The following is a 144,179-nucleotide window of genomic DNA, read 5'->3' as shown; positions in this document are numbered from 1 at the left end:
CCCGCTGGCTAACCCAAGGGTGGCCACTTCAGTAAGAGGCTCCACAGGATTTGCAGAGACTGCCCCACCACGAGGTCTGAAGGTCGCCAATGAAACCATTTGATTTATATGTCCGGCCGGGTCTTCAGTCAAATCCGGATCATTTTTTGATGTAGGTGGAACGCTCCCCTGACCTGATGCTAGCGAAGGTACTGGGGATACTCGACGTACAGATACCGTTTGTATGCCGTGTCTGTGCCGCTCAGGAGAATATGAGGACTCCAATTCCGGCATTGATGGATTAGATGGTAAAGAATTGTTTTGGTGGAGGGGACTCTGAATTACACTCTTCAGCGGGGGACTCTTGGAGGGCGAGTCAAAATTTATCAGGAGTTGAGATGAAGGGCCAACTTGTGAGGCAAAACCTGGGTCTGCCAAGCGTCGATGGGCTTTGGCCACAGGTGAGGGAGGCATGGGTTTAGGAGCTGGACTGAGGTGTGGAAGTCTTCCTGCTTCCTTAGAACACGACTCCGAAAAGCTGGCATGGTTAACCTGAGAAGTGGGCAGGACTTTTCCGTTCTTCTGGACATATATGAGCTGATGATTAAGTACTTCTAATCTATCAATTATTTCTTGTTGTTCCCTCGGTGGAAGGTTGCCAAAGGTGGCTAAAAGCTCTCTTTCCTCCGGCGGGGTCAGAGAATTGCATGCGCCAGTGGATTCCTTTAGAGCTCGTGGGGACGTAGGGTAAGTCCAGTTTCGGTACGGATGGGTATCCTCCGGAAGAGGAGGCTCAATATCCCGAGATGCTCCCGACCTCTCCGACAGGGTCCGCTCCGTGCCGTAGTCGGCAAGTAGAAGGGGATGGCTCATGCTATCCATAAAAACTCTTGTTGGGGTGATATCGTACCTAGCCAAGAGTGATTTCTGCCTGATGATAGCTGAAGGGATCCTTGGAGAGTAAAACGCAAGCATCACTCTCTGTTGCCTGAGGTGCTGGTTCAAAGGTAATACTGCGATAAGATCGCATTGTGTGATTTCTATGTTTAGGAGGTTGCTTAGTTGCTTTTTAACCCCTCCCAAGGTGAGCCACCTTGCTGACCCTACCCCGATATTTAGGCAGATTTTCTTAGGTTGCAGGGACAATGCTTGATGTTTCAGTGCAGTATTTAGTTTATATTTAGGGATCTCACTTCCTTTTTTGGTTGAGTGTAAGGTCCTCTGGCACTTCATTTCCCCCGTATCTACAGTTGGTTTAGACATTGACCCGAGGTTGTCAATTTTCTGTTCAAGGCTAGATAGCTGGGAGGATAGCACATCAATCTTCTTGAATATGCAATTAAGGGTTCTGACCACAAGATGGAGATGTTCATGTTGTTCTAGTCTAGCACAGTCCTCGGCTCCGGCGTCCTGCACCACCCCCAGTGGGGGGCTCCCTCTTCCTCCGAGCTTGCCGTCCGCAGTTTTAGTCTGGGGTAAAAATAATTCCTCTGGAGTTGACGTTGTTTCTGGAGACGTTAGAGGATAGAAACGGTTCTGAGTTTTCACCCTATAGCAGTGATCAGTGGGGATACTCCATTTGCCAGACACGGGGGGGTCGGTTTTTGATTGTTTAGTTCTTGGGGAGGGCGAAACCTCGTCACAATCCCTTCGGCGTTTGCCTTGGCCCATCGTTGTGAGTCTTTTAAAATAGCAGTGCTTAGAAGGTAATAAAAGTGGTAAAAATAGAAATACAGCCGGATGTGGGCCGGCGCAAAGCCAGTGAGACAAAGGTTGCTTCCAAGACTGCCGGAGAACACAGTTATCTGCTCGTTAAAGCTAATTTACGATGCAGGCTTTACAGTTATCAGTTATCAGTAATGTGAGCTCCTGGCATGGGCTCCAACACCCTGGTACAATCTTCAGCAAGGGCTTGAAGGGCTGGGAGCCGCAACACAAAGTTTAGGGCGGATTCGAAATGAACTCCGGCAAATGCGTCTTACCTCGTCGCCTCCTTGCTTCTGCCTCACCACTTTCTTTCAGTCTTGAGTGGTCGTGAGACTGTGGAGAGACCCGGCGAGCGAGTGACGGAGGGGCAGAGCAGCGTCAAGGTTGCTGCTGCTCTAGGCAAGTAATTAAAACCAATTGCTGAGCTCCTTTGCCGTGGGAGTCACAGGCTTTCAAGATTAATGGTGTCGTCTATTGTTCCTTATCTACAAGGCGCTGACTCATCCGGCACTTTCTCTGCTCACAGCTCTACAATCTTCTGCTCTCAAGCTCCGGCCAAAGGAAACAGTTGTAATTAAGAAAAATAAAATACTGGTCTAAAACGAGTCAAAACGAGATAAAATCAATTAAAACTCAGTTAAAATTTGTGGAGCTCTGGGGCTGACAACCTAGCCTGCCGCCATCTTGAAAGCTCTCCCAAGCACATACTGGAAACGTAGGTTTGTTCTTGTAAAGTGGATTAAAGTGTTCTGGTGTTTTGCCACAACAAATTTGCTTTTAAAAAAGGATTTTTGTTGCAGTTAGGAAAGTAATGGGAAAATGCACTGAAAAGTGTCGGATGAACAAATTATTAACCAGAAGGCATAAGCAAATCAGGATGAATTCAGGACGAATACTCACTGCCATACAAACAAAACAGAACAAATGTTCACTAAAGGCCTGATATAGTGTCATGAACTGGCAGGACAACGGGGAGGAGGAAGAGGATCCCAGCAAAGGCTGTAGCTGGGAGAGGGACACACTGGGGCAAGCAGAGGATGGGGAAGAAAGTACTCACAGGATGATGAAGGATGGTGAGGGGATGGGGGGTCAATGCACAGGAACCAGAGCAGAATCCATCACCAGAGCCAGAGAAGCTTCTATCTCCACAAACACCACTGCTTCTGGGGTGTAGGGAACAGCGGGAGAGGCTCTCCAGGAGACTGAGGCAGGCAAGGGCCCACAGTCCAGCCCAGCCCAGATGATCAGATGGGCCTCATTAGATCTAGGAGGTGGTGTGTGATTCCTCAGCTAGAGTAGACTTTGAACAGGTGAGGTTCACATGTCTCATCAAGCTCTGCAATCAGCATGCAGAGCTGAGATGATGTGTCTTCTGAACTGCCCATGTTGATGAACCTTGGCTTGGATGCTCCTGAACCTCCATGAGACTGTGCTTCAGGTTTGACTCTGGACTATCTCCTGACTTCTGGACTTGGCTTACTTGGACTGACTCTGGACTGTGTTTCCTGACCCTTCAACTATGGACTCTGCTTGTGTGGACTGACCCTTGGACTTTGAACTTTGGATTTGGTGTACTGACTTGCTGCCAAGTAGGCCAGGGTTCAGGATATATAGTCTAATATGCACATACACATTGTGCAAGCAAATCAGAATGAATGATTGAACTATATATTTTGTCTTGCCTCTCTTTCTCATATACCTTTTGAGATATTATCACCAAACCTTGCTTGAGGGTTCCTGAGGGGGTGGTGGTCAGTGCTCTTTGGACACTGATCAACATTTTGAATCAAGATGGCAGACTGAAACATGACCTTTTCATGACTTTGCTCTTTTTTTGTATCGGTTTAGTCACCTCTTGATATATCATTGCCAAACTTGCTCAAGAGTTCTCAAGGTGGTGGCAGCAGTCTTCCTTGAGGTTTGAATGCCAGGCACCATTTTGAATCAAGATGGCAAACCAAATCATGACTTTGGATTGTCTCCACCTGATTTTTGGCATGATGGGTTCAAACTCACAAATTGTATTATCCATTTAAAAGTAATAATATTTTTCAGTTTCTAAAAATACCCAGGCAGCACTGGACACTCTCCACCACTGCTTAATAAAGAGGTCACCTGGAGGAGCCCTTTGTTTACACGGCTTACATTTTGTCATAGGAGTGAGAGGAAGCCATTGAAAAAGTGCATTCAGAGACACAATTGAAGCTGAGTCCCAACCTGCTTTATGACCTGGTTAGTTACCATTAATCAACCCTACTTCTGTTTGCACAACATCAACTTTCTATCCTAGCTCCATACCAATGTCTGCTTCTCAGTCATTCTAGGACCAGTTTAGCCTCCAGATGTTGTTGGACTACAACTTCCCATCTTCCCTGGTGAGTAGTCATGCTGGTGGGGCTGAGGAAAGATGGAGTCCATCAACACTTGATGGGCCAGAGGTTGCCCATCTCTGCTCTGGCTGCATGCTCGATTTTAGAGATCCTACTTTTTTCAGCACATAGGTTACAGTTCTGAGAACTGAATCTGTTCAGTCTCTGAGTGTTTCACTGTATTTATGAAAACAACTAGCATTAGGTGCCATGAAGTTGTGATTCTGTGAGCAACTACTGCTGGGTGGGATCCCTCAGGCAGGTGGTAGCCAGGGGCAGGAGGAGAACATGCTGTGTTTTAGACTTGCTGTTTGATGTTCTGTAGCTGGTGCCAGAGAAGAAGGCAATAAAGCCTAGTAACCCATTCGGTGATTGATTAGCAGTCTGGAGGGAGGGATTGGGGAGGCAACTCCCTCCATGACATTAGGGACTGAAACAGGAATGCTTCCATAACCTGGCAGCAGTAAGAGGAAAAGCCAGCAGCTGCAACAACAACACTCAAGCTTGCTGACAAAATTATGGTAATAAGAAAAAGTACATAGACTCCATGGATATGTTGCTAAACGAAGCCGTTATTGCCCTTCAGTCACATTTCTAGACCTTATTGAAGAACAAGTGATACATGGTTAACATTTAGATCAATAAACAATTATTGTTCTCCGTGAGCTGCTATAAGGGGATTGTGAGAGTTTGCAGGTAAGTTACTGGCGGCTGTCAAGCTAACAACTGCTATACATTCTCTGTATATTATTTGATTTTTATTTTGCGGAGCCTTCAGTGGGAAGCCCCGTTCCTTGCCTCATAGTGTGAGACTCACATAATGGAGCCAGCAGGCTCCCCTCCTTGCCTTCAATAGAGTGTGAGGCACCAACTGAGTTTCTGAATGCTTCCCATCCCAGAGTCCCCATTAGCTATTATTCATCTGGGGGGAAATCGCTTGAGCAACTTGCAAAGATTTTCTTTTGAAAATCATTTAAGAATATCAACAGGATCTGGTCTCTTGAAGCTATGTAAGCCACAAGGTTACAGAGGAAGTAGGTTTATAACAACGGAGATCTATGTTTGTAGAAACAAAATACCTAATTACCATCCCGTGCAAAACCATTCAGTTTTCCCCACCCAATTTAAGTCTCCATGCAGTGCTCCCGTTCCTCTTATACACACAGGGAGTGGCATCTTTTGTACTGTAGCCCCTTATAACAGCATCTTTATTCACAAGTTTGGGACTTTTCTAACGAATTTTGTATTGATCAGCAGGGCATGTCAACTCATGTGTAAGACCTTTGTGGTTATTTCTTCCCAGTTTCCTAAGGAAGCTATTCTGAGAAGTTTGTTCAGCTCATCTGGCTTGTTACTGTGCTTACAGTGCTTCATTTCATCAATTGTATCACAAACGAAGCTAAGAGGCACAAGCAAAGCTGGATCTATAAAATAGATCATATTTTGTGTGTGGGCGGGGGGGGGGGGGAATGACCTCGGGTTGCAAACTCACATCTGTTCCTGCTGCCTATGGGTACAGTACTTCTATTTGAATCACCGCCATAGAATTCGCCAGGAAATGAACACAAAATCAGGTGCTCATGTTGCAAACACAATTACCTGTCAGTTCCAAGTAACTGTTTTGTCTGGGGCAGATGTTCTTTTCACTAAAACTGTGCTAAAGCTCAAGTGTTAATTATCAGATGCATTGCTTCAAAGAGTAACAACAGTATGTTGCAATTTGATAGCAACTTAAATCTTAAGAAACATAACCCAGTTCACACATATGGATAAAATGCAACATTATCTCAAATATTCAGGTTAACATGTCTATTTCAAATGGAGACAGTCTATTTATGGGGAAATTTTAAATTAAAATATGTATTTCTGAGTTCATATTTATTTTTTTCTGTACACATTTTTAAACTAAGGACTCAGAAGTATCCCTTAGTCTGGGAGAGAGATCAGTAACTAGCAAACAGACCACATTCATCTGAAGGAGTGCAGGGTCCATTGGCAGGATATATGTTTTACTCTTCCAGCTTTACGAAACACATCCTATGGACATTTCTCAGAGAAGTGGCCCATTTTCATAACCATGAGAGTGATTATATTTATGGATCTTCTTGCTTAATTACGGTAGCAGTGAAATAAATTTGGGTGACTACGTATATATTAATGTGTCAAAATCGGCAACAGGACTGGTCCAGATACATTTTGCTACATGAGGTGAAGGACAAAAATCCATCTTTTTCGCTGGAGACTGCTAGTCTCAATGGCTGGAAATGCTTTTTACCCATAGCTGTCAATGTTTCCCTTTTTTAAAGGGAAATTCCCTTATTCCGAATAGGATTCCTCGCAGGAAAAGTGAAAAGTTGACAGCTATGCTTTTACCAGCTGTGGCTGGTATTCCTACTATGGGTCTTCTTGGGCAGAGATAGCTTGATCACAATCACAAATGTCCCTAGGCAAATCACTGTGGGTTGCACTGCTCATATCCACCAAGCGCTTGAATTTCAGGGGGTTGGACTAGATGATCCTCGGTATCATATCCAACTCCACAATTCTTTGTACAGTATTGTGGGCCCAACTCTGTGGAATTTCCTTCCAGATGAGACCAGGCAGCCTTTCTGTCTGTTAAACTTCCATTGTCTGGTCAAGAACGTTTTACAGTGGTACCTCGGGTTACAAATGCCTCAGGTTACAAACTCTGCTAACCTGGAAGAGTTAACCTGCTAACCTGGAAGAGTTACCTCGAGTTGAGAACTTTGCCCCAGGATGAGAACAGAAATCGTGTGCCGGCGGCGCAGAGGCAGCAAGAGGCCCCATTAGCAAAAGCATGCCTCTAGTTAAGAACAGTTTCAGGTTAAGAATGGACCTCCGGAATGAATTAAGTTTGTAACTAGAGGTACTACTGTATTCCATCAGACATTTTAAGCTTTTTTGATGTTATGCTGATTTTTAACTGATTTATCTCTTTATTTTCACTTTTGTACCCTTATTGGATGCTGCTTAGAGATTATGAGGTGGCTTCAACTAAATCAGGCTTCCTCAGCCTCGGCCCTCCAGATGTTTTGAGACTACAATTCCCATAATTCCTGATCACTGGTCCTGCTAGCTAGGGATCATGGGAGTTGTAGGCCAAAAACATCTGGAGGGCCAAGGTTGAGGAAGCCTGAACTAAATAGTTGCACTAGCAGGAGCCAGTGCAAGGAGCCTTGCTAGCACAACAGGTTACTCCCCCTTCCCTGTGTGTGTGTGTGTCCCAAAATCAGGTCGGCATAGGGGGTGGGCGGGTGGTTGGGTGAACGCCAGAGCAGCACACAAGGGTAGGAGACGGGCGAATGCTCCATCTCACAAGCAGAAATACTTGCACTGATAGACTGATCACCGTAGCGCATTGTTGAATGTAAATAAGTTGTAGAAACAAAGAAATAAATACCATAGCTTTATTCCCCCTCACATTCCAATGGGAAAATTTCCCAGACAGGAAGCTGACTCTTGTGTTGGGGTGGCATTTTTACATCTGAGGGCAGTAGGATGGTTTAGGTCAGGCATGGCCAAACTTGGCCCTCCAGCTGTTTTGGGACTACAATTCCCATCATCCCTGACCACTGGTCCTGTTAGCTAGCTATGATGGGAGTTGTAGTTCTTCTCTGCTTGCTGCATTTATGCTCCAACTTCCAGGATAACTTTGTGGACCCTGAGCTGGCAAATAGTCCTCTAGGTGGGGATTTAAGTGCAGGCATTCAGTCTGGCCTGACTGATGTGGGGCCTGTCAACCCAGAAAGGTATCACATCATATTTTCTTGCTCCAATACTTCCAGATCACTCCTACACAGATTAATTCCTCCTCCACTTGCTTGTATTATAAGCAGGAGTAGCAGTCAACACATATGCTTGCCGATCTGACACTTTTTTTGCAAGGGATAATTCTGAGCATCTTAAGCATTTTAGGCGTGTCAAATAAAAACTGACATACCATACTACAGCTTGTTGTTGTTTTCCAACTGGAATCAGAAACTTGAAGACACTTGAATTAAATTGTAAAAAAGGAAATGGTAACATTTCAAGAAGGTAAACCCCATTTTCCCAGTGAATGGCTTTTTGAGGCGTGCTTTAATCTTTTCCCCTCTTTCAACAAGCTTGAGGAGGCATGTCTTGAATACAATCCTCCCTTCGTTGGCAAGCATGGATGCAGATAACATTTCCTTATGTCTAAATAGCATTTCTTTAGTGCGGAGTCCCCCTGATTTCCATTTTCTAAAATGAAGTCTGGAGTATGGGCTTGTTTAGTCCTGTCCACTTTGGTTAGTGTTAAAGTGCAGAGCTGAAAAATATCTACACTTAAAGTATCTATATACACGTATAAGTTTGTGCGACGAAAGTGATGTGACCTTCAAAATTATGGCTTCTTTCTCGTCTATAATTTAATTTTGTCCAGCCTCCATTGTATTAGAAATTAATGCTTCAGTTGTGTGTGCGTCTGTTAATTCCTCCTCAGGAAAAGGATAGTGATTTAAAATTACCTTACAAATGCTATATTTTTGTAGAATAGGTTCTGTGACCTTTAGTTAACATGAATTTATTTGTTGTTTTGGTAATTCTGCTGTACCCAAAAAGTTCAGGGCAGGGAATAATATGTTAAAATGTATTTATTTTAATGAAATATAATTTATAGCCCACTTTCAGGGCAGCTTAGTGCTTAAAACAACAGGAAAAGTATCAGTATACTCCTAACCATGTCTTCTCAGAAGTAAGTCCTATTAAATTCAGTGGGGCTTACTCGCAGGTAAGCTAGGTTCACAATCTAAATCATTAAATGTCATTACTATAATTAATTAATTAATGACTCGCTTTCTGTGAGGTATCCTGAAATGATTAATAATATAATAAAAACCAATCTAAAACACTTACCTATATTAAAACAGCATCTGTATACATACATAATACAAGAGGAAAGAGGAGCATTTTTAGCAGGTGCTGAAAAGTTATTTAAAAAGGTGCCTGTGATATATAATGGTAGAAAGTTTCAAAGGTTAGGTGCCACTACACTAAAGGCCCTGTTCTGGCCTTGAGCAGAATGGACATTGTGAAAGGATGGTATATGTAGGTCACAATTGGGTATGTAGGGAGTTAAGCAGTATTTTAGGTAAATAAATACACAAAACAACAGGGTAAACCAGCGAGTCAGAGAGAAAATCAATAGTAAAATGACCAGATAGTGCCTCACAAGCACAAGGCCTTTTCTAATAAAACAATCATTTTTGGCAATGCATCTAAAACTAGAAGTGTTTTCTGCTTTTTCTTTGTTTCTGTTCTATATTTCTGTGGTTCTCTATTCAGGGTTAAAGAGGGGTTAACATGCAAATGAAAGTGATGGATAGTTGACAAAGGACCCTGTGTGAGAGGCAGGGATGGGAGAATGGGAGAAGAAAGGGAAGCTCCCAGGTGAAAGCTGACAGGATTCACCTTTCATTGTATGGGACAAGTTAAGTTTTATCTGCGAAGTAGGACTTTTGTATTATTTTCTCTTTCTTTTTCTATGCTTTTGTTTAGATTAGTTGATTTTTTTAATGGCAATATGCAGCTAGATTTTCCTGTTGATTCAGCCAGTGAAAGTACATTGGCATTATTTTGTTGTCACACTTATGGGAAACACTGTAAGTGTTTCCATACATTGGGGCTGCTGATGGCCATGTGACCTAGAGGAAGAGCCTTGAGTACGACACCTCCAGAGTTCTGGAACAGGAGGTTTACTAGGATTGCCACAGGTTGGGTTGGATGGCCCAGAGTGATCCTTGGCTGTCAGGGGTGGGGCATCAAGAAGAGGCAGGTGTGAAAACCCTACCGCAAAATGGCAAGACCTACCCTGACTGCTGGCTACCTTAATTGTCTGCTGTTGGCTGGGAGGAGGGAGGAAGGAGATGCAATTAGTCCCATACCTCCAAACTAATTTGGGACTAGCTTCAAGATAGGATGGTCCCTGAGTTGGTCCAGGGCACGTCAGCCTGATTGGAGACCAAGGAAGAGGGCCATAGGCTTGTGCAAAGCCCTAGAATTTACTGACAGGCCCCTTTTGGACTAGCCTGAGGACTGTAAACTCTCAGAAAGACCAAGGATTGAAAGCTTCATGCAGAGATCTTTTGGGGGATAGTCTGTAGAATGCACAGCTTCACCTTGAAAGGCTGGTCAGCTTTTAGCATTCATATTTCTTTAGGGCTCACTGGGAACTGAAATGACTTTAAGCCCATAATTTAAGCCAATACTTTGAAGACATACCTGAAACGTCATATGTCCAAAGGCTGGTAAACTTCTCTCCTTGGCACTGCTTCAAAAATGTTGGTTTTTGTTGTGGCTAGATTACCGTATGTTTTTTTGACAAGCATTTGTACCTGGTTGAAACAGCAATTTTAAGTGCCAAAAAAAACCAAACAAAACCAAAAACAATGAAGGGCAAAATCCAGCTAAGTAATACTCAGGGTTAGTTAATACATTGAAATGAAAGGTCTTTAAGTTATTCAATTCTATTGATTTCAATGATGGATAATTCTGACTGTCACTCAGCATAGATAAAATACTACTCAGTCACAGTTTGAACTACTAGTTTTAGATACATTCCCTGCTGGTATGCTCCTTTCTGGACTAAAGACATAAAGTTATTTTGGGTTAATGATCTGCAGATACCCCAAAATACTTTTCAAGATATTTATTGCTTTATTGGTGACTTTCCACATGTGACTTCGCACAGATTAGTTTCTATTTTAGGGAACGGTAGCACATTTTGCTGTGAGGATGAAGTGGGGACTGGACTAATCACATTATTTTAATTCTGATGTCCATTCTGCCTCCTGGTTTGTCATATGGGCTCATTTCAATTTACAGAAATGCAAATGAGATCCCCAATGATAATCATTTAATTGTTTGTCAGATGATGGAGCCATCATTTTGGGAAAGACAAAATATCCTTCTGACAAAAATGTCAACAATGAGATGGAGCATGAAGAAATGTCCTAGACAATGTCCATGATGAAATGTCAGTCGCAACATGCTGCATGACGAGATGCTGCCGCAATGAAATGGTGCATGGCGAAATGTCAACTCAACGAAATGTCAGCTCCAAAACATTGCCATGACGAAACTTGTAGGACAAAATGACATGGTTCCATGGGATTATGACACAGCAGGACATGTCCTGCCATGCTTAATTATTTGTAATCAAATGTAAGGTTTTCTCAATCCTTTCACGATAACACATCTGTCTGTTTGGTGCCGTGGAAATTAAAATACAAATACATTTCTGTTTAGAGAGCAACACATGAAGTTTTCTTGCTTAATATTTCCCATTAAACAGGGTTCACTGAAGCAGCTGATCCTGGCAGCTCTGAGACAATAGCCTAGTTAGATTACTATCTATCCTTTTATTCAGTTGAAATACCATGTCCTTTACAAAATCTGTCATGAGTTACTGGGAGAATGATAGTTACCTGGAAATGTAGCCGTCTCTGCAGTTTTCAATTACACTGCAACAAATAAAAGTATTAGCTTAAAATACTTAAAGATACTTGTGACGATACCAGGAAAAAGGGGCTTTAACATTTTAAAAATATGTCTATCAAGAAAAGCAGTTTTCAAAAAGTTCTGTGTACCTGTCACATCTCTCCATTTTTGTAATAAGCATGGCATCCCTCTGGACATGTCATTCAGGTTCAGAGGGCAATAATATATGGTGAAAGCATGAACAGGATTCTGCGTCCCTTCCTGCAATAACAAGTCCTGCAGGTTTTTCAGATGTTCCATTATATCACATCTTGGAAGTGGTCTCCCCCACCCCCAAAGGGCCAATGACAAGTGGATGTGAGAGTTTCTCTCTCCTGTGATCTGGCCTTACATCTGCTGCCTCCATCCCTGAGCAGGCTAACTCTTTATCCTTTGCTAAGCAAGATTAGCCCCTGATAAGATGTAATAAGCAGACAATCAAGAGTCTGATTGAAATTCTTTTGCCCTTTTGTATTGTTTAATCTCTGATTGATTGAACGATTCACAAGCAAGGTCCACGTCTGTCTTTGCTTTTGGTTTATCTTCCTGACAACAGAGGCTCAACTGTAACTGGATCTCCTGACCAGTTTCACAATTTGAAATTTGTGTGTCCTTGATTCCCATAATAATGAGGTGGCAGCCTACAAACAATGTTTACTTTCTGTAAAGACAGATACACACTTTCCTCATTATAAGACTATTTTCAAAGCCAAGGATATTGAATGTTCTAACAGTAATGTCAGCTCTCATGATTTAATCATGAGGCACATGAGGATTTTTTTTGTTTAAATTTGATGTTCTCATGATCTCAATATTTTTCATGCAAATCTTGTTATTTCTGCATCCTTTCACACTCAAGCTTAAATTGCTTGTCAATTGCATTGCTCTTCTGGAGAGCAGCCGCTTCTGAGATTTGGCAATATGATTTTATACATCTATTTATAGCCATTACTTCTGCATTCTATCTCTTGACAGTGACGACATTGTATTTTATCCAAAATCTCCTTGCTGAATGAGTTGACTTAAAAACATTTAATATATGAGTGGTGATGGCAAGGGGCTCTAAAACCATTTAATTTTCAGTATTCAAATTATGCTGATAGATCATCTGCTTGCATTGGGACCGAGGAAAGCAAAAGGACAACACATTAACAAAAGGCAGATGCAATGAATGGGAAGTCAACTGTGATGACTCAAAATATGGCTTTTGAAAATGTAGAACAACCTCATTAATCATTAATACATCTCAAAGCATCAGTACAATATTGCTGAAGTTTAAATTATCAGCCATTGCACTGGGTGCTTCTCTCCAAATTTGGAAAGTTTTTTCCCCCCATCCTCGGAGTGCTAATTTGTAAGTTTATAAAATTCTGTTGTTAGATTAATTTGTATAATGCAAGCATCACTGAGAAGAAGGTCTTAGGCTTGTATTTACATTGGCTATAACTGAAAGCTTTCCATGTATAACTTCATGGACCATTTGGCTTGTGGTCGTTAGCCTCAGTATGATGCCCCTTTCCACATATATTTCTGAATTATGTTTTATATTCATATCCTGGCATGAGTTTTTTTCAGTTGATAAGGAATGGCAACGAGCACAAAAACTGTAAAATAAAAATGATGTATAGCTGGACCATTGAAGGGACTTTGTTCTCTCTCTCTCTCTCTCTCTCTCTCTCTCTCTCTCTCTCTCTCTCTCTCTCTGTTACCAGTTGATTGAGTAGCTATGGGTGGTGGCTGTGAGTTGAAAACCCTTTCAGAACCTGTGTCCATTAAAAAAAAGAGAGAGAGTTCTTCCTCAGCATCTGCTCTTGACAGCCACTTTCCTCTCAGGCTCTCCTGAGCAGCAGCCCCAAAGTCATTCTAAATTAAAGTCAAGTGGGTTACCAAGGCTTTTTTTTTTAAGGCCAGTGCTGGTGGGGCCAATCAATGGGAGAGATTTTCAAAGCCTAGGAGCCACCACTGAGAGGACCCTGTCTCTCATGCCTGTTAGCCTAACTGATCTTGATGGTGGGCAGACAAGCAGGGCCCCCGAAGCTGATTTTAAGGCATGGGCAGAGTGATGTGGTTCTTCAAATCTATGGGAAAAGTCCTCTTTTGGCAATTTACCATTTCATGTCACACAGTAACCACCAATACATTATATCAGGGAAGCCTGAGCTCACTATGAGAGTGCATCAATTGTTTATAATACAAAGAAGTCATGGAATATTGTCATCACACAGGGCCATATAATAGCAGGAATGCACTGGTGAAATAATAATGATGGTAGGCCCTGTAACAGGCAGTTATCTTTACAGGAATACATTGAACTTGGGCTGAACTAAGATTCAAATTTCTCTTGGTCCCTTTAATGTAGTGCTGAAAGCTTTCTGGCAAGTAGCTTGAAGGTGGCTCTGAAGTGATGGTAAATGGTCTAGCAGCTAGAGACTATTAAGCACAAGCTGCTTGAAAAGGGAAAAGTTGTGGACACTCATGAGAAAAGTTGTGGACACTCATGAGACAAAAACTAGGGAGAGAAAAGGGGACAAGAATGTGGAGCTATGCATTTCAAAGAACATCTCAGCTTCTTAGCAAGCGAAGCAGCTAAGCTCCCAACATACACAATCACCCTCCCCCATAGGTTTAAGTGCATAGTTTCTAAGACTAGCCATTTTGTTTTGGCAGCTAAAGAAGAAAATCCCACAAGTTCCTCCTCCCCAGCAGTAAAAATACAACAGTCATAAATTAAAAGAATTAACAATGCGCTGCCCTTCCATGATACTGCAAATCTGCTGCCTGAGGTAGCTACCTCATTCTGTCCCATGGGGTAGCTGGTCGTGCTTCTCAGATCTATTTTATATTTTGCTTCTTCAGATCCTGAGATTTTCTCTGTGTTAGGAAAATTTACGTGCTACATTCTTGTAAGATTTCAGTCAACTAACAGCCGATTCCCATTTCTATCTGCTTAAATGGGAAAAACAAGAATGTATAATTTTTGCCACAGACTATTTTGCAATACTCATGATCAATTCATATTGGGGGAGGCAAATAATACGGCTAAAGCTTTTTTTAAAAAAGGAAATTAATACTTTCAGTACCAGTCCATATATTTAGTCTCACCCCTACCAAAAACACAGAAAAAGGATACAATAATGCCATTTCTCATATATTTTTTTTCTAAAGTGATGTTAGCTTCAAATCATCTAGAGATTATGGATCTCATCTGTGGGGGGTGGGGGCGGAGAAGGAATTTGATTCAATCAAGCCTAGTTACTTTTCATTTTCCAAAGCAACATGTGAACTAAAACACAGCAATCCTTTGCAATTCACACTTCTCCAGATTTTGTAGTGCAGTCCTCCAGCCAAGGAATGTGTAGAAAAATGCAAAGTGTGCATAAAAGGGCATATACTTAAAAAAAATGGGAAATAGAAAAACCAAAATTGTCAGATTTCCACTCACTTGTTAGAGGTGGAAAAAAACCATAAAGTGTAATTCACTTTGCTTCTACTTTTCCCTGCCTTCTTTGTAATGTATGAACTGCCCTTTAGTTTTCTACACATCTACAGAATGTTCTCTCGCTCCAGGGTGATTGCTCAAATTGGACCCATCTTTGCCTCCAGTGTAATGTTGGGATGGCAGGCAAGTATCCTAGGATAAATGCCAAAAAATGTATTTAGATACCATTCGGACCCATCAGTGCAGAAAGAATGAAGATGCTGCTGCAGAGGGGAGCCATTTAATAAAAAATAAATTTCAGAGAAAAGTTCCATCGGTTATTATGAAAGGCCTGGGTTCAATCCCTCCTGTAGAAATAGCCAAGAAATTCAAGAAATATCAAGATGACATTTAAAATTCTATGGCACTAACTATCTGATCCCCCAAGTGTTCTGCCAGCACAAGTTCCAAGCATTTTAATGGGACTTGTGCTAGCAAAGAGCTTTCATAATTGAACTGTCTACTAGATTTATATTACTACATTATGCCAGTGTTTCTTTGCATCCCACTTCCAAGAGGACTATAGCCACCCACATATGTCTAAAAGTAAATTAGTAGAGCATAATCTTGCTATCACATTACGATGTGCCTGAGCATGATTCACTTAGCTCCTCATAAGCAAAAGTGTTTTAGTTTTGTGCCATGAATTGTCCTACGAAGCCTAGATTAGTGTTAGAGCTCAAACAACTACTTCATTTTTTAAGCCAAACAATAAATGATATCCAATGGAGATCTGTGTCAGATATCAGTGGTTTTCAAAACTGAGGAATTTTAAATAATTGTAACCACCTCCGGTTTGTTTTGCACAGCCCTAGTGTGTAAATTTTACACTGATGTTCTTCACTGCAATTAGAAGCTCCAGTGTATACCAACCCTATAAACGTAAATTTATATGTGTAGATCAAAGGCTGTCAATGTGACTCCTGTGGGTGCAATGGCACCCTTGATATTTCCCATGAAACCTCTGCACCCTCCTCTACCCTACTCAGTGATCCCATGGTCATGAGGTGGTAAGAGCAGTTACCTTATTTTCCCTTGAAAAGTACATAGAGCTGAAGGAGGAAGTTGGAAGAGTGGTGCAATTTCCCACTTCCTCTTTCATCTCTATGTGCTTTTCAAAGGTCAGGTCAATTCTGCTGGGTCCAACTTTTAACCAGATCCCTTGAGAAAAGTGAAATGTGTGCCTTTTCTTTTTATGTCTTCGGTTGGGGGCAAGGGGCTTATACTGTGCACAAAACAAGTTGCCTGACATGCAACCGTTCTGATCAGCATTGTGCAATGCACCTCATCAGGCAACTTGCTTTGTACACATGATAAAGTAAAGCAGGTTAGGCTTTTCCATTTGTAATTTACTGCACAGTCATTTACTGCAAACACACTTAGTTAAGCACTATAAAACTGCATGGAGAAAATTACTGGGACAATCAAATGTGAATATTTGACAAATTCCTTATGTTAACCATCAAAGAGGCTGTTTATGTACTATAAAGTTTTAGTGCTCACATGTTTCCTTAGTGCATTTTTATTCCTACTAAGATTCTCCTGTGGCATTTTAAATCAATGCTTGTGTTTGGTGGAATCCATTATCTGCTGATAGATTCTCTTTCCAAGTTGAAGATTATATTTTAAAACATATGTGGTTCCAGAATTCCGACTATGCTTGAGATGGAATGTGTTTGGGTGAATATTTGTTTATGAATCTCTTGACATTTTCAAGTAGTTGCCAAACCCATTTAGATCTTTGCTGAAGCAAACTACCCTCGATACACTTTGCAGTCCTTCAGATCTTTTAGAGGACGGTTTGATGTGTTATCAAAGAAAGAAACAATGTGTCAAAGCTCAGAATACCAAAGTGTATTGATGTTTCTGTGTTTTTAAAATGCACATTTGGGGGCCGTGTCATTTGATTTATTATTTCAACATCCCATCAGACTTGAAAGCAAATTATGCTTATTAAACTGAGCTGGAATCCAATTGCTTCATTGAATAAAGGAAAATTTGTGTCAAAAATGATCTCCACGTTTCTTTCTCTCTGTAGCACAGCACTGCCGCGTAATGTGAATGTAGTGTGTGTGCTTATATGGGATTCAAGAATACACAATTAAGAATAACTGGCTCTTAAGATTACCTGAATTATGTGACCCTGAATCCCTGAAGCTCCATTTCATGTCTATCTGAAAAAAACAACAACTAAGAATGTAGAGGGATCACCAAGAAAGGGGGGTCCTTCTCTGTGTGCCCCTTCTGTGAGATGTTGAGGACAGGGGCATCAAAGAGAGAACAGGCCTTTTCTGTGATAGTCCCCCATTTATGGAATGTTCTCCTAAAGGAAACTTGCCTACCTCCAACTTTGCCATCTTTTCAGCATTGGGCAAATACGTTTTGGTTTTCTCAAGTATTGGAACAACTGTAAGGCTCTGACTTTTAGTGGTATTTGTGGTGATCATTTTTGTGCTGGGTGAGAGAGGCTATCTTTATTAATGGATTCTGTGGATGATGAAGCTATTGTTTCTGAAGAGCAAGCAGGATTTAAACAAGGCAGATCCACCACAGACCTTTGCTTTGTACTAGCCCATTTTATAGAAAAATGGGGAAAGCGTCTCAAAGCACCAAAATTCTGACACGCTTTTTCCATACAAAAGGTGGCAATCACATACCATCAGCACTCAAAGTGTTTCAAGCTAAACCCCTAGCACAGTTATTATATGAGGCTCTGATTTGGTCAGGCGCTTACCTTGGATCTACAGAAGCTGTTCAATCTAAGTTCCTAAGGCATTTTTTTCTGTTCCATCCTGTGTTCTAAATGCTTCATTGTTCTTGGAGGCTAATCTCCCTTCTGTCGAATTACAGACTTGGTGTAGGACATTTAATTATTGGTTTCAGCTAAATTTAAACCCCACGGGTCTACTACCTTTAGTATCACAAAATTGTCATGAGAGCGCTTGGACTAAAATTGTCAACCGAAAGCTTTACTTTTCTGGTTTATCACCACAACAGTTATTGGCACTGGGCTTCAGTAAAGCAAATATTTTAATTAGACAGTGCCTATATGATATCGAAAGACAGAATAATTTGTTCATGATAAGGAAATTTTGTCCATGGTATGATTATTTTCCACCTAGTCATTTTTTATATATTGGCACCCTATTTACAAAATTTAACAATTCCAAAATATAGGTGTGCTTTCACTTATGCAAGATTGAATATACTGCCTTCAGCTGTACTTGAGAGTTGATTTCAAAAAATTCGGCTGGAAAAAGAGTTATGTCCATGTGGAGATGGCAGTATTGAATCACTTGCTCATGTGCTTCTAGCTTCCACTCTTTATAAAGATTTAAGGAGTGAGGTTATTACCCCTCTAGTACTATCCATACCAGGTCACTCAACCATTGGTACTGTGTCCTAACTTCTAGCTGATCAAGATAATCAGGTGACAGCAAAAACTGCAAAAAAATTAGCAGAGACAATTAGAATAAGATCCATTATTTGATTATTGATGTAAACGTCCAGAATGTATTTTGTATAGTTAAGTTTTTACCTCTATCTTCAGTTCACTTTATTTTATTTTATTGCAATGGCTAGTGGCTGATGCAAATAAAGATTCTTCTGATTCCGATTCTTCCTCTGGTGCCTATGACAATTTCCTAAAGGGTTGTGCGTTCTGTTTGATGTAGATTGGACTAGGATGTTTCAGCTGCAGTTATCACTCATTTAGGTTCCTGGGATTATTTAAATCTCTCTAGACTACCCCCCTCTCATAATTTTATGGAAACTGGTTACAGCTGTACCCAATCAGACATGACTCAATAGTTAACTCTTTTACATCATTTGCAATCTGAAAGGAACACATAACTTTCCACACTACCTGCAGATGATTTCGTGTGATTTTCATTTTTATAGTTGCAAAGTAGAAGTGGTGTATTGTAACCTAAAACAGGAGAAGGTCATATCAGACCCTCTAGAGAGATGTGTGAAGCCTTTGGCTCTCCAGATGTCGCTGAGCTGCAAGTTCCATCAACCATAGAAAGCGTGGCCAGTGCCCCAGGATAATGGGAGTTGTAGTTCAGCAACATCTGGAGGACCTCACCTGCTTTCTGGCCCAGATAGGCAAAATGTGGTTCCACCCCATTATATGTACCCCCAGCAGCTTTTGAACTTAACAGCATAAGAAGAACCTGCCTGTGGGAAACCAGCAAACAGAATTTGAGCACAAGATCACTCTCCCTTCCTTTGGTTTCCAGCAATGGGTATTTGGAAGCATTGGTGCATCCAATGGTGGAAGCAGAGCCTAGGCATCATGGCTAGTAGCAATCAATAGCTTTCTTCATGAATTTGTCTGATCCTCTTTTAAAGGTATCCAAGTTGGTGGCCACCCATGCCTCACTGGGACTATATTGCATGAAGAAGTACTCTCTTTTATCCATCCTGGGTCTTCCAACACTCAGCTTCATTGGAGGTCCAGGAGTTCCAGTGTTATGAGAGAGGGAGAAAAACTTTTCTCTAGCCACTTTCTGCATGCCATGCATAATTTTATGAACTTCTACCATGTTGCCTTTTACTTGCCTTTTCTGTAGGCTAAAAATTCCCAACGGTGCAACCTTTCTTCAAAGTGGAGTCTCCCCATTCCCTTGATCATGTTGGTGGCCCATTTCTGCCATTCTGTCAGAATGCCTTCTTTTCTATTCATTTTCCCTGGCTTATCAAGGCTCTCCTCTTTCTCACACACTTTAGATGTAGCTTCAAAATAATTGGAAGGAGTGGCATTTCATTTGAAACAAACAAACAAACAAACAAACAAACAAAACACTTGGTTTTATTCTCCTTGTTGAATTGTGGGGTTTTTTTGGGGGGGTGAGGAGTCTGAGATGATGATGATGATGGTGATGATGATTTTCTGTTTTGTTGTTTTCTACCCTAGGTTCCTTTGGGAGGAAGGGTGGAATATAAATTTAATCAATAACAATAAAAGCAAATTGGCCATAGCCCTGTTGGATCTTGGCATGCTTTACTGACTTAAACATTTACTTTTCAACTTCTTAAAAAATCCAATCCTACTCCCATCGGCTCTAAACACTGCTTGGAAAAGGAGAAGTGTCTCTTGTGATTGCCATAAGGGACAGCCAATCATACTTCACAGTAGTTGATTGAGGTGGGATTGTCATGATTATCACAAGGGTTCTTCTTAACCACCAGTTTTCTACAGGAAACAGGGAATTCCTATTACCTAGTTCTCTAAGAAAGGTTGCACAACCAATATTTTTGCTGGAGCCAGACTTTTGGTCCTAAGTCTCAGACATCAAATGAGCAACAGAGATAACAGCAGGCGATGGAAGGGAGCGTGGCATAATGGGGGAGAGGTCTGCATCAGTAGTAATCATAAATATACTGGGACTAATCACATTTCACTTACTTCTTCCCCCTCCACCTCTCTCTCTCTCTCTCTCTCTCTCTCTCTGTCTCTGTTGTTGTCTAAAAAACAACAACTGAAATAGGATGGAAGTTTCAAAGCAACCAACTAGGATGGTGGGGGAGCTGTTTTCTCCTTTTCTAATTATCTTTAAAGCTGGGTTTGAAATGATGGGCTGTCAGTGAACCACTGGCAGGAGATCCAAGTGCTGTTGCCATGCTGGGGAAATAAAGATGGCAGGCACATATAGAACCTCTGGCAGTGCTTTGCTGAGCAGCACAACTTGATGCTCAAACAGAGCATGGCTTAGGGAGACAAATCAAGCAGGATAGTAGTGCATATCCACAAGGGAAGAATTGCATGGGGAAGCAGCCAGGGTGGTATTACGGTTTTCCAGAGGGCACCTTGCTTTGGGTACCCAAACCTGGTAGCACTACTGTGTGCTTCAGGCTAAAAGTCTAAATGCCACTATGGATGTCTAGTCACACTTTGAGTGTAGACATGAACACATCCAGTTTTTTTTGTTTTGTTTTACTCATTTGTTGCTATCCTTCCCATTGTTAGCTATTACACAGCTGCATAGAACAGTTTGGATAGGAAATGATCCCAAGGATGTTTATTTGGATATATTCCACTGTAATATTTTTCACCAAAAATAATATTAGTCTTTTAAAAAGACTAAATAAATATGTTTCAGACTGTGGTACTAGATATGCAGAATCCCAGAGGTAATTCATCTGCTGAGAACACCATCATCTAATGTCCCTATAGGATTCCAGCTTAGTCTCAACAATTGTCAAAACACCACCAGGAGATTCTTCATAGTAAAACTGCTTGCCAATTACCTGAATTTCAGCAAATCTCAAGATGAGATAGAAATATCTGAGTCTGCATGGACCATGTTGTTGTTGTGTTTGTTGATTATTATTCCTCCGTCTTCTTCATCAATATTACTGGAGTTCTTCAATATATGGCATAATGAGAATACAAAGTTTGCTGTTGCAAGAGATCTTACTGTGCTAAAAACAGCATCTGTTCCCGAAAAAATGAAATCATAGTTTTGAAAGGGGGGAGGAGTTAATAGAAAGAAATAAGTACGCTATTTTCAACATTAAGCAAAATGCCCTCATTTATAAAACACACATTTCCACCCTGGAAAACAACATGCATCTGTGCTGAGATTTGAGACCTCAAAGGTGTTTCATTTTTGCAACCCCAAACAAAGCTCCTTCCCAGAAACAATTAGCTTGAGTTGGCCATGTGATTGGAAAGGATCAGCAAGACAGGCAGATTTGAAATGGGAGAGCCTTCTGTACTGAACCATTTCCAAGCTCAAAAGCACGATATCGGCAAAGCAGGAACAAATAAATGGAAACTTCCCGAGTTACTTTTCTATTAATGTCTGTGCAGCTCCACGGAGCTGTTCAGTGTTCATAAATTATTGTTTCTGAAAGAACACATACTAGTTCTGGCTTTTATTTGTTTGTTTGGTTGTTTCTTTGTTTTGTCTTCCATGCTATTATGAAGTAATATTTATCCTTCACAACCCCCAGCTTACTGCTCTCTTTTCTGACACTTTCCCCCCACTGATTATCTCCTTTCCAATGTGTGTGGAGATCACTACCCAGTGCTCAGAATTAGCAACTCATCTCTCCTGAATGAATTCTGAAGAGGCAGTTGGGTGGGGGTGAAAGGAGGGAGGAAATGCTGCTGCTCATTGCTTTCCTTGCAATTCTCATTTGGACTACAGCTTGTAGAAAATTGAACTGAACTACCTTCAGCTTTACAGCAGCTGTGAGGTAATTGTTCTGATTGCTCAAGCCGAAAAGTATTTCTTTCTTTCTTCTAGTTTTGCAAATATGCTGAAATAATCTGATAAATGCTTATTGCCTACATTCTAAATCCTTCCTATACTTCTCTGTGTAACGTTTGTGGGATCATTATGATAGGGGGAGGGGGGAGCTCCCTGTACACTTTTATTGCGCAAGATGCATACCACACAGTAAGAAACACATGTAACTGTCATAGCTTTCCTCCCATTAATCCTAGGAATTGTCGTTTACCCTCACAAAGCTCTAACTCCCAACACCCTTGGCAAATCATAGTTCCTTTGGGGGGAAATAGGACATAAATATTCACCCAATCCTTTTGTGGGAAAGGGAAATAAGATAAAATGAGGTAACAAGTGAATGCTTAGCTTTCTTCTTGTGCAAAGCAAAGCTGAATGAGAATAAACCCAGTTAGCTCTAGACTGGGGATCCATACTGGGGACCTGGGAATCTGTAGGGATCAGCTGCACTACATGGTGGCTCACTCACATGGCAAATACAGCAGAATTGAAGTCACCACCTACCAACAGACTTCAAGCCTGCATATTACAGGGATTGGTTGCACGATCAGCTTTCATCTTGCAGCCAATCCACGGGTAGTGACTTCAAGCCAGCTTACTGGGATCAGCTGCAGGAATAAGTTCCCATCTGAGGATACAACCATGTCTTTACCTGCTTCACCTCAGACATACAAGGAGGCCAGGTGGGCTTGAGGATAACAGCTCCATGGGCCATGCTTGACCCACAGCCCAATAGTTTCCCACCCCTGCTGTAAGTTATTCCAAGCCAAACACTTAAATACAAACAAAATCTCTAGAAGCACATCCAGCTAACAGATTACGTCAAGTTTTCCTTTAGTTAGAAAGTTCTTTTTAACTTTGAACAGCACAGTTCTAGTAAGATACCTGGTAAATGGGCGTTTAATTGCAACACATACAAAAGAAGACTAGTAAGGGAAAATAGCAAAACAACAACAAAAACCCACTATTTTAAATCATACTATTACAATTAAAACCAGAGAAATAAGTCAAATGAGACCCTGAAGGATAGTGATAAATAGTTAAATACAATAATGCAACCAAATGTGAAAAATGGTAGCTTCTAAAAACAGGACTTCTTTGCACCCATTTTTTTAATCCAAATCAGCTTCAAACATTGAAAATTCCACAAAAAGCTGTGTAGTATTAAACTTATGACTGGGAAACCTCCCATTAACATTGAGGGCACCAAAATTGATAAAGGATGGAACATCTTTAGAATGAGAAGAGGTTAATAATATTAATTCTCTTCAATTTAGGAAGAGATAGCACAGTGTCATAATAAAGAAGTATAAGATTCTATAATTGAATTGACTTACTGTTCCATTGGATACTAGAATAGGCAAGTACTCCAGAAAATTAATACCAGAATAGTTTTAGTTTAGATAAAACCAATAGGGTGGTATGTGACTAAGTTATACTCAGACAAGACCTGTTGAAGTCAAAAAAGGTAGCCAACTGGTTCCAGTGGGTCCATTCTGTGTATGACCTAGACACAATCCATAGTACCTGAATTATATTTGAAGCTCTTTGCTACAGAATATAGTGATCATCAGAGATACTGAGTTTTTGACAAAGAGACCTGCCAAATCAATGAAAAACAGGAGATTCACTATTTGTTAATATTATGTAAATGGATTCTCACTAGAGCATCTGAATTTTATAGGCCTGTTGGAATCCTGATAGTCTTCCACACCTTTCATCTATTCACAAGGGAATATATTTGGGTTATAGATTTCCTACACACCCCTAGTGGTATAGTGAAAAGCATCATTATTAGCAGTATTGGTACTTTGCAAGTACTAAGTGGCAGGTGTGTTTGCAGGAGCCAGGCCCTGTGACCAATAGGATTTTGCAGGACTGGGGCTTTCCTAAGTTTGTTCTGAAGAGGCAAGGCGCGGCCTCACAGGTGAGACCGATTGGTAACTCACAACACCTGGTGGCAAGAGCTGGGAAGGGTTATAAGGTCAGCTTTTCCCTTTGGCTCTTTGCCACAGCAACACGCTTCCTGCCTTGCTGCATTTGGTTTCTTGCTTACTGATCCTTGAACCTCGGCTTCTTGACTCCCTGCTTCTTGATCCTCGGACCCCTGACTTTGTGCCTCCTTGCTTCCTGCCCCTTGGCTTCTTGACTCCCGGCTTTCTGACCCTCGGACTCTTGGCTTCCTGACTCCTGGCTTCTGGACCCCCGTTCCTGCTTCCACCCCGCCATCTTGCCCCCAGTTCCAACGTCCTCAGCCAGGACTTCTACCACTTGGGAACCAGACGGTGACACTAAGTATTAGTATTCATAGCCTAACCTGCCCTTTACCTAAGAGGTTTCCAGAGTGGCATATGAATATTACAATAAAATACAACAAATCAAAACTTTAGTAGCAGTGCGTAGTGCAATACCCAGTTTATTAGGATTACTATGGCTGTAAGCCTACATATGGTTTTCTGGGAATTACCACCATATAAATCAGTAGTGCTTACTTTTGACCACACAGGTTTTATTTGTAAATAGGAAGGGGACATGCCCTACCTTTCCAGGAAGTCTGCAATGTTCAGTGCCTTGTAGGGTTGCCATATTCTGAAGAGCAAAAAGAGGACACATTTGCCATCTTCAACTTTTAACTACAGATTGTTATGACAACTCTACCCATGAAAAAGAGGACGAGTCCTGAAAAAAGAGGACATATGGCAGCAGTGGTGGCAGGAACAAGAGCAACCACTAGACATAGTCCCTATGGTTTTGTAATATTATTCCAGATTAGAGTGCTTCCTTGGATAATATGGGTTTGGATGACACACACACAAACATGCCTGTGTGTGTGTGAATATAAAATACACTTTCTATATGTGTGATCTCTTCACAGCAGAATTCTGCGTCAGTCTGATGTCTGTACCACACAAATATGAGGAATGTATCAAGGATTCATTTGAGTTCCTGCTGGTAGCTCCTGCCCTCTTGGACTCAAGTAGTGTGTGAAGTGATCCCAAGGCCATGACATTCTCAGAAAAGTCTGCAGAGCAAGAGTCTTTGGCTGCAACTGTCAGGGTCATTTGGGATTTGGAGAGAAGGATAAATGTAAGGCTAGAGTTGCTGGCAATGAAAAGAGATGTTTTTGCTCTACAAATGCTGTAGACAGAGAAATCTCTTTAAATTCAGAATTGGGAACTGAGTGCAAATGGATATGAAATCTGACTCTGGATGTTGGAGCAATCCATTTAGCTTTTTATCACCCCATTATCTAAAAGTCTACTAATGACATCTGAACAATTTTGATCATCTAAATTTAGCCTCTTATGCAATATTGTTGATATGGTGCTTTCAGTCTGGGTTCTATTTTGCAGCTTTATTCTAAAAATAACAATTGATTTACATACAAACTCCATAGCATCTACATTGTTCCACTCAAGTTCTTTAAAACTTCAAATATGTGCGTGTTGGATTTCATTAAGCTCCATAAACTTGCTTTTTTCTCTTTACCCACAGTCTAGTTCTTCCTCTTGTTGAGCTAACAGATAGGCATGCTCCAAACTTTCACTTCGGGTGAAAGTGAAAGTTTTATTTTTGGGATATGGGAGTGCTTCTGCCATTTTGGAGATGAATACAGTGTGCTGGAGCCAAAAGGGTGGGGGAAGAGAAATGATGGGGGAATTTATCTCGGGAACGGGATGAGATAGAAATATGTAATGTGCGGTGGCCAGAGAAAAAGAAAATGCAAAGGAGAAAGGGTGTTGGAAACTGAAAGCCACAACAGAATAGCAAGTGATCTTATATTGTTAGCAGGCTAAGAGCCTGAAAAGTTCAAATTCCATAATTCAGTGGAGCTCAAGAGAATTTCCTTCTTCACTTATCATTTCTCCAAGCTGGGTCCTTCTGGGAGACTTAGGAGATGCAACTTATTTCTCAAAGCAATGAACTATTCAACCCTGTTATCAGTACTGGAATGATGTTTCTTTTAAGTAGTCTTCCATCCTCAGAGAACATCTATTATTGCACCTCAAGGAAATTTGCATGGGCTTTAAAAGATGCTGTCATTCAGATTCCCTTAGCGGAATGTTTAGGCAATTTGTAATTTAATAGAGAATTCACACTCCTTTCTTTACTCTAACAGGTCGCCTCTCCTTTTTCTCATTTTTTTAAAAATATTCTTTTTATGTAACATTGTAACCCACACTGAGCATACAAAGTGCTGTGATTAAGCTGCAACCCAGTGACCTTAATTATGTGTTTTCTAAAGGCTTTCCAATTAGGCTGCCAGGATTTAAAGCATCTGAGCTCCCATGTGACTGTGTCTCTTTTTTTAATGAAAAAAGGAGAGTGATAGCAATGATAACAAAACATACTGGTTTAAGTGTATGCCGCCGTATTCTACTGGCTTACGTTTGTGGTGCATCTGTTTCTAAAATGGTGTATTTTCTTCAGAGCAATTCCCCTTGCCTCTGGCTGATCTAGTCCCCTTTTCAATTGATGTACATCACAGGATCCTATATAGATTTGCGCTCTAAGGCTTTTCACTGTTCTGTAAAACTTTTTTAGCCTTAGACCGCTACCTTCAAGAGATTGATTTGTTGGGAATTCAGATAGAGCCTCTCCATATGAATTCAGTTCCCCTGTTAACGAAGGAAGAATGTTTTTGATGCTTTAATTCCCCCCCTCTAAAGATTTCATCCCCTTCACTGCATCTTCCTAGTATTTGTTCTTTTCCAATGGCACCCAGAAGATGTGTAAAGCATTCACATTGCAACAGAGGAAGCGGGGGGAGGTGGGTGGAAAAACCCTGGACACCTGCCTTGAAAAGTACTATTAGATGATATCACAGAATGAGGGGATAAAACAAGATAGAGTCAGAATGAACTTCCTCTTCATTTTCTCAGTCTGTCCCTTGGGCTCGCCAGTTTTATCTTGAAGTCTGAACATACAAACGGTAACTGATTTTATCTGCATGACACAGATGCGTTGCCTAGGACACTGGTAATTGGACATGGGGTTGTTCATTTTCAAGTCATTGGTTCAGATCAAGACCAGACTGACAGCAATGAAAAGTTGCTGCTATCTGATGGTTGTTTGATGCTCTTTGGCCTACTAGAAATGAGTTGGTGGCCTACATCAAAGCCCCAAAGGGGAAAGCGTTTGTGTCACTAAAGCCACAACTAACACTAGTGATTGGAGAGAAAAAAGAGCAATTATCTGGGGACTGAATTACAGCTGTGCTTGCACCATCACTAAAGCATTTGGCATGGCCAAATGAAGAAATCTCGACTGCTCCTTTTCTAGCAGTGAGGGTGAAACTAGACATTATAGAAGCTGCAGAAAAGAACAGCCCTAAATCGTATTGTCTCCCCTCGTTCTCCTTTGCAACATCCAGTCAAAGAAAATAGGTTACATGATGCCAAGTGTTGTTATCCCCCCCAACCTTATCTACTGAACTGAGAACCCCCTTGATCCCCAGAAATTGCAGATTGCAAGAGTATTGAAATGTGCAGTGCAGTGATATCAAAAGACACATTAGGTATTGTAGGGTTGCAACTAGACATGATGTGGGAGATGCATGATTTGAATATTCAGAATGTTTCATAAAATTATGGAAGGCCGTGCAAAATGAACCCATAGAATGGAGAAGCATGAATCATTTTACTCTTTGCCATTTTCTCAGCTTATTTATTTATTATATTTAGCTACTGTCTTATCCTACAATGAACTCAAGGCAGTGGACATAGTTACCCTGTGAGGTAAGTGAAAGACAACCACAGGTCCAGAGATCACGTAGTGAGCTTCATGGCTGAGTGGTACCATCAACAAAGGTGGCCCCCTCTCTACTAATCCCTAACTGAAGATCATTTATAGGCACAGGAGAAAAGCTGGTACTGAGGTTCACCACCTCACTATCCTTATGAATATGTCCTATAGGAAGACTGGGGGAGACATTTGATTTGGTTTGCATTTTAATGTCAACCTCCCTCAGTCATACTTCCAAAATTAGGAAACCCACACCCTATTTGCACACAGAACTCCAGTAGTAATTCAAAAAGGTCCACTGCTGGAGGCTTCTCTACTCTCTCTACTCACATGGAACCTGCCTTTTGCTTTTCATTTGTTTTCCTGTGATGGGAACCCTAAAGTACCCTCAAGCAGCCTTTTCATTTTGTTCAAGGCAATCCCTCTCCTTGGGTAAAATAATCTTTAAGAGTTCTCCTCAGAGGAATCACATTGTTCAGTATTAGCAATGCTTCACAGGACCTTGGCTGGATTCCTCTAGCCTTGGTCAACCTTCCCTTCCTTACTTCCACTTCCCCAGTGTCCTTCTCTCTCTCTGCTTGTAATTTTATTCAGTCTATCCAGAACACAAAAGCCTCATAGCTTAAAAGAACAGATATCTTTCTATTTTCTACAAAATTGGGAGAGTTCAGGAAGAACCCATATTGCTTTTCTTGAGAATGGTGCTGTGCAGGGAAAATAATGAAGACTAGCCTACCATAGACTTTCCATCATAGCCTTTATCCTTATGAGAATGTAAAGTCTGTAGGCTGCTTTTCCAAGGTAAAGACAGCCCAATCCCAATTAGGAAATTGGCACAGAGGGAAATGAGATCTGTGTCATGGACCCAAACCAATTCTGGATCACTATTAATGTTGTAAAAGGCAGGAGATCCTAAGTATCCTAACCTGAGACCTCCTGCATCATATCCGCTTTGATCCTTAGATGTTATAGAAATGAGGTGAACAAGATGCATTTTTGTTGCTGTTGGCACCCACCTGTCTCGCGAGAGAATGGAGTGTGCCTCCAGAGGTCACTGAAGTGACCTTCCATAGTGTGCAAGTCTGGGCATTGTGTATGGGGGTCCTGGACTGCCCAGATAACAAGACCCCCCCTCTCGGCCTTGTTGATGTGGTCCAAAGGAAAGTAGAGCAATACCTTTGGCACCAGCTTGGCTGTAGGGGTTGCCAGAAGTAGCCATACAAGGCAACATCCAACCTTCTTTGGGACTCCACTCTGTATTGTGCAGGGCTTACTCCTTAGCCTTTTCTTCTCCCAAAGATGTCCCGCAAGGCAGCAAAAGTTTAGGATCTGAGTTTTAATCCTGCTTGATGGGCTACCTTCCCAGGTTGATGAGCCCCACCCACCCCTCACTTCCCCCTACAGCACATGCAGAAACAACATTCTTGACAGTTGGACTCACTATTGGTCTCATCCACTCAATCCACTGTTTCCTGTCTTTGCATGCAGCTCCCTAATTCACAGGAAGAATAGTTTTGTGCCGTTCATAGAATTAGATGAACTATTTACTATTAATGGTACACAACAATTCTTCAGGTATTCTGATTCATTGCCTATCATGAGAATGACAGATGAAATAAAATGATGTTAAAGCACAACATAAAATATGGGTTGGATTGTGAGTTCTGTAAGGAGGGCACCCTTGAGTCTTGACTCATCCTTCATCCTGTAGTCATCCAAGCACCTAGAGGATGGAGTACCCTCTAGTACAGCTAGGAAAGGACACAGGAGGAAGGGGAAATCTGCAAATCTTCCCTAACCTTTTTTGTTCAGAGGGGTGCTCTCCTGGAGCCAATGTAAGCCAGAGTGGGAAGGAGGGTGGGTTGTCATATGTTCAAAAAAATTAAAAAATGAACAAAACTCTGAAAGACTGGCAGGCATGAGAAACCATATTGTAATTTTTTCCTACATCTCTTTCTGTTCCTCATAAGGTGCTGCTCAACTCATTTTTGCTTTTGGTGCACATACAGTTTGCTTCTGCACTCAAATGTGAGAAGCAAGAAATTGTCATAAAACGTCCAGCATGTCCAGTAAAAGAAGGGAAGGGAGGTGAAAACCCCAGTCAGAAAGCAAGGAAATGCTGCAATTTTAATGCGTTTCACTCAAGGGACCTCCGGAAACTGCTGGTTTTACGATGCAGTCATTCAGAAAAAAGCAGGCAATGGGGTCTATTACAGGCTGATGTTTCAGGAGTCCCAAATGGGGATGGTGGCGGAAATCCTAAGCCTTAGCAACCACAAGGAAAGCAAATGCACTTTCGGGAAGGTATTTGTAGGAAACAGAGAATGGAAGCGGGGGAAAATCAATTCCTGCAATGGTTCACTGCTAACATCTCCGACACACAAAGGCTTGGTGTACATTTACATATTCTGCTGCTGCCAGCGGACACATTTGTGCTATTGATAAGGACCCCTGCTATTTATGCTTGGAGGTGCTGGATGAATTAGTGTAAGGGAGCTTGCTGGTTTCAAATCACTTATTCTGGAGTAAAATCAAAGTGTGGCTTCCCCTGTTCTCCTCTTAGATAAATAATGTGCATATTTGTTACAGTAGGCATTACACAACTTCTTCTGAGTTGTCCTGCATGTTTGTAAAACCCGGTCGACATTCATAGTTCTTAATGGAGAAGGGAAAAGGGTAAATGAGATACAGAGATCCCACTTATGAAGCAGTACATTCCTACCCACAGACTGGCGCTTCTTCCAAAGGAAGTATTTTATTTATGTATCTATTTAAAAGTATTTCTAAACCATGTAATATTTAAAAAATATCCAAATATGCAACATTAAGCATTTTCTGAATGCCTTTCTCTTGTCTCATCTCTACTATCGTACTGACTGGAATACCACTCAAGGACTTGATGAACACATGAGAATCGTCCACCGTGTGTGGAAGTAAACAAACACATGCAATCTGTACACTGATTGCACACCTGTTCAGTGTAGCATTTGAATGAGACTCATGTGATGTGGCACACACTAGTCCTTTTCAGACTTTTTAAAGCATGGAATTCAAGGGCCACGGTGTAAAATGCCCATTTTCATTTCTTCTGTTGCTAAGAGTGCAGCCTGTGTGATGCATCTTCGTTGGTGAGTAGGGAAGCTGTATTGAGACTGTGTCCCTCTCAGTTAGACAAACAGCACATTTGGGTTGCCCACCTGCTGTTCTCTTCTGCCAGCTGACAAGCCACACATTTATTCCCTCAATCAGGGAGCTCTTTGCATTGAGAGAAGCTGGAGCTGACACACACTGGAGTGCTTTAATGTTATTCACCCCATCCATTGGCTGTAATTCAGCAGCCACCATTATAACAAGCAAAGCTCGATGTGATAATAGGCTGCAACAAGGTAAATCTTTGTAAGTTTGACTCTCAGCACTTGTAGCTGGAAGCTTATCACGAGCTCTCTCTCCTTTTAGGATGCAGCTGTTTTTATAGCTACAGATTTGGGGATAATAGTTTATTACTGGTCTGGAATAATAGTGCTATGTACAGAGTTGGCACTGTGTTTATGGCAGCTTTCACCAACCTGGTGCCTTCCAGATGTTTAGGACTACAGGACTACAGCTTCTATCAGATTGGGATTACAGTACAGAACATCTGGTGGGCATGAGTTGGTAAAGCCTGATTAAAGGAAAGACATATATATATATATATATATATATATATATATATATATATATAAAATATGTATGATTATATCATGGATGTAAGCATTGTATTTGGTATCTGATGACACACTGAATGAAGTACTGATCAATTAAGGCACCTTGGTGAAACATGGAAATTATCAGAAGGAAACCAAAGCATTATTAACAGGAGCAGAACATGGAGTTATGCCTTTTTACATGGAAACACAGAGAACCTCTTAATTCACATAGTTATTTCTGAAATTGTGTCATCTGCATGCAGTGTTTTTATTACCCCCATTTCATATATCCAGAGCAGTGTGCAAATAGTCTCTTGAAATTCTCCACCTTACTTACCGGCAGTGAAATTGGGTTTCACTAAACTTCCCCAGTAGAAGAAAAAATTATCCAGGACTTTCTCAGTCTGGAAGCAGCACAAAGTTTGTTTGTTTTTTAAATCTTTCTTCCCTAAATTGTTCTTTCTTTGTTTGTTTTGCTGTCGCTGCAAGTGACAGCAGGACCAAATGTACTGACTGTCTAGCGGCCATTTTGTACAATGCCCTGGACCTAGTGTCATTTTAGTGCCATTGTTGGGGGCAGGTGAAGAATGGTGGCCACCCCCCCAAAATAGTGGAGAATATTCAGAAAAAAATTCTACAAAGTAGCTTCTTCTTTCCCCCTGAGGTGTAGAAAAACAAAAACTCCTGAAATTATCTTGGGGTGAAAATTGCTGAATAACTTTGGCTTAGTGTTATAAACAAAAAACCCCAAAAATTATCAGAAGGATTCTGGTGTCACAGCTATACCAGATGGCTGGTTAAACTGCCATGGCTGCTTCTCACATACTGGAGTACAGATACATGCATTTTTGGTACTTTTGTACTACAAAAATAAGTGTGGATAGGTTTATTTACACCATCTTAAGCAGCTATCTAGACATTGACTTGGAAAGGGAGGCACAGAGGTCTCAATGAGGAATGTCCTTTCGTTTTGTAGGTCAGGTTGCTGAGGTCAGGGATGGTCCCCTAAATGGACCATGTCCTTCCTAACAGTGACGGATGCCTTCTGCTGTGTTATCATGTTTCCATCCTTCCTCCAAATAATTCAAGGCAGAGTGTAAGGATTCCCTCGATTTTATATCCACAGCAATCCTATGAGATAAGGTTAGGCTGAGTGAAACATACCCTCCAACATTTCTCTGTTGAAAATAGGGACATCCCATTCCATAATGATAATTTTACTATTTATACCCCACACATCTTACTGGATTGCCCCAGCCACTCTGGGTGGCTTCCAATGCATTAAAAACACAATAAAACATTAAACATTTTTTTAAAAAAACCCTTCCCTCTGCAGGATTGCCTTCAGACAGCTCAGGGGTTGGATAACGCTGTACCCTCCAACATTTCCACAGTGAAAATAGGGACATCCTGAGGAAAAGTTGGACATTCCGGGATCAAATCAGAAACCGGGACAGTTTCTCTAAATCAGAGACATCCCTGGAAAATAGGGACATTGAAGGTTGTGGTGAACTTGTGCACTGTCATACAGAAAGCATCATGCTGATAAGGGAATGGAACAGAATCAGAAAGTGCTGTAAATCCATAGGCTTACTTTTCAATGTCTATATATCTAGTGTCCAGGCATGCATGAAAAGCTGGTATGCTATAGACACTTTGCCTGTTTCATCTATACCACTTCATAAGAACATAAGAAGAGTTCTGCTGGATCAGGCTGAAGGCCCATCTAGTCCAGGTGCCTATGTGAAGGCCACAAGCTACACAAGCTGTCCACTTGCCTTCCCCAGCCCTTTCTCATGTCACCACTATCCACTTTAGGGATTTTGGTAAAGTGACAAGGCTTGCCAACTTATTTAAGCTTGGCCTACTGCCTTTGTTGAATTTCCCCACTGCTTTGCTTCTTCTCAATATGTGACTTGTATGGAAATCCATGTGTATTTCATGCCCATAATGGGAAAATAGCTCTTTCCAAATTAAATCTGCAGAATAGACTCCTCACTTCTAATTGGCTCTATTGTGCATGAAGCATGAGGAGTGATTAGATGTTCCTGTTCTGTAAGGGCTGTCTGTAGGCTGTGCCATGCTGAAGTACTCCACTTGAAAGGAAAGCAGAGCCCGGCCACACACTCACTCCTTGTCTGGCTTTGTTAGCATCAGGAGAGCCTAAGGAGGACCGACAGAGTCAGAGAATTAGAATCAAGGGGATCCATCTATGATCTGCCTTCGGATTGCACTCTGAAGTGCATTGACCCTCTTAAATTTGTTTACCATTTTGACCTTTTGAAAATTAAACTCTTACCCTTTTATCTGTGGACAGTGAAACATGGAGGCAAAATTGTGAGCTAAGTATAAGCTGATCAAAGATTCATTAAGAGCGAGTGGCAAATAGCGTATCAAGTTAAATGTACTACACCATTAGATGGCTAAGAGAGTGGCTTCAATAAATTGAATTGTCTCCACAGCTTATGCTACAAAAGGAAAGATAAATAGATAAAGCAGGTGCTCTCAGAAGCTGTAGTGACTAGAAAGCATCGTGTATGCCATAGATAATGCTTCAGATGTAGTGCACGCATGCTCAACAATATGTATTAAGTTGAAAATTTTATTATTAATTACACACTTGCATGGTATTCATTTATTTGTGGTTAACTCAATTTAAAGTGTCATGCATTTTGTTAGAATATGCTTTATGCCATCAGCATTTTCTTTACTGGAAAATATGATTTGGTTTCATATTTTATATTTCAGGCTCACCAGAGACCAGAAAGACTATAGGTGATCATTTTCTATTCTCTTCCCTTTTTTAAATTAATGTCTACTTCAGCTAGTTTTTAGGGGTTCTCATCATTTTGGCTGCAATCATCTACCCACTTACCTGGGAGTAAGCCCCATTGAACTTAGTATGGCTTACTACTGAGTAGACATGCATAGCATTGTACCGCTAACCAACACACAACTTTTGCTGCTGGGAAAAGGCTAACATAACTCAATTATTATTGAGTATTTAGGATTATTCTGCAGCTTACCCCAGTAACAGGTCTGGTTCGCCTGTGAATATTCAGAACCAATCAGATGGATGGAAAAACACTTTATTAAATAATAACATGAACAGCTTATAATTATCACGTAGGTGAGAGCTGATATCCTCTGAAGAATGTGCTAATGACTTTTTTATACATATGCTAAGACTTCTCCAAGGTTACTTTATAATGAGACTCAAAGAAAGCTAAAATAATTCTTAGCAATCTAGAATTCAGATGCCTTCGCAGATTATGAGTTCATACATTATTGTATAATATTCCTAGTATAGTGTGATCCAAGGACTCGCTTTTGCATGTGAAAATGGGGGTTGACATACAGACACTTCAAACAAGTTTCCTGAACAAGGAAGACCAAGCTGTGCCTAGATCTTTTTGTTCTGCATACAGATGCCTATTTCTTGCAGCAGATGAGGTTTTGCAAAATCTAATGGGCAGAATTGTGCAAATGGTATATCTTACATTTTGTTGGATGCTCTCTGGATCATAGCTATATTGTTTTCATTACCTTCCTTCGAAGTGCACATCTTTACAGGGTGAAAGAAGATATTAATTTCATCATGCCTACCATGGCAACTTGGGAGAGGGCGAGAAATGTAAGCATAGAGTTTTCATCTTCTCATTCATCCTAAGGGTTTTGCATATGAGCTGCATTTGTAGAATGGAATATGGCTTATCAGTTAGGCAAATGTGAATGGAAGCAAGTACCCTGCATTATTATGCTCAATTGCACAAGCAGTTAAGCTCACATGGTAACAATCAGCCCCACTCAGCAAGGCCAGTGGTCAAAGATGATGGAAGTCATAAACAATAACTTCTAAAGGCACCATGTTGGCTACCCCTGGCATATAGAATCACTGTGCTATGTTAGGGCTTAACTAGATGTAATATTAGCAACATGATTAGCATACATGATTAGTCCTACTAGATCAGGCCAGAGGTCTATCTGTTAAGCATCCTCTTTCCCACAGTGGTCAGCTAGGTTCCTATGAGAATCCTACAAACAGGACATGAGTAATCATGGTATGTGTATGTTTGAAAATGAAATACCCAGTATGGAGGGATAGGGAAATGATTAAGATCACATAATGTGCGGAGGAAGGTTTGCAGCTTTTCAGCTTAGTCTCTGTCTCACTCGCTGGATCATCACCTTGTCATGGTGAGTGGGCTTGCATGTTCCTATGACCCTTGTGAGCGAAGCTGCTGGGAGTCTCGTACTCCCAGCAGGGTCATCCAAGGCGGTAAGGTCACAGGGGAGAAGCTAGACAAAGAATGACCCAAGAAGTCCTCAACTGCAGAACAGGTGGAAAATAACAATTGGTATGCTATGACGACTCACTGTTAAAACCGTGTTCATGGAAGACAATCTGACTTGGCTACAAGTGATCGCCAAAGAAAAAGAAGACAGTTTCTGTGAAATCCACTCTTCCCCAGTGCAGCTATTAGCATGGTTAAAAGCGCTTCAGACAAATTCTTGGAGGATAAGGCTATCAATGGTTACTGGCCATGATGGCTCTGCTCTGCCTCCATGGTTTGAGGCAATAATGCTTCTGAATACCAGTTGCTAAAAACCACAGGAGAGTAGAGTGCTGTTAGACTCAGGTTGTACTTGCAAGCTTTCCAGAGGCCTCTGGTTGACCACTGTGAGAACAGGGTGCTGAACTAGATGGGGGCATTGGCCTGATCTGGCAACTTCTTCTTATGGTCTTATATTCTTACACACACACACACACACACACACTTAAAATGCACAACAAAAATAGAGCAAGGTAGTATACATAAGAACACAACATCACAACAGAATCAATGAAAACATTGATAAAAGAAAATAAAGGAAAATTAAACTCTTATTTTTATCACATGTAGATTAGTTCCTGAGGTATCAAAATTCTCTTTAACAGTGCAGTGTCAATCTCATGCTTGAGTTAAATTCCACTGAATTCAGTGAGGCTTCCTCCCAGTAAGCTATGCCTAGAATGGCAGTCTACATCAGTTTTCTGCCTCAACAACATTTAATGACACATCTAAGTTCTCAAAGACAGATAGGTTACATCAGCTTTCTCCAGCCCTGGTGGCCTCAAAATGATTTGAACCCCCATTCCCATCAATCTCAAACTGCATAGCCAATAGTGGTCGATGAAGGGAGTTGTAGCTCAAAACATCTGGAAAACTCCAAATTGGGGCAGGCTGGTCTACACCAAGAACAGATTACATGGGGAAAGTGTTTCTGGAATGTGCTACTTTAGATTACTTGAAATGGAATGGTATAATTAAACCCAACAACTCCCTGCATATAGAAAACTAAATGTCAAGGAAAAAATATCTAGTCTAGTTATTTATCTATGCTAGTCTAGCAAATATCTATGCTAGTTTTCAGTGCACATAGTACTGCTGTTTCCCCATGTGGGGAACATTGAAACATGAAACTTGTTCACCTTAGAGTTATGACATAATGTTTTCCCCCAGGCAGCCACTGCTTGGTATAGAAAATATTGGTATGAAAATACTGCATATCAAGAGGAAGTATAACATGAGGACCAGTGCTACACTTTATGACGACAACTGTGTGAGGCACTGCATGTAAGCTGTTTCAAGCGCCTTCTGTGTAATTCTTTTTTTAAAGAAAGGCAGGCCAAGCCTAGCTCATTCCTTTTAAAATAAATAAATACAATACAATGTGGATTAAAGTTCGTGCTAAAAAAGCAACAGCACGCACACTTTTGTCCAGTGTGGTTATTGACACTAGGTCCCCCCCCCCCGACCGAAGCAACCAACCGCAGGAACCCTGCAGGCGCCTCTAGAAGTTAGACTTCATATTCTGTGGTCTGGATGGGTGCCTGTTGTGCTCAGATTTGGCTGGCAAATTGAGGGCCTGGCTCTGATTTTATACTGCTGCTCCGTCTGATATCAGGCTGGTTCTGCTCTGCAGCTGTTTGGCCCAAGTGCCAAAATGAGCAGTGAATAGACTCTGACCACCTGGCTTGGGTCACCCTGCCAGCTGCCATCTCTTGCCTCAGGCTAATACGCAGGCATGCTGCTGCTCCAGCCTGCTTGCAAGATCCTTCCAGATGCATTCTCAGTTGCTTTCACACCTCATAGTCCTATCTGCATATGGCAAGCCCAAACTCAGGGCTTGTTCAAACCAACTGAAAATGGCTTGCCAATTAGTCCCTGTTGCAGTACACACACACACACACACACACAAACACACACACACACACCCCAGTGTGATGCAATGCATTCCGATGATGTCAGCAGAGACATTTCAGTTTCTTGCCATTCCATCAAGTACTCTGTTGAACTGGCACAACCATCCCTACGAGTGTGCACGAATTCCAATCAAGTTTTGAGCGTCAGGCAGTACCAACCTATTTATTCATATCCTTAATTTGCCTATTTTAAAATGTGAGTTTTTAATTGGATTTTCATCATTGCCATCACTGTTGTGAGGCTCTTTGGCACTCATCCCATCACTGTAGGCAATGTAGGCACAAATCTTTATGTGCAGCGCATCAATATGACTTTAGAAGATGGAGATAAATTGGGCAATTTCAACGATGCAAGTCAAGGCAGCAAAAAGGTCACAATGCTTTTCCAGGGATGCCACAGCCCAATTCTATTCAAATGGAATGAAGCAAAGTGGGACATGCTGGCTCATCAACTCCTCCATGAGTTGGAGGGTCAGCTTCCATAGTGGGAAGCCACTTTTTGTGGACTTTCCCCATGCAATTTAGAACTCTGCATTATCAGGATTGGTGAAAACCAGGTTCCTGACTTGCACAAGTAGAAGCTCCTCCTTGATACCACACAATATTTTTTTGCTAGCAGAAAAGTATTTATAACTTCTTCTAATTTTATTCCTTACTGTGCCACAAAAATAGTAATTACAAAACCCCAACCACTTGGCTGGGCTTGACTGACTAACCAGCTAAAATTCACTCAGATGTTAGACCCTCCCAAGTGAGTTCAGTGGACCATACTCCCAGGTAAGTGGGTATAGAATTGAAGTTTAAAGGTTGTAGTCCTGATCTCTGCAAATTTTACACAGCCACTGTAGAGTATTATTGTTTTGTGGTTAATTGTGTCTTCATGAAAAAGAACACATGAACTTTGTTCTCAGGCTTATCTTTAAATTAGCTTGGGTTAAGTCAGCAGAGATATAATTAATTTGCTTAAAATCATTAGATATATCAGTTTTATCAACTAGAGTTGCAGTGAACTAGAAAGTTTGAAAATAAACAAGACAGGAGAAAGAGGAATGAAAGAAGATTTCAGATAAGACAGAAGGAGTATGCACATTGGTCCTAAGTAATCTTCTGATTTTTTTTTGTTCCTATGTTTTCTTATGCTCTTGCATTCTAGGGCAAGATTAATTGAGATTAATTAGTGGGATAGAAGCTATTGTGAACTTATTGCATGCTTCTAAAGTTTACATTTGTTTATCGAGCACAATTTTGTTAGCATCAGGTGCTGAAGTTCCAGACATCAGCACCAGCATAGAAATTACTTTATTTAGTTCCCACTTGTAAGTTTCTATAGCAACTGCATCGTATAGCAGGAAGCTAATATTCTAGCATATGACTTGATCCTCAATTTGAGATTTTATTGCTATAATTTGGACACACACACAGCATCGTACTGTCCCTGGACCTATTTGCAGTCTACCTGCTTAATCTCATTATTAAATGTATCATTTGAAGTGATACAACCTTTGGCTTCAACAGCAAATAATTTGTCTGGGTTTAATGGCATCCCCAGCTCCCTCAGTCCCTTTGAAAGCAGTTCCTCAAGACAAGAGTCAGATCACTGGCCATGGTGCTGATGGGTTCCTCTTGACTTTTCAGATCCTGGTTCACTGCATCAGGGCACCTCAATATGTCTTTAGGAGATAGGAATAATTTGGTAACTTTTACAAGCCAAGTAAATGCAGAAGTAAAGCTGCAAGGCACTGGTCAATGATACTAGTCAAGACTAGCTTCTGTCTTCGGCATTTGACTCATGAAATGAAATGATGAAATGACCTTGCTAATTATGCCTTGCCATTGGTCTTGAAATGAAAACACACACCCTAATCATTGTGCATTAGTGGGACATCTGATTTAGATACTTCACCTAAATGATTAAAATCAGAGCTCAGGGAGCAAATTTCAGCACCATGTGACTGAACTGCATAGGTGCCTGAAAGAAATACAGTGGTTCCTCCGCTTGTGGACGGGATCCGTTCCAGAGCTCCAGTTGGATCCTGAGGTTTCCGCAACCGGAGGGACCGCTTCTGCGCATGCACATGTGGTGAAACCTGGAAAAATACTTCCGGGTTTGTCACGTTTACATCCTGAAGGATACACAACTGGAGGTTTGTGTATCCAGAGGTACCACTGTATTTGGATAGCATCGGATTCAGAATTGAAAGAATGCCTAGAGTAGGGATGCCCCTGAGCCAGAGGCTTCATAAAAGTCCACCTCAAAGGGAGCTGTGAGCTGTGAAAGATAACAATTATTTTCCTGCTCAGATTATAATCCAAGAGGGGTTTGCCCAGCTGGCAAATCTTGTGCATGGTCTGAGCTAAACCTTTGCCAGGGATCTTTGGGGCTTTGGTAGTCTAAATTGCCTTGGTTTCAAATGCCAAAGTCCCCAAGGCCTACTAGGTAATCAGACTTAGTCCATCTTGAAGGACTCACTCTTGGATCCTATGGCCAGAATAGTTTTCCCTGGATCAGAAAAATTATAGAAGTTCTCCCAGTTTGGGGTGTTTGTCAATCTCTGCATCAGATACAGTGCACAACAATAGATGGGGACTCTCAATCTCGGAGACAGCAAAAGATGGTCCTCTAGGATTCTCTGTATGGCCTTCAGGACTCACACAACCTCTCTAGGCTACAACTTTCCTCCCAGGCTGCATCTCCCATCAGCTCCGCTGTGTGCCTTCCTGGTATGCTTTTGGAATGCATTCTTTACTGTAATAAAGCTTTTTGCTGTGTGTGCATGTGTGTAGAAGCTTCTTGATTTTGTGTGACTGCAAAGTAGCCTACTTCATAAAGGTAAGCAGCTACCTCTGGCCATGTCCATTCTTGTCTCTGGTCATGCCCACCACTGGCATGCATCATCTTTCAGACTGTGGCCCTCAGACTGAAAGAGGTTTCCCACACCTGTTGGAGAAGAAGGAATATAGCACAGATATTATCTTGTAGATGTAGGCATGGGTGCCTGAGCTCCTACAATTGATAAATATTCTATGCACTGTGGATAAGAAAGATATTAATTGCAGTTACTATCAAATGTAACATTTACAGATTCATATCTTGTCTAGCTACTTATCTAGCTTCGTCATCAAACTGTATACCTCTATGCATTATTCCTCCTATCATGGCTTTATATCTGCATTATAACTGAGGTATATGTGTATGCTACCTGTCAACACACATAGGAGTTGCCTGTCATCCACAGCTACAAAGTCACAGCTTATCTAGCTGTGCTGTAATATAGTCCCTTCTACTTTATAGCACTGTCAGACTTCTAACACATTTCCTTTCCCTTATGAGTTGAAAAGGTAATGATCAATAATACCTTACCACTGTGTTTGTGAGGTATGTTAAGGCTCTTGGCTGAGATATTTTAGAGATGTGCAAGGCTGAGCTTCTGGAAAAGGGTAATGCAATTTTCATGAGATTCTTTTTTTTCCCAGTGAAAAACTCTCATCCTTCATGCATCACATTTTGCACTTTTCAGCAGTAGAACATTGTGTCTTTATTTTTGCTATTGCTCACTGAAACACACAGGAGCCTGAGCAAATTATATGGCATTTCTGAATCAGTGGTCATTTAAAAGTTGTCAGGGTATGGACTGAAATATATACCACAAAGAGAGACACAGTCAGGTTCTCCCTCTCCAACTACTCTGACTGCTCAGTTCCAACTCCAACCATCTTGCTTGTCTGCTGTCCAGCCACCTAGCCTGTTGTTTTCTTTAAACACATTTCTGGTTTCAGCAGTAGTCACCCAGTCTGTGGAGAGCTATGTGACAAACAAGAATCTCCATTATTTCAACTGCCCACCCCTTTTCTCTTGTTGATGTTTCCTCAGTTGGGGGCATGGGGAGGGCCATAAATCAGTGGTAGAGCATCTGTTTTGCATGTAAAAGATCCCAGGTCCCATCCATGTTATCTCCAGGTAGGGCTGTGAGGTACTGCTGACTGAAATTCTGGAGAATCACTTCCAGTCAGTTTAGACAATACTGAAATAGAGGAACCAATGGTCTCACTCAATATAGAGCAGCTTCTTACGTTCCTATAATAGAGGTGGCGGTTGTTTGCAGGATTATACTGGACACAGTTTTCTGGGATTGGGCTGAGCCACCTACCCCCATCTCCCTGTCTTTTTATTTACAACTAGCCCAGAGGGTGGCAAGCCTGTCACCTTCCTCCTACTTAAACCCTTGTACAGGTAATTGAGTTCTACAAGACATCTGGTTGGCTACAAATAGTTAGCTCTGCCTGTAATCACCCCTGCCTCTGTTTCTTATTGGCTCTGACTACATCTACTGTTGGGCCCTCTGTCTTCCATCCTACCAGTCCCAATGGGCACTGGGTCTAGCAGCAGCTGGGCTCTCTAATTTATTTGTTTTACTTAAAGTACAAGGACACCCAACAGTCATTTCTTTTCATAAGTCAAACTTGACAGATATACATATTACAGCAATCAGTCAGCAGCTTCACTTCCTGGCTCTGTGCTTGAACTGGACATGAAACTAAGGTCTCCCCAGTTCACTTTTCTTTTGCAACAATAATGTCACATTGGAAGTACAGCATTCACTTATTTTTCCAATGAGAGGGAAATGAAGACAGGATGTTGTTGTATAAGAATAGCAGCAAGTGTGGGCAACCGCTGCCTGTTGAGCCCAACTTTGAAAAAACACATGCATTGTTAAATCAATGCTATATGTAATTTTAGACCCATCGTAAGTACTTATAGGGAAATTGTTGCTTTTTTGTGGTATGGATGATTTCCTTTGGAATATATTCAAATTGCTAAATAATTTTTGTCATGGTGGAAACTGAAATCTAATTTTATCAGTCAAAGTGGTTGTGGTATAGAAGAGCTAGACCTGCAATGTTCCAAGGAGAATAATAGCCTGCCTAGGGACAAATTGGAAGCTGAGACCCAGCCTTAAATAATGAAGTGAGAGATATACCAGACTTCCTTTTCAAGAAGTTAGGGAATAAGTGGGAAGGGCTTAAACCATTTAAAGCTGATAAGTTTTTTCAGAGGGGAAGCAGAGTGATGAGAATAAGAAGCAAATAGTTCACTGAAATAATAAAGAAGACATTGGGCTATTGGACTGGTGGTCTGCGTCACTTTTCTGCTTGAAGTCCACAGGCTTTAACACAAATTAAAAACCTGTGAGGTTTAGACAGTAACACTGATCATTCTTCCTGGGAAACCTGTTAAATGGAGAACTAGCAGTAGTAGTTCTTGTATTTCCCATTTTCAAAAGTCACAAAAGGTATGTTCCTAAACATGCTTCCACAGGGCTCTGTTCCACTGAGATCAGTGGGATTTATTTTCATGTATCAAGGTTGGAGTCAGAAGATTAGTAGAGATTATGTGGAATAAAAGCATAATATACCCAGTCTTTAGCAGTATATCACATTCTCGTAAAGTTTGTATCTCATCATTCTGAATCTTTACATCCCTTTACGTAATCTTGAAGAGCTGTCCTGCATGTGTGATTCCCATCACATAGACTTCTGTGTGGTGTTTTCTCTGTGTCACCAGTACCATAATGGGTAGCATTACTCTTTAGGTGGTTCTGATGAGTCATGTGAATATTTTACATGCCAGTTGTAAACACCTCTAGGAACAATCTGAAACTTCTTCCACACAGTGTTTTGAAACTGGAAAGCAGGAAAGTTCTGCTGCATGGTGATGTTGGATTGTGTGATGTTGAATTCCCCCAAAACCCCATTGGAACATACAGTCATACAACTCCTAAACAGGAGACTGAAGTGGCAGAGTCCAAAAACAATTTTTCAGCATGATAAGCTGCTTATCTAGCAAACACAATAGTTATTTCCCCATGTACCCTTGTTCTTCCTTTCTTGAGAAATCAGATAAACCAAGGCTAATACAGTGGTACCTCGAGTTAAGTACTTAATTCGTTCCGGAGGTCCGTACTTAACCTGAAACTGTTCTTAACCTCTTAACCTGAAGCACCACTTTAGCTAATGGGGCCTCCTGCTGCTGCTGCGCTGCCGGAGCCCGATTTCTGTTCTTATCCTGAAGCAAAGTTCTTAACCTGAAGCACTATTTCTGGATTAGTGGAGTGTGTAACCTGAAGCGTATGTAACCTGAAGCGTATGTAACCCGAGGTACCACTGTAATTAGAAACAATCTCCTGTGTGGTTGCTTGCTCTTTCAATATTCCAGTGTCTACTGAAATTATACTGGCTACTCATACCCAGTCAAACTGGGTGATGTGAGATGAAGAATGACAAAGTTGAATGACATAATTGGTAAGAACTATGGGGTGGCTAGAGAATTTCATTCTATGTGGGGACATTTAAAAAATAAGTTTGTGGCATAGTGGTTAGAGTGTCAGACTAGGACCTGGGAAGCCACGGTTCAAATCCCCACATGGCCATGAAACTTAGTGGGTGGCCTTGGACCAGTTACTGCCTTGCAGCCTAACCTACCTCACAGGGTTGTTTGGGGGATTAAACGGGGATGAGGAGAAAATCCTGCATGTCCTCTTGAGCTTCTTGGAAAAAAGGTGGAATATAAATGCAAGAAATATATACATTACTATATTAAAAATGATTAGGAGCCTGACCAAGATTTCAGGTACATTAGTTTAAAAAACCACTCTTTCTAGATGTTGAAGAGTGGTTGGAATTTCAGGAGGTATTTCAAGGCCACATTAGGCTTATCAATATTTGTTTCTATCCTATGAACATCTCTCTTTGATCAGTCTGGGGAGCAGAGCTTCTTTTAGGAAGAAGCTTCTTGTTCATTTTGATAGCGCCTGGAAATGTCTGAGCATATGTTCTGAGACAATGAAGTTTCAGCGGGATGGCTTTTCCTTTGAAAACTCAATCCTTGGAAGACCCACTTGAAACATGTGGCAGCAGGAAAAGTGAGTCAAGAAAAGAAGAGAAGGAAAGACATTTAGCTGAGAGATGTTGCAAAGGATTGGAGCTAAATCTTGTAAACACTGCACCATTAGAAACTGATGAGGACAATAAAGAACAAGGATTACCATACATCCACTGGAGAGGTTTCAATCAACATCTAAACAGTTTCAGGGGATTTCATTTGAAACAGGGAGCTTTCTCAAATAAGCAATCAAAATAATCCATTAGGGCTGTAATCACAGTCATGTTTTTCCAGTGCGGTGATTTTGGCGTAAGCTGAGAGGGTAAATATTTTTAAAATCACTCCTTTTTTGACTTCAACCACACAATTGTGCATTCTCTTTCCTGAGTCTTTAGGAAAAGGGAATAGTTCCTAAATAATTAAATGGTCTCTTACGGAAAAGCCACTAATGTGTATAAAACTGTCTAAGCCCTATGGATATCATCTAGTAAACATTAGTAACAACTAAATGTTGTGGAAACCAATGAAGTAGAATGCTTGGTCACAGCAACTTAAACTTTGCTGTATTGTGTCCTGTCTGTTTAAAATAAGCAGCACTGAAACTAGGTTACCAGTATTGTAGAATGCATATTTTGATATGAAGACAATGGAAAAATGTGGATATTTTAGAGGAATAGGTTTCATAGAATCATAGAATTGTGGAGTTGGAAGGGAGCCCAAGTGTCCTCTAGTCCAACGCCCTGTAATGCAGGAACCTTTTGCCCAACATGGGGTTTGCACTGACAATCCTGAGATTAAGAGTCTCATGCTCTGCTTTCAACTTTTTGATACTCAGGATTCACTCTCAGCCCCAAAAATGCATTTGGGGACACACTTCTCTCTCTCTCTCTCTCTCTCTCTCTCTCTCTCTCTCTCTCTCTCTCTCTGTTTTTTGGTCATACATTTCTATGGTGGAAGTGGGTAGCAGCAGCCCACATTAGATCACCTGGCAGTGAGTCCCCTGTTGACACAAAATGTTCTAGAACACTAATACAGCACTTGTCTTCAGTTTCCTCAGTGTGAACAACCTGTTTTCACTTTTGAATTAGTTTCATTTACTTATTTTTACAAATAAATCTAAACGTTTTCCAGATCATTTAAAAAACATAAAGCAGCTAATCTATGATGGGACCACAGTTAGACTACTGTGAACTAGTTTGATTTTAAGGAAGCTATCATGGAACTGGATAAGGTTAAAAAAAGAACCAGCTAAAGGAAGTTAGTGGTTAGATGTTGAAGAACAACTTAAGATGGGTGAGCATTTTTTTAATATAGTTTTTATATATACTTTTTAAATGAAAGTGGTTAAAGCATTATGGATGATGCAAAGTTATGGCCATTAGTTTAGGGCAAGGTTTCCCAAACTTGGGTCTCCAGCTGTTGTTGGACTACTACTCCCACCATCCCTAGCTAGCAGGACCAGTGGTCAGGGATGATGAGAACTGTAATCCAAAAATAGCTGGATACCCAAGTTTGGGAAAGGCTGGGTTAGGGTGACCTTGAATACATGGAAGAGTCAACAGAGTGAGTTTTGAATTTTGAACTATCCCTGCAGTGTTCGAGCAGTGACTTGTACTTTTCCATGGTAGTGAGACTGATGACTTTCTGTTGAAGGACAACCTTTCAAATCTCAATCTCACTATAGCTTTAGTTGCATAAGTTTTTTGTCTGAACTTTAGGAGAGAAAGGAGTGGAAAAAGAACTTGGGTTAACTCTTTATCACACACACACTGGAACTCACCAAGAGTGTGCAAAAGCACTTGTGCTTCTGTTGTTGTGCTCTTTTGAGGAACAAAACTGCTCTCAGATTAGTCTAATCTATGGAAGATAACTGCTAATGAATATTAGCCAAAATTACTACAATAGAGACTCCATGTTCAATGTAAAGTTTCTAATAATTGCTGTGTTTATTAGAAATGGAAGGGGGAGTGCAGATGATGAGAGGATCATGCATTGTATCATACCCTGGGTACTTGGTCTGATGCAGAAAGGCAAGTTTTCAAAAAGCTGTGTCTTAAATATTTTAAAACAAAGAAAAAGATATTGTGGATATCTTTTTAACAAAGCAAAGAGATTGCCAGAAAATCCCTTTCCTCCCGAAGTGTCATGTGATTTAAGAATCCTGGATTAATCAAAATACCTGCAGTCAGTCAGAATTCATTGGATAAACTACCCATATATATTTTTGACATACATTTCTGTATGGTACTGTCATAAACAATTTCATGGTTCGGTAGTGAGGAGGCATCCAGCTTTGGTTACACAAGTTTTTTTGTGACCTTTAGAAGAGAAAGGAGTATAAAATACATGAAATCGAGTGAGGTCTGCACCATGCACATGTATTTGTGCACCCTCTCTCCTCCACGCGCATGCAGATATACTCCCTGAGGAACAGATTCCATTTGCTGTTTAGGGTGACAGAGCAGGGTGCATTTGAAGAAGGGCAAACATATCAGGAAAAGGGAATTGAAAAACGCCTCTCTGCTATACTGCTACTTCTGCTCCAGAGGGAATGAATACAACATATCTGAAATCTGGTCTTCAGTAGTAAGATATACCACTTTTCAAGAAAGCTTGTTATACATATTGTTACAAAAGCTGGGTGCCACTCCCAACTGTGCAGTAGCAAGTTTCCAGGGGGTTCCGGATGCCCCCCCAGGATTTGTGCTCCTTTAGAGAATTGAAGACATGGAGGAGTCTGTCGTAGCTTTAGAAATATTATTTATTCACATATTTACACCTGAGTTTAGATAGAGGGAGTCCAGATCTTATGGCATGGTTATCTTAATCAGGGCTTCCTTCCCACAGCACTGCAACACTGGAGTCAAAGGCAACTCATGCAGCCAGACTTCAGCCATCCTGCCCAATATGGATCTCAGTCTTTGTTCTCTCCCTTCCTCTTCCCAGCACACCTTGCTAATGACACTCTTTTCTTGTCACTTCAAACACACCCACCCACCACCATGGCAACTTCTGTTTGCCCAGCCTCAAGGATTCTTCTTAGATGGGCCATCAACACCTTTTGTCATGTTAACTCCTCTGCCCCAGGTGAGGCACTGACTTGGAAGGAAGCTTAGCCTGTATTTTTCCACTTGCCTGCAATCTTTCCTTCAAATACTAGATTCTGACTGACATTCATTCATTTCTCCCTCCCCCCAAAAACAAACACATAATGTCATAGATGAGGAAGAGTCTCATCTCAGTGGCCAAGCATCTGCTTTGCATGCAGAAGATCCTAGTTTCAATCCCTGATATCTCCAGGTAGGGCTGGGAGAGACTCTTGCTTGAAACTCTGGAGAATCACTGTGAATCAGGCAATACTGAGCAGGGTGGACCAATGGTCTTAATCAGTGAAAGGAAGCTTCCTATGTTTCCAATTACAAGTGACAACAAAAGTATAGCAAGTATGCTTAGGAGAAACAGGTTACAATTATTGCTCAAATATGGACCTCTCCAGGTAGCCTTGGTGAAATCAGATGCATCCAGAAAACACCATTTCCTGGGAAGTAACAGTGGGAGAGAGCTATTGCAGTCCTAGCCAATTTGTGGCCTTCCCAAAGGCATCTGGTTGGTCAATCTGATTGGTGGATTATAAGGATGAGAAGCAGAACCCAAATCCCAAGACCTACCATGATTTTGCTTAGTGTGGCATGTGTGTATGCTAAAATTACCCCACATTATTTTAATCACACCACTTAAAAGATAGCCCATGTTTTACTACATTGGTATGATATATCCAGGATGCGGGTGGCGCTGTGGGTTAAACCACAGAGCCTAGGACTTGCTGATCAGAAGGTCGGCGGTTCGAATCCCCGTGACGGGGTGAGCTCCCGTTGCTTGGTCCCTGCTCCTGCTAACCTAGCAGTTTGAAAGGACATCAAAGTGCAAGTAGATAAATAGGTACTGCTCCAGCGGGAAGGTAAACGGCGTTTCCGTGTGCTGCTCTGGTTGCCAGAAGCGGCTTAGTCATGCTGGCCACATGACCCAGAAACTGTACACCGGCTCCCTTGGCCAATAAAGTGAGATGAGCATGCAACCCGAGAGTCGGTCACGACTGGACCTAATGGTCAGGGGTCCCTTTACCTTTATGATATATTCAGGTCAGAATTGTGTAGACTAACCAGGAACAAGAAATTCCCCACATAGGGAATAATTACTGAGTCTGTCTTATTGAAGGCACAGAGTTTCCTGTTGCATCACTACAATTTTCTTTAAACAGCCTGCTTTGCAGGAAGTGATGAATGCGATCAGACGGTGGAGCTGATTAACAGGAAAACACATCTTTCTACCTGTCGTGTTATGTCTAATCTGTAGTCATTTGGAGATAATTAGCAATGAGTACAAATTTCTGCATTCTGTCTGAGCGCCACACAATCTTTGTGCTACTATCTGATAAAAATAAAACTTATTTTTATGATTCATAATTAATATGAGTTGTTGTGCTGGGAAAAGCCCAGTTTCAAATAAATGGAGTAACAGAGATGGCTACCATCTCAACATTCAAGGAGATCATTGACACAGTTTCAAAACAGCAGGGTATATCACAGCGATATAATTCTTTCATTGAGAAATCATTCACATATGTAGGAAATGACAGTTGCTTTCTAGAAAAGCCAGACAAAGACTTTTGACTTTCTATCATTCTAGTATTTGTTTCCTTGTTTTCTCTGAACTTAACTGCTTAAATCTTCAGATTGCTTTGGAAATATATGCAAGCTTGTGTACATGCCAGAACTGTATATTGAATACATGTTATGATTTCTGGCCTTTGCTGGGCAAATTCTCTATTAGCCGTGGGAGATGCGGCCTATGCTGTGCCAATCCCCGCAGTGTATTTCTATGCTGGCTTTCCATTTCTCTATCTGAAGGGAAAGAAAAACTCGTAGGTTAGCTATGGCAACGTTTCCCACTACTGATAGGCTGAGCTTGGCAGAAAAACAGAAAACATTCCTCAGTGGTGTATATTACATCAAGGGACATAGCCAAGTGGTCACCAGTGCTATCAATGGGAGGTTCCCTAGTAAATGTCCTGGCACTGCTCTGATAACATATGTGAGCAAGTAAATGGTAATTAACCATGGCAGTTAAGAAATCACAGGGAATTGATAGCCTTTCAGAACTGTTTGGCAAACTAATTTATTTTTTTTAATCATTTCACAAACACAAAAGATATTTTAAAAGGCCCTTTGGCTTCTGTTCTCATAAAGCAAGGAGAGACTATAATTCTCATGGAAATAAATATGTGTGGCAAATTTGCAAAGAAATTGGTGCTCTTAGGGTAGCTTCACATATTGAGAGCCAGTGTTCCCAGAAAGTTGCCTAAGAAGGAATGTGGTCCCCAGGCTGTGCCCCTGGAACTTTAATGACTATATTGTGGTGTCTTAATCTAATTTTTACGTATGCTGTTCTTCATTTAATTTAAATCACATAGGAAAAGGTATGGAGTTAGAAAAGCCTTTCCAAAAGCTCACAAGAGAAGAAGAGTAGATAGATGGGAAAAGGAAAGGACCAGCTGGTGATTCCTGTTCTAGAACTGTCTTTCATTCTCTCCCTGAGGAACTTGCAACAGTTCCTGTTGTGGTGTTTATTCACACTCTTTTGGAAAATGCTAAAAACTAGTGTAATTCAAGACACTGCATGATTAAAAGCGGTCAGACTCCATAATATTTTCCATGAAGTGAGACAAGCTGTCTATTTGAAGAATTTCAATAAATCACAAGACAAGGCATTCTTCAGACTAGCCTAGATCAAAGAAGTTCAGATGATCCTCAAAACTTTTTTTAAAAATTTTAATCTATGAATTTTATGGTTCACCCATCACTCCTTGTGACACCTGTCAACCCTTGAATTATCATGAGCTAAGATGATCTTATTGCTGGGATAATGTGGAAGTTATTGCTTCTGAATACAATTGTTTCCATCAGAGAGCTGACCTGGAACTCTGTAGGAAATTACCTGCCATATTGCACCACTTGGAATCAATACTGTAATTAAAGGTTTTTTTGGTTCTGAAGGGAATTGATAAAACTGATACAAACACATTTTTCACTATTGTACAGAAAGAGAAAGAAACAGAAGAGGAGCATGATCTGAACGCTGAGAAACAGATTGCACCAAGAAACTGGCTCCCATGGGGGCTTTGTGTATGGTGTAAGGAAAATAAAATGGGAGGTTTAAGATTGGTTATTAGGAGAAGATATCAGAGCTGCAGGAAAAAATAAAGAAAAGAAGGAGAAATAGGAACAGTATATTATAAAACTAATCTTTGGAGGAGGATCTCCACCCGCCCAAACTTCTAAATTGCACCTATTTGTTGTGAGCTGCGTAACCTGCAGCAAAAGTTGCATTTTTCTTAATCTGAAATACAGTACACACCAAATTCATTGCTACTGATACTGTCATTGTTGAACCTTCAAGCGGCCATTAAAACTACGGCTATGCAGCCATGGCTTGGCACCCAAAATGAATATTGCACAGTTGCCACATATATCAGGCAAGATTTCATGAGATTGGCGATGCACAGGAAGCGGCTATAGGTCAGTGGTTCAGCACATGCTTTGCGTTCAAAAGGTCCTCACTCTTCAGAGTTAAAGGGGCCAGGGATGATCTTTGACTGAAATCTTTGCAAGAGAACAACCTGCCTTAAATAGACAGCTGGCCTACAAAGAGGGGGACACACAACCCTCTCCAATAGACAGAGAGGGCCACAGAAGCTAGCCCTGCTATCACCACACACTGCTTCCAGGTTTGCGCAAGGAATGTCTATTTGATGTTCATTGAAAAAAGCTTCCCATGTGTGCAGATGTACCTATGGAGAGATTGTGCTTGGGGGAGCATGCTGCCAGTGTACCGTGATAGTGGTATTCAAGCAATGGTGATACCAGGTACATCTAACCCACAGAGCCTGCGTCGTTGTGCATTCATTCAACATTTGGAAGTGTACATATGGGTGTACCCATCATGATAGCTTAATTCTAGAGCTAACAATTACTTCAGGAGACTGGTTTTACTGATTTAACAAACTCTTGGGCCTATTTTAGAATGCTGGTAAGTAGGGGACTACTTACCAAAATGTATTTAAAAGAATAAAGTTTCTAAACTGATTATTACTACAATGCTGGTGCAATAATGTCTGTAAGGGCCAACAAAATTTAAAGCCGTGCTGTACCATTTAGAAAAAATGTCTGCCTTCTACAATCCCCGCTCTCCCCGATGATACCTGGGGGAACCCACCAGACCCTACTGCATGGCATTGGTATGATTTTTATTATTATACATACACGAGCTGTTGACCCCCCCCCCTTTAACAACAACAACAACAAAATCAGATAGTTTGCAAATACAAAAAGAAAAAGTGCCATACTACATAATGCATGTGTCATAGGGCATTGAAGAATTTCACATTTCTAATTTACACTCTACGTACTATTGCATTTCAACATATTAAATTAAAGCATTATTGCTTTCTTTGAAATAAAACACTCCAAATGGAAAACTGCCCAGTTTAATATACTATTTTGTACATTTTGAACAATGGTTCTACATTTCGAAGTGGACTATTTTGCATATGTACAGGCACTATCCTTCAGGTCCCATAATGTACCAATTTTTAAAGGGGGGGGGCAGTCAAAGTGGCTTTGCATTTTAAGATGATTTACAGGATGAAATGTGAGGTTCAGAAAGAAGGTTCCTACTGTAAAAGGAATGGCCACTTCTTAAATATTCATTTCATTTATTATATATTTATAAGGGAAGCAGCAGAAGCTAGCTCTAAATATCCAAATCTCAATAATTAGCTTTGCAATCTTTGTCTTCCCATGTGATGAAGAGTTTTGATAAAACTCCTAGCTGAAAAGGAAATAAAATGCTTTTACATAATTCCCACTTGTCTGCTGCAGTGTTCCAGCACCGCCATCCAAAACAGCTTGCATTTACCAGCAGGAGAGGAGGACAGCTGATAGTCTCCTTGACATCCAACATAGGAGTAAAAAACAGAATAGGACAGAACATAGAATGAAAACTATTTGGAGTATTTTACATTGAAATCGAATGTAGATGGCTACCCAGGTTCATTTGCAGAACTAGAAAGCAGTCCAGACTGAAACAGATTGTATTTTGTTATTATTTAAAAATGTTATTATTTTTTATTGCACATAATATTTCAGCAACTGGAAGCTAATAGTTGTAATAATAACAACAGAACTTTCCCAAAAGCCACAATAGAGTGATTAGTTTAATTTTGTCCAATTGGTATTTAAAAGGTCTCAACACTATGCTACTGCTTTTGCCAGTTCTGGCAACCTAAAGTAGTCTGGAACAACAGACTGACAGCATGTGTATGTGCCCGTGCTGAATATATATTCAAAAAGAGAAGCCTGCCATGCACATAAATTGTCTGTACAATTGCCACGGATTTATGGGTCATGCTTAGAAACCAGCCTCTTGGACACTTAGTTTACAGTCAGTTGACTGGACCACACTATTTGGCTTTGAAGTGATTTAAATGATGGCAACTAAGCCCACATTCCCAAAATGTTCACACTCCTGTCTCAGCGATGTCTATGCCAGCTTCGTCATGTCTACAGAATGGAAGATGGCAGCATCCCCAAGGACGTGCTCTGCGGGAAGCTGGCTTCAGGCACCAGGCCCATTGGCAGACCAACTCTGCATTACAAAGAAGTCTGCAAACGTCACATGGAGGCTGGAAACATTAACCCCGCCGTGTGGGAATCCATTGAAGATGACCTCAGTGTCTGGAGACAATTAGTCAGGTCACAGCAGTGACCAGAGGACGAATGATTGCTGGGAAGAGCACAGAAAGAAGAAACGCCATGGTGCACCTGCATTGGCACAACCAGACATCTTCATCTGCCCCAGCTGCAAAAAACATATCTCTCCTGTATCAGTCTCTACAGTCACAGTAGGCACTGAAACTCTCCAATGGTTTGGCTCAGTGGTCAGCAAACCTTTTCAGCAAGGGGCCGGTCCACTGTCCCTGAGACCTTGTGGGGGGCCAAACTATATTTTGAAGGGGGAAAATGAACGAATTCCTGTGCCCCACAAATAATCCAGAGATGCATTTTAAATAAAAGGACACATTCTACTCATGTAATAACATGCTGATTCCTGGACCATCCGCGGGCAGGATTTAGAAGGCGATCGGGCTGGATCCAGCTCCTGGGTCTTAGTTTGCCTACCCATGGAACTTTGGCTTCAGCCCCAAAGGCATACTCTTCTATTGTCTCCCGAGCCAGACGGATGCCAACTGAAACCAAACCAAACACAGCCCTTGCCTTTTGATTGCCCCCCCAGGGAAATGTGAAAGGATATGAGAGCCAGTCAGGAATTAGGCAGCTAATATGATGGCTTCCATACCGGAGGCAGGGATATCCAGATCTAAAGGCTCTTCAGAGTCATTGGCAGTGTGGAGATCTGCTCCACCAGCTCCTGCCCTGAAGAGATCTTAAAACAGGGCTTAACCCTTACAATCATACAGCCAGTCCACCCTGTGTGATAAGCTCTGGGAATTTAGGAGGTGGGTTGCTGGCGGGTTCTCTTTTTCTGATCTAGGGCAGAGAAACATGGTTTGAGTGACGCTTTAAATTCAGTAGGTAGATCTGAATGACTGGACAAGGAACTATTCCCTTGTGACAATGTATTCACTTCCAAGTGATAACATTCTGGGTACAGTTTCAGCAATATATGCAATCTCAAATCACAGCAGCTTTTTGTTGGTGCAACATTTATAACCATGTTGCCAGAAATCCCAGGGAACCTCCCCAAGACACGTGCCTGTAAGCAGAATAGAAGCCATAAATAATTTTTAGACCTTTTCCACATTGGGAGCTACTTCCTTACAATGAGTTAAGCACACAATACTTCTTTCCCTCTCTTTTTTAAAGTTAGCAATGAGAAATTGTAGGTAGTTAATTATAGCCAGCTAGTCAGTGGTATTTATGGCCTATCAGACAGGTCTGTTCATCCCAATAAGTCAATACTTCTCAGTCTCTATGGTCAGTGCTGCTATATGATGTAGCTTAGTTCCAACCTTTTGAAGGAAAACAAAATGTTAATGTCGGAAGCAAACTTATGCCCGGTGGGAACAACACCTGTATTGACAGATCAGTTCAAATCAAAGAAAGTGCAAACATAGTCTTTATGTTTATAGTCTCTATGAAATGTGCTTCAAGGAAAAGTGAAATTAATAATGAACAGGGCATTGCTCTTAGAAAAGTCAGGTTCTAAACATTTATAATCGCTGAAGATACAAAGCTGAGTGTGCTATAAGAAGATAGCAACAGATACTTCCTCCTGCCATCCATCCCGTTGGAAATGTTATCAATTACTTAACAAATAAACTTTTCTGTGGGCTAAGGGGAAGCTTGCCCTCTAAGAGGAATTTTTTATACCTGATTTTATTGTTTTGGTTATTTCTATTTTTATTGTGTAAGTCACTTTGAGACACCTGAGTGCAAGAATGTGTCTCATAAATAACCATAATCATCATAATTAATTGTTTGATGGATATGTGATAGGCAGACATACCGTATAACTATGCTTTTAGATGATCTGAATGCTTTGAAATACTTTCAGCTGGTTTAAAAATTATTTTTAAAGTTGATTTTTAAACTTTTGAAAAAAAGTGTAAATATGCTTTTATTTCAAATGGCGTTGTTTTAATTGGTAGCCATTGATAATTTTACCCTCCATTAATTTGTCTAATTGTCATTTCTAGCCATCAAAGTTGGTGGTCTCTTGTGGGAACAAGTTCCATAGTTTAACTATGTATTGTGAGAATAAGTGCTTCTTCAAGACTTCAGGAGGGCAAATGTATTCCTTAGATGTGCTGCTGAAAATTTGCTTGATTACTGTGGCTTGTGACCACATTACCTATCCTCCTTATTTTGAGTGCTGTTGCTGGTAACATAAATTTCCAGGAATCAATGACAAGCATCAAGGAAGACATGTGCACAGGGCTAGAGCTTTTCATTCTAAACTACTTAATCCACATTTACTGTTGTTCCATTGCAACATACAGTGATGAATGAAAATGAATAATGTGTATTCCTAAAACCCCTTTAACATAACAGTACTTGAATGAATACTCCACACTGATCTGTCTCTTAGCCACTTCTGCCAAAGCATCATATGTTCTGCGCTCTCTCCCCTCCCCTCACCTGCTCATCTCATTTTTATATATCGTGGCATTTCGGTTTTGTTGTGAAATAATCAGCCAATCAAAATCATTGTAGCAGGAAGCCATTGCTTGGTAGCTTTGACCTTTAACCCACAAACTATTCCTTTCTCCCCAGAACCTATCCAAAGAGAGACAGAGATATTGGATGTGATGGATTAGATTTCCACTTCACTATGATCGCTCATGGAGTAATTTCTAGGAATTGAGAAGATTTTGGTAAAATGAGACTTTTAGGAAGGGTTGGTTGAGTCAGATATACCTCTGGCACCTTTATGAGGGGTGAGGGAAGGTGCCTGAACTTGCTTCTGAGAAGCAGTCCCTCCTTACGAAAAGTGTAAGAGTAATGGGCTCCTTTCCTTGACCTCCCTGGAAAAGAAAACGGAATAGTTGTTGAACTTTACATATTCAGGCATCCCTGTGCCTGAATAATAGAAATCATTCTATATTTTATTTTTTACATTGATTATTCAGAGCGCAACCTTACCGAGCTGCCAAATTGTAGCTGACAAAGATGTTCTCTGGGAAATATATGCTAAAGAATCGTTACTTAGTCACAAAGCATATCTTGTTGCCATCAAAATTTTAAATCACGGCGCAGTCCCATAACTGGGAACAATGAGAAGAATACCTAAAGCACCAGCTGCTTGTTGCTTGACAGTTCCATAGGGGCTGAAGAGCATCTGGCTTCAACCTGTTGGCAACACTTTACCCAATGGGATAGCTTCCATTAACATCAATAGAGTCAGAATTTCACCCTTTAAATGAAGGGGGGAAATGATTTATGGAGCCAAGAATAACTGAATCCACAAGAAGCTTTTTCTTCCCTAGTGGAGCTACTTCACATCGTTTGACACATAGAGCTCTTGCTCCTTGGTTTTCAATTAGAAAAGGCGCATGACACTTTACGGTTCTTTCACTGAAAGTCACTCTCTTGTCTTGATCATGCCTAATTAACAGCAGGGGCGGTGTGTCCTGTTTTGCTGCCTAAGGCAAAACAGAAACGTGCCACCTCACTACTGCACCACTGCATTGCTGCACCACCAAGTCCTCTCTTACCTGGGTTGTGTGGTGGTGCTTTCAAAGCAAAGGCAGCATACTCTGCTGAGATCTGGGCTCTGCCAGATCTCATAAGATTTTGGCAAGATCTCAACCTCATGTGTGGGCTGACTCTAATTAATTGATTTAATATGCTGAATTGGGATGGGGAGGAGTTCTATGGTGGTGGTTCTGCTACATCCAAACCCTGCTCCTTTGCTGTGGCCAGGCTGGAAGAAGGAGAGAAATGCCTAATCTCCCTTCACTTTTAAACCATTTCCATTGCTTTCATTGACACTAATGTTGTTGTTTAGTTGTTTAGTCGTGTCCGACTCTTCGTGACCCCATGGACCAGAGCACGCCAGGCACTTCTGTCTTCCACTGCCTCCTACAGTTTGGTCAAACTCATGTTGGTAGCTTCAAAAACACTGTCCAACCATCTTGTCCTCTGTAGTCCCCTTCTCCTTGTGCCCTCCATCTTTCCCAGCATCAGGGTCTTTTCCAGGAAGTCTTCTCTTCTCATGATGTGGCCAAAGTATTGGAGCCTCAGCTTCAGGATCTGTCCTTCTAGTGAGCACTCAGGGCTGATTTCCATAAATTCCTGGAGGATGAAGCTCTCAAATGGCCACTAGTCCTGATGGTGATGGCTTCTCCTCCCATTGTTAGAGGCAGTATGGCTTTGAATACCAGTTGCTGAGAATCCCAAGTGGGATGAGTGCTATGTTTGCTTGCGGGCTTCCCATAGGCACCTGGTTGGCTGCTGTGGTTCCAAAGCTCCTGCCAACAGCATGCCCAAATAACACCTTTTCACCCCAGGAGTAAGGTAAGATCACTGACATTACATCTATGCCTGTGGAGTTTTATCTGGGCAGAGCATGGAGTTTCTAAAGGCTTAAGTGCCATGCCAATGACAGATCTCCCTTTCTGGCAGTGAAACAGGACTTATGCTACATCCAATGGCACTGGGGGCGGGGCTTGCATGCATAGCTGAGCCCCCTCCACACTTTCAGCCCTCATGTTTGCGGGTGAATGCCTGAATCAAGCCATTGTGACCATTCATTCACACTGAGCTGATCCAATGAGTTTAGGAGAGCAACAAAACTGTATGCTTTATCTGTATAAATAATCTACATTTAAGCCTTATCGTCATCATCATCAGACAGGTTACAACATTAATACACAATATTAAAAACTGCTTAAAGCCACTTAGTCACAAAAAGAAGGTTGGTCCTAAAAATATACACCTCAGGTTTTGAAAGCCAGGGTAAGGAGATAAAAAGGTACATTTTCAGCAGTCATTGGAAATTGTACAATGGAGGTGCCAGACACACCTTTGTAGGGAGGGAGTTCCACAGCTTAGGGGCCACCATGGAGAATCCCTTCTCCCCGGCTGTCACCATCTGAATCTCAGTAAGGGTGGAGGAACTACCAAGAGGACACCCTCTGCACTCGAGAGGGTCTGTAGGGAAGAAGGTGGTCTTTCAGCTATTTCCGTTATATGGGGGAAATGTCACTTTTGCCTTTTGGTTGCTGCAAACTATTCAGAATACACTTAAATATATGGGTCGGAATGCTTATTTTAGGTATTTAAATTTCATAAAATTAACATTTCACAGTAAAGAAAAGTATTTAGCTATAGTTCATTCCTGGTCAGCTCACAACTCCCACACCCTTTCAAAATGATCATTAGTTCTTGAAACTGGTTTACATACAATAGTGCAGCTTACAACATATGCCTGGCATCTAGCTGACATTTCAGAGAAAACTTTGTTTAAAACAGATAATGAACAGTGTTTTTATTTTTAAACTAGACCTGTCTTCCTTTGATCTTCAACTGCTATTTCTCATCACAAGCCACATGTATCTGACTCATATATGATATATCATCTGATGTTTCATTTTCAGGAAATAAGTATTGGAGGCGGTGAAGAAATTGTTCAGTTTAACATTCAGTTCACAAGTCAGTTCCTCAAAGCTGGTACACATGAAACAGACCCCCTTATGGAGTCCACTTTCAGCGATTCCCTCTGATGGCTGCGCTCCATTCACACAGCAAACACAGAGACTGTAAGGTTATTCTTATTTCCTTATTTATGTCACTTGATTATAGCAGACTCTCTAGGCAGAAATATTAAAATGATCGATAAGAACAATTTAAAAACATGTCAAGATCATGAAAATGAGCAGTAAATGAGCATGTCAGCATCTACAGGTCTGGATAGGGCTTCCTAAACAAAAATGTCTTAAGCACGCACCCAAAAGAGTGCAGCAAAGCTGTCTGCCTGAGTACCACTTTGTAGGTGCTGCCACTCTAGAAAGGTGGATTTCTTACAACTGTGTAATGAGTATTACGGGGCACCTGTAACAGGGTCAGTTCTGCACATCAAAGTGGGTGCATATGGGTTAAGGTGATCCTGCAAGTAAACTGGTCCAGTCCCCTGCCGACCACCACTGAAATTGAGGCAGCATCTTTGTAATTCCCTGCTACCTGACCACCTAAACACATTCTAGCACCATCATCTGGTATCACTAGTGGGCAGGCAGCAATCACACTAAGAATGACAAACTCTCAGACCGAGGCAGCCAAAGCACATACAATTTCACTGATTGGGAATGCAGACCAGACAGGGGTCAGGATGGGGCCAACTAGCTGCACTCTGATTGGTCCTGTAGGTCTGCTCCCCACATTTTGCTATTGAAGCTGCTAGTGGATACCAACACAACTGCATTTTTCAGCTGCTATGGATCTTGCCTATTAATCCTGTGTCATTAAAGATGATCTGCAAAGAAGCTAGTATCCCCAATATGATAAGACCTTCTCCATTGGCTCTGCAGCCCAGGTCTTAACATTGAAAGACATGAGCCACCCCACAAGGTAGCTTTTGAAGAGAAATAATTTGCAAAGCAAAAAGTCAATAGATAAAGTAGATATTGCAACATATAGATCTAAAGGGTTTTATGTTTACTGACAATGCCCAGACACTAGATTTATTAGGTTAGCAGGCTACACTGTCTAGTCCAAAAGACATCAAATATCTTCTGCTGTATCTGACATGGTTTCACAGTATCCCCATTGTTGTTTTTAAAACCATCTTGGCTTAATGTACTATAAATGTTATTTCTCCTCCTTCTCTACTAAGAGCAATCTGATTGTCCTGCTATGGGAACATGCATTTTATATCAAAAGGGCCAATGGGCTTTGTTGCCTTTCCTATTTTTAATTTTGAAGGACATTACTCCTATCAGAACTGCTTCCAGGTTGACAGACAGGTTCATTTCTGAAGTCAACACAAAAAAAGATATGACTCCAAGAAATTTACTTTGGCCTATGGGTTTCAGAGGAAAGGAAGGAGATATGAAAAGACTGGAATGCGCACACCATGAAGTGTCTTTTCTTCATTTGAGGTACTATGGAAAAAAAATCTCTGGGAGGCCATCATTTGCCATGTGTGCCACTTGAACAATGGGCAAACGCAGAGAGTTATTATAGGTATGGGGAACCAAAGACTCTCTAGTTGTCACTGGACTCCAACTCCCATCAGGCCCAGCCTGCATCAAGGATGATGGAAGTCATAGTCCAGCAACAATTGGGAGGCCACAGGTTCCCCAACCTGGATTGAGATTTAATGATTTTTTGTTTTATTAATTTTTGTATTGCAAACATGGCTCAACAAAATGTGATAAAAAGCCCTCTTTAAAAGAGTAAATGAGGGATTGCAACTTTGGCTCTGCCCTTAACCACACAGTCCCAAGAACTACTACACAGAACCTACATGTGCAAAAATTGTATGTGTACAGACTCTAGTATACACTGGGTTTTATCCTTCAATGTAGTACTTTTCACAGGAAGTCATGAAGCTGTTCAGAAGTTCAGAGGACTGCATGAAGATTAGGGAAACAAAAGATAAGCCAAGATTTGATGAAATGCAATCAGTTTAAATGTGTTAAATATTTATATTTAATTCTTCTAATGCCTTACTAATGGCTTCTCCAAACGATTCAAAATAATTAACACAGTTAACACATATTATTATGCACTCAAATGCATCATCAACATTTCCTCAAACACGTGTCAATCTATTATGAGGGGAAACATGGCATGCAGTATATCATTAGTTTCTTTGTGCATAGCCAAAGTGAATTGTTTTCAATATTTATTCAATAGTAGAAAAAATGCCTGCTACACAGTCTGTGTCAAGGGTTGCATACTGCTGGGCTTGCTGGTGTGTCTGGGTGTGTTTGTGAAATCATATGTATATCCATGTGCTTTGCTCTGTGCACAGAAATCTATCACAACCTTTCCCCTTGGCACCCCTGGGTCATATTACAACCCTTCCCTGTGGCATTGAGACTGGGCATTGAGACTGGGCCATCCTCTGTTACAAGATAGTGACTACAACACTGTCCCCAGATGTCGAACCTTATTTCCCCCCACATGAGTTGCAGATGTTTGTTTATATGAGAGTAACAGCAGCTATGGATACCCTCTGATGGAGATTTAACATTGGTGTCAGAAAACCTGCTAACAATACACTGGTGGTAGGGATAAGCTTTAGCCCTCTCAAGTGGTCAATGGGATAGCAATAGTGCACTGGGAACATAATACTGCATGTTGTGGCACTTGGCTTTTTGCAGAGAGAGTTACATAAGATAAAGTGGCTATGACATGTGCACATGGTTGAATGGATTGGTCCTCAAGTTGTATTTTTTAAAATATATATATTTCAACATATAAAAAGCAATCCACATAATAAATTCAACCAGGACACAGTTTGGTATAGTTCAGTAGTTTCCAAGCATTTTTTGCAAGAAGACCCACAATACAAATGGAATCCTTTCTTGCTAAGGGACCCACACGTCAATTTCAATTTTTGACCTGGAACTGAAACCCTGTTAGGCTTTTTGCAGCATTTCCCCAAGCTGCTGTCACTGCTGGCAGCCTAACAACACAGTGAAGGCTCCTATGGCTGGTTGGTTGGTTCTGGCCAATCAACCTTTCTTTGCTCTGCCTGCCACCCTCATTGAACATGCCCTTATGGAGCAACCAATATAAACAAAATACTGGGTTGGAAGTGAGAAGAGAGGGAAAATATCTGATCTTTGTTTTACAATTATGTATCTCTCCCTGTCTCTCTAGGGTTGCTTGGCTCCCGTCTTGATCATTGTGGGTGTAGAGCAGAAGAGGGGGAGCTTTTCAGCCTTGGGGCCACATTCCCTCATAGGCAATCTTCCAATGGCTGCATGCCTGTGGCGGTCAGTTGCAAAGGCAAAAGCGAGTGAGCAGCAGGTGCAACTCTTACTTTCGTACAGTTGGTATACCCTATCCACTACATCCCTCTGTCCTCCATCAAGGAAAGCAAAAGGCATTAGCAATAGCGCAAATGACACTTCTCGGGCACCCAAAAGCATTTGAGGAAGACACAGAGCAAATCCATTGAGGGGTGTTCCCTGAGGATAATGGGTTTGGCCTAAAAAGGAATGTAGCCTGGGAAAAAATCCCGAGGGACAGATACAGAGGCCTAGAGGGCTGCATTCAGCCCCTGGGTCTGAGATTGCCCACCTCTGATATACAATAACATGATATATAAGATATATTAATCTCTGACAAAATTATTGCTGCCCTTCTAAAGTTCTAGTAATAGCAAACATAGTGCACCTTATATAGGTTCCAACGCACAGGACATCCCATTCTTTTAAATGACAAAAACAAACCCACAAACAGAAAGGCATTGGTATACACACCTGTTTCATCTATTGGAAGTTAACCCTTAGGAGTGGAGAGCTGCATTTATGCATTGGAGGGTAAGACTACTGATTCTGGTAAACATATTACATGATACTAGAAAAAAAAATAGTGATCCCATGTTGAGTTCTCCTATGTCACACATATAATGTATAGTAAACCATATCCCATCCCTTATATTCTTGATGTCCAAGTTAAGACCCATTAAGAGTCTGCACAGGGCTCATCCACACTTCTGTTTGATACATGCCTAGAAAGCATGGGTCACAGAGGTGTTTGCTTGTCTCTTGCTTTTCAGTAATGGATCCAAGTGGTTGTTCTTTTGTCCCATGGCTTTCACTGGGAAAATCTGTTGTTTATTGCTGAATCAGAACCAAAGTCAATCCACAGAAAAACGTGATTGATGTTTGTTTTGATTTAGTGGGAAACCATGGGTTTCTCCAGGGGAAAGTGGTGTGGACAAGCCCTTACTTCTGAGATAACCTTCAGAAGCTTTGCACTGCAAGCAGCTGAGGCTGCACTCTTATTCGTGCTTGCTTGGGAGTATGGAGGAGCGCTGAATGTCTCAGGCTTGGAAGAGTATCATCATCTATCTTCCACTTCCGTATGTCTCTTCCACGTGCTAGTTCTGTCACCAACAGAAGGAAAACAGCCCATGGGGCACTACTCTCTAGACAGCAAAATAATTAAGAAAAGTGTTTAAAGCATGCAAAAAGTGCATTTCTGTTAACTTACCACAGGCATCCATGAACTGGAGGGAGGGCAAGTTATTTGTCTAGAAGGACACTTGCTCTCCTCTCCCTTGGATAACATGTGCATGTTAAGTACACACTGCAACATTGCAGAGTCCCACTTTTTTATATATTTTTTGAGCCCCAATGTCTGGGAGTTTACAACAGTAATATAGGGGTTTTTTTGAACTCTATTTGTTGCTGTGCTTTGGCTTTTCCTTGCTTATCATGCTACAGTGTCTACTATTTAGCACATTTGTTGCGTAAAAAGAGCCAGCTTTGCTCACAGAAAGTAACCTTGGCATATTAGTGGATCTGTGAAGAGACAAAATAGATGTTCCGTTTAGCTGCGACACATGCACACATTTCCTGCAGTATATTTCTCAGAAATGTGTGTCTGCAGCTGCTCCTTTGGAACATGATTAGTAGCTATTGTTCACAGGAAGTCATGAAGCTGAATGGCCCCAAAAGGCTTTGATGTCAGCCACTTCAGTTGCTACTTTCTTCCTATTCCTCATGGTAGGGCTGCTGAGCTTGAAAAAGCGTGTGTGCCATTGCCTTGGGGTGCCCAGGGCAGAAACATGCCTGGGGGGGAAGGGGGCTGCAGTCATTAATTATCCATTTCTTTTGTTGTGCACAGTTGCACTGCTGAGAATTGGGGAATGATACATCCTAGGTAGGTCTATCAAAAGCTGCTTTATGCAATGCATATTCAGTACGTTCTGCTGATATCCTGGTCAACAGCTCTTAAAGACTCTTTAGGCTCAGAAGGTACGGAAAGCTGCAAAATGCTCCTAAGGTCTTGGCAATCAAAGGCAGCAAGTCTCTCTTGGGGATGGCTTTCACAACAGTAACTACTGTCAAATGTCTGCCTCCTTGAAGCCTCTATATTGCTCTCAGCTTTACATAAATAGAGGGCATGCTTCACAGTATCAGAGAAATCAGAGCTGGGAAAGGCTCTGTTGGGTCAGCCCGTCCTTCTTCCTGCCAACGCACTGACTTTTATCTTCACTGTATCCTTGACTGCTTTACAAAACATCCTTGAAATGTTTCCAGGAACAAGATTGCAAATATTTTCCAAAGGGAGAGATCCCCTATTTTTTGTTCCGCAGTCTAATGGATGCTGTTCTTTATGTGGGATTTTACTGCACATGATAGAAGGGTTTTATTTCATTATGACTTTGTACAGATTGAAATTTAACAAACATTGTGCTGGAAACAATAAATGACTGCCAACTGTCATTTGTTTATCTACTGTGCTATGTCAAATCAGGTGAAATGTGGTAAGGTCACACACATCAAGGTGATATTTTCCCCTGAGACAAAAACCCTGTGTAAGGGACCCTATATGCTTCAGTTATATGCGTCTAGGCTTTGTATACATGGGACTCTTGAGTTATGATCCTGATCTTCCCTTATTATATTCATTTATCCCCTGAAAGGCTATCCCTTCACAAGTTGCTCAGTTCCCATTTCTGTTTAAGCCCTTTTCAGGTGTCCTTGAAATTTGTATTTTAGGGGGAATAGAGATGCATGCAGCATCTCACCTCCCCACTCATCTTGGGGTTTGTGAGCTGAATGCTCTTACAGTTTTCCCAATAATCAGCATGGAGAAACCTTGAAGAGAGACAATGGGGCCATGTATGCCTGCTCCATGCCCAGTATCATGCCCTTGACTATCCATGTGTTAGAGTAATGACTGTTGGGGGAAATGTGAGCAGGCAGTCTCTGCCAGTGCTTTTTTATGGGGGTACACAGGGGTACGCATACCCCTAAACATTTTGTGAATATGACAGGAGAAGAAACTAAAAAAAATAGTTTCTTCTCTAGCGTGGTGAATCGGCAGTTCCACTGCTACCCCCGATGGCAGCCTCATTTCATCACAGTGTTTCCTGAGTCTCAGATGGAAGCAAGCATTTAATGTGTAAAGTAGGAGTTGGACTCTAGCATGGTGATTGGTCAGTTTCATTGTTACCACCTCCAATGATGGCTTCATTTCCTTTCCCAGTGATTTTCTTGATTCAAAATGAGAGTATCCTTAAATATATACCGTATATGTATTTTTAAAAGGAAAAAAAGCACTGGTCTCTGCTATATGGAACCTCAAGCATGTAGGGTTCCAACTCACATGCATTTGTAAGGAATCTCTTCTTCAAAACCTTCACCCAAAATGCGGACATCATTGGGCAGAGATTAGTATAATGGTGAAAATTGGGTGAAGGGCAAGCCTTGATATCAATCATAGGGAGCAAAATGGCGGAAGAGGCTTTCAATATTAATCAAAAGATGACTCTCCCTAGTGTTGTGGTAGAATTACTCCAAACAACATGTTAAAAGCCCTTTGGGGTGGGTGTATATATATATATATATATATATATATATATATATATATATATTCATATTCAAGACTCCTTCATATGTTACTTCCATGAAGTGGTGAAGTATGTAAAAATGTGGTTTAACAATCAATTTCTCTTCCCAGGGAACTCCGGGAATAATAGTGCCGTGAGGGGAACAGAGGCATCCTAACAACTCTCAACACCTTAAGTTGTCAGGATTCTACCCCAAATTAAAGTAGTATAACATTGCTTTAAATTTGCAGTGCAGATGGGATCCTATTTTCAAAATTACCAATACCACAGAAAATTTCATGCACTTAACTCATACTTTGCTCTTGCTGCTCCCCTCTTTCTCACCCTTTCTTTCAACTTCTACTCTCTTCCTCATATTTATTGCCATGCCATTGCCATGTCACACTTTGAATTTATACAGGAAGGTGTGGATAAACACATTGGATACTGCTGGAAACAGTTTTCTCTTTCTCTCTTTGGTTAATGTTTGCATTCATGGAAGTCTTTATTGAAAAAAAGATACAAATCACAGAGCACTTTCCCTTTGCTGTAGGAAGGAAAACACCATTTATTTCATAAATGCAATTGGAAAAAAGTATAATTCTACTTTGTTACGTCTTGGTAAATATAAAGCAGGGAATGACTTGAGCAGAGCTGTAACCAAAGTACCCGTCAGTTAAATAGATAGATTGTAAATCTACTCAAACAGCTATAGGGCATTGCACTGTCAAATCCGACAGTAGATCCCTGGCCCCCGGCTTTGCTGTCTTTCAGAGGAGGATGCAAACTGTTTAGCTTTCTCAAGCCCACACTTTCCATCTGTCCACTGACCCATGCAGCTGCCCTTCCCTTTACTTTGCTGGAAGATTCGTGATTGCCTTGATGGAAGAAAGCAAAGTGCAGAAATGACAGCACCTTCAATGGGACTCAGGAAAGAATGATAGGGTAGACTGCAAGACTCATATGTGCCTGGAGAGCTTAGAATTAGAAAAAAGGAAGCTTTGTGAAAATCTGGATGGAGCACCTGCCAGGGGTAGAATATTTTAGAAAGGAAGAACGGGAGAGGGAAGAAAGAAATTAAAAGACGATAAAGCACCACTTGCCTCTGCCTCAGAAGAAGCAAAGGGCAGAATATCTATAGTATGGGATGGGATAAATGAAGCTTCCTCCAGAAGCTCACTATTGATATTATGTCTACAGATTAACCACTCATGATATGAACAAAATCCTTGTGTTGGATCCAGATTTAGGCTGCAATCCTAACAGTGTCAGTTCAAAAGAAAGCCCTACTGGATTCATTGAAGGTGATTCTCAGGTAAGAGGTGTAGCCTCGGTCATGTGCCACGGCTGGTTCAGCTGCAGGTCAGTACAGAGACTCAGAGATCAGCAGTAATTCTTTATTTAAGGAAACAGAATACAAACAGAGAAACCATGGCAAAACTATTCCCAGTAAAACAGCTGCCAGAACTGACCATCTGGACATCCCACTTCCCCCTAAGTCTCCCCCTTGTCCAGGTTTCCTCCTGCAGTCTTAAACTCCATCAGGTGTGCATTCTCTGTGCTCTTTGTTCTGCTACATGCAAAAGCCTCCAAGCCCTTAGAGACAAGGGAGGAGGGGAAGGGAACTGAATGCAGAAGGACCACCAGGGTCCTCTGAATCTGTTACAGCCTCAGCCCCCACCTCCTCCTCAGCTGCCTCTTCTTCCTGTCTCTCCCTCAAGCCTGTTGCTTGTTCAGCACCCAACCATTCTGCCCCCCCCTTCATCCTCTGACCTATCTTCCATGTCCCACCACCATTCCCCTGGCTCAAAGCCTTCCTCTTCTAAGGCTTCCCTAGAGGGCTCTTCAGAGGGAGCCTCCCATCATTGCTCCTCATCCAGCCAGTCCCTGACATCATGCTTAGAAATCAATGAACCAAAGTTAGTCATGATGAACAAGTCCCACTGATTTCAGCTTAATTTTCATATGTAATTCTTGTTAGCATGGAGTCAACTTGTAGGAGCCAAGATCTCTTTCTCCCCACTAAAATATTTGAGGGGGACAGGCCCCAGCAAAGTTGATGGCTATTGCCATTCAAATGGTGTGTGTTTCACTATGTCATGAAATCGATTATGCAGGGTGGGGATTACCTACTCCCCCAATATTTTATTCCAGTTGGCACCCCTGCCTGTTAGCCATATTAGCCATGTTTCATTTTCTTCCAGGACATAGCAGCAAAAGGCCTGTGAAGAGATAGAACAAGTTCTGATAATTCAGCATTTGAGAAACCTGACACTTATGTTCAGGTAAAAATGTGCTCCGTTAATGAACCTTTGCATCTGATGAAAGGTGCTTCTTCATCTAGTCTTCTATTGTATTCAGACTCTGCGTCATTGTGTAATAGAATCATTCTCCTCTGTGCCTCAGTTTGCAGCTTCACTAATCTGTCACATATAACATTTTGGGAGGGAAAGCACCATATTCCCTGACTGAGACCAGAAAACACTGAGCACTTTAGAGAAAGCAAATCAATTAAAAGAAAAAAGATTCTTCCCAACTTGGCAACATAAAAATTCCTGTAGTGTCAAAGGAGACAATTTGTCCCCATTCTTGCTGAACATAGCTGGCACTATTCATTTCAGAGCTTCAGGCTATCTCATGGTACCTTACTGGGCTAAACAGATCAAGGGCACCTCATTATTTTTTGTCAAGCTCAAAAGTTTCAGGCGGCTGATTATTCTGCTCAATAACAGTAATCTTTTTAATCACAGCCGGCTTGGTAGTACAATATTTACTGCTGATGTTTCAGAACAATTTGGAAGCTTTTGCTTTTGAAGGCAGTCAAAATCGCGGAGAAATCTGAGCTATCTCTCAATGGGCTTTCTTTGTGCTGCAACATAATGCCACAGTTAAGGTACTGGGAATAATAAAACCATGAAAAGATATTTTAAAATGGCTTCTATGTGCATTAGATATATAAAATTAAGCAGACGGCAGCTTGCCAAAGAGTCCTTAGCATGGCACATCTTACATTGTACATAGTGAGATTTATCCCCAAACTCCTTGGAAGAAAAAGCAGTTGGGAGGACCAAGACCCTAGTCCAGTAATGACCGTATAGATCTTCAGTGTTCAAGGATGAAGCGACCTACTAGAATTCCCCACTGTGGATGACTCGTTCCCCCATGAAAGTGAATGAGTGGAGTTCTTATCTTTCCCCTTCCACCCTGATCATTCTAAGTGACCCTGCCATGGTTATGAGATGAAAATCAATGGGCAAGCATGAGTGTTGCTCTTGTCTTTTCCTTTTCCTTATGGAATTAGGTTGCGACAAACTATGTGTCAAGACATATGGGTGTGGAATTTTTTTGTTTGATTTAAGTTTAGTTATGCCATTTGCTTTTGTCATTCAACATACATTCATTTCAGTACTCATTCATTTGCATAACTTGCATCAGTAGTTCATTTTCCTTGTTCTTATTTGTTTCTGTTTACCCCTGCTTTCAATGGAAGATCTTTCTGCTGCATTTAACTTTGGTGTTTTCCATCCAAATGGCATGAAATCTTCCAACCTTCTGCTATTCCCCAAACACATATCTATCATATTTCAGAAAGTTTGGGAAACAGGGCTCATTTTACAGGTATTTAAACAGATATATATCCTATAAGCATCCTCTTGTTTTCAGTTAGAGATTTGCTACTCTTCATCTGCTTATAATTTTCTATGGGAAGAAGATAAAGAAAGCACAGTAGTGTGGATTATGTTTTCTCTACTTTACCTACCAATCTGAAATAAAACATTCATTTAAAACCAACTCCATGCATGTTCAAGGATATCGTTACCTTGACTCTTTGACTTGGGGTGGGACTTGGTTGCTCTGCTTCAGGCAGCAATATGTATTAAAATTAAAAATGAATGCACAGGTCTACTGGGAAGATTTTCTGAGCCAAACCCAAGACGCTCACACATTTTAGAGCCATACTAAAGAAATCCTGTCATCTCCTAATATATGTCTCAGAGGAAAGGGGTGGGTGTTATTATATGAGCCACTTTAGCACCTGTGGTATTGTGTCTTGCCTAATTTGTGACAAAATAATAAAACCACTTAGCTTCTCATCTGAAGACTTAGTACTGGTCACATAGCGACTTGACATTGTAAAAAAGGACCTTGGGTAATGATGTGAATCGGAAGGAAGCACTTCCAGATTATTGCATAAAGCAATACCAGCAAGAAGCAGGAAGCCAAAGTATCAGCCGCATGAGAAATGTACAGTGTTAAACTGCCTTTGCTTTATGATTCATTGTACTCCATTTCAATACCTTGAAACAGAAAATGTTACTGCCACAGACACATTAGGGAGTGAGAGATATAGGAGCAGGTGGAAAACATTGTTTCCCTAAATACTTAATTTGTACTGTATTGGGTAACAGAAGAGCAGTCCCCTGGGATAAGAGGATCAGAGAGCTGGGCTACCCCAAGGGATCCTAAATAACATGATAATGAACCACTGCCCTCAATAGTTTTGTTACTTTCATATGGGTGGGGTGAAAAACACCCTCCAAAATTTTGGATTAGTTTTTCTCATTGAGGAAGGAGAAATGAAGAACTCTTACTGCAACCATGTGCAAGCCTGCAATCTCCTTAAGTGGAAACAAACACATAAGCTAGGGTGGGGGGCTGCCAAGCCCTGACCTCCCTGGCCCGTTATCTCTATACATATTAGAGATGCCACAGGAATACCCCAAGGCTGCTAAAGGCAACCAAGCTGTCACTTGAAGTAGTGGCAAAGCTTAAAAAGAAGAAGAAACCCTTGGCCACTTTGTCATTATGGTAAACCCATCCCTGAACATTCTTCCATTTTGCCTGTACTCGAAAGTCATCATTACCTCAAGTCCTGGCAATTGGGAAGTATAATCCTGTGAAAGTGTGGATATTTGGCCCAGCTGTAATGCTAAGTCTGTTATCTAACACAAACTTACCTCAGAATAAGTCTCGCTGAGCACCACAACTCAATTAGTAGATGTGAATAGGATTTTACACCATAACTATAATTTCGTCTATAAAATATCTCATTAAAGGAACAGTAAAGCAGGTGAAATAAAATGAACTGTGTAGCTCAAAGCTCTTGCTTTTGGGGGAAAAAATGGGGAAAGAAAATTACATGGTCACAAAAATAAAAAGAAGCAACTTCAATAGCTCTCTCTGTTAAGCATGTGAAGCACAAGGATCACATACATCTTGCAGGCCCCACGGGGGTTTTGAATGGGTGTGCTGAGATTCTGTAGGACTAAGTTTTTTAATTAATTTGTCAGTTAGTTGTTTGAAGCAGCACAATTAATCAGCTCTAAAATCTTTAACTGGTTGACAGCTCTAATGACTTTACAGTTTAAACTCATTGATCTGAGTTGTCGGTGGGGACATCAAAAAACTTTCAGATAATTGGACATTCAGATAAATGGGAGCACGGGTGGAAATGGGGGCAGAAATCATAGGTGGTTGTAATGTTCGGGAAGGAAAAAACCCAAGGGTCACCTAATAGGGTTGTTCTATATACACAAAAAAATCAAGGCACTCCCTTAATGAAGCATGGGGGTGACCAGCAATGCAGTTCTCTCTAAAAAGGGTCTGTGTGTTAACCGGTGAAGAAGGTGGGTGAATCTAAAACTTCTGTTTTGTTATTTGCGCCATTATTTCTTATTTACATAGCTCCCTGCATTTGCAAATTCCTTTAAAGAATCCTGTTTCCCCCCTCAAAAAGTAAAATGAATCATTCATTTTTTCCTAACCACATCAAAAAACTTGGCTTTAAAAACATATTAAAAAAACCCATTTAAACCAAGGGGGCACAATTATTTCCACCCATATGCAGAGCAGGGCAAACAGGAGGATCCCTTCTATAAGCTTTAATGGAGCCCTTTCCCCTTCTTCTCCAGTTTGTGTTGGATCTCGGCTGGGGCACTGGTATGCAACATTGTACCAAACACTTACTTTGAGAGACGTGTATGTCTCCTATAATAATATGTCCATAATAAATAATGTTTCCTTACACAAAACCAGACCACTAATCTATCTAGCCCAGGCATGTCCAAAGTCCATTTTGGGGGCCTAATTTGGCCCACCGGTCGATATAAGCCCACCCCTGTGGCAGTATATGTCCTGGGGTAAAAACTTCAATCCTAAAAAAAGCTCACCAACTTTGGTCGGCATGTTTGAGCACCCCTGATCTAGCCCAATGACAGGCAGTGGCATTCCAAGGTTTCAGCTGCCAGACTTTCCCATCCCTCTCTGGAGATGCCAGGGATACAACCTCAGACCTTCTGCATGCCAAACATATGATCTACTACTGGACTTCTAGTCCTTAATTTGCCCCAGTGGTCAAGAGGACTGTGACCAGATCAAACCAGAGGCTGACATCAGTTTGTAAAATTTAATGTAGATATGTTATCAGAAAACCAGTGAATGCATTTTGATTTATTAAAGATGTCAGAATAATCATAATATCAAAGGAAATCAAAAGCATATGAGAGATAAATGAACCTTGGGAAGGGAAAAATATAAGGGAAAGGGTAAGCAAGAGCACAATTAGGATGCATGGCTTACATAGGGAACCAAATACAACTTAACTTTTCAACTAAATGCTATTAAAATAGAAGAAATGTTGAAGCCTGGAATGAAATGACTGCTGCAAGCAGTAATTACGGCATGTATATCAAAGGGTGAAATGAAGAGAGAGGAGAGAGGAGGGATTGTCTACAGCTCTCTTTTCAAGTGTTCACTTGGAGGCATAGCTGTGTAGTGTGGGATATGGCCCTAATCCCACCTCTCTCTGTACTGGATCACATCAGCTCTCTGCAGGAGCTTAGCCCAGTTTTCTCATCTCTTTCTGCCTTTGTTTCTCTTCTCATACAGGCTGCTTTCCACTGGGACCTCGGTGGGGCAGGTTGTGAGTTTTATATAGTAGTGATCTGAAAACACGTCCTCATTCTACTTTTCAAGTTGCAAACCTGGAACAGCATTTTCTGTTCACTTGCCAGGGGTCAGGAGAAATTCAAACAATTATCACTTATTACATATTGTTGCCTCAATGGGCTTATAGTAGGGATGGGTGAATCTGTCAGTTTCAATCTCTCTCCGTTTCTCATTTTTCCAGACTTCACTTCTCCACATTAGTGTATTTTTTAAAAAGAAAAGTTTCTCGTGAAAATTCATCAACATTTAGTATGAATTTCTCTTAATATACCCAAGTTTGTATGTCATTTTACCTAACATACACATTTTTGAAAACGTTTCCCCCTAATATAATGCATTTTGGTATGTTCTTTTGATGAGTACAAGCATTTTTGTGCACATTTACCTCCATATATACATTGTTTGTACATGTTACTTAGCTGGAGAATTGCATTGCAAAATGCGGATTTCAAGGAAGCCTGTGTTTTACTTTGTGCTTTGCTTCAGAAACTGAAAATTCAGTAGCAAATGGAATCAAATTTCTCTCCCACCCTTGGCTTACAGTGATAAGCAGTGGTTGTTGCAGCAGTGGCTGTGTGTGTGTGTGTGTGTGTGTGCATGTGTGAAAGTCTCCAACTGCTCTGAAAATGCTGGGACCATGATGAAAACCCTTGAGCCATTACAGCTTCTCACTTTGTCACACAGAGGCCCAAAATCCCATCTTTGTTGAGGTAAGCTAACTGAAAATAGCTTTATGTTGGGGGCAATTTGGGGAAGAGAGAGTTGCCAACTGAAGTCTCTTTCTCTTCCTCCTCTTCCACCATCACCTTCTTTGCCACTGCTCCTGGGAGACAGAGAAAGTGGGATGAGAAGTAGAGGAAAGAGTCTTGTGCTGGGTCCAAGGAGCAGCAGCAGCAGGAGGAGGAGGAAAGGGGATTGAAGCAACCAGGATGCCACCTGCCACTGTCCCTGGCATGAGAGGCTGCGACTTTCTGGCTTGGCAGACCTGCAGCTACCCATCCAGGTGGCCATTCCCAATGAAAACAAGAAGGAGAAATTGAGTCAGGTCAGGCCTGAAGAAAAGTTGGCAGCTGGATGAGACCCTGTGCAGGAGTAGGCCCTGGGGGTGGTGGGGAAGTGTATAGCTGGTGGGGTGCAGACAGGCTTGTGGGGGTTGGAGTTTGAGAGGTGTGGGAGCAAGGAGATTATGGGTGTTGAGGGTGGGCACTAGAGCTACCTGGGCTTTCACAAGGGGTTGTCAGCGTAATAAAAATCTTAAGGTGCAAAAAAGCACCTCCTCCAAGCAGTGATACTGTTGTAGAAGAGAATGTCCCCATTTTCATCTGAGGAATGTTGGAGGATATGGTGTGTGTATTTTCTGTGTTTGTATTTTCCTTCAAATGAATGTTCCACTACTCTTCACTTCTATCCCTCCTCTGTAAAGCTTTGTTTGAATGATGCTATGTCAGAATGTCCTCTTGTTCCAAAGCCTGTGGTGACCACCACTTTTCACCTTCCAGTAATGCTTCTGAAGCAACACCAAATCTTAACATAATAGCAATCAAGCAGAGGCAATGCAGAGGAAAGTGGTGGCCACTGGGCTACTGCAGAGGAGGATGGCTAGCTGCTGAAAGATAATGGCTTACTGGGTCACTGCAGAAGACAATGGTAGCTCACCTAGGCCACAAGGAATGGCACAGCAATTAGTTAAAGAAAGAACTTTCCCAGAAAAGCCACCACCATTTCTTATCAAAAGCACCTCCCTCTGTAGAACTTTGAAAAAATATTTTATTGCATCCCTTTAAAATCATTATTTTCTCCCAGTTTCTCCCAGCTGACAAACTGAATTGAAAACTTTGGCTCAGCTCTAGTTGCATATAAATTCTCCAAAAACTGTTTGGTCCTAACTTCAGGTGGTGCCTCTAGGCACTACAGTAATACAAATAATAACCTGGGGCCATCCTAGCCCCCTATGTGCAGTAAACAGGCCTTTTGCTTGCAGTGCGCTTTGAAGAGGGGATAAATATTACAGTCATAAGAGTGCAACTCTTTTTATAGAATTTTGTCAGCATGAGTGACATTTTACCTAACGAGCATCTGTAATTGCTAATAGGAATTACATGCATAAGTTCCTGCACATTTGCATGACATATACCCTTTCAAATTATTTTAATACAGCTTTTGTTGGAAGAGAGATCTAATATGTTGAAGGAAACTGGAGGACCATTTTTGATTTTTCCATGTATCATACAGTAAATTATTGATGAATTTCCGGAGAAAACAAGCTTTAATGGCCTATTAGGGCATTTATTTGAATTAAAGGATAAAACCAGTCACTCACCAAAATGATCTAACCCACACTTCACAGGCAATTGCGCAAATTATCCAAAAGCAACCGTGACATGAACCACTTTCCATTTCCAATATGACACATGCAGATAGGGCTTGCCACTTCCAGGGCTATATCTCAATTATTTGGAAAAAGAAAAAAGCGAGAGAGGCAACTTTAGCAAATGCATTCAATTAAAGCCTATTTTTAATCAATCTCAACCTTGCCTGACCAATGCTGCTTTGATCCAAGTCAAGCCTGCTTGCAAAATAATTAAGGGATGGAGAAGCCCAAGATTGGAATAAAATACTGTCTGAAAGCAGGAGATGAAAATTATTCCTCTAGGACTGGCTGCAGGTAGATACTAGTGTTGTGCCAAAAATTCCACTAGGAACTTTTTTTTTAGTATGTTCATGAGGAGCAGGTGGGTGGGGGGAAATGAAAGGGAGTGAGACAAAGCTCCCAGACTTCACTGAGGAAGGGAGAGGGCAGGAGACTTAAGTTTAATACTCCAGGGGGGAGAAATGGATTGTACTGATCTGGTATCAGATCAAATAAACCTCAACAAATAGAATAGATGCAGCATATTAAGTATGATATTGTTTGCAAGTTTAAAAATGAAGGCTTTCATGTGGTCTTCTATTTTTCATGAAAACAATATAGTTACCTGTAAATCACTGGGTTAATTTGAATTCCTGCTACTGTGTAAGCCCAGTGGTCAGTCTCGCTTAGTGCTGCCTGCTCTGTCTGAAGGTGAATATCCAGCATCTCATATAGACAAAGGTATTTTCTCAGCCCTACTCCCTGAGATCAATTTAATGATATGTTGGAGCTGAAACCAGGGATGTCCTGCATGCAAAGAGCATGTGCATGACCACTGAATTTGGGTCCTCTCCCCATATGAGGTTAAAACTAATTAACTTTTTCTCTAACATGTTCCATGGACAGCCACAAATTTCTGTAGGTATATTGTCCCGAATACCTTTTACTCTTTTCCTCAATCCCCCAGTAGATAATTTAAATGGCTAAAATATATATTTATCATATTTATCCAGTATAAACGGCTGAAATGCTACTGCTGTTTCAGCTGGGTTGCAATTCTGTTGATTTTATGCCTTGCCTTATGTCAGCAGTATGACGTGAATATTTGCATTATGGATATCTGAAAAATTCTACTCACTGCTGATTAATTCTCACATTCCTATCTCTAGCTGAATGACTCACCCGTGGACCTACTTCTGCTCCTATAAATTAGAGACTGCTGTTCTGGTTGCCTCTTCACACGCTTTTCTATTTGAGTTGGCAGTGGTGGGCTGAGCCCAGGAGTGAATTGTATGAACATTTTTGGTCTGGGTAGGGAAACTCAAGTAAACACCCTTATGTAACTGGAATTGCCATTCCTCACTTATGATCCTAAACAGTTTTAGGGGGGAAATAAATTTCACTGAAATCACTGGACAGTTATTTCAAGTGAAAATGTTTCATAGCAAGGTGTAAAGTATTTTGGCACACAAAGTCCACAATGTTGGACTTTAGGGGGAAGCTCTGAGGGGGTTAAATCAGTTTCAAGGCCTGGGACTGGTGCCAGTAATATTGTATCTGGACAGGTTTAAATTGAATTTTAGCCACCAAATGTACATGTTCAGATCTCCAGAGGAAGCTGTTTTTTTCATGTGGGTGAGGTAGACAGAGGCAGCTGTTCAAATTGAATCCACGGCATCAAACAACTTGTGAGCTGATTGAATTTAAAATTGGAATTTCTTATTCCTTGATTTTTGCCTCAAAATAGGGTGAGGGGGTGCAGGTGGCTGATAAACAAAACGATATCACTCAGCCATAAGGTTAAAAAAACCCAAAGCAACAAGAATGTAATCTTTTTGGGGGGAGAGGGAGGAATCAACAATGAATTATAAAACTACTTTCTCAGCTGGTGAAAAATCAGCAGAGGTCTGTTGACCTTAAAAGGAGAAATACTGGTTTACATTGAATGAGGATAAAGCTTTAGCAGACTCTGTGGCCGGCTAAGCCAGCTCTAAGAACACCATATTGACTTCAGAAGTAATTAAATTCATACTAGTGAGCAGGAGAACTGCAACTGGTAAAAAAGGGAAGCATATACATATGAAATCAAACATTAATGGTAACACAATAGACTGTATTCTACACAACATTTATTAAAACACAGTGTTTGAGAGTCAGGCTAGACATGATGTGACAAGACCCTCATCCCCACATAAAACCCTCCTTCCTTATAGCCGTGACCATGCAGGATTATTGTTATGTTCTGCTGCTGCTACAGTGGCAACAAGAGCACCACCTTCTGCCCTTCTTGGCCGGCCATGATTTTAGCAGTATGGTGGGGGGAGGCAATACTGCTTGTGAATGAGAGCTAAGCTCAACTTCCATCCATTGTGGTCGTCCATGATCTATGCAAAATGCACTGCTGCAGACCCAATTTATATGAAATCTACATTTCAGAGATCTACAGATTTCATAGAACTATAGGCTGGGTTTTGTGGATTTTATAGTTCTTTAGGCCAGGGCACTGAATTTTGGGCACATTGAGGTGGGCAGCTGCTGTGGATGGAAATCAAGCTTTGTTTCCATTAGCAATGAAGCCTTAGCCTACTGCTAAGATCTAGGGGTCCAGAGCGAAGGGTGGGGAGTAGCAGCAGAGGTGGACCAAGGCACAAGGGGCTCTTGAGAGCCTCTGGGGCCCTCAGTCAGTGCCTGGCCTGGCCAATCACTGAGCTTGGTGGTCCTGGTTGGAATCTCCAGCTGTTTCAGTAATTCATCAGCTGAAACATCTGTCTGAAGAAACAGCAGTCTATCACTTCCATGGCAGCCTGCTCAACATGAAGCTAGAGGAAGAGGAGGACGCAGAGAAGAGGCAGTGGCCTTGGCCACTTTTTGCTGTGGTTCCACCCACAGCCAGTTCGCTTAACTCCCATTGCTGGCATGTACCACCCCCTAGAAGAAATTACCCAGCAGATTAATATTCAACAGTAATAACACTTTCTTACCCATTTGTGGGTTTTGTTGCTATTTATGTGCCTGAGCCTTGCTGTCTTTTGCGAGGTTCATTATAGTTATTTCCTGCTAAATTGTATTTTTTTGTATTTTTTTTCTTGTAAAGGACCCTGTTCATTTTAGTAAAGATACAAATATCTATAAGCAAACCAATCAACCAACAAAAAAGGGTGTGATGTTCAGTTTTTACATAAAACATTGTGCCTTGAATGTGTGATCCAAGTTTCATTCTGATATCTCTGTTTTTCAGCTGGGTTTTCAGATCGTAGAGAAGCTTGCTTTGACAAAAATCTTGCATGAAGCATTTAAATCAGCAAGTAAATGCCAACAAGTGATTTGGAGGAAGCTGTTTGCCATGCCAGGCTGGCCAAGTCTTCAAAAATGTCCTGCCAGCCACTTCTTTTTACTCCTGTTCCATCCTTGTTCTGTCCTCTGACTCTATCCTTCCTGCTTTCTCATATATACTTCTTTCTGACAGAGGGGGAAAGTGTGTGCAAAGATTTTACATAGGTGCAACCTTGGACACACTGTGTTGTTTCAATAGCCCAAAATGTTTGTTTTGAAAAGAGGTTATGGTGGCTCAGTGAAAGAAGTGGGGCTGGTAAATGAGCCAAGCATTACTCCCTCAGGGATCCAATTTCCCCAAACTACCAATCTTTAACCTTTTCAGTTAAGATGCCACATTTACTGAGAGCCAGTGTAGGATAATGGCTGGAGGGTCAAAGTAGGGCCCGGGAGACCAGTGCTCAAATTTCTGCTCAGTCTTTTAGCCTAACCTACCTCACAGGGTTTATTTGTTTATATACGTAATTATAAACCATCCCGTCACAGAAAATAAAGCAAGGTGGTATGCAGATAACAACAGAATACAACAATAAAAACATTGGTAAATACTTGGTTTAATGTGATTTGCAATGACGATAAAATAGAGCTTGTGGAGGACTATCCATGTCCCCTCGAGCTCCTTGGAGGAAAGGTGGGATATAAGTGAAACAAATAAATGCAATACTTTTCATGACTCCACCTTTCTGAAGACTAGAGCTGTGTGCAGATGGCCCCTTGAAATTCTCTACCCTACTAGTGGGCAATCAAACTGGGGGAACCGTTTCACCAAATTCCTCCAGGGGAAGGAGAAATTTCTCAAAGATTCTTGCAAGTTGAGATCACCATTAACAGTGGCAGTAGACAGCGCCTTTCTCCTCCCTTCCTAATTCTGTTTGTTTGCTGCAACAGCAAGTGATAGGAGGACAGTGTATATTGGCAGCTTGGCCATCATTTTGCATCCTCAATGCCCCAGGGGCATTATGTGTAGGGAAATGGCAGCTGCCATGGAGAGATGCAGATGCTGCTGCTCTTCCTTGCGCTCTTTGTTCCTGCCATATCTTTTCTTCTTGTTCCTCCTGACCTCACTACAGCCAGGCCTAGCCCTCAGCCTTGTAGCTTGGATTTAGTAGAACCTCGCTTTGACAAATGGTTTTGTCCAGATCTCTCACATACACCCACCACCTTCATTTATAGTACAGAACAGAGTAGTCGTGTGCCAATAGCTCATATAAATCTTGCCAATAATAAAGGCATTGTTTAGTTTGCACTGTTCTTTCAGGTGAGAGACAGCCCATGCCTCAAAAGGGCTTACAGTGTGTTGACAAGACAGACAAGCAAACAAAAGTAGATAGGCAGTTGCTCAGAGTTTCATTAGCAATGGCTTATACAAAATCAGGACATCAGGAGGGGAGAGAGAGAGAGAGAGAGTAAAAAAAAGATCTCGCGTTTGAGCTACCTCTGCCTCCAATGCTGTTTCATAATGTTTGGACTGGCACTAAGATTGGCAGCTCATTCATCTGCTGACAGGGATTTAGAACTTCAGCTACCAAAGTTACTGAAAGGTAGAAAAATAAACAACAGGCCTGGTAATCATGTGCTAAAAAGGGAGAGGAAGGCTCCTTCACCTCAGTTTTGTTACTCCCCCAGGGAAAGGAAGTGAAGATGAGAGAAGATTGTCTGCCCACCTGGCTTTAGAAAGGCTGCTCTTTTGTAAAATGTTGTGGATTGTCTGGATTTACATCAACAAACAAAGGGATATATATATATATATATATATATATATATATATATATATATATATATATATTTATTTCATGGGAATTATGTTGGTTTCTGACACATACAATTTCTAAAACATACAATTTCAGAAAACAAATAAAGTAATGGCATAAGATGAAAAATCATAGAAAAAAGTATTGTTTCTTCTAGGCAAGTTAGCAAACATGTTTCCCTCCATTGTCAGGGCTTGCCCAGAGGTGGCTTGTGATGGTCCCCAAACTGTATAAACTACATAAATGCCTGCTAATTTTGCATAGTAGAACAGAAAGCCTAGATTATGGCTCAACCAATTTCTGTCCTGTGCTAACTTACTGTGTTCACAAAATGGTATCTGGGTTGTTGCGTTTGTGAGCAGATTTTTTATGCATACGCACATGTCAGGCTGCTGCCAGCGACTCCCATGGTTTGCTATGGTTGCCCAGGAACGTACAAAGGCAAGGAATGTTCTTACTGTCCACTTTTTATTCAGTATTTACAGAGAGAGGCTATAAAACCCAGCCTCTTGGATAATGGTGTTGTCCTGTGTGAATCTTCACTGCTCCATCTCTTCTACTTCCTCATTCATCAATCTCAACATCTCTCCTATGGGTGCTGAGAAGTGCCCACTGTCTTTGAACTCTTTGCTCTCCTACTTTCAAGGATCACTGGGTTCGGTGTGGGGTCTGGAATGCTTTCTAAAGCCAGCTGTTGCCCCCCTGCTGCTTCCTCTTCCTCCTCCTCTACCATTATTCCCCAACTTTTTCCATCATCTGCCTCTGAGCTGTAACCTCCCACAAACCCCTGTTGTAAATCTAAACTTTCTTCCTCTTCTCTGGAAGGGTCAGGCTGGGGAGGTGGTCACCACTTTTCCTCCTCTGCCCAGTCTCTGACAGCACACAAAATGATTATGAGGTGGTCCAAACTTTAAAAACAAAACCCACCAAAAAAAAAAAAAAACAGTACAGGGAGAAAGATGGCTGGTTCTTACAATTCCTTAGGAAGGGACTACTCATTAGTTACACCCACCCACCCACACATTCCTGTATTTTTGCATCCCTTATCTTATGGTTCAGTGTTGTATTGTGTGTCGAGGTCCCCAAGCCACCCCTCAAATGATTCACAAATCACACATAATTTTTGTTTAAGGTTTTTGGCATAATTTTGGCCACAACTTTATTAAAATACATAATCTGTGAGTGGTTGCTTAGGCATTGGTTAAGACTATCTGTCCCCCCGCCTGGGACAGAACTGACTTTCCAAACTCCCTCAGAAGCCAGTGAAGGGAAAACAATATTGGGGATCAGTTGAGCTGAGTTACAGGCCCTCACCGTTCACCCAACCTGCTCCCCAGGGCTTGCCAGCCCTGGTCCGATTTCAGGGATTGGACGAAATCATGGCAAGCCCCTGGATTCCTTTAACGGAATTCCCTTCCTTAATTTTTTAGACAAAGTTGAGCAGTCTAAGGTGAGCAGGTCATCCTAAGAATTATGCCTATATCTGTAACATATATTAATCAAATGGAAGCTTTAATTCCCGTTTCAAGCTTTGGGACCAGAATATATTAGTAGCATTGTGAGAGAAATAATGGAAACACACAAATAAAGCATATAAAATAGCTGACCTTGCATAAGGGTTTGCCTTTTAGGCAACATCAAAATAGGTCCCCAGATCTGCTTCCCAGGGCTTTATTTTAAAAAAGAAGTTTGAAGCATCGTTTTTAGCTTGACTAAAATTGTGATATTCCATTCTCTGAAGAATAAGCATAAGAAACGTGCATCATGGCTGACTTAACAGTGACTTTGACTTTATTTCCGATGTTAAAAAAAGGAAACTTCAAAAATTTCCCACAAAGACTGGGATGTTTTCCACTGTTTTTAAAGAACAAACAACAAAAAACTTCTCCCTGCTCTACTTTATCTAGAGGCAAAAGAGCTCTCTGTGTATGTGACAGCTGAATAAAATCCTCTTTGAGATGGCAAAATGGAACCCGCAAGTACAGCTCTTTCCAAGCATAATATCATTGAACTGCTACTACCTCTTTGTTCTTTCTAAACCTACTTTAGAAAATAAAAGGGGTGGGGAAAACGAGAGCCTGTGCATATGATATAATGAGGGTTGGGGCTGGTTTCCCCCCTTGCTGATTTATGAGAGCAAGGAAAGTTTGTGAAAGATAGAAACTGTGAATCCCCTCTATTATCATCACGCCTTTCTTTTGAGGTGGCAGATGTGCCCTACAATACTTTCCTCCCCTCCAGATGCCTTTCAAGCATTTTTCCCCAAGTGCCATATCTATAATAAATGCCTTTACAACAGCTTAAATGCTCCTCTCTAGGAAAATGCAAAGTCCTGTGTTTCCAGGGTGCAAGGTGACCCACTCTACCACGAAAAGGACAAACCAATGGGAAATCATTGCTATTAAAATAGAAATATGTACAGGTTTTAAACATGTCAGTGTAAGGAGAGGGAAGCACAATTCCTTCCAAGAAGAATAAATGTTATAATACCACACCACACATACAAATTTACAAGTGCCTCGCCTCCTTTTCACTGGAAGTTCCACCTTTTAATATGAATCAATATAAAGCTTATATCAAATGATATAAATGTAATATAAACTTTGTATATATATTTTTGGGAAAAAGTTTGTTTTAGGGTATTGTGTAGCTTATGTATGTGACCATCTCAGTGTTCCTGACCTGAAGGAACAAGTTTTGAGTCCCTCTTGACCTACAATGTGGCTCAAAGATGATGATGAAGATAATGATGAAGAGCTTGCTTTTGAGTGTAAGCCAGTCCTTTCCCTCTTGGTGATAATTAATATGTTTTGAGTCCCAATGTGTTTAGTTATTTTCATCCCCCAGCCAATAGAAAAAGGGGTACAAACAACTCACCATCCTGTAGGAAAAGGTCCCCCATTATTATGGAGCTGTGGGGTCCATTTTGCTCTCCATTATGCATCTTTCCCTACCTATCACCACAATATGATTGCCCCCTCACTTCCCTCCTCATGTGTTCACATGCTTTCCCCACCACCACCACTGCCCTCTTCTCTTTTTGCTTGGCCACAGTTCCTCTGCTTTCAGAACTTATTGTGGTTAGCATAATGCATTTGCTGATAATAATGCTGATCATAGTTCAAATGAGAGCCTTCAAGTACCATCCTAACCATGATTGCAAACTGTGGTTTGTGGCTAATTATGGTTAGTGTTAGGATTGGAGGACGCATAGCACTAAACATGGTTAACTACAAAGAAAATGAAGGCAATGGAGATTTGCATGCTGCTGAAGAGCAGGAAGAGTTGTAAGGAATAATTGAGAGCCCTAAGTCTCATGGATGATTCTGTACATGTCTGAATCCCACTTCGTGTCTGCACTTACTCCGTGTATCCTCTGGCTACTTAATATACAATTTTCACATTATCGAATACAGTGCAGGTTTAATTTAGGGCTCTGAACAGTTTGCAATCTTATCATTTGATACAAGGAAATAGGGAAAGAAACCCATGTATGTCCTTCGGCTACTACATAACAATTTTCACATTATCAGATACACTATATGTTTAATTTGAGGTTTAGACCAGTTTACAGTCTTATCATTTTTTTACAAGAAAGTAGACATTTAATTAACAGATCCATAAAGGACACACATACTGCAGCTTTACCTCACCTCTCTGAGGACAAAGTTTAATTAAAGTATTGGGCTACAGAAATTGGCGCTGATCTACAGATTTTCCCAGATGGGTCAAACATAATGATCATTTGTAAAGCATATGAATACAGTATTTGTGAAATTATCAAGGTAGTTCTGTTACCCTGACACACTCATATGTTATTGTTTTATATCTGAAGAAGCAATTTTATGATTCATCGTGTGGTTAATTCCAGCAACACAACAATAAGGAAGTTTTGGGTTCTGTTTTACTCTCATAGTTACATTCAGTGCGGGAATAAAATCCATATTGTTCTAAAATGAAAGTGCTTCAATTGCTCTTTTGCAACCGTAAGTGCTGCTGAATAATTGGGAATGAGTTTCCAATAAAAAAAGACCCTGAGGTGTTTTTATTAGGAACTTTAATGGAAGAGAATTATCCCAAGTGGGAATTCCAGGCTGGATTTGCAAAGTCTTCATTTTGTATCGTTCAGTCAAGCTGAAAGGAACATTGCTGCTGCCGACACAAATAATAATCATGCTTAGACAGTGGAGCTTGGAAAAAGTAATTTAATTAATTTGCAGCAGATTTAAAATGGGAAGCAATTTGTGTGCCAGTTGCTAATGGTTTGTTTACATTTTTAACAATCAAACACGGTGAACAATAATTAATAAGTTACACTACGCTACATCTTCTACCTACACATTTTAGTGTGTTCTACAAGTACTATTTCAGGCTCACATTATCTGTGTGAGGTCTAAGAGTGACAACAGGAAAACCAGGCTTAATTAAAGTCCCACAGAATCACATATCAGCTAACCAGCATATATATTAGGCTGTTTTGGTTTCATTTGTTTGCAGTGCATTTGGAATATTTCACCTATTTCTTTCTACGCTCTGCTAATATTGTCAACAGCACTGGTTCATGGAAAGAGAACAAGTTTACCTCAGCATGGGCAACCATGAGCAAATGAACAGCTTATCCATTGTCTTAAACTGCAGAAGAGCCATGCCAAAAAAACACACACACAAAAACACCATTCTGTATGGTTCCCCCTCCCCCAAGCATTCCCCTTCAGCAAATGGGGGAAAAAATGGCAATCAAAATTTAGCAAAGCAGAGAGGAAATTCTCATGGATCAGATTTAAAGGTTTTGTTGTGGTTTCCATATTTCTAAAGTGTCTGAGAGATTTTGTGAATGTCCTTTTTTCTTTCATTCGGAAACGTGTATAAAAAACATGTATAGGGAGAATAGCAAGTGAATGGAGGAGCTGGAGTCTCCAGGTATCCACAGTGGGCCCCTGAGCTGGTGTAGGAATTGGCATGGGCCAAATGATGCTGACCCTTGGGGCCAACCTTGCAATCTTTCTTTCTCTCATATCCATATAGACTGTGTGTCGTCTTCTTCTTTGGCGATCACTCATAGCCAAGTGAGATTGTCTTGCATAAACACGGTTTTAACAATGAGTCCGTAAGTGACTGTGGAGGCCAAAAAGCTTGGCCTATCACTCAACATCCAAAAAAAGAAAATAAAAGAAAAGACTGTGTGTATAGTACTGCGTACACGCTATGCCATTAAAACATATTTGAAGCACATTCTTCCCCTCAAAGAGTTCTGGGTTGTTAGTTCTGTACTGTAGTTAGTTAAGGGTTGCTGTGAACTGTAACTCTGTGTGTGGTAAGTTATAGTGCCCAGGACACTTTGAGGGGAAGAATATGAGCTCTGAATGTGCTTCAAAGCTATAGTGTATACAGTCTCTATCTGACTTCATCATGCACAACAGCATCCATTTCACTTGTCTTACTTTCCTCTATTTTTATCCTTTCTATTTTTTTCTCTCTCTCTTTCACACCCACACCCACCTTCTTTTCCTGTAATGTTGTACTTCCTGAGGTGCCTTCAAATGCATGTAGAGCATATCCTTGGTCATTCCCTCTTAGTACATAATATTGCTCTCATCCATCTCATTGTAAATCATCTCAATGACTGCCCGGTTTGAGTACATTACTACAGTCCACTTTCCACTATGCTATGGCTTCAGAAGTGCTAAGATTCAAGTGGTTGAAAACTGCCACAATCTGCTATGCAAGCACACCCAGTGTGAAATGTGTCCTGTGCTATTTATAATGCAATAGAAATAATACAGTTGTTGAAATGAAAGTCAAATACAAAATCACCGAAGAAAATTACATTATATGCAAAATAACACAGCCCAGCACATCTAGCTGCAATTTAATTGACCAGATATTTTATGAAATCGTGATATTGAACAAATTTCTTCGTAAGAGTGGTCTGAAATAGCTAAGAACAATGTGCAGGATCCAAACTTTTCTGCCTCTGATGGAGAAGGGAATACTTTTGCCAGTTTTCTCTTCCCTTGCAGCATTTACTGCCACTTCCCACACTGTTCCAGAAATTAGAGGATTCTCAAGAACCGTGTGTGAAGCAGTGCTGAGAGGGTGAAGAATTTGGGGAAAGGGTTTTTTCCCTCCTGTCACCAGGATCCCTCTGCTGGATCAAAAGTCTTCCATGGAAAGAAGGTATCTTCTATCTATGGACGCAGGTCGTGATGTGGTCTAAACCACTGAGCCCAGGGCTTACAGATCAGAAGGTCAGCGGTTTGAATCCCAGCGACAGGGTGGGCTCCTGTTGCTCGGTCCCAGCTCCTGCCAACCTAGCAGTTCAAAAGCATGTCAAAGTGCAAGTAGATAAATAGGTACCACTCTGGCAGGAAGGTAAACTGTGTTTCTGTGAGCTGCTCTGGTTTCACCAGAAGCGGCTTAGTCATGCTGGCCACATGACCTGGAAAAACTGTCTGCTGACAAACATTGGCTCCCTCGGCCAGTAAAGTGAGATGTGCACCACAACCCCAGAGACGTCTGCGACTGGACTTAACTGTCATGAGTCCTTTACCTTTTTTATCCATGGAAGATGTTGTATAGCTCTAATCTCGTGCTTCTGGCAATATGAGTTTGGGGAAGGTTGGGGAAGTGGTCAGGTAAGGTTTTTGTTTTTTAAGAGGAAGACCAAAGGGATGAACTGGATGCAATGGGTGCATCTAAGTGAGAAACATGCAAGAAGGCAAAAAGAAGGTGGTGCTAGAGAGTTGCTGTGTGAGTGAGTTGGAATGTGGAGGGAGTTGTTGTGAGAGGTGCAGCAAAGACGTATCTTGCTCTGTGCTGGATCCAAAGTTGTGACTAATGGAGATGCAAGTTCTTTTGGGTGTGTTATGCTGTGAGCTTCTCCATCTTATGGTCAGGTTGTATACATGTATAAATATTACATGTATACATGTATAAACCATGCCTCTTAAACCATACACGGTCTACACTGTCCTTTCTGCCAAGGAAACTGAGCCTCTGGTAAGCACACAACCCTGGAGTCTCACACTTCTTAGTGATTGGGGTGGCATGTAACAATAATAATAATCAAAGTAGCTTGATTGCAAGTACTGGGGGTACTGGTTCTTAGGGAAACAACCTATGACAGGGTGATCAGCTGTTTATAACACTCAGAGTATTCATAGAAATGGAGTAGGGACTGAGGAAATAGCAATGGATCAAATAGATCATGAATAGCTCTTTGGGAGTAAAGTTTGTATCTCTAGTCCAGAGATTAGGTGGGTCTAATAGGAAAATTATGTGCTTTCCAATAGCAAGAAGGATTAACCCAATATTGAATAAATAAAAGTTGCATTCATGGTGACAATCCAGCAAACAACTTTAGGCACATCTCACACATGTCTGTCAAGATTTTAGACATCATTCTCGGAGTGTCAGAATGGAGCACTTGCTCTGGCCATGTTGCAAACTATGTTTGTAACTGGCTGAGTTACAAATGTGGCATATAGTATAACATGGTGGGCTGTTTGAGAAACACAAGCCCCAATGCCTATGGTATACAGCATGCAGAGCTAGTTCTGTGGTTCTCTGGGTTTTGGCCAGTACATTTCAGCAGAAACTGTGATAATCACATTTGTTTCTTATATCCAAATGAGAACATATTTCACAAAGGACTGATGCCAGAACCTTTATCACAAAGGGCTGCTTCTCATACATATATAATCCCAAATGTCAATTTATTAAAAACAGATTGTAATTTTCCAGTTTTACCTTTATAGAAATTGCATTCTTCTGATGGCACAGTCTCAATAAACTATGAAATCCATGCTTTTTGAAATTTATTTTACAAGGTATGTGTAGAGGGTATTCATTCATTCATTTGTTTCTTCATTCATTAAACGGGCATCTCAATCTTCTGAGCACAAACAGGAAAAACACACTGTGCAAGACAAGTAGATCAAAACTAACCTCTGTACAGCTCTGTACCACTTGCCTCTAGCTGTAACAGGAAATTATCTTGGTAGCCATGCAAAGGCTACCCCAAGCCTTAAAGGCAAGGCTCAAGAGGTCCTTTATTCATTCTGCTCTTACAAAACCCTTGCACAACTCTGCAACAGAGATTGCTTTCTAGCATCCAAATGAGGCCAGAACAACAGCTTTGATAATTGGTGCTCATTAAAAGAAGCAGAACTATCTGATGATTCTAAAAGAAGATGGATGTTGACCAGCTGTTGTTGGATTACAGTTCCCATCTTTCCTGACTATTGGCTATGCTGGCTGTAGCTGATGGGACTTAGAATCCAACCACATCTGCGAGGCCAAAGGTTAACAATTTCTATACTAAAATATTTCTGAAAAATATTGATGGTTAGGTTACCTTTTAAAAACACACAGCCATGCTCAGAGCTCTCATTGATTAATTTTAAACAGTAATGGTTAACATCAGCTTGCATTTTCAAAAACCCTCAAATCCAATGGTGTGTGTGTAATGTATACATGTATACATCTCCAGATGCTATGTTTGTTTGTGCATGTATTCACATTTTTGCAAACTGGGAGAATTTTTGCAGACCCCCCTGTCCCATTGTCTGAGCTCAGTATCGCACCATTGTAGAATGACAAATTGGAATGGCAGCTGTAGAGGCTATCAACAGCAAACACTGGTTTGGATCAAAATATCATACACTCAACTCATTATTGAAAGAGTCATTGAGAATGCCAAGGGGAAAGATTCTTAGACACCCTAAGCAGCTTGTTCCTTTGAAGAACCGTTCTTACAGTTAGGACTCCCCCACCCATACCCCACATGTAACGTAAGTCATCTGTCCTCCAATGGGAACCCATTGCTTCATGACCACAGGTAATATTCACGGATATTGGCCAACAACTGTTCTCTTTCATCTCTCTGACAGACTGTTAAATATTTGAAGACTATCGATATGGCAGTGTGCTTTGGGCAGTTATAGTGCTAATTATGCAGAGAGCTTCATAAAACAATCCTGATTGGCTTTGGATTGTACAGTAGGCTTCAGCAGGTAATTGTGCATCATTTATCCCAGCTAGCATCTTCAATACCATTCAAGGCAATATCACGAAATTAGCTCTAATGAGTGATTTAAATGCTAATTGACTAGTTTTGTATCAGTAACATGTTTATTTGAGAGATTTATAGCTTACATTCAAATGGATTCTATCTCATGAGGGCTGCAATTTTATACTCGCTAAGCTGGGCTTACTTCTGAGTAGGCATACATAGAAATGCAGTGTAAGGCAAGTAACAAGACTGCCGTAATAAAATGCATCTCATTAATTGAAAATGTGATCAGAACTATTCATCTGAAAGTTTTACTTCTTTTGCTTCTTTCACTCTTTGTAGTACGATTACATTGCTGTAACCTGTCCTGAGACCTACTTGTGAAGAAATCTTATAAAATAATAATAAAAAAGACAAAATTCTCAGTCTTTACTAGAGCACTGAAAGGGGACTTCTCATTCTTGAGGTAAACACACAAGGATGGCAAGCCAGGATTATTTCTGCAGACACCCATGGCTGGATCACAGAGTCTTCTGTCAGTGAAAGGATACGGTTGGAAACAACGTATGGTCCTCTTAAGATTCAACAACCTTTGCTTCTTTTCATTTTATTTCTTGTTAACCAAACATAGTTCAAATATTATTTAAAATCTGGTTGCAAAAGTCAGTTACTGGGAGCTGCAGGAGGTGAGAGTGTTATTGCTCTCAGGTCCTACTTATGTGCTTCCCATATGTTCTTACACTCACCAACATGGAAGGAGTGTTAACGGATAAATGCTTTTTATCCCCATCTTTTACAAAACAATTCAGAAAGTTTTCCATATAATTAAAGAAGGTGTGATCATGAAGCAGTGAAGAAAGAGATTGAGTAGTCTCTGCAACTTTGCAATGGTTTTTAAAATTTATTATTATTATTATTATTATTATTATTATTATTATTATTATTATTCTGCTCCACAAGGAAAAAGAAGAAGTGCTTTATGACTTTTAGCCTTTTGTGCGCTGGACCTTTATTGAGCAACTGAACTGAAATAGGAATTGGAGCCTTTGTTCCAGGAGTACAAGCTGAACAAACAAAAGACATGACTTATGAGAAAACTTCACAACTTGAAAGATGGTGGAGAATTTAAGACAAAGAACTGACCTGACTTAAGCAGTTTGGGCATTCTGCATTTGCTCGCCACACGACACAGGCAGACATTAATCATCCAGAAAATAGATGAAGATGAAGTCCCAATCAACACTTATAGCCAGAGTTCAAGACTGAAGAAACACTGCTACCTCAAGTTAGAGTTAGAGACAGTAAATTATTTCAGTCCATATTGAACCATGGTATCTGTGGGCTCCCTCTGTCTCTGTGTGTTTTAAATCAAACAACATTATTCAGCTTGCCTGCTCAATACATATGTCCTGCACAATATGTGAGGTAAAATAGCAAAATAGATGTAGAGAGAGGAGAGGAAATGGGTCAAAATTCTCTATGGTGGCTCATGAGGGGAGCTGGCAGAAGTGGCATCCTCCTAGTGGCATTCAATGTGCTGGGATGGAAAAGGAACACAAATGGCACCTGAATGCCTGCTGCTACCTCCTCTGATCTCGCCAGTGTCACCGCACCTTGTCCCATTCTGACTAGCACAGCATTGCTACGGGGGGGGGGCATTGTGCACCCCCAAAAGCCTCTGCTTATAACCCTTGGGATCCAAATTGACTTTTTAGTCATGGTTGTAGAAATAGCAGCTAAAATAGTAGCTGGATATAGATAGATTCCTCAAGGTGTCATTCTTGCATGACACATTTGTCTTGTCAAACAAGCAAAGTCTTTTCAATTTTGTTTTACCCAGGCAATTAAAATACCGTTTTAAATCATGGATGCTGATATTTTATGTCACACTGCTTATTTTAGCTTTCGAATATTAATTTATTTGTATTTGAACATTATATTTTTGTCTTTGCCATATTGTAAGTGATCCTGGCAGATTTCTTTGAAACGATGAATATAAATTCTTTAAATAAATAAATGCCAGGGCCATGTGAATAGACAACCCTATCTAAGTAAAGTTATCACTTGATGCCATGACATGGTTGGCAACAGGGTCAGTCTCGTTAAACCCTTCAGTTAATGTTAGGTAAAGCCTATTCAGAACAATATTATCTGAATAAATGTCAGTTGCATACAACAGACCCCAAGTGTTTAAACCAACACCAGCCACTTATTGGCAGAGTGGCTTAGTGGCTAGAAGGTTTGCAGTTTTGAGTGTTGTGGAAATATGTAATAATAATAATAATAATAATAATAATAATAATAATAATAATAATAATTTATTTATACCCCACCCATCTGGCTGGGTTTCCCCAGCCACTCTGGATGGCTTCCAGTAAAATACTAAAATACAATAATCTGTCAAATATTAAAAGCTTCCCTAAACAGGGCTGCCTTCAGATGTCTTCTAAAAGTCAGATAGTTGTTTACTTCTTTGACATCTGATGGGAGGGCATTCCACAGGGCGGGCGCTACTGCCGAGAAGGCCTTCTGTCTAGTTCCCTGTAACTTCATCTCTCACAGTGAGGGAACCACCAGAAGGCCCTCGGCGCTGGACCTCAGTGTCCGGGCAGAACCATGTGGGTGGAGATGCTCCTTCAGTAACAATTTACTGTGCATAAACAACTTGTCCCTAGGTAGAATTTTAAGCAGCTGTTACACTTCTGTTTGCATGTGTGAATCTGGGTTTAGGGATCAAAACTGGATTTGTTTCAGTACTCATCTTGTTCCTGCAACTAGCCTTGCAATAAATGCTATGTACCAGCTACCAGCCATAAAAAATGTTAATTCTTGACAGCCTGGATCCCTGCTGTGCCCTTTAGCAAAATGGCATGCAAATGCATGTGGGAGAATAGCAGAAAGAGCCTTTGTTTTCTAGGTCACTTTTCCTGGTGTACTTATCATGACAACCCAATACATGATGAGAATAGAGTCTGCTAGCTCAGGGAAACAACAATGCAGCATTTCAGGTAGTTTGATCTGTGGACCAGATTAAGAAAGGGTCGGTTAGCTTCAATGTTGGATAGGGGATATGTGTAGACTTGAGGGCATGAGCCAGTGAAGGTTAGCTGCTGCTTTCAATAAGACGTGAGTCAAATCCCATACATTCTTGTTTTTGTTGTTGACACCAGTCTGTCTCAAGAGACAATGGAGTGTGAAGTCAGACCGACAGAGCTCCTGCCATGGCTGTAAAGACTGGTAACTCATAACTGCTGTCTCCCACAATGGCTTTGCTGCATTAGCAACACCAAAGTGACCTCTCTGGGGTGCAAGACTGAGCATTGTGTATGGAGGTCATGGGTGGCCCAAATGACAAGAGCCCCCTCTCGGCCTTGCTGATGTGGTCCAAATGAAAGTAGAACAATACATTTGGCACCAGCTTGGCTGCAGGAGTTGCTAGAAGGAAGCATACAAGATGCCACCCAGGTTTTTAGGGACTCCACTCCAGATTTGTGTAGGGTTTGTTCCTTAACCTTTTCTTCTGCTGAAGATGTCAGTGCATATGGATTTTTCCTAGGGGTTTACTCTTAAAGCCTTTCTCGTGAATGAGTATAGCAACAAGGCAGCAGAGGCTTAGGATCAGCATTTTCTTTCTCCTAGATGGGCTACCTTCCCAGGCTGATGAATCCCATCTGCTGAGTGCATATATGCTCCTGAATGTGTCCTGAATTTAATTTTTGCGGGCTTTTCCCATTGTCCCATGTGGATGACAGACAAGGCTTGTTGTCTGTTGGCCTCAAGAGAGGATCCCACCTCCACATCGCCCAGGGCCGTGCATGGCCACAATTCTGCCTGCTGCTGCACATGCTAAGTGGGCTTTACTCCTAAATAAATGCACATACAGCTACTGCTTTAGGGAACATTTAGCTTTGTTGGATTGTGCCTTTGAGTAAACCAGCCACATTTATCAAACAAGAAAGCCAATTCCAATAAAAACACATATCTCTAATTAGCATGGACAGTTAGTCACACACATCCACACCTTTTTAAAAAACATTTTGAAACCCAAACATAAAGGGTTTTCTAGTGGATTTGGGAGGACAGAATCAATCTTTTTAATATGTGTCAAGAGTTCAGACTGTGACTCATATCAATCATACGGCACTCACAACATGCATTTGGACACACTGAAATTCACAACAGAAGGCAGCTGTTGACTTTAGTACATTCAAAATGGGTTTCAACTTGGTGAGCAACTCTACTGAATTTGTCTGCTGCAGCAGAAACAAGTTGGTTCGTTAGTTTTTTGCCCCCTATCTATTCTTTTCATTTTTCTTTCTTCTGCTTTATATTCCTCTGGTCTTTTCCCATTAACTTGAGTAATGTGAAGACCGGGATATATCGTGGGATGAGACCCGTATTCTCTCTGTGTGTATTCATCCTTTATTTTGTCTAAGGATCTTTCAAGATTATCGTTTCCTTTCCCTTTTCTTTCTTTACTGAAACAGATGTGCAATTGCTGCCCATTTGTTGTAGGGGAATGTGATCAAGGATCAGGGGATATGAAGGTTAGCTTTTTAATATTTGTAAAGCGTTTAAACATTACTTGCCCAAGCCTTTGTAATGAGGTGGAATGTAAACAGAATAAACAGCTCATCCATGCACAAGGCAAACATGCTGAATGACTCTCTTAATAATATGTGCTACAATGTAAGTTAGGTGTCCATAAGCATCTCAACAAAAGCACAAAATCCCAACATTTATGCCCTAAACTGAGAGTCACTTCCAGCCTTTCTAAAAATGCAGCAGCTGGTTTTTCGACCATTTTCTAATGAGGGCTAATGTAGTAGGTGGTCTGCTTGAGAGAGTGGCAGTATCTATGCTGTTTTGTTCCGATCAGACCAGATGTCTGTTGTTTTGTTAGAAATTAACTCTGTAATTGTTTAAAAAAATACTCAGCTGATCAAGGCCACACATGTGGCACAGATGCAAATCAACAGTTCTGTGGTAAACGTTTTGTAATTAATGACTGGCATGGTGTATATGCTTTCTATTGAAAGCTGAGTGCACGCTCTTAAAAAGAGATGTGGAATTGCTAAAAACATTGGGAATCGCAATGAACACTTGGCAGTTCAGTGGATTTGCCATTTTTATGACTACGCTAAGCTGATTTGCATTTAACTCATGACACAGCAATGAAGACAAAAGAAAGGAAATAAATGCCAAGTAATGTTTGCTAATTTGAAACCATGCCTGCAAAACAATGAGTGGACTTTTTATATAAGTAAGTCTGCAGGAATTCAAACCTGCCAGACTGGTGGAAGTCTACTATACTCCCACAATGTTGAAATGTAGTGACAGTGTGCTAAACATGATAGAACAGATGGAAGGACCAGTACAGGAAGACAGACTCGATTAGTTATCATCCACTTGCTCCTTCCACTACCTGAACAAGGAAGGAGCATTAGCACAGTCAAAAACTGCAGGATCAGTTTGGACATAATGCTAAACCAACCATGGCTTAGTGCCAACGCACAAGCATCTGGGCTCCTGGTGAGGAGATTGCAGGTGCTTTGCGCCTTCTCTGCTCCTATGGTGCTGTTGTGAGCTAGGCCATGGTGTGGCTTAGCAGATCATCGAAACCTGGGTGCCTGGTTTGCCTGCTCCAGAAAAACCATGAATTTTAGAGCAAAATAAATAATAAATAAATATTCTGCATGAACTGAATCAATGAAGTAGCCTCAATACTTTGACTAAGGAAATTAAATCCTGGGAATTCAAAATCTAGGGATGCTGCACCCACCACCTCTTATGTCTTGAAGCGGTCTCATTTTTGTCTTCTTCATTCCAGTATTCACCTTCTCCATTATTTCATATCATGGATGATATTGCGCTAGAATGTGCATCTTTCCCCCCACTGCCACTCCTTGATCCAGGATTGTAAGATTCTGTGGAGTAGCAAGAGCATCTGCAAGCTCTGCTCCATAGTTCTTGCTGTCCCAAAAGGCAGAAAAGTTGGGCTGCACCAAGGAGGCACCATAACTCAACAACAGGGGTGAGTGCTTCATATGCAGAATTTCACAGGTTCAATCCTGACATCTCAGTAAAATGGTGAAAGAGCAGAAAATGGGAAGGTCATTCCTCAGCAGTAGTACACACAACATCTCAAGGAGAGGTGTGTGCAGTCATTAAATCCAGTTTCTAAGGCCATTGCAGCAAAGCATGTGTGTCAAACTAGTTTTCAGAGGCACTAGAATTGTCACACTGAGTTTGGAGAATGGATCATACTGTATATAGTTGCATGTAAATCCTAAACTAGAGTAGCACAAATCATAGAAGAATTGCACAAAAGCAAGGCAACCTTGATCTAATCGCATTATAACACCATTAAATCTGTTCTTTGCAGCAAGTCAGTGCTCCCCAGTCTATAGGAAATTATTCATTTGTAGTCATAGCTTTCATGTAATTAATGGATTGTTTTGAATTTATATAGCACGTCTACTCCAATACTGTATTTATTATGATACAATTAGGTGTATATTTGACAGTTTTATTGCTAAACTAATCCTGAAATGTGGAAGTCAGAAATTAAATGGAATAACACATGCATTATACTTGTACTCAAAATGCTTCTGCATGCATGCAGCTATCGTGATATATGGAAGCTGAAAATCATCAGGGAACCTAGTCTTTTCCCATCGCATTTCCATCCTGTAATGGCTGAAATTATACATTCCAGAAGCAAATTTATAGGCCTAGAATTGTGGCCTTATGTTAGGGTTGAACCAACTAAATCACAGATCACTTGTGTGATGAATAATTGGAGGTAGGTTCTACAGGTTATAATTTAAACATGGTTCAGTGGACTGTATCATTCCTTGTGGACAGTACTGGTTGCCAGTTGGGTACTTGTAATGTTGAATGGTAGCTTCAGTTGCATGATAGCTTTTGTTGCATAGATGCCACGTGTGTATTCCAGGGAAAAGACAAACCAGGGACTTGTGATTAGTTCAACTTAGTTGGAGCTGTCAGTGGGAAGAGGGTAGATCTAAGTCTCAGAGTCCAGGCACATTCTGCATCTAATGTCCAAGGAATAGACCAGAGGGAAGACTAGTGCCCGCAGTCTTTCCCTTGGCCCACATTCAAACTCATGCCCTCTGGCTCGCCTATGATTGGCTAAAGTCGTGGGAGAGCACCAGCAGCCCCCACAGCCAGCAGAGGAATGATGTCCTTTGCCACCCATGCAGGGACCAGATGGCCACTACAGACCACACAGGCAGCAATTATCACCTCCTTCCAGAAATTGGGAAGGTGACCAGTGCCTGTCATCTTCTGTTGTCTTTTGTCCATGTGCTGTTTATGGGTAACATCATCCATCTTTTAATTCTTTACCTTCAAACAAGACTCGGACCTGGTAGTCATCAAATAGAGAATAAACTAGAATACATGTCTGTCCTAAGATAATTTCAACCTCAGGAAGAAGAGTGGAGAGAAGTTTTCCCCTTTCAGGTATTTCCTCAGGATTCAAAATCCACAGAGCTGTCAGAATAGAATTTCCTTAAATACACATGTGGCAACTTTGCCAGAACAACTTTAAGTTCCCAACAGTACTCCTGGGTCCATTAGCTTTCTTCTGTTCAACCCCAAATTCACAAGATATTATATAGAGTCATCAGGAGCCATTGTGGAAAGCACTGGGGATCAAACAGTGTTGCCAAATCTTGGAATAATTGATTGAATACCAACAACAAAGTGGGTGGGCTATTTTTGACACTTGCTTTTCTAGAGACTGGTTTGAAAGACTGTTTTAAAATGGTTATTCTGTCCTCATTACCCACACACCCCTTGACTAGTATGGTGATTTAAGGACCTAAGTGGCTCTGGTCCTTAGAGTGCTGCACACTGTGGATGGGACTGAGATTGCAAACTGTGGGGAAAATTTGCTGCAGTCTTTAGTAGAATGCAAGTTTCAAAGTATGCAAAGTGGCAAAATCAACATATGATAAAATACCGAGGCTTGGGATTGGAAGCATTTAATAAGCGGGAGAAAAAGACATGGGAGGAGTCTTTGCAAATAAGTATATAAAGACAGAGTGCTTATTAAATATATACGAGACATCTGAGTTACAGGAATGGCTAGAAGCCAAGCTGTGATTAGATTTATGCTGTTAAATGGTGACTACATTCCTTCTGAAGGCCAGGCTCTGCTTTATGGTTTTTCAAAGCCAAGTTAAACAGAAGGGTGGGTGTGGGTGTGGGTGTGCGCACTTCTCTTTATATATTGGGAAGGTGCTCAGAAAAAATGCAACATTCCCATGGATGTCAAAAGAGTGTAGCAAATATGGTTGTCACCTACTTAAGGAAGGGAGGGGAAAAACATTATGGCTGGTTTGTGGATCTCTGAAGGACAGGGCTTCAGGGAATAAGAGTTAATGTCCCACTTGGCACTACTTCCACCATCATCAAAGCAGCTATCTGGGGCTGCTTTTTTATAGAGATCTAGGCCTGGCAGTTCCTATTAAAATGCTCATTGGGGATGCCAAAGCTGCTTGCATGCAGAAAGTTATTGGCATCCCTTGGGTGATACATTGCAATAGGAGAGACCCCTGAGATCTGCCTGAAGAGCAGTGGTCCACCAGAGCACACCAGGCTTCCTCAGCCTGGTACTCTGTCATCCCTGACCATTTGACATGCTGGCTGAGGATGGTGGAAGTTGTAGCAAAGAAGATTTGAGGATCACCGGGTTGAGGGAGGCTAGAATTGATAATACTAGGCTAGATGGAACAATGGTCTGACGCATTATAAGGCAGCTTCAAAAGTGAGGGCTACATCAGTCACGCTTGCATGCCAGGGGTTGAAGAACAGGTAGCAAGGGAGATTTGTGGAACTGCCAGGCCTAGATCTGGCATGTTGCAGTGTCCATTTAATTCTCACTGGCATTCAATCTGTTTCGTGCCATTTTGTGTGGAATTTGTTGTTCAAAGGATGCATGAAAAGCCATGCATATTATTATTTTTTGCACTGTACAAGTAAAATATGTGCTTTTAACATAAGACACACACCTTTTGGTGCTTTTTTATTCATTCATCCATAAAAAATACATGTTAGACTAATGAAAAGACCTCTAAGCAGTTTATCCCAGTCTGCATCTGTAATGAAACTCTTTTTATATGTGGAATTGTTTTTGAATGTTTTGATTGTTTTTATACAGGTATATGGACTTGCTTTTAAATGTTTTTACACTTGCTTTATGGGTTGCAACTATTTCATTTGTTTTGTAAGTCTGTATTTTATTGTTGTAACCTGTATTACAAACCTTAGAAAATGAACATAAATAAGTAACAATGAAACTCTTCCTTCTTTTTGCCTATGATCCTGTCCTGCCTCAATGGGATCATGGTTGGGAGCAGAATCTAGTATTGCCTAGAATCATATAATCACTGAGATGAAATGTTAAAATTTGCTGCTAGCGAGAGGAAGGGAATTCCTGTACATTATATATTCACCATTCCGTCACGTACCCCATATATCTACTAACCAGCCTTCTTAGATACAGTCAGACAGCATGTGTGGGGGGGGGGGTATAGTACTGTGAGATGCACCACACTAAAAATGTATGCATCTATGTAGGGTACATTTGGAGGAGAATGGATCGTGTGCTCTTTTTCAATCCTTTACCTTCTTCTCCTAGTTGCTCATATCTCCATATATGCCATGGAAGTGTTTTGCACATAATAACAATATAAATCACTGAGGCTTGTTACTATCTGCTTCCTTGATACAGATTTTACAGAGGATGAGCCTGGAAATCTCACTGGGGAGAGGCTGCTGCTGTGTTTCTGAATAGTAAAATATACCGAAGTCAAGAGCTGCATGAGAAAGAGAAATATGCAGCTTCTGTAGACTTTTCTTGTCTGTGTTACTATCAGCATAAATCCTGTGTGTATAACATACTGAATTAGAATGATGAATGTTCACTTATTAAGAGAGCTGTGGAGTTTTATTAATACAGCAGCAAATCTGTGCTATTGGGGGGAGGCAGGTGTCTGTGTCAGGGCTTCTTTACTAATAATTATGTTGGGGAATGGATAATTTTGGATGCCAAAAGGGTGGCAGGGGTGGTGGTGGAATAAAAATAGGAAAGAAATATCTGACGGAGTTTTTATACTGAACTTCTTAACCTATGATTTTTCTTAATGCAATAAATTTAAGTAAGCATTTTGGCCCTCAGTTATTACATAGCAGGATTAAAAGGTTGTGCTGCCCAACCTCCCCATGATTCATGCCAGATTATCAGAAATAAGGCAAGCTTCCTCATCTCACTCCCACATGGAAAATGAGTTGACTTTATTTCAAGCCAATTCAAATTCTCTATGGGTGTCTCAGTTGGTTTCTGTAAAGAGATTGAAAGAAGCTGCGGTACCTGTCTGGTGGCTCTCTCTGTGTGTAGAGAGTGTGTGTATGCACACATACATGGGGGAAACAACCACTAAAGCTCAGTGGTGATATACTGTTCATGAACAAGATGTTTGAGATTTAGTTGTGTGGTACACCAGTATGGTGTCACTCCCTCAGATTTTAATCTGAGTCCTCGAAACACATTTCTACGCTTGAGCCTCACAGATTTTACTGACATCTCTATGAAAGAGGCAGAGCATCTAATTTTTGCTCATGGGATCAGTCTGTTGAATATGAATGGGGATCCAATGAGTCATTCACCATATACTACATGCCCAGGGGTCACCCCACTCTCGTGAAATTCTCCTCATTATGAAAAACTGCTACCAAATGGTTGAGGATCGAGAAATGGCATTCCATTAGGTCTGAGGCAGCAGATAAGAACATAAGAGGAGCCTGCTGGATCAAGCCAATGGCCCTTCTAGTCTGACATCCTGTTGTCGCAGTAGCTCACCAACTGTTTGACTTCATCCCGAAGGCATACTCTTCCATTATCTCCAAGACAAACAGATGCCAACAATTATTATCATACCTGTCTCCTTACCCTCTTCCTAAAAAAAGCCCAATGTTGCAAACACCAAAAGGTTTAAACAATGCATTTAAAAAAACAACATATAAAAATAATTTAAAAACAATTTAAAACTATCTGAAAATAGTTTGAACACCAAAAAAAACAACAACAATTAAAACCAATCACATACCCTTGCAGTTGCTAATTTCAAGGTAGCCTTAGTCAGCATCTTTCAGCCACCATAAGCCTCAGCTAACAGGAAATAAAAAAAACCAAAAACCTGAAAATTAATAATAATTGAGACAGATGTTCCTCACAGTTTAATAGGAGAACACCCAGATGTGGTGCTTCCAACATAGACTTTTCATAACATCTTACACCACTCTAATCGGACGTTCCCATTTAGCTTTGAGTCATTGTCTCATGTTACATGCATGCATGTGTGAACTGTCTCAACATATCCGTTCCTCTTTTTGAAAGCACAATGATTGGGATAGAAGACATATTTTATCACATGGGGATGCCATCTTCCTCCTACCTTCACTTCCCAACAGGCCTCTCTGTTCCTATCTTCTCCCACCTCGAGTTCTGCTTGGAGGCTACTGGGAGGGGAAACCTATCATTCCAATCTTGACTATATAAAACATACATCAAACATATCCATCAACTGTGGACAGGCTTTTTTCCATTTATCAATTGGGCAGGCCTCAATGTGAGATGGAATAACATGCTCAGATTTTCAGAATTGCTCAGCAGGTTCCACTGAGAAGACTAACGCCAAGTCTGTGATGTCAAAATTTCTTTTAAGAACAAGGTACTTCAGTTAGGTGAATGCATGACAGCTTCTGAGATGGTGAAAAGAAATTTGAAATACAGAGAGTGATGTTGAGCATAACACAGCAGGTCTCCCCACCCCAACCCTGAAAAAGAAAGTATAGGCTAGAAGTATTGGAAGTAAATTATTAAAATGAAAGAAAAAAATGGGGGGGGGGAAATAATTTGACTATATCATTCCTGGAGTTATCTAAACTCAAGGACAGATTTCAACTGATACCACATATAAATTCAGATACAGTGGTACCTCGGGTTACGAAATTAATTTGTTCTGGAGGTCCGTTCTTAACCCAAAACTGTTCTTAACCTGAGGTGCTCTTTTGCTAATGAGGCCTCCCGCCGCCCCCCCCCACCACTGTGCGATTTCCTTTCTCATCCTGGGGCAAAGTTTGTAACCCGAGATACTACTTCCGGGTTAGCAGAGTTTATAACCTGAAGCGTTTGTAACCCGAGGTACTACTGTACATATAAAGTAAACTTACGATTATGACATATGTTGAACTCTCACACCTAAATATCCCATACAGCATTCATTATTGCAAGATATGGAATTCTCCTTGACCAAGTGGCTGATGGTCTGAGTAATTATGCTATTCCAAGAAGGCAGTATGCTTCTGAATACCAGTTGCTGGAAGAATGCTTTTGTACTTGGGCCGTGCTTGTGGGTTTCCCACAGGCATCTGGCTGGCCACCGTAAGAATAGGATTCTGGACTAGAAGGGCCATTGGCCTGATCTAGCAGGCTCTTCTTATGTTCCTATAGCATCTAATACTTACAGTCTTAATCAGCTTTGTGGAAGATTTCAGGAAGAAATGTACTGTTGCCACAGTCACTTGTTTTCACTACATTACAAAAGAAAGGAAAAATAGTGACGAGGGATCAATAGCTTCGTTAATAACCAGTAGCATCTTATGAAGGTCTACTTGTTGCTTGGCCTAGAGGCCCTTGCCTCTAGTATACAAGGGTATACAAGGGATATTCTGAATGAAACTGTACGTTATTTCAGTATGTGTGACTGTTCACACACGTGCATATGTGTTTTTGTTTTTATATAGCTTCTGGACAAGTCAAACGTATTTACATAATGTAGAATTAATACTTTTTTCCTTTTGAAAAATTATTGTTAACAGAGACGCTTATTTACCATTTTGCTAGTAGAGTTCTTTCCCCGGATATTTATAGCATATATTGCTGAAGTATAAACGTAAGCAATTTCTTACAGTTAATAACTAATCCTGAGTGAATCAGAACTAGGGACACAGTCCATTAGGTTTCTAACTATAGATATAATTTTATTTAATAGACTGAGATACAGCCACACTACATTTTTCATTAGGGTAAACCTGATGAAGAGGGCTGAGTGGCACAAAGTTGAGCAAATTCTATGTACTTCACCCATTCTTAAGCCTGGTGTATGCAGCTATCAAATATCAGCCAAGCAAATCAGATGCCTAGCAAACTAAAGATCTATGGTTCCACATCTAAGGCCAAATAAAACTTCATATTCTACAAATCACTCTCATTCTGAAGCTTACAGGCTGCATACCTGCTTATATAACTTGCAGATATAGCAACAGTTAAAGGACACCACTAGGGGCTGGTTTGGTTTACAGATAAAAGAGATAAGGGGAAGGGCTGTGGCTTATTGTTTTGCATGCAAAATGTTCCAGGTTCAGATCCCAGTATATCTAGGGAAGGCTGGGAGATACTCTGAAATTCGGAAAAGAGACTGCCAGTCAGTGTAGACAATGCTGAGCTATATGGACCAATGGTCTGACTCAGTATAAGGCAGCTTCTTATGTTCCTCTGAGTTGTATCTGAAAAAACTATGGGCTGGATCCAGACTAAGGCCGTGAATGTAACTTCAGCAGGGAGTAACCACAGTTGAGTTCAATAGGACTTACTTCTGATTAGACATAGTTAGGCCTGTGTGGTATGTTACTTAACCTTAATTCACACTGGAATCAAGTCACTATTTCAAAGGGACCTGAGCTCAACAAACTTGTATACTTTTATATTATATTGTTGTAACCCTCCCTGGGACCTTAGTGTGAAAGGCAGGTAAGAAATCTTATGGAAAAAACACAGATCAGATTTCAAACCAGCCCTGGCAGATGTGCTGTTGTGACCTCAAGTGGAAGACCATGAGGCATGGCAGGCTAAAATTGCAGGACCATGGACAGGTCTGAGTGACTATCTTTATCAAGGCATGAGACTGAACTGAGGCCCTTCATCCTTCCAGGGCTAAGTCAATGCCCTCTGGGTTCCATGCCTTCCCTAAAGAACGGAAGGTCTTAAAGTGGCAATCCTCCGGTCAAAGGCATGGTACTGCATCTCTTTCCATTCCCTCCAGGCTTGCTGACTGTTCTCTTGAGTTGTAGGGTTGTGTGAGATCACCCATGTGGAGGACGCCAGCTCCTCAGGGGTACAAGCTTAGGAGTTTCTAATTCAGAGGCCCCTGGACTGTATGCAGTATTTCACCATGTGACCTGGACAATATATGCTATATATTTGCAAATGTGTGTGGGGGGGGGGTAGGTGGAAATGTTGGTACACTGTGCATGAATGAACAGACCATGTGGTGACAGTTACCACATGGAGACTTTTAAAGCACCAGCTCTTGGTATTAGGCTAGGACATCTGAGAATGTTCCTTATTTCCTTCTTAAATATTCTTTGCTATTAAGTGTGTTGGGTAGATTGCTCAGAATTAAGGTAACTTCAGGCTGGAATCAAGACCTCACAATGGTCTGCAGAAAACAAACAGGAATCTTGGCCATATTAGATGAATGTTTCTGTTCAACTGAAATTGGTTGAACTGAACTAGCATGGCCATTGCCTGTGCACTGCTTCAAGCATTATGGCACATTACCAAAGCATGAATATTAAAAGGCAATTGGGTGCCACTATTCCATGATGTTTTCTCTTATACAGCATTTTTTAAAAATATAACACTATGTACAAAAGTAGATTCCCTCTACTTGGCTTATCAAAATGTTTATTTTTGTTTCCTGTATTTGCATACGTCCAACTCCTATTGTGCCTTTGATAAAACTTTTATAGGCAATAAATTATAAACAATGTTGATGTATAATTTATCTTTTTAAATACATATTCTATGTCCCAGCTTTTTCAAATAGAGGGGCTTACTTTGGCTTTGCATTTTTTAAAAAACGGATTGAAGATTTTAAGGGATTCATGAATAACGTATGCTTCAAGGTGCATTTGCATTTTTATAGTGTGGCTTGTGTAACAGTATAGATTTTGCTTTTGCAGTGTTCACTTTCAAGTCAACATGAATTCCTTCAGAATTAACTACAAAAGAGACGTGGGCCTCAAAATGCACCTTTTTATTGTATCCCTATAAACCATAAGTTTCAGTAACAATCAGGTCATGAACAATGCCTTTCCATATAAGAAAATCTCTGCTCTGCACTTTTACATACATATCCAGATGCACACAAAGAGAAACCTTCATTTCTCTAACAAAGGTAAGGAACCCCACAGGCTTGGAGGACAAATGCAGGCCTCCAGAGTCATTACTAGAGTTCAGCCAGGCAATTCAGCCAGGCAGAAACAGTCAAGAAGAGTGTGAAGCAAGATCAGTCAGGGTTGCAGCTTGAAGAGACTCCCAAAAGCCATATAGAGAAGACTGGAGTGGTACCGGCTCCCCATCCTACTTTCTTCTAATTATTAGAAGCTGTTGCAATATTCCTCCAAATTATGCAATCCGTTATGGTTGTTTTATCAAAGGAAATAATGCAGCTTCTGCATCAAACCATTATGGAAACCTCAAAACAGAAAGGAGGAAAACAGCACATGCCATTGCCGACTGAACTGCAAAATCAAAATGGACAAATCTGGAAGGAGGAAGCTGCTATTACAAAGCCGAGCATGACTGAAAAGACTGTCTTGACTTCCAAAGATAGTTGTTTCTTGTTGCCACCACATAATAGCCCCCAAGGTTCTAGTGACATTACTCTGGATTTTCAGACAAGCTAAGGAAGAGAAGGATAGTTTTGTCATTGAGAAGAATGGAGAGTGGGGGGTGGAAACACCGAGAGAAACAAAGGCTGATGTTGAAAATGGCTACCGTTGCAAGTTGTGCTTTGAAGAAAGGGCAAAGATTGTGCTCAGACACAGTGTGGTGCCTGAGAACAGTAGCATCATCATTTTTCACAACTCCCTGGTTTAAGAGGTACAGAAATATAGAGAAAAGAATGCCAGAATTCAGGAGAAATAATGAGGAGACAGTAATATCAGTGGCTGTTCTTATTACCAGCATAAAGAAGCCCTGCAACTAAGATGGAAATAAATGTACACACAAAGACAGAGTTCTTGTTTATATTATTATTGTTTATATTATCAAACACTTATGAGGTCTAAATATAAGAAGAGCAGGGGATAAAATATGAATAGGCATTTGGAAATGGTAGTTAATCTTTCTTTTTGTTTGGCAAAACACTGGCCTTAGCTGTGCAAAAGTGCTTCTGATCACCTCTGAAACATGGGCTTCCAAGAATACCTACATTTTCAAAGGAAGTGCAACCCATCCAAGATAGGTTGAATTCCTGTTACCTGCTTTTTGAATGGCCAGAGCATCTCTGTCTTATCTGGGTTAAACTTCAGTTTTTTCAGCTTTATCTAGGAGATTCCTGACCTCAAACACAGATTCATATTTTCCTTTGGTTTAAATGGAAAGGAGAGGAGTTAGATGACAACAACATAGTGGCAATACCAGATCCCCAAAACCTGAGTGGCCTCCCTCAACAATTACATCTAGATGTTAAACAGCATTGGAGACCATATTGAACGCTGTGGAGCACCACAGACTAATGATCAAGGCCTAGAAGTCCCCCAACATCATCTTATGAAACTTTTGAGGGACCATAAAACAGTGCCTGCAGGTCTCATTCCAAACTGGTGGTCCAGGTGGGTTCCATGTTTGATGGTACTGAAAGCTGCAGGGAACTAACAGAGACACACTCCCTCTCTCCAGTTCCCTGGCAGATATTCCAAAGCTGTAATATCACTCATCCACACATTGTTACAGCATTTTACAGAACAAGAAACATTAAAAACAAATTAAGCCATATACAGTGGTACCTCGGGTTAAGTACTTAATTCGTTCCGGAGGTCTGTACTTAACCTGAAACTGTTCTTAACCTCAAGCAGCACTTTAGCTAATGGGGCCTCCTGCTGCTGCCGCTCCACCAGAGCCCGATTTCTGTTCTTATCCTGAAGCAAAGTTCTTAACCTGAAGCACTATTTCTGGGTTAGCGGAGTCTGTAACCTGAAGTGTATGTAACCTGAAGCGTATGTAACCCAAGGTACCACTGTATTAAGCCAAAGTGTTGTGTTGCTTGAGTGATGAGACATCAAGCGTTTACAATGTACATGCTTGTGTGAATTAGTGAAACCATAAGTTTATGAAATAATGTCAAGAAACAACAAAAAATAACACATTGTCTGTCCATCCCATGGCAATTGTACCACCTAGGTTCAGACTGATTCTGCAGTACCTCAGCTATGCCATGTTGACCGTTAGAAGTTTAACATTGCAAAGTTTGTATATTTTGGTTTATCTGAGCTGCTAAAGGTGAGGGAGACATATACTGAATGTCTGGAAAATATATTGGAAGCTTTCTTCTCACATTAGCTTCAGATGTATCTGAGACCATTAGAATTAGATTGACATACTACATGCACAAAATGCTATTTGTACTTTAGGAAACAATTACCAGTGGGTAACAGCAGTAAAGTATCCAGCAAGGGTGATAAACTAGTTTTACTTTCTCTAAAAGGGTTAGCTTAAGATAATAAATATGTGCTAGCTCTTCTTTGCAGGAACATCATTGTACAATGGGAAGTAAGACAAGCAGACAGTGGTATGAGTTCAGGTTTTTATATTTCTAAAATTGAGGGATGATTTTAAGCAATAATAATTTCAAGCTGTGAAAAGCCAACATTTGCTTTGTGATAAGATTGCAAATACAATGAACTGTGTATGTTTTAGACCAAACAGGGAGACAGAATAAATAATGGAACTTCATTGATTTAGAAAGGAAAAACAAAAACAGTTGTCTGACGATAAGAATCTCACCCTAAATGTGCACTGATTCAAGTTGAATGAAATACTGAGGTGTGTTTGTCTCAGATTTACAAGCCCACGTACAGACACAGAGGTCTCTTAGTATTTTACAATCACTTCAAAGTTTAGATTATTTAAACTTAATGAAAATAGTTTACCCATAGCTGGGTTCTATCAAGACCAGAGATTAGCAAAATAATAATATCAGCAATACTTTGAGTTTAGCAAAGCAATTAGCCTCAATTTTCAGGCATATAATAAATTCATTGGGGTAATTTTCTATTGCTGGCAAGGGTTCATATAGCGTCCCCATAAGCTTTATTTCCTTCTTTGAGAGGGGAAAATCTTTGATCAAGGACAAGACCACAGTGGATAGAACAGATCTTGATTTCAACCAGGATTTTGACCCAGTTCCACATTACTATTTCATAATGTTTTGGAGGAAATTGGTTCAGTAGAAACTATCATAAGGAAAATTCCTAACAGTGAATCCTATGCAAGATTAATGGAAGTTAGTCCCATTGTGTTCAGTGGGGATTACTGCCAGGGAAGGTTGCACAGGAACGCAACCTAAGGAGCACCCAAATATTGGTTGTTAGTTAAACTATAATATGCTGGAAAGTGGTAATATTTGGAAACTATCCTGGATCCAATACCGTTTGGAATTTTTATTGTGGCTGCCACCTTTCCCCAACTCTGCTCATTTGCCTTTTCCAGCAGCCAGTCATACAGAAACAGTGTCAAATGTATTTTTGCACCTAACTTCAGTTTTGTTTCTAAGTAAATTGCACCACTTGAGGGGGCCTGATTAGTAGAATCAAAGCAGGCATTTTCCTCTCCTGCTGTGGTTCTGAGGAAAATACCTTTTCTGAAATATGTATTTATTTTTTTAGAAGAATCCCTCATACTAGTGTCTCTCCATGTCTACTCTTATTCTACTAATTACCAAGCCCTTCCCACAAGGTGATGGAATTTACATTTTTAAAAACCTGAATGTTGAATGTAAAGATTCCTTTATTGTCACACATACCTTGGCAGCTGTTTGCCTTACTGAATTCAAGAAGAAGTTGCAATTCTCTAAACGATACCAAATAGAAACAAAAATGTATGCAAAGCTCTGAAGACTGCAATAAAATAAAATATTCTCAAAATAGCACCCCATTATCATGTTATAATACTGCCAACCTAGCAGTTCGAAAGCACCCCCGGGTGCAAGTAGATAAATAGGGACCGCTTACTAGCAGGAAGGTAAACGGCGTTTTCGTGTGCGGCTCTGGCTCGCCAGAGCAGCGATGTCACGCTGGCCACGTGACCCGGAAGTGTCTCCGGACAGCGCTGGCCCCCGGCCTATAGAGTGAGATGGGCGCACAACCCTAGAGTCTGGCAAGACTGGCCCGTACGGGCAGGGGTACCTTTACCTTTACCTTTATCATGTTATTGGGGTGTGTGTGCATGTGTGGGTGTGCGCGTGCGTGCATTGATAAAATACTGCAAAAAAGAGAATGTTGACTGTATGCAGCTGTATCAGGCTTGTTTTTTTAATAGTGTTTTACCACTGTGGAAGAGTACATATGCCTCAGTAAAATATTTCACTCCCCTGCTCCCTGCCCCAAATATGCAGTCAAATGTATGATCATAGCCAGGTTGCTTTTGTACTGGGTTGTGGTTAGCAATGCACCTATTTGCAAATGCAAAGAACTATTAGAACAGGAGTGAAGTGAGTCAAAACATCAACTGAGTGGCTGGGGAAATGCAGCCAGGTGGGCGGGTTATATATAATAAAATTATTATTATTATTATTATTATTATTATTATTATTATTATTATTATTATTTATTATTATTATTATTCCAAATATGATAATAGATGCTTATTCAGTTGCCTACCATTGATTAGGATCAGTTTCCTACTGCTCTGGGGAGAGGGTCACCATTCTGAGGAATGTGACTGTGATTCTAGGCAGTCAAGTCAAGAAGAAGCATTTTAATCACTCAGTGGAATTATTAGCTGCTTTCCACTGAAGTTGGTCCTGAGACTGTCAGTCTCTAACTGCAATGCAAGTCCTTTTGACACATGTTAAATGGGGCTGACTATGTAATACTGTGGAAAGAAGCCAAATTTCTGTCTCACATATACATATTGCATGTGGAAAAAAAATCACAGATAATCAGCCTTCCTAAAAGACCATACTTTATCAGAATTACACATACTACTGTTCCTTCAATGGTAGACAATGGGAGTGATGGATCTCCTACGATTTTTTTTTAATGCAAAGAAGAATTCTTTCCTTGTATCTATGAACATTCATTATTTTCCTTCCATTACATGTGTTTGGAAGTCTTGTCTTTGCTTGGCTTTTACACAAAGATAATTTCATGTTTCCACTTGAGATTTTTTTTAAAAAATGTTTTCTATATTGTTTGTCTGTTCCTTAGAAGAATTTGCATTGGGTTCTCTTGTCAAATAATATTGCTCACAAGATACTTCCCTGCGTATTTTGCTTATTGCATTTCAGTATAAATGAAAATTCATTTTCTCTTCTTCCACTTGTTATTTAATAAGCAATCCCCACCTCCTCCCCCAAGTCCCGCAAAGTATCTATACAAGCAGGGAAGCTCTTGGTAATTATAATCAAACCAATTTAATTTCTCATAGAATTCCCTGAGTATTCGGTTGACAACCAGTATAACTGACTTTTTCATTTTCATTTACTGTGCATCCTACATTTTCCCCCTTTGAGGTAAATGTAGCTTTGCAATAGGAAATGTTTATTGGGTAAATACATTTAACAGAAAACTATTAGAGGACAATAACACTGGTCTTTTTTTTAAAAAAAGAAAAACCTAACAAAACTGTTTTTATGCTCTACTGGCACGTAAGTTCTTCTGGGCAACTTTATTGCATGTCATCATATTTTCTACCTCAGCTAGAGCAATGAGATATAGGAGGGGAGGATTACTTGTAGCATCTTATGGTTCCCTGCAGTGTAGGCTGGCCATCAGAGCAAATGGGGCACTACCCATCAGCCCCTGAACTCGTCCACATTTCCAATTGTGCCATGCCTAGAAAGCATGGGACCAAGTGGTTTTCTGCTTCTCCCATGCTGTCCAGGCATGGGTCTGAGTGATTTTGCCTTTGCTCTGCCTGATCCCTCTGGAAAACCTGTTCTTCAGTGCTAAAGCGGAACAAACATCAATCCAGAGAAAACCCAACTGATGATCGTTCTGATTTTCCTGGGGGGAAGCAGCAGGACAAGCACATGTCTGGATGAGTTCTCAGTCTCTGTCAGCCAGCCCCCACCTTCCCGCACTGCCTATCAGCTTCCTCCTGAGTCCCATTGTTGCCCTTGTTTAACACATCAGGGAGAAGAGTAAGGTCAAAGCTAGAAATAGTTGTCTCTGCCCAGGGATGCCAACTTGAATAAAACATGGGGTGGGGGTGCAGGTAAGCCCCGCCCCACATAATTGAGCACATGATGTATTCCATGCACACCATTGGTATGGCAGTGCCCATCTCCTTTGGAGGGGGGCAGACACCTCAAATATTTTATTGGGGGCCCCAAAGGGACCTCAACCCCTAGGAGTTGGATCCTATGTCTCTACCTCTCATTGGCTCTAGCTAGCGTTGGTTTCCCTGCCTTCCACCCTACTAGTCTGCACTGTTGTGGCATGTCAGAATCTCATAAACAGACTCTAGCAGATTATTGCTTCTCCAGGGATTCACAGCTCCTGCTCATTTCTTCTGAGCAGCTGGGAGAGCACCATCACACCATATCACCAAGTCTTCAGCTGGAGAATATATGCCAGCCCTGGTGGACACAGCCAGCACAAAGCTGTAGTCGTATAAAGGTAAAGGTAAAGGGACCCCTGACCATTAGGTCCAGTCGTGGATGACTCTGGGGTTGCAGCACTCATCTTGCTTTATTGGCCGAGGGAGCTGGCGTACAGCTTCCGGTTCATGTGGCCAGCATGACTAAGCCGCTTTTGGCGAACCAGAGCAGCGCACGGAAACGCCGTTTACCTTCCCGCTGGAGCGGTACCTATTTATCTACTTGCATTTTGACATGCTTTCAAACTGCTAGGTTGGCAGGAGCAGGGACTGAGCAATGGGAGCTCACCCCGTTGTGGGGATTCAAACCGCTGACCTTCTGATCGGCAAACCCTAGGCTCTGTGGTTTAACCCACTGCGCCACCCGCTTTATATTTGTATATTTCATTGTATATTTCATTGTAGCAAGGGACAGCTATACAGGGTATCATATATGTGAACAGGTGTGTGACAGGGTGTCAGGTAAAGACACAGGAAAGCAAGGTTTGCAGTCACTGCTGATTAGCTGACTATAGTGACTGCAATACGAAAATAGAAATTCATTTTTGAAAAGCAAACCTTTTGGTCACCAGGGAGGACCTATTCTTTAAGAAAGGAACAGGAAGACATAGGACAATACAGGGCCAAGCCCTTTGTAAGGATGGGAATTTGCCGAACAGAACTACTTAAAGCAGTGCTTAAAGGCAGTAGAAAGCTTTAGTGAGGGTGGTCCCTTCTAAGCTACTCTTAAATTAGCTAGATTCACTGGTCATGGAAGCTGCAGCTTCACAGAAATATCCATCTGCACTGAACACACTGAAATATCTTGTTCTGCCCTGAACACATTCAGCCACGGTCTGTGATTCTGTGTTTGGGAAATGGCATGAAACACAGCCTCCATTTTTAACACCATGATTTTAGCCAGTTTAACAGGTTCTGTCAGAAAACAGGAAGCAGGGGTGTGGGTGTGGGAAACCTTGAAAAAGTTTCTCTAATATTTTAAGTTATGTCTAGAGTCCGACCCAGAAGCCAGTGCCTGCAATAAATGTGTGACTAAACAATGCACAGGGCTTTCTACAAAACAAATTATGTTTCCAACAGAGATTAAATCAATTTCATGCATAATTTATTAAGGGCTGTCACGGGTGGCCTGCTTTAAGATAAAACCCAGACAAATTGAGTCATTTCTCTTCAGCGAGACCAAATATGTTTATCTATAGCTGAACCACGCAGCACTTTGCCCAAGGATGACATGCGGCACCAGATCACACTTTCACCTGGCCAAAGACTCCACTGATGTGGCAGAGCAGCTACCGGTAATGTGTGGCCACAGTTCCAGACACATAAATGTAAGCAATTCTTCTCTCCCACAAAAGGCAAGGAAAGAGAACACATATTATCAGGCCTACATGCATGTGGCTCTTTTGTTTGGTGTGATTGCATCACACATCGTGTTATGTGCCCAGGGAGGACACATGTTCAGCTGCTTCTCCAAGTGTTCAAACTATAGGGAGGGGGCAAAAGGAACCTGAATCTTTTATGATTGAGGAAGATTCTAGAAAGCTTAAAGGGAGCTATGGATTGGCAAAAAAGAGGAAGAAATTGGGTAATGGGACTTGCAGGTTTCATTGTATGCTTTCCTGCTGCACAGGCCCTGTCACCACTCAAGGAGGACCCTCAATTATGCAGTTGAACCGGCATAATTCATAGAAGGGATTCATAGAAGGCAAAAGGGACCAATTTGGGGGGCCAGGCTCCAGGCTCCAGGATCCAGTCCAAGAGCTAAGAAGTTGTTGTTTTTTTTATAATGAAACTTTCAGCAGATGCCAAAGCTATTTGACCAGCAGCACTGTATGAGGGCTGGGTGGAATGGCAGTACTGACCTCCCAGCAGTCATAGCACTGCCACATGCTGGACCAGGGTGAGGCGGTGATGAGTTCAGGAGAGATACAGGTTTGCATCATCAGCACCACACATGTCTCCTCTGTAGAAGACCAATGGCTGATGGTGGGCAGAGTCAGGCCTGTGAGAAGACACAGAGACCAAATATTAATTAAGCTGGAAAAAGACCAGCTCACTTCAGTCTCCCCCATGGCTACCTTAGATTAGACTCCCCAATCTTAGGCAAAAGTACTCAAAATTAAGCCCCCTAGGTTTGATGGGGTTACCGTCAGATATGTGCCAAGGATTTTTATTGTTGTGCAGCAAACCAATGCACAGGCAGACAATGCAGCTACTATTCTGGAAACGAAGTGAGTTATTCCTTTCTGCCTTTAGTGTGTACATAACTGTAGCTGAGACTGGGTGAGAGAGAGGACCATAGGCGAGTGGTAGAGCATCTGGTTTGCATGAAGATGACGCTGGTTCAAACTCTGGCATCTCCTTACAGGGCTTTTAGAGACCCTGTCTGAAAACCTGGAAAGCCATTGCTAATCAGTGAAGATAATATTGGGCTAGATGAAGCAATGGCTGGACTCAGTATAAGACAAGTTCCTGTGTTTCAAAACAGGAATGAAGTAACTCTGATAGGTAAAGGAATGAAGCAGCTTCAGAAAGTGTCCAGGAGGATGCACTTTGAATGAGGTTGAGTCCTGCATGTATCTCCTGGGCTGCCCACCTATGCTTTGCACAGCCATCAAATTGTGTTTTTTCTATCTTTTGAGAACTTCTTGATTTAATTACTGAAACAGCATATAACATAGTGGTGAAAATGCAGGACAGTTGGGGAAAGAGAAGGAAATATGTGATTGGGACTTTATGCCCAGAGAAGCACTTGCTCATCTTGTTTTAGTTTCTTTCCACCCCGCTCATGTTGCTTTGAAAGACTTTATGGAGAAGTTTACAGATCTGAAATAATTTCCTCCAAAAACATTTGCCATTGCTCAAGTTCCCCAAATGTTCATCATCTGCATATAAGAGCATTTTGTTACCGTAGAAATGCAAACAATTCCCAATTCGACATCTAGCAGGTGGATTGTAAGATGGCTTTAGTTTTTCAGTTGTATTTTTGAAAGTGTCTCAAAAATACTTGCTACCGTACCATCTGATGGACTCTTTTCCATGTGCTCCTGTGAAGGCAGCACCTGCTACTCAGCATTAGACTCATGTGAAATAAACCATCTTTGTACAACGATGATTACTGTAACACTTGCAAATTTCTCAAGATTCAATTTCTCAAGTTTCAGTTTCTTCAGTTTCTCTGGATTCAGCTATCCTATCCCAATGCATCTATTATAATTTCTAAGGTGGAATCCAAAGCAGTAATATGTGCATGTGAGATGGACTTGAATGCATTTCTGACATTTCATTAGTGACCTCCACTATGGAAGAGTAAAGTTCTTCCTTAAATAAATGTGATGTTTCTTTGACTCCCAGCCATTAGCTGTGTTGGAGGGTGATTGGAATGGGGCTAGCCTGCCGTTCATGGCTGCCTCACCCCATAAGGTAATGCTTAGTAATAATGTCTGAGGAGGGATTCTGTGCAGGAGTGTAAGGATGGATGTATCTGTCCATTTCAGTTTATCGTTGTTTCTCATTTTCAAATCTTAAGTTTTCCTTATAAGCACTTTTTTCTAACATACATATTTCTGCAAAGAAATAAAAATAAATCCCTGTTATGCTGCATTTTTGTGTGCTATTTCCACCAATATATGCATCTTTATGCACATTTCCCTGCTACTACATGCATTTTTGTACATCTTACTTGGCTGGAAAACTGCACTGCAAAATTCAGAGAAGTGTGAATTTCAAAGGAGGGGAGTGTTTTGGTTTGTGCACTCTTTCAGAAACAGCAAATTAGGTAGGTTTTCCTTTAAATGCAAAGTGAATTGATCTCTCCCCCAATCTTTAAGGGAGTAATCTGTAACAGAAGAGTGATGTCATTGGTGGATTGGGCTGAACTCAAGTTAATATGGACTTACATATCACATTTCATTCCTGACCTGTGTGGGTATCAACTCAGTAAGGAGGTATTTCAAGTTTGATTCCACAAAAAGAGAATGTTTCAAGTCGTATGCCCCATCGTCCTTCTTAATGATCCTTAGGTGTAATAATTTAACATGTCTAGAGTTATTGCCCTGCCCTACTCACAATTATTTTAATGTGCCTTATGTTGAAATTTTCTCATGTGAATGGGGGCCTGGGAGGGAGAGGGCTTTTTGTTTATTGGGGAAATCTCTCCCCACAGAGATTGTATAGGCTCTGTCACATTCTGAAGATGCTCATCTATACCTGGCATTTGACAGTTAAGATTTTTTTGTGGGGGGCCCACGTCTTCTCTTTCTGTTTAAACTATACTGTGCTGCCTTTGTTTGGAATTCTTTCAATTGCTTTTATCATTGCATAATCCTGTTTCACTTTTTAAATTTTTGTTTATATTGTTGGAACTCAGCCTGGTTTGTTGGAATGGCACCACTGAAAATCTTGTCTGGAGAAATTGTCACAGACTGCAGCAAGTAGATGAAGTGATGGGCAGAGCACTATCAAGGACTGTACTCGTTGGAAACCATGGTCTCCTACACACCAAGTGACAGCATCTAGACTCTTTGTGTTTTGGAAGAGATGGATGTCCCTCCCTTCCTTGATGAGCTGAAGAATGCCCTCAACTTTCAGGCAACCGTTTTGACCAAGCCAGCATGGAGTTTGGCCTCACCACCAGCCTGGTGACAACCAATATCAGGATGTTGCCAGCATTGTTGATCACACACTTGTGGTGGTAGAAGGGTTTGCCACAGCCCCACCCCCCAATCTCTGGTCATAGAAAATGAATAAAGGTGTAATAAAGATGTATCTCTTCCCCCCATTTGGTACAAGACTTCTGAACAGAAAAGCCTCCAAGCCCTGGCATTTTGAGGATTACTAATGACAATTACAAACTAAGGCTGGATGATCCAGACACGTCTTGCCTGTCTGACCACCTTCCCACTCACCAGCTGTGAAAACAACTTTGGTCCGCTTTTAGCCAACTTGTGGGATTTATGCACAAGATGTTCAAAGTGCTATAAATTAAGAAGAAATCAAGTATCATCTGTTTAAGTAACCCAGGTGGGGCGAAAAGCCAATAGGCTAAAATATAGAATGTCTGGGGCAAAACCAAGACAATGTGTTATCCAAGTGCAGAAAACAATTTATCAAAGAATATTTTTAATGGTGTTGGCTACTTACCTGTGTAAACATCTCCTGAGGTTCTTTATTCCAGGATGAAACTTCACAGTTGGGCACACTTGACTTAAGTTATAGGTGTAAATCAACAAGTTCTTTATTCACAAAATAACAGTATAGTTGAAATAAGCATCCCTTTCAGACACTGCAACTCTCTGTCCCTATGGGTATTTACTTTAAGGATAAATAATCAATTTCCTCTCTTAGACAAATGTGTAGAAATTACCCGTGGTTCTCTGCTTTATTCTCCCTGCAGCACCTTCCATGTCAGAAGTATTGAGGCTTGAGTTTTTTCCACTAAACTGCAAGACTTGCTCCTTTTTGTCCCTGCAACAAGTACACAAGCATCCCTTAAAATAAGCTACTTAAGCAGATTTCTTTCTGCTTACAAGCACATGTTCCCGAGCAGACCATACAGCTATATTTCATCATAATTAGAGCTGGGGAAAATCCACCTGGTAAACAAGCTTGCGTGTTAAAAGTCAGTCTCAATGCTGCATGTTTGTGAGCTAGCTGACATGAATATAAAGGAAACAGAATACATAGGATCAGAACAGCGCATGTGTGGAGCAGAACCCTCAGTTTCCCAGTAAAGGTACCATTGAAATGTACTAGTGATTAATAATAACCAAAAGTGTCGGGTTATTATTCATTACTGTGGACCACCAGTGGTCCACAACCTTTATTTAGGTGGTCCATGGTATGTATGTGAAAAATGCACACAATTTGAATGATATAGAATTCTTTGGCATTCAAATTGTAATACAACATAAAGCAATATAAAAAACAAAAGTTCCGTTCTTAACCTGCAACTGTTCTTAACCTGAAGCACCACTTTAGCTAATGGCGCCTCCTGCTGCTGCAGCGCCGCCGGAGCACGATTTCTGTTCTCATCCTGAAGCAAAGTTCTTAACCTGAGGTACTACTTCTGGGTTAGCGGAGTCTATAACCTGAAGCGTATGTAACCTGAAGCATATGTAACCCGAGGTACCACTGTATCTAGCTGTACAATTATAATCATAACAACATGCAGAAAAATAATTCAGTGGTCTACCAAGACACTTAGCAAGGGTGGTTCATGTGTGGGAGCAAGTTGAAGAACCACTGCAATAACGAATGTGAGTGTGAACACCTCGGTCTGAGCCTGGAACTGAAGTTCTAGCAACATTCATATGTGATCCCTTTCCTGTCTTTTGCATTCTTATGATTTATTATCTAGGCCTTATTTGCCATTATGACCAGCTTTTAAGACATTCCTTTCATCAGGTGTGGCTAACCTCCCTGCCTGCCCCCCCCAAAAAGCTACATTTACCTCAACTAACTTGCTGGGAGCTGGATGCCACCTCCCACTTTCTCAAAACTAAATTTATTCAACTAAATGTTACTCAGACTAGACCTACTGAAATTAATGGAACTAACTTTGTCATGCTCATTCATTTCAATGAGCCTACTCAGAATAAATCTTAGTTGAATACCATACAAGCGCGCGGACATACACACACAAACACACACACTTGAATACAACCCCATTCATACAGATTTAAATATTTGCAGCCATCCCAGTGCATTGTCTATATTATTTATTTCTCGCCTGCACACTGTGTTGTAAATTCCACAGGGAGCCCCCATGAGTAGAGAAATTTCTAAAACTTGACTAAAAACTTGAGGAAAGTGATGTACTGATTGATTGGACTGGCAGATTATTATGGAGAGGGTGGGGCTTGGCAGTGTGCCCCCATGGCACCTGGTGTGTTTCCTTACATGGAAATAAAAACCAGTGCCCAAAGAGGTCTATAATGGCTCTCCCAAATGAGCTTTTTGACCAAATGGAGATTTGAGCCCAAGCCTCCTCTGTATCACACATGTTCTCCCACGAGCATATGTGAAAAACCTATGTCCAGCTATACTGAATTCTCTATTCCTGTTTGGCTTGGCTCCAGAAAAATTGTACAGCTCATATATTCTCTCCATGTAAACACAGTTTTGCAGTTTGATGGCTGTTTATATGTGTTTGTGTGTGTTATATTTTCTTATTCCTTGCTAACAGACATTTGCACACTGTTTGCACTGAAGGAAATGCTGAAATAATAAAAGCAGAAATCCCTGGTAGCAGCTACAGACAAAACAAGCCACATTTCGCTCTTTGTAGAAAACATGGGAGCACCAGGGAGTCTTCACCTCTTGATCTGTCTTTGGGCCATTTACAGATACTGACATCATGTGAGACAGATGACATAACTGAAGCCTTGGCTTTGACTGCTTTATTTCATTTTATTTCTTTGAATTGTCAAAGAAATTGGGTTTCTTTTTAGAGTCAAGCTACAAGTTACACCGTGATGTCCTGAAGGTACTTACATACAGAAGAAATGAAAAGGCGGACCTGATTTTTCTTATTTTTGTCTCTCTTTTCCAGCAGCAACCACTTAACTATCTATCACCAAGAGCTACATTTCTTATAATAAAACCAATATAGGTACAATGACCATTACAGAATAGTCTTAAATCTCCTGTCTATTAAAATTAAAAAGGAAGATAATTTAACAGAAAATAAAACGCTTAATTAAAATAATCAGACTTAAAAACAGAATAAGTCCTGCTGTATCAGGCTTGTGGCTCATCGACTCCAACATCCTGTTTTCACATTGCCCAGCAAGATGCTGCATAAAAATAACAGAACTATATAGAGAATTTCATGGTGTAGGATAATGTGCATAGATAATCCCAGAAGTCAATGCAAGAAAGTGCAAAGCCCCCATTCTCAGTACTAGGCTGACTGAATTAGAGCCAGCAGAAATTCTGCAGTGTTTTCTGAGGTGAAGAGATCTTGCCACCTAATTAATTGTATTCATTTTGTATGCCCATTTTCTTTGAAATTTTCTCTAGGGCTAGGGACTCTATTATAACAAAGTCACATTGTACAAAGAGGAAGCATGTTCCAGTGTGCTAAAATTGAACTTTGGAGACTCAAGATCAATGCTACCACAAATGTCCTCTATGACCTTGGGCAAATAACAGCATCTCAATTACACAGGAGTATAATGTAGTCTGGTAATAGCACTAATTTCACAAGTGCATTGTGAGGGCAAATACACGGAAGATGGTAAGGTGGTTTGATTAAATGATAATAGGCACCATATGTGCTTGACATAATATTATGAGGGTTGCATCCTTATGAAAGATATGAAGCAACAGGGGAAGAATTATTGTTTCCAAAGTTTATCGGCTTTTGCAATATCAATAGGTTTCAAAAATTAAGCTAAGACAAATCTGCCAATGTAAGACTGTGAACTGAATAGTAGGGGTCATGAAATGAATTATTGTTTGATTTTGTTTGAGATACTTTGGTGTCTACTTTCTCACCTGTTAGATGTCTAATGAAAGCAGATTGTAGGTGTTAACAGGCAAACCTTTTTGTCACATACATGAAGCTGTAATAGGTAATAATGTGGCCTATTACTTACTTTGCTAAACCTTTATGAGACATTACAAATATAAAAGGTAAAGATACCCCTGCCCGTACGGGCCAGTCTTGAAAAGACTCTAGGGTTGTGCACTCATCTCACTCTATAGGCCGGGAGCCAGCGCTGTCCGGAGACACTTCCGGGTCACATGGCCAGTGTGACAAAGCTGCATCTGGCGAGCCAGTGCAGCACACGGAACGCCGTTTACCTTCCCGCCAGTAAGTGGCCCCTATTTATCTACTTGCACCCGGGGGTGCTTTCGAACTGCTAGGTTGGCAGGCGCTGGGACCGAGCGACGGGAGCGCACCCCACCGCGGGGATTCGAACCGCCGACCTTTCGATCGGCAAGTCCTAGGCGCTGAGGCTTTTACCCACAGCGCCACCCACGTCCCTGTGATTACAAATATAGGTAAAGGTAAATGACCCCTGGACGGTTAAGTCCAGTCAAAGGTGACTATGGGGTTGAGACACTCATCTCGCTTTCAGGCTGAGGGAGTCAGCATTTGTCCACAGACAGTTTTCTGGGTCATGTGGCCAGCAGGACTAAACTGCTTCTGGCACAATGGAACACCGTGACAGAAACCAGAGTGCACGGAAACACCATTTAGGTACCTTCCTGCCACAGCAGTACCTATTTATATACTTGCACTGCGTGCTTTCGAACTGCTAGGTTGGCAGGAGCTGGGACAGAGCAATGGGAGCTCACTCCGTTGCAGGGATTCAAACCACCGACCTTCCAATCGGCAAGCTCAAGAGGCTCAGAAATATATACAAATAAACAGCCATGTAAAATATGCAATAACGATCATTTTCATCGGAGTTTCTTCCATGCCAGTTATTAATAGGGACATGTGGAGAAGCCATAACAATCTCATAGCTAGCAGAAGGCATACTATTTCAAAGCAAACAGAGGCAAGGTCAACTGGGAGCCTTTTATGTTTTTGTTTTGCTTTGGATACTTCAGGTTTTTATTTGCTGTAGAGAACCCCAAACAGACATTAGTTTCTATGGGAGAATGCAGGGGAGCGTGCAGGATTTTCCTGGGCCCAGTACACTGTATGTGGTTGGCCCCACTTTGTCCTCCCTGCTCCAACCTATTGGTAGAAAATACTGCTTACATACATATATTAACTTAGCCTACCTCACAGCGCCCCATCAGCTCCCCCAGCAATGAAAAAGGCCACTGCTGTATTTACTCTCAAAGAGAAGCTCTTTGCACCTCTCTTCCATTCAGAACAGAATGGAAGGTGGGTGTCTAATCCTGGCATCCAGTGAGATGTGGGCATGTCTGAGGGGTGATGCTCAGTGTAGGAAAGGCCAAACTGGGAAGGAATTGTGGACATTTGAGGGATGTTTACCAACACCTTTCATGGGTGCCACTTTTCATTCAGACCCACTGGTGTCCATGAGCACCATGTTGGTGGCCCCGATCTATCAGATTGTAGAATATGAACTATCCCAGTTCAAAAAGCCTCACATCACACTATCAGAAGCTGAATCCAGATGTTCACCGCTGAATCCAAAAACATATCTGTGCCAGCTGGAGGAGAGTAGGTGCAACAATGTCTTTCTGGTTTTCTGTATGCAAACCTAGAGTGCTGTAGCTATAACATCCTAGGGTCAACTGGGAAATGCACAAGCCTCTTGCAGTGGATATTGGTTTAGCTTTTCTTCACACATTATATTGTTGTCTAACTTCAGTGCTACAATTTGGATGACATCATGAGCACTGATGTTGACCTTTGCAGTCATGAAAACTGCACTAGAATAACTCCAGAATATGAAGCAGCCGTATGATTCTTTATAGAGTAGTGTTCTAATTAGCCACATAAAGCTTATTTGGACTGCACACCAGAGATTGCAAAGTTTTGATCAATGGATCAGGATGGATAATTCAGGTTGGATAATTTTTAATAGAACTATCTGGAAAGTGGTCTGAAATGGCTATAATTAGTCTGATCTCTTTGCTTTTACAGTAACCCATGAACAAAAAATGAATTGATTTCCTTCCTCAGCCCCTTTATGGTAAATCTCTTTTATAGGGCTTTTAAAAGAATCCGTCCCACAATCTATCATGTGGCAGCACAGATTGGTGGTGCTTAGTGAAATTCCACTCTTCTACCTGTAAAGATGCTTAACACAAAGTTCCTGTTTTTGAAGGAAGCATCAGGAGTTCAAATACACAAAACATTTTAAACTCATTAATTCTAGATTTTAATTCTGTCTGCGAGCAAAAAACATTTCATCTGATCATAGTCTAATTGTGTGGGGGGGGGATTACTTGGTAACATTTGGCAGATTGTGTGCCCTGTTTCTTCAAAGAAGCTAGAAGAAATAATTTAAGTGCAGGAAAAAATAGATCACCAGAACAGGAGAAAAGAGTGTTTTATTTTTATTTCAGACAATCTTAACTGGAAAAAGAAAGATTTAAGAGGAAGTTTATGTCAGTTCCCATGATCATTACATCTCTGAGGACCAATTCACATTATCAAATTGCTATGTTGAAAACATGAGTTAAGTGGATCTGTGCAGAGTAATTGATTCACTATACATCTATCTTGCAAATCAAGGCACAGCTACTGCACAATTGCAATGCTGCTAAAATTGGAATTGCAGACTGCACTTCCTTTTAAGGTTACTTTCACACTAGACAATTTCTATGGAATGTTATCCTTTGTTTGCTCATTTTTTAAATGGACCACCTGGAACAAGTCATTGTGTTTACTGATGTCTTGTGGCTTTTCAGATCCGATTTGTTGCAAACTTTTGGTGATAAAATGCAATTGCAGTACTAGTTGTTTAGTTTGGACAAAGTGCTATTGAACTTTTAAAGTGCTCCTATTTTTTATATCCTTTCCTGTTTGTAGGTGTTGTCCATTTTATGACTTTGCCAGGGGATTAATGCTGTTTGCCCCATGAATTTTTTTTTTTGTAATTTCACCGATGTTAGGTCATATTCACACTGTATATTGGAAACAAATTTAAAGCGCATGGCTGTTCATTCCCCAATAATTATGGGAATGTAAGAGTGCTGGGAATTGTAGATCTGTAAGCAATACACTGCTGTATTGTTCTTAACACTCGATTGGGAGCTGCCCAGAGTGGCTGGGGAAACTCAGCCAGATAAATAATTTTTTATTATTATTATTATTATTATTATTATTATTATTACAAATACCAAGTTTCTTTTGGGAAAAGCAATATGCTTTAAATGTACAGTGTGGATGTGACCTTATTAATTTCTGTCCCCGTGTTCAGAAGTACACACTGTACAAAAAGAGGTAGCAAGAGAAAAAGTAAAAGTGATTTGTTTGGGCAAGTTAGTGAACATCTCAAGAGAAAACAAAATAGTAAGAGTATTAACTATTTTTTTTTTTAAAAAAACACACAAACAAACTCCCACAAGGCAAATGGAAATGTTGGATGATAAAAATGGGGAAACGCAATACTGAGAGCTCAGTGCACCAAAATATCCCTTAAGGAATATAAAAATCAAGCATTTCCCCCCCCCCCCACGGATTCCGATTTATTCCAGTGGGTGATGGCTATATACCTGCCTAGCAATAGACATTGAAGGTTATACACTAGTATTCATCACACAGAAATAACTGCCATTGAACACGGCGGGGCTTACTCCCAGGAAAGTGGCTATTTTTATTTCCTTTATCCAAAAATATTTCTATACAGCTTGCTGTAAAAAAAAACCAAATAAATCCCAAAGCAGATTACAGAATAAACATACCATGGCATCATATCAGACAAAGCCAAGATATTACAGATCACCGGAAATACAGAGTGATTGGAACCAGTGTTTAAAGGCTGAGGAAGTGCTGAACTAAAAAGTGTGTTTTTAACCCTCCTAAAAACAGGTGGGAGGTCTCTCCAAAGGGCAGGAGCTACCAGCAAAGAAGACCCACTTCTTTATTGCCACCAGATGACACGTCGCAGAATCGCACCCTAAGACTATAGTTATTGGACTCATTGGACAGATCGATAGCTTGTTGATATTGCTATGAGAATATCAGCTATGTAAAGGTAAAGGTACCCCTGCCCATACAGCCCAGTCATAACAGACTCTAGGGTTGTGCGCTCATCTCACTCTAGAGGCCGGGAGCCAGCGCTGTCCGCAGACACTTCCGGGTCACATGGCCAGCGTGACAAGCTGCATCTGGCGAGCCAGCGCAGCACACGGAAACGCCATTTACCTTCCCGCTGGTAAGCGGTCCCTATTTATCTACTTGCACCCGGGGGTGCTTTCGTAGGCTGACACTATTTCCTTTGAGATAACTTCATTTATTTATTCCACCTTTCTCTCATCATCATGGTGCACATGGGATCTCCAACTGGCCTGACATAAAAATGCCACTCAGACCCAAAGTTACTTAGCTTCAGCAAGTGGACTGTACCATGAGAGGCCCTCAGACTCAGCACACAGAACATTCAGGGCAAAATCCCTAGAATTTCCAGTTGACAAGGTGGCATGTAATGTGAAAGACCTTGCTCTGTCTGAGGCTCTGGAGTAATAGTGGACAACAATGGGCTATAGATAGACAACATAAGGCATGTTCTTATGCCAGCTGTATTGGAGTTTGGCTGCTTTCTCAGTCCACAATCTGGATAATCAGAAGTTCACTGCTTTCTGCATGTGCTGTGTACAAAAAGAAGCAGGTGCTGTGTTTCTTTCTATTAAAAAAAAAATGTTGGATATAGCTCCACAATCACCCTATTTCAATGAGATGATAGAATATATCAATCAATCTAAATATTAGCATTTCTTATTTTTTTGAATAGATTATTTTTAATGAAGTATAGAAGGGGACCTAAACTTTCAATAAGTAACATTGGAAAGTAATAAAATGGCTGTGTATCATGTGAAGGATATGTTGATGTGAAATGGATACACTGACAAAAATTCATCCTACCTCCACAGGAGCATTATATAGCATACATTTAGTATACTTAAAAAAAAAAGAAAATCAAAACCAGTTGCCTGCATTTTTCTTTTTCTTCTAAAAGCTATGAATAGGGGCCAGGAGTAATGGGGAGAAAAAGATTTCTTGTGAGAATTGCTCCAGTTTCTTGTAAAGATCATAATACCGCAATATGGGAACAGGATGAACAATGGATCCCAATAAATGGCCTTCAAAGATTGCTATCTCAGTAATTTGGACTCCAGTGCAATATAAGAAAGCATAGGCCGGAGCCTACTGAAGCAGAACTGGTGTCTGTTGAAAACTTGGAGCACAGAAGTGAGAAGCTACACAGCAAAGCTGCCAGTCTAGATGTGAATTTGAACATTCAAGGAGATAGGTGAGGAAAGTGTATAAGGTCATTGCTACATGATTGGTATAAACTACAAAAGCCTGGCTACCACTGATGCACAACAAAAAGGTTAGAAGCAGCTGGCCCAAGGCTAAAAATGAAAAACTAATAGCTCAAAGGCTAACCTGGTGCGGGACAGAAGGTTTCAACTGTAAATGAAAGGAAGGTCTTCTAAGACAGAAAAGGGTAGTTTTAATGAATAAAATATGCAGCTTAGACCTCACTATTGACACTAAGTACATAAAGGCATCATCTGATTGTTGATGGGCATTTTCATTCAATTCCTGGAGTTCTACATGCATGACTCCTATTTTGAACTTTGACCAACTCCATCTGTATGGCACCAATAGTCTCCCACTGGCTGAATAAAGAGCTCCCTCTCTGCTCTTCCAGCGCAAAAAAAGAGAAAAAGCCCAACGCTGTATGAACATACAGTGGTACCTCGGGTTACATATGCTTCAGGTTACATACGCTTCAGGTTACAGACTCCACTAACCCAGAAATAGTACCTCGGGTTAAGAACTTTGCTTCAGGATGCGAACAGAAATTGTGCTCTGGCAGCATGGCGGCAGCGGGAAGCCACATTAGCTAAAGTGGTGCTTCATTTTTTTATTTTTTTTTATAAATTTTTATTAGTTTTCCAACATAAAATAAGACACATCACAACACACAATACATAAACAAACAAACATATAAACACGTATAACTTCATAACCTCTTTTTCTTGAGCCAAATTTCATTGACTTCCCCATGCCTCCCTTTCCTGCATCCCTATTTCAACTTTTTCAGCAACCCCTGATCTCAATTACTTATGGTTCACTTTCTTTAGCTAAAGTGGTGCTTCAGGTTAAGAACAGTTTCAGATTAAGAATGGACCTCCGGAATGAATTAAGTACTTAACCCGAGGTTCCACTGTACATAGGAGTAAGAATGAGAGTCCAGATGCGAGTGAGTGACTGTGTGGGTGTTATGTGTTAGAATAGATTTTTGTAGCTGTTATGTGTATGAATGTACGGTATTTTTTGCCCCATAGGGCGCACCGGCCCATAAGGCGCACCTAGCTTTTTGGGGGGAAAATAAAGAGGAAAAAAATTATCCCCCCCCCCAAGGCGTGAGGCTGGGGGAAGCCCCAGCTTCCCCCGACCCCAGCCCCCAGAACAGGCTGCCCTCCGCAAGCCTGCACAGAGCTACCCGAAGCCCAGGCACGACTGCTGAGCGCGCCGGGGCTTCGGGATAAGGACCAGTGCTGCGCAAGCCGGGGGAGCCATCCTGCGGCTTGTGCAGAGCTACCCGAAGCCCCGGCGCGACTGCTGAGCCCGCCGGGGCTTCGGGATAAGAGGCAGCTCTGCGCAAGCCGCGGGAGCTCTCCCGCGGTTTGCGCAGAGCTACCCGAAGCCCCGGCGCGACTGCTCAGCGCGCCGGGGCTTCGGGATAAGAAGCAGCGCTGCGCAAGCCAGGGGAGCCATCCCGCGGCTTGCGCAGAGCTACCCGAAGCCCCGGTGCGACTGATGAGCCCGCCAGGGCTTCGGGATAAGAGGCTCAGCGCGCTGGGGCTTCGGGATGCAGGCAGCTCTGCGCAAGCCATGGGAGCCCGTGGGAGTTCCCCCCAGGCTCCCCCGGCTTGCGGATAGCTTCCTGAAGCCTGGAGAGGGAGAGGGGTTGGTGCACACCGACCCCTCTCGCTCTCCAGGCTTCAGCGATAGCCTGCATTTGCCCCATAGGACGCACACACATTTCCCCTTCATTTTTGGAGGGGAAAAAGTGCGTACTATAGGGCGAAAAATACGGTAGATGTGTGTCTATGTGTAGATGTGAATAACTGGGTATGTGAGAGGGAGGTGACCCCACCTACTTTTTGCACTGGCCCTACACAACAATGACATGTGGTCCCAGTGCTGAGCAAGTTAGGTCAATGGTGTAGCTATTTATAAGGCAGCTTCCAGAAAACCTGATTCTAATGGACTATTCTGGTTGTGACAGAGCTATGACCGAAGCTGAGGCTACTGAAGTGGCCAGAAACCATATTGTCTGTGAGTCATGGAAAACCTACTCCCTGCCTTGCAGGACTTTTCCTACCTGGCCTGGGAGGGTGGGGTCCTGACTGACTCCAGCTACAAAAGCGAAGGTTGCTGAACAGACTTTTGGGCTAGGAAGTTTTGTTTAGGATTTTTGTCGCCGTTAATGATGTTAATTTTTGTAGCTTTCTTTTTAGATCTTATGATTTATGTGTTTTTTTGTGTACTTTTTGATGTGTTTTCTTTATTGTTTAAGACTACTTTTACTATTAAAAAAATCTTTTCATGGTGTCAGCCACCGTGAGTATGTTTTTAACTGTATAAAGGAGGATACAAATAAAATGATGGTGGTGGTGGTGGTGATGATGATAATACTCTGATCCAACACTTAATCTCTTCATGCTGTCTGTCTTTATAGTGTACCATCAGCAGACAGTCATGGCTGCACTTTCTGATAGTTTGATTATGCCAAACACCAGTAAACCGAGCTAGGCTGAAAAGTTAAATGGGGTAGATAATAGTTGGACAGCAACAGAACATCAGAGAGCAAATGGAACCTACTGGCAAATCTGGATTGCTATTTATTTATTCACAAGGATAAGAGGGTAACATTGTGGCTGTGTGGAATTGTTTACTGTGGAGATAGCATTTTATACATTACACTTAGGAATTATTAGACAACAGAGCATTTGATGAAACTGTAACAGTACTAACTCAAAGTGGTTCCAACATGCAGAGATATAAACCAAGTGCTTTCTTTTTTAATTTAAAATTGTTTTCTCATCGAATAAGTAATATTATTTCCCTTGAAAGCTTTTCTCTCATTCTCATTTGTGGAAAGACCATATGAGTCTCCCAGGTCATTCACAGTTATGAAAGAAAGAAAGAAACAAAAAAATCCCTTTTCAGAAGTGAGATATCCTTTCTTCTTCACAGGAAAACAAATTATTTGCTTGGATGGAAACCTTTTGTATTTTGGAGTAATTGCTGATATCTGTGGGGTGTCCTGAAAATGAGATGCTCTGTCTCAAGGAGTTATAACTTATCCCTGTGCATAAAATCTAAATAAATAAATTGGAAAAGACCTCAAGGTATCATGCAGAGAAAGCATACAAGGAATACAACTGAGAAATCAGGAGGAGGCCTCAAGTGATAACAAGTGGACAAGATAAAATTATTTCACAGCAGGATTTGGCTGATCTGCTTTTGTAAGAATGTTGTTTTGTTGCTGTTGTTTTTTGAAGATTATATTCTGCCCTTGGATATATTATATTTTGAAAATCACTTTTAGGGTTACTGTTGTTGCTGTCACAGAAAGTCCTGCTATTAGAAAGGCTGATCAACAAGATTAATGTTTTCTGTTGTAACTATGGATTTCCATGTTTTCCTAATGTTTCATCATAACCTAAAATGTTCATTGTTTCAGTCTGGGAAGAATTTATTTCTTGACTCGGAGCCTGGGGCAAAATAAACTTTGACAACTATGGCACCTTGCTGAATGCAATTTTCAAATGACTTTATCTTGAGTAAGCCCATTGAATTCAGTGAAGCCAATCTGGAATAATTTGTTTGGAAAGCAGAGCTACTAAAACCATAATACAAAATCAAAACTGTTCTAAATAGTTAGGCTTTTGCTCATATTCCTCCCTATGAAGGATTTGACTCCATTAAACTGTTAATCCAATTAAATGTAGAGTGTGCTTGTCTCCTAAATTATCAACTTATTGGTCCCTTAGGAATGTAATTAAACACTTTCCAATTCCTCCCTAAAATCTTCTGGTATTGCTTAAACCAATACTGCTTAAATGATTGCTTAAGCCACACTGAATGAGGAAATGAGTTGGGGGAGGAGTTAGCAGTCAGCAGCAATTCTATTTTGCTGATTGCAGCCCCTGGGAGCTTGTAACCATGACTAGTAAACAGGGGCATTTGCAAGGGGGAGGCCTGGAGTGCTGTCTCATGGTATACATAGGACCAAGAGACAATGGAGGACGAAGGATTGCTGTAGTGACATGCTTATGCCATGTTTGTCTTCCTGTCTGAGTACGTGCAAAGCTACACCTGCAGCAAGTACACGCTGGTTGCCTTGCTGGAAGAGAAGTTATAGAAACATGAGGCCCAATTATCCACACTTCAAGCTATTGGACAAGAGGAGAAATTTCTAGATTGAGCAGAGTGGGATGTCCTGGAACAACAACACCAGTGGAGAGGAGGAAGTTCACTTATTTCAGGAGATGAACCCCTGGAGAAACCTGACACACACAAGCAGAACTGTCAGGAGCCACGCTGTGTCACTGGAGCTGCAAAATGGATTCCATTCCCTCGCCTCAAACACTAGATCTGGGCCAGAGGAGCAAGGGCAGCAGTTGCAGACCTCAGAATATACTGCCTCCTTTTCTGCTTTTGTTAGAAATCTGTGACATCCCTGCTGGCAGCTTTCTGAGGATTCAAACACTGGGTCTTTGCAGCTCAGCTCCCTGAAATCCTGTTCCAATATAGATATGAGGAACTGAATGTGAGTTGTATAGCACCTGTTCTACAATTGTGACATGACCCCTTCACCTGCCCTATGGTCCAAAGAAAATTGCATTGGATGGATTAGAGTGGGTGGTTCCCTGGCTCTTCCTGCCTTGGACCTCTTTTTAGAGTGAGACAAGCCACCATTCTCTCCGCAGTAGCTGATCATTCAGATAAGATCTTTCCTTACATCAGCTGGGCAAGTTCCTCAGCAGGAAGTGAAGGCAAGCAAAAATGAGCATCAGTTCAGGTGTTCTGGATTAACTGCTTTGTGAACTGGGCTGTGAGTATTTGATCTGGTCTTCACGCTCTGAGGGGTTGCTTCGGAAATAGAAGGTGTGTGAGCTGAGCACTGAAGAGGCTAACTTTTTGCTAAGTGTGCATTTGAGAAGGTTAGATGGTAATTTAGGGACACTTAATCCTCATTTGTCCTGATATAATTTCCTCACTTCCAACAGTTTGAAAATGTCATTGCTTTATAGGCTTTGGCTGTTCTGATAAATGGCGAATGCACACGGCTGTATAACTTTTGAATTATGTTTAGAGGATTCAAATCTTTACAATGAAATTAGCATTTTGTGGGAATGATACCAAACCTATTGAGGATTCATATGTGTAGAAGGAAAAGTCTTGAATGGTATAATACCTAAACTGGCACTTCCTACATAAAACTAGGGCTTTCTTGAAATTAACAGGGTCCATTTTGGAAGCAGGAGGGAGGGGAGAGAGAATCATGGGATTTTGGAGATTTTTCTAAAGAAATTCTGTATTTGGTGCTCTGTTATATTTTTCTCACATTCTGTAACATGGGTGAGGAACCTTAATCACCCCAAGGGCTACATTCCCTCACAGACAGCCCCCAGGAGTCATGTGCCATTGCAAGTGGCGTCTTCAGTAATTATGAATGTGGCCAAACACACAACACATTCAATCTTCCATCCAAGAAAGCAATATGGCACTTCAGAGATATGTTACAGCTAGGTAAAATACCTAGAGTAGGGCCCAGAGCTAGTGAGGGGTGAAGAGTAGCTTGGGAGACAGTAGTCTGGGTTGGCTCACTTTCCCTGGGCCTAAGGTCATAACTCCCTACTATAACAGCTGCCATTCCTATCGCCTACTAGATGTCTATAGAGGTTATATGGGTTTCAGTATGGATCCACTGCTTTTTAGCAAAAACACATTTCCACCTGCATCTTATCACTCCTTTTATATGGAAGAGAAGGTGTTGCACATACCATATGCTAACAGGGCCTACAGAGATTGTTTTTTTTCCCTTCATGTGTGCAATGCTTTGCTGAACTGGAGCTGATTTTTTTGGATCACAGCCATCACCTAATGATATCACACACTTGAATATTAAACAAGTTAGCAGGGAGAATAATTTAACCCAGTGATATATGAAGACGTTGCAGAATTTATGGTAGTAGTAGTTATTCATCTACAAAACATGAAATATTTTTTCAAGTGAACCTTATTTTTCTAGATATGATTGATAGCTAATTTAACACCAAGAAATGTTGGGGTAATACACACAAAGTGAAACTAAAGGCATATTTCACAAACAGGCATGGGCCTTCCAAAGGATATCACTCAGGGACATCAACATTATTAGATATACTAGATCCATAAAATGTAGGGAACTAATAGTTCAGTGGGACGCAGGTGGTGCTGTGGTCTAAACCCCAGAGCCTAGGGCTGGCTGATCAGAAGGTTGGCGGTTCGAATCCCTGCAACAGGGTGAGCTCCTGTTGTTCGGTCCCAGCTCCTGCCCACGTAGCAGTTCTAAAGCACAAAGTGCAAGTAGATAAATAGGTACTGCTGCGGCAGGAAGGTAACTGTATTTCCGTGCACTGCTCTGGTTTGCCAGAAGCGGCTTAGTCATGCTGGCCACATTACCTGGAAGCTGTCTGCGGACAGACGCCGGCTCCCTCGGCCTATAGAGCGAGATGAGCGTGCAATCCCAGAGTCGTCCGCGACTGGACCTAACGGTCAGGGGTACCTTTTTAATAGTTCAGTAGTCATATGGTCCAAGAAACTCATAGCACTAGATAAGCAAAACTCTGCATACCATTTTAGGTGTCTCAAAAAGTAGAACTCAAACTCGAAAGTGTAATGAAAAATGTACTTCCAGACCACACAGAGGACTGTAAATTTAATACCCTATAAATGATTGACTCACAATTTAGGGAAAACCTTCTGATATAAAAATATATTTGCCTGGTACCTAAGCACCACAACAGTGGGCACTTGCTGAATTTTTGTTAGTAATTGATTCCAGTGGGCTGGAGCTATGACATTAAAAGCCCAGTTTCTTGTACAAAGCACAACTCTGGAGCATTTTATTCTCAGCAGTACCCCATTTGAGGACTGCTGTTTCTGGCCAGGGATATATGGGGTGGGGTAGTCCGTTAGGTAACTTGGTTGCAAGTTGTTTAGGTCTTTAAATGCTAAAAGCAGGGGTCTGCAACCCGCGGCTCCGGAGCCGCATGTGGCTCTTTTATACCTTTGCCGCGGCTCCGGGGCGGATACTAGCGAGGGGAGGAGGCGCATTGTGCGCCCCGACACTCCCCACTGTGGCGGGCACTATACTGGCTGTGACGTCGCATGGGGGCGGTGTGTGCGTTAATCACACACCGTCCCGACGTCACCTTCCCGCCCGCCCGCCCGCCCGCTACATTGTAAGGGGCATGTACGCTGGTCACTGCATTGAAAGGCGGCATGTATGCTGGTCACTGTTTTGAAGGGGAGTGAAGAACACACACACAAAAAAAGGTAACTTGTTAATTTAACGTTTATTTCTATGAGGAGGAGTAATTCTGAGGGGTCAAACAAAGAAATAATAAAAAAGTGACAAAAAAGTTATTTTTATAATGACGAGTTTTGCGGCTCCCAGTTTTTTTTTCTTCGGAAATGGGTCCAAGTGGCTCTTTTTGTCTTAAAGGTTGCAGACCCCTGGCTAAAAGCAAACCCTGTGCACAGCTGCATATTGTTTTCAGAATGCAAGCTTTATTATTAAGTATAAAATATTGCCAAGACTTATCTGTACTTTACTGGCATGTTAATTGACCTAGAAACAAATAGAAATGTGGGGTGGCAGGAACTACATATTTTTATTGGGAAAACTAACTTTACACTCAAGAGGCCTTCTGAACAAAACATATGCCATATTTTAAATATAGACCTAATACCAAAAGGTGAAGTTACCAGGCGAGCAATATAGTTACATGTCGGATGCACCTGCTGCTAAGGGCTTTTTCAGTAAAAAATATTTTTTGCAACTCACAGCAGACAGTGTCTCTAAAGGGCAAAATGGGTATGTTTCACCACATGCTATATCCATTCAAGCAGTGTTTATTATGTCAACCACCCTTGAAGGTTCAAAGTCTTTGCAAAGACATCACCACATTGTAACTAGTGTGACTAGGCTGGCACACCAGATTAGTAACTTAAGGTATACCAGAAAGGAATATGACTTAGAGTTCTCCTGCCCAGGACTCAACATAACTATTTGTAGCCACAATAGAACAGAGATAGCAAGACTACAGCCAAATGCTTGTGGGTTTTCTTGTCATCATACTGATTTTAGCTATGCCTTTATTCATCAGTGGATTTCCTTCAAATGCTTGCTTCCTTATTTCCTTATTTAGATTTAGGATTTACTCCATAGTTGTGGTTTTTATAAATGACTGGCATCAGAATATAAGAGCATAAGATGAGACTGCTAGATGAGGCCAATGACCCCTCTAGTCCAGCATCCTCTTCTCACAGTGACCACCCAGATGCCCGTGGGAAGCCTGCAAGCTTGTGCAGCAGCATTCTGACAACCTCCAATTCCCAGCAACTGCTATTCAGAGGCACAATGCCTCTGACAGTGGAGATAGCACATAGTCATCATGGCAAGTAGTGCCTGGTAACCTTATCCTCCATGAATTCCTCTAATCCTCTTTGAAGGCCATCCAAGTTGGTGGCCATCACAGCCTCCTGTTAGAGCAAGTTACATAGTTTAAGTGTGTGCTGCATGCAGAAGGGCTTTCTTGTAAGTACTTAAAAGTACTACATCCTCAAATGTCTGTATAGCATTGTAATGTTTGAATAGGGCTTATATACACACCAAATCAAGTGCAGACGCTTTAGATTCTTGAATTTGATCTACATATGGACCAACATATTTGGTTTTATTTACACAGGCCATATTTGAATGTCAGATCTAGGGTTGCCAGACCTCTAGGGCTAGCCTGAAATCTCTAGGTTTACCTGCCCCTCTCCAGGCAGCAGTGGAGGGTATGAATCTCCAGGTGTTGGTGTGTATTAAATATTAAATTTATGAAGAAGACTGTGTATGCAGCTTGCAAGCTTCAGCCTTTCTAGAGCCAACTGCAAATTGTAGCATAGACTCTTGGGAGGTTCTGTCCTTCTCCGCTCCCTGCTCCTCACTCCCAATTAGCCACCGTCTCCAGGGTTCAGCAGTTGGAAGGGAGCACAGAGGAAGAAAAAGAACTGGGCTAGGCTTAAGAGGAGGAAGGTTAGCAGTGTGACTGATGTGAGATGTAGGGCTGCATAAGCAATGTGTCCTGCTTAATAACATCACCAGGGCCCACCTCCTATGGCATCACAAGGGGCCACTCTAGGTCTCGGGTTTAGACCCTGAAATCTCTGGGTCTAGAATGTTCCTGACCTGGCATTCCTAGTCTCTCATGAGTGGTCAGGGATGTCAGAGGTGGAGTATGGATGCTGGGAGGGGAGGGTGGGAAAAGGTGTTCAAATTTCTCAACGTATGTATGGGAACTGGGTGAAATTTGGAGTGACAGATGGACTTCATTATTGTTTATTGCAGAGAGGTGCAAATGGGTCTTTCCAAACTGGGGAATGGGTGACAAAATGGCTGTGGTAAATGGCTGAGGTAAATTCAGGCATTCTGTTTATACACATGATGGTCATCTTGTGACAAAAAGCAGGGATGTGCTGGCAGGCCCTGCTCTCTCTGGCATATGTCCTTCTTCTTCCTCTCAGTACTCCATGAGTTGGAGAGTAAAATTTTGAAGCAGGGAGCTTACTGCATACATGGAGACTCCCCATGCTGTTTTGAACCTTGCATAATCCTGTGGGTTTTAAATCACAAACTCTATTTATTGTACAAAAAGGTCCATTTGTTGAGCAGTAACTATTCTACGTTCATATTTTTTTTTTTAAATCTCCATTTCCTGAGACATACTTGGAGAAGGAAAGATATATTTGAAGAAATGAGGGCACATTGAAGTGCCACTTAAGAGCTTCCTTTTAAACTTTGCATCCCAAGAGAACATCTCTCACTTGTTCATACTCTGTGGGGCTGCCTTCAAAACAAAACTCTCTTTGATGGGCCTTGTTCGAGATTATAGTGAAGAATGCAATGGAAAGAAACGGCTTTGCTTACTAAGACAAACAAAAGCAAAGATGTGAAGTGGGAGGAAAGTCTCCTACCTCACACGTAAGGGATATTTTTGATAGTGCTAGTTTTACAGAAAAAGAAAATACTTTGAAAGTGTGTTTCCCCAGGAGATAGCATCCTGAAAAATGAAACAAGGGACCTCTAAAGCTGTGCCTTTCTCAAAACACCTGCACTATTGAATTCTTAAGAAAATTGTTGGAATGAGCAGGCAATTACCTACTTTTATATTTTCAGATTATTTATTTAAAAAGCATGTTTATAAATATTTATTAATATTTGGACAAGATGAATTGAAATGGCACTGTTCCTGCTAATATTGATTATAACAAAATTTAAGTAGACAGACTAAGCAGAGTTGCAGGCATGGGCTTAAGGAGATAGAACGATGAGATAGATCCAGGCTGGTAGGTTAGGGCCCAATGAAATCAGTGGCAGAGTTTTGGATTTGATATCCCTCTTTATCACTACCCTAAGGAGTCTCAAAGCGGCTAACAATCTCCTTTCCCTTTCCTCCCCCACAACAAACACTCTGTGAGGTGAGTGAGGCTCAGAGAAGTGTGACTAGGCCAAGGTCACCCAGCAGCTGCATGTGGAGGAGCGGGGAAGCGAACCCGGTTCACCAGATTACGAGTCTACCACTCTTAACCAATACACCACACTGGCTCCTAAGCCACTGGAAGAAATTAGCCATGAGTTAAGTTCCATTGATTTACAAAAAGTTAAGTTCAACTAAATCAGTCAAATCGGCTCACTATTAATTGCTGCATACGTTATGAAAGCATGTCCCTATATAATCAGTATGTTTGAGATTGCATGAATTGCCATGCCATCTAACTACTATAGGACTGGATCCACAGTAAGTTTATTTCAATTTAGGCCCCACTGGAATTAATAGGATGTATGTTCAGCTAATTTGCAGTGCAATCCATTACATGTTTGCTTAGTCCTACTGAGTTCAATGGGAGTTACTTCCAGGTATTGGCAGCCTTATCCAACCCATATAATTTTTAATTTTAGCTTTTTAAAAATTGATAACAAGATTAGCAGCTTTTCATCATTAGTTGTTTTTATTCATGTGAAAGTGGCAGAACCAAAGAATACCTATACAACTCTTCCTCTGTGTTTTTTAAAAAAACATAAATGTAAATAACTACAAATACTAGTCACACATGAAAACAAGCTGCCATGTAGAGCTCGTGGAAAACAAAAAAGCCTATAAATTTTAGTTTTTATAGCTTTTGCTTTAGCAAATTCATAATATAGTGAATATATAAAAGGTAAAAAGGTAAGGGCCCCTGGATGGTTAAGGCCAGTCAAGGTGACTATGGGGTTGTGGTGCTCATCTCGCTGTCAGACCAAGGGAGCTGACGTTTGTCCACAGACAGCTTTCCTGGTCATGTGGCCAGTATGACTAAACTGCTTATGGTGCAACGCGACACTGTGACAGAAGCCAGAGAGCATGAAATGCTGTTTCACCTCAGAAATGGCTATGCAAGACCATAAATATGATGCTGTTCAGATCTAGCTCAAAAAAAGGTCTCTTTTAACAGATCAAAATCACACAGTGTTGGATTAAATGATTTAACATCTCGTCTTCAATTCTACCTTTGATCTTCATGATCTAAGGTCTTGTTTACAAGAATGCAGCACTTTGTGCTGTTTGCTTTGCATCGGCAGGAGGCCCAAATTTAATAGGCCCTCCTTCCTCAGATTATCATTTTCACAATTAGAGCGGGGACCAGTGAAGGAGGTGCATTTGGGGCAGGGGCAGAGAGAAGTAGATGCATGGCAATTCATTCATTTTTCTTCAGAAAAATAGAAAGTGATATAGCCAAGAGAGAGCTATTAATATTATTCAAATAAAGTCAACAGACTCTTGGAAAAAATGAAATAACTGCTGTGAAGGCCCCTGTGTATGTATTCTGAATCACTCTTCAACTGTCCTCTCAGAAATTTAATATTCTGAAAAGGGGCATCCAAATACATTTTCTGCTTGAGGGGTAGGATAAGATGGCACCCACCCATGCCCAATTCCATGTGCAGAAGCCAACAGGACTAGCAGCTGAATCTTACTTCAGCACTGACAATGGGGCAGCATCTTCCACTGCACCTAAGGGGAGCAGACTAGGTAAGGATGTGCAGGGTCGGCATATTAGTCCGCCAACATCTCACCATCACTCCCTGTTCCTCAGCCACTTCACTCTGCCTAATGGTAGGGCTGGCCCAGATTCTGAGTTACTTAATAAGGAATACTTAAAGTTTCACTACCTCATGAGCGCCAGTATGAAATAGGTCCTGAAGCCCCTGGACAAACTCTCTGGGATGGCAGTGAGAGGATGCAATTATGGTGGAGGGGGAAATGTTATTCTACACTGCTACCACCACTGAGTAAACTTGATAATGGGCATGTAGTAGTATTCAGTTGCACTCACCAACAACTTTTCCCCACTTGGGTTTAGTTTGCTCCATCACCCTCTGCTCTGGGGGATATTGCAGAGCAAGTGGAAGAGGAAGCTCAAGAGTGGGAGAGGAAGCTCATGTCAGCACCCTGAATCATCACTGCAGCCTACAAATTGGCCAGGCTTCCAACAGGAATACCAGCAATATCACCCCATAAACCTCCCCACAGGAGTGTGGAAATGGCTCCATTTGTCTCCGAAGGTGGATCATGCTGCTGCCGGCAAACACACAGTAAACTCCACTGGGGTCAAGCCATATTGTATCTGAGACCACAGTTTCTCCTCATGTTTGCATCTGGTTATGATCCACTGATAGTAATTGATCCTATTGCAAAATCAACCTGGCTAGGATCAGGTTGTTGCAAGTTGCATAAATAATAATAATAAAGATGGACGATTCAAGGTTCAATTCAATAGAAGTATTGAGAAAAAAGAGAACTATGGTATGCTTACCTGCAGGAAGGGGGGTAAATTGCATTGGCTGAGGTAGAGAGATAGCATTTGTATTGCAGAACAAGCAAAATACACAGCAGCCCAGCACCTGCAGGAACCAAGAAGTACACATTTCGAATTATTAAATCCTGTTTTTAAACAAATATGTAATGGATTTTACTAATATCACATCATTTATGTGAATATCTCATCATGATTTGTATATTGTTTCCATAACCCTTCTATATTTATGTTGTTGTTTAGTCGTTTAGTCGTGTCTGACTCTTCGTGACCCCATGGACCAGAGCACGCCAGGCACTTCTGTCTTCCACTGCCCCCCGCAGTTTGGTCAAATTCATGCTGGTAGCTTCGAGAACACTGTCCAACCATCTCGTCCTCTGTCGTCCCCTTCTCCTTGTGCCCTCAATCTTTCCCAACAATTTTTGGGAAACGTCTTTTCCAGGGAGTCTTCTCTTCTCATGAGGTGGCCAAAGTATTGGAGCCTCAGCTTCACGATCTGTCCTTCCAGTGAGCACTCAGGGCTGATTTCCTTCAGAATAGATATATTTATACCTATATTTATACCTGTGATATATACTTTGCATGCTGCGGCTTGGACACAGTTATCAAAACCACTCTTTTTAAGCTGGATTTTGCAATATTCTTATTGTTAAAGGATCTAGACTGAGATATGTCCACCACTAGATAACGAAGGCAGAGGCTAGTTACTGATCCTATTCAGTTTCAATGAAAGTGTGGTTGCTCTCTCACCCTAGTAAAAATCAGGTAGATTGGTATGCAGATAATAACACAGAAATGCAAAAATAGGATTATTATTTTTAAGGTATCCCATCCTCATCCCCAATTATCAATTTAAAAGTCCAGCGTGAAGAGAGAGTGCTTGGAAAATCCAGATTCCCTTGCTAGTCAATGAAGTTTGTTAGTTGGCCTTGGATAAATCATTATTCCTTGGCCTAACTGATCAGATAGGATAAAAGATAAAATGAGAGGGGATTGTATTCTGCCTGGGCTGTTATGAAAGAGGCCCCAATAAATGAGTGCTATCCCAAGTCTTCTTTTCTCATGCCACTATGAGAGGGCATTTGAACACAGAGAGAAAGAGAGAACAAAGGATGTTGCAGTATCAGAAATGCCCTCAGGGAGTATGATTTAGAAAGATGGCTAAGAATCGAATAAGGAAAAGGAAAGGCGTAAGGCAGAATGTTCAGATGTTTCCTTTCTTTCTTTCCCCTGAACATGTTGCAGTGAAGAGCAGAGCTAAGGAAGAAATGTTTTTGGAACTCATACCTTTAAAAGTCCATTTCCACCAGCTGAAAATAAATGCAAAACCCCACTCCTGGGCTTTGAATTATAATCACTGAGCTGACACATCTGAGAACACTGCAAAGGAAACTATGAAATCCAGGGATTTCTAGCACACCTCCATGAAACTGGTAAACACTGCAAATACAAACAAAGATAGTCCCTAAAACAAAACCCAAAATGTAGCAGGAGATAGGAATGTCTAAAACAAATTACAGGCTGGAATTGGAAAACTATACAGTTGATGATGCCTATTCAAACCCAAAACTATACAGTTGATGATGGCTATTCAAACATGATTATAGAAGCTAATGAACCACTTAAGCAAGTATCTGTTTATATAATAGCCCTGAAACAAATGAAGCCGCCTTATTTGCAGCAATGCTGTGAGCATTTCTGATTTAAGTGTTAAGCATCATCAGGGCAAGGGTAGAAATATACACAGTGCTATAGCAGCATACACCTTTAGTTTTTATCTATTTTTGTGGTTTTTACAAATAAGGATAGTATGTGCACATTATACATACCGTACATCAATTCTGTAAGCTTTTTGTAAAATGTTGGCCATTGTAAATAGGAAGGCTAAAGAACACACATACCCGTGTTTCAAGAGTAGAACATGTTACAATGGATAACAAACGCTGCAACATTCTAAAAAGGCTAGTGATTTATCATGGGAAATAACTGTGATGTAAATTATTTAACAAAATTGCCATGATGATAGCCAATAACATTGCAACAGAAAAGCTGCTCTTTTGACTAATTAAAAGTAAAGCGCAGGAGACCCAAACACCATCCCTTTTCCTCAGATGTGTGTTCAAACAGTGAAAAGAGAAACATTTTTGAGAGGAGAGACTGTATACTAAAGGTGTAATTTGATAGAGTTTGGAGCTCTGCTAATGAGCTGATGTAACTTGCATATTAAAGAATGATAGAAAAACTTTTGAGAGTTCTCACACAGGCTTTATTAAGCAGATGACCTTACAGAGAGATTCTCCCCATAGCTTTACTTATAGAAATGTTTCAGTGCTGGGCTTAAGTTTTTGTCCACTGAATAGAAAATTAGATTTATATTTGGGAATTCCAAGATTCAAATCTCACCTCAGGTGTATACTTTCTTGATGAATTTAGATGAGGTAGCTATGTTTCTGTTTACCATTTGTGAATAGGAAATAGCAAAGTTTTAAATCATCATGTCGTAGTGAGGATAACTGAGATATCAGCTAAGGAGTACTTGAAATTTGCCAAAAGTTTTTGATCAATAGCCTGAGATCAGTCATAGAACAGATGAAATTAGCTCAGATAACTGAGCAGGAAATACTGTCTGGGTTCAGAGTGTGTGAAGCCATAATGTGTGAGCACAGATGCAATAATGTGTCTTCTATACATGGTAAAGCCTGTATTTTAAAATTAAGTCAGAAGAAAAGTCTTCTAATTTTTGATCGTACCTTTAGTCTGGCTCCAAACATCTGGTAGCCAAAGTAGTGGTTGAAAATAATTAGTCTTTAATTGCCATCAATTTTAATTTTCATCTTGGTGATAATCCGGTTAGTGGGTTCTAAACCCTTGGTAAACAATAATGAAATCTCTGTTTCTGGAAGTCTCTGCTAGCTGACTCAAAGGCCCCATTTCAGGTTGCAAGATTGCAGTTCAGTAGAAGTATTGTAAGCTATTGTCAAAGGGACAGGAATGCTATCGCTATTGGACATTCATTCTTCCATGTGCATGTGAGGGGGACTGGAGACATATGTAGGACTAGAAATTCAGAAAGGCTAAGGGGCAAGCAGGCCTGGCAGCACAGCTGGGAGGGATGCTGCTAGACATGAGAGACACTTGCCTGTATTATCTGTTAAGGGTAGGGTACAGGGACAGTATAAAAGAGGTCACATATCAGTGTTAGAGCATCTGCTTTCCATGTGGAAGATTCCAGGCTCAACCCACAGCAGCTGCAGGTAGGGCTGGGAGAGATTTCTGCCTGAAATCCTGTAGACAATACTGAACTAGCTGCCCAATGGTCTCCCTTGGATTAAGACAGATTTCTGTGTTCCTAGAATTATGCTGCCAGGACCTATTATTGAAAAACATTTGGAGAGGACGAATTATGGACAGCGAGTAGGAAGCAGCAGTGTTTAGAGGACAGCCACAGGCATTAATTGGAGGACGTTAACAGTGACAGGAGCAGAGCATGACAGCTACAACAGGGCATTTAACTACAGGTTTCCATGCTTAGCAATGACCTAAATGCCCACAGAGCAAGGCAAGAAACAGCCCTTTGCTGGCATCACTGTGGTGTGTGCAACGGATGAAGGCAAGAACTGGTGTTTGAATGTTACAGAAACACTTTTCTAAAAGCGTGTTGGCACTGGTAGGGGGGCAGTGGCATCATTTGGGCTCCACTGCAGGTAACAAAGGACTGGCGTTTCTGGTACTGAATTGAGAGATAAGATTAACTATGAACGTGAATGCTAAAGGAGGTTTTATTTCTGCTATAAGACAGCCACTCCCAGTCTCTAGTCACTCCAAATGGGACAGCATGAAATCTGCATTTGACAGCAACTTTGTGCTCTGTTTGGGAAAACCCAACCCATCCTCCTAGAATGCATGGTCCTGAAGGTCCATGGCTGGGTGTCCAGGTACATTGAAATGCTCCCCCCATTTCTACCGGTTTGTCAGTGTTGCCATTTTTTTAGAGTAAGTCCCACCAGCTGTAGCTCAATGATAGAGCATCTGTTCAGGATGATCCCTGATCCCTGTTCAGGATCTGCAGGAGATCCCAGATCCAATCCCTGGCATCTCCAAGGTAGGACTAGGAGAGAATCCTGAAGAGCTGCTTCCAGTCACTGCAGACCATACAGAGCTAGGTGGACCGATATCCCGAATAGGCAATTTCCTGTGTTGAAATCAACGAGGCTTTCTTGTACTTAGGCATGTGCAAGATTGCACTGTGTGAATGACTGATTTGTGTTTGTTTATGCTCTCACAGTCTGTTAGTTTCACTAATTTCATTCAGGCAATTTGAAACTTGCAAAATAAAATAAAAAAAATAAAAACTGTTTACAGTGCAAGGTGAGGAGGTTGGCAGCAAGCAAGCAAGGAAGGAAGACCTTGCCTGATCCCTGGGTTTAAGCCAAAATCATTTGAGGACATAAGAACAAATCTCATTGTTAATCTGTTATTGTAGCACATCTGAATTTTCCATTTTAATATCAAAGATAATAAAAACTATGTGTTATTCTGTTAAAAAGCGGCATGTATCAATCATGAAGTAAAAAAATGAAAGAAACAACTGTAATACATTATGGGAAAGTACCAGCGGTGGGGGTGGGGATTTCTTTTCAGCAACACAAAGAGCTAGGCAGTGCAACTCTCTTAAACAAGTATCTATAAAAAGCTGTTGAAAGAATAAATTTCCACTGTCCCCTGGGAGCCTGCTTTACAGTTTTTCATTGTATTGTAGTGCTGTATTAACACAATACCTAGGATAGGTCATCTTTTGGACAGGTAAATCATAAAATACATGCAATTTGCCAACAGGAGCTGAAGCAAACAGCAAGCAATAATATACTAAAAACCAATTAGAAGCAATACATCTTCCGGGGAAGAGGGAGGGGAAGGGCTAGGGCTTCCCTCTGAGATCTCGACAGCACTGGCTTCTCGAAATTGGCTTCCAGAAATTGGCGACAGTTACACTCTCTGCAGAGTTTTACCATGACATTTTTTTAAATAGCAAACCACAACAACAGCAACAAAATCAAATTTGAATTCTGCACCTAGATCACACTTTCAAGTCAGAAACATGTGCTTTATGTAGCATTGTTTGAAGTTCCTCTGTCTCTTTTCTGATTTGCTGTTTCCCTTTATCACTCTCTGTTACATCAGATAGGCTGCCAACGGTTTTTCAGGAGAGGTGAGCAGAATGCTGACAATCTGCATTTGTAGTTATGTAGAAAGTGGCTGGAACTGCTGACTTTTAAAAATAGCAACAGCTAATTCCCCTGTGAGCTGCCGGAAGCTGCTAAAGAAGATGTAGGGTTTTAAATCTTTGATGTTAGCATGGTTAAGTAATTAGGAGGCTTGGGGACTTGAACCCACCCCCATGAGGTTTATCTATATTTTATATAGCACCATTTATTCCAATAATTTTAATACAATTCATAGTCCAGTATTCATGTACTAAGAGGTATCCATTATTGCAGAATGTGGCAAAAAGGGGTGTTACCTTCCATTTGGTAGAGTGAGATGAATTATTTTAACAACAATGATGGTTATTCAGCATAATAATAATTTACTAAAGTGCGTCTCGTGGTTTTTATTTACCTTAATAGCTAAGAATGGAGCTTTCATATTTAGAGGCACAAACGGCAAGATGTAATTGAAGATATCAGATGAGTTTCCCAGGTTGAGGCCAAGGGCTGAAATGAGGATTGGCTAAACTGACGGCCTGAGAAATCATGAAGTGAGGGAGTGAATTAAGGCATCTGATCGGGAGGGTGGTGTATCATTGCATGGGGGGGGGAGTCTGTGGACAAGGGGCTGTGTGTGTTATCTTTAGATGTGATGCCAGGGGAACTTACTTGATTATTTTTAAAAACTTAATTTTGCTGGTAATGCATGCAACAATTGCAGCAAAAGCTCTGCTGTCTGTTTTGACAACCCAGCCACCATATTTGAAATCTTAAACTGGCCAAGCCATCCTGTCATTTTGAGGGATTTGGACTGGGGACGGAGAATGGAATCTGCTACACACAGTAATCCAGTCTCGAAGTAACAAGTGCACGAACTATTGGAGCCTAGCTCTCAGTTGAGGAATGGCTGATTACCCATAAAAATGAATGGGGAACAGAGAGCTGTTTCATACAGAGCAACTTAAAATCTGAACCACAGATAAAAGGTGGCGGAACACGAAATGATTCAGAAACGGAACATACTTGCTTAAAACAAATCACATGTACAAGGTGAATCTTGGGGCCTATGCACATCTCTATCATATACAGGACGTGCAAGCCTCATTGGTTTTCTGCATTACA

Source organism: Podarcis raffonei, chromosome 4 (genome assembly GCF_027172205.1).
Source record: "Podarcis raffonei isolate rPodRaf1 chromosome 4, rPodRaf1.pri, whole genome shotgun sequence".
Taxonomy (NCBI): domain Eukaryota; kingdom Metazoa; phylum Chordata; class Lepidosauria; order Squamata; family Lacertidae; genus Podarcis; species Podarcis raffonei.
The sequence above is the reverse complement of the archived record's forward strand: the minus strand, read 5'-3'. Positions refer to the sequence as shown.